Here is a 144,179-nt window from a genome sequence, read left to right as displayed (position 1 = left end):
TGGGGTTTCTAGGACATGCTGATACTAATGATTCAAGATAGAGAAGACGATTTTTGTGGAAGTAACAGATAGGTTTTGGTGTTGATTCAAGTTGTACTAAACTAACAGAGAAGATTATCCATCCGCATGAGATTTGGATTTCACCTAAGGTAATCTTTCCTTCTTAAATTGAGTTGAGTACAATCAATAAGATGTGTATTCAAAATTGAGTGTTGGTGTTAATATGTGAATTGTTCGTTATTGAGTTATGAATTGAGTTGTAAGGATTCGCAAGATCGTTAACACTATTAGACTAGTCAAGAGACGATTTAGCCGTTAATGATTTCATTAATTAAATATAAACTATCATTATTAAAAACAATTTAATAATAATTTGGAAATGGAATTATTACCACTAGATAGATCTCGAAAAGTTATGCGGAATGGACTACTAGAACGCGTAAGTCGGACATCGGACGAGAAGGTTATCACACTCGGAAAATCGAAATAGAAGTTAGTCACATTGACCGTTGACAGTTGACCACGTTGACCATGCCTATATTTTGACGGGACCTCTAATTAGTATTTGGCCACCCCTTAGTAACTAGGTCAAAGTGGTAATAGCAACGAGTGTAAAAGGAGTGTAAGATTTTATATAATCAAAAATTCAAAAGTTAAGTTTTAAGCATGTCTTCTCTTCACGTGGGTTGTTAGTTAAGGTGGTGATGTTGTTTGTTTGAGAAAACAGAGAGTAGGAGGAGAAGTTGATAGGTATACCATTCCATTAGACTTAAAAGATAGATGAGTCATAAGAGAAATAGCTTACGTGAGAAGAGAAAGAATTCAAAAGAAAATTATGAGTGAAATTTAATACGAGATGAGAGAAAAGTTAGTGATGATGATAATAATAATATATACATAGAGATTAGAATAAAAGAGGAGAATCCTTATGGAAGGAAAAGTTTAACTAGAGTTTTGGAAGCTGCAAGAAATCAAAGAATGAAAGAATTAGGAGAAGGTGAACCATGTTCTTGGTGGAATTGATCATTTTAATGGATAATCATGGTGTTGGTGATATTAGAACAATCTTAGAAAACACAAAGGTAACATCTCTAATTAATCCTAGCTTGGTTTGTGAATTGGGTATCCTTTTAGTACTGATATAGCTTAGAAGAAACCATGAAACTATAGTTTAGAACATTATAGCAATATCTATGAAATCATAATTTTATGTGGGTTATTGTGTCTCTCTGGTCTGTCTTTGGATACGTCTTTAGGTATCTTAAATTGAGAACTAGATTTGGCTCTATGAACGTAAGTTATATTTCGTTTTCTGTTATTTCAGTGGGTATAAAGTTTGTCCCAATCCGTTTAGTAACGAATGAGATATCATTGATAGAAATGTAGTCGTCGCAGCTATATTTCTGTATTAGCAGTCACGAGTAGTCATAAGTAGGAGACTTATTAGATAGGTTCTATTGTGATTCAGAAAATGTTCAGTAGGCATAATTTGTAGAGGGTCATCCCGAGATTCCATAGAGACCTTAAGTTAATCTTTTCGATTTATTTTGAATAATTTAGAGACCTTTGAATTTGTAATCTTGAGCTGTTTCTAAGGACCAACACTTGGAAAAATATCAACAGTTGGGGAGAAGATGACCCAGTTAGTAATCTGACTCAGTCCGAGTCAGTCGGGGCATGGGTTGGTAAAACGGGTTAGTGGGTCGGGTTGTTGTTTGACCCGGTGGCTCCGTATATGGGTAGAGGGCCGGTCCTGGTCAGGCCCAATGGGCTTGGGCTTAGGGCCAGAAATCTTATTTTGTATTGTTGGACCACTTATGGTCTGAATTAGCTTTCTGTTTCTTCAACAAAGTTGTAGGGTTTTTCAAGGGATTTCCGATGATACCCGATTTGACCCTATTTGGATATGCAGATATTGTTCTATCCCAAAATTACTTATTACCAGGTTATAAAACTATTAATAGAAATTGGAGCCATTAGTTATTTCACTTAGCCTATAACTAGAGACTTGTATGATATTACATTATCAACCTTGTATGAGCCTATTGGCTAAACTCGTAGACTGATTGTGTGATTAACAGTTTTTCTTTATTAACAACGATCGATTCAAATGATGAACCAGCAGATTGAGGATTTTGAGGTAGGCGTGGCTTGTCATAAAATCAGGTGGGAAATCTGTAACCTTCTTGTAATCATTGACAATTCTTTCTATTGCGAGCATGATGAGTCTTTATTACTTTTGGAATGTTGTGTGTTTTACTATCTAAGTAAATGCTTTTTTGTGTCTTGATGTGCGTGTAATATGCGTTGTATGATTTCCCCGCAAGAGTGTCTATGATTCCCCACGGCTCTTTCCTAAGTTAAGTATGGCGGCTTCTTCCCCGTTTCAATATATTAGTAGGGCGTATTCTTCCCCGTTTCGATAGTATATAACTAATTTAAATAGAATGGCTTATTCTTCCCCGTTTTAATATTACCTAGTAGGGCGGCTTCTTCCCCGTTTCGATAGTATATAATTAACATAGTAGGGTGGCTTCTTCCCCGTTATAATATTACCTAGTAGGGCGGCTTCTTCCCCGTTTCATTATTATATATACTACTATATTATGGGGAAATCACTCGTGTGCATATTATACTTGTTTGTCTAACTTCCTTATCTTGATAGTAATATGATGAATCATGGTTTGTCTGGGCAATTTGTGTGGACGATGTTAATATTATTGATTAGGGTTGCTCTCGCGTCGTCTTCTCCAATGAGTTTGGCGAGGTTAGAGTGACACTTGCTTAATGATGCATAAATAACTGAATGATTAATTTCTTCTTGTTTCTTTCGATTTATATTCTTTTAGAACTGTGAAGTATGTTAGTGATTACTTGAGAGTTGCATGTTTTAGTTGAGCCCCCTTTTTGGGATGATGTGCTCATTCGTTCCCACTTCAGTTTCAGTATTCAGAAGAAAAGGCGCACATGAAGATATTTGTTTCCGTTGCGTAAAGTTTCAGCGGATTGAAGATGTTTATTTATATTTTATATATGTATACTTTCTCCGTAAACAACACATGGTTATATTTATATCACCTGAGAGATCTTCATTTCTACTGTATCAGAGTATATGGGTTTGCTCTTTGGCTTAGCTTATGTAGTTTAGATTATTAAGATCGTTAATCTAGATTTTACGCTTCTATTAGTTTGTAATCCTATTAGCTAAGCAGGTTTAGGATTAGAGGCGTCACATGAGTTATGAAGTTACGACTTGAATTGGTATGGAATAGAACTGTGTGGGTTGGTAGTGAATTACAAGTTTTGATATGATGTTGGAACTGATAGATATATCAGTATGAGGAGTGTTGCACTCTTTGAAGTATTGGGTGATGTTTGCGGTTGTGTTATGGATTTGTTAGTGACTAGTGAATGGTTGAGTAGAATTTACATGGAGATACAAGGTCAGTATTGTGGAGATAGAATGAATGTGGTTATAATGAATATATGAATGTATTGGTGGTGGTTCTATTTTATGAACAGAATTATTATTTCAGTGGTGTATTGTTGTTGAAGTGAGTGGAATTGTGGTTAGAGATTAGGTTTGTGTTTTGGATTGGATTTAAGGATGACATGTTTGGAATGACTTGGCTGAGATGGAAATGTTATAGCTGAGGATGAGTCAAAACTGAGAGTAGGAGTAAAATGAATGGTTTAGAAGTTTTGGTTATGCAGGTGGTTGTGTTGAGAGTCAAGTTACAGGAATGACTGTGTCATGTTGGTGGTGATGATATGAACTGAGTTTGAGTAAGCCTATGAGATGTATTATTATTGAGGCTAAGAGAAATCGGTAGAAGTTTAGTTGATTGAGAAGAATCTATGGCTTAGTACTGCAATTGCAGGTAAAGCTTAAATTACAATTGTACTTGAATTCTAGAATTTTGTTGAAGTGAATATTTATGTATTGATCATATTGGATAGGATTGATTTAGTGAAACTAAACATTAGAGAGTTTCCTTGTTGAACTGGTATTAGAGTTCTTTTTATATCAAGGGATGATTCTATTAATTACCATGATTTCCTTTACAGGACAGATGTCTGACTAGTTTAATCTTGTCTGACTCAGTTAATCTGACTGAGTCGAGTTTACCCTACTAGACTGAGTTGAATCGGTGCTGACTCACCGAGTTACCTTGTCCTGACCTAAGCTGACTCAGTTGACTGATTTACATTTTAGACTTTGACTATTTGACCCTGGACTTTGACCCGATCTTGGACGTTGACTGTTAGTTGAACTTTGACCGTCATTGACTGTTAGTTGACTCAGTTGGGCCATATTTTGTGTATTGGGCTTTTTAGTGGACTTGAGTTTAGGGCTAGAGTTCATAGTTGATGAATTGGACCACTTATGGTCCGGATTGACCTTTGGTTTCTTCTACAAAGCTGTAGATAGTCATTAGACTTAGTTAATGGACTATATAACCAAATCAATTGAATTAGTAACTATTAGGTATGCTAAAGATAATAAGAGATATAGAACCATAAGTGGTCTTAGAATCATTAGATAAAATTGTATGATTCTTGTGTGAGCAATTTTGGCTAGATTCTTAGAGTTCTTGTGTGATTAACAATTAGTCTATATTAACAACGATCGATTCAAAGGATGAGCCAGTGGATCGTGGATCTCGAGGTAGGCGTGGCTTGTCATCAAAAGAGGTGGGAATTTACATTTAACTTTTTTGTGATTATTGTTGTTTTCTATTACAAAAGTTTATGTTTAACAAATTCATGCATTGTCTGATTGTGTATTCCATGCGTTTTTTTTTTTAATTCCGAAAGTATTGTTGATTATTTTTAATCTTTTCATTGCTTGGAAAGGAATTGTAATGCTTTGTTCGTCTTTATGAATTGTTTGGGGAATAAGAATTTCCATTTGTATGCCTAACAGGTGTGTAAGGAATTGGTTGACACCTATTTGGAAATAAGAGTTTCCATGCGTGGTATATAGGATACTGCTCCTTCATTTATATCTACATGAATTCGAGCTTTTATGCGTATTAGGTGTGTAAGGAATTGGTCGACACCAGCATAAACTAATAGGGCATGTAAGGAATTGGTCGACACTCAATATAGTACATTGTTTGAAGAAGGAGTTAGTTCCATATACATGATGTTGTTTATTTCTGTGAAATGGTTGTGTTTTAGTATTTTGGGAAAACATGAATTTACTTTCAAATCATTCCAATGATTACTTGAAAGTTAAATGTTATTTTCCTACTAGGCACCCCTTTTAGGGATGATGTGCTCACTCATTCCCACTTTCAGTTTCAGAGACAGATCAGAGTTGCGCAGCGAAAGCTTCAAGGATTGAATTTCGTTAATTGGTTAACTTCGGATACGTTTATTATGTTATATATTTTGTTTGTAAACTATGACTATTGTATACGTATCATTTGAGAGGAGTTTTTGTATACATATATTTCAGAGCGGATCTAGTTTTTGAGTTAAGTTTTGTAGCAGATTTATAATTGAATTCTTAAGTTATGATTTGGTTTCTTAGTACCTCTTTATATAATTAATCTCTTGGATTAGTCAGCTACTAGCTTTGGGGGCGCTACATAACCACCTGTATGTTTAAATCACATTTGTAAGCTTAATTTGTTCACGACCAAATAAACCATCCGATACAAAGGATCTTACGGTTAGTAAGTTTTGTATAAAGGTTTTACCAAAGCCTTTTGTCCACGGATCCCAACTCATGAAATAAAATCAAAAATCCTTATCCACATATTTTTATTAGTTGCTAATTATTATTATTGGATAAAAAAGTTTATTACAATAAATTAGGTGGAATCCTAGCAAGCTAAGATCGGACGGCGTACTACTTCATTAATTGAAACGGTGACCGTGCTAGCCTACCAGTGAGTGTCATGAAGAACCATCCAAAGGAGCATTGCTCCATCAGGGACTCGAACTTGAGATCCCTTGGAGCGCATGAAACTTTCGAAGAATTAGTATGACCAATTGAGCTAGCTACCTGTTTATTAATTAATAAAATAAACATATCCCTTTAGGCTAAGTGGATTTTTCCATGATTAAATAAAATTAATTAATTGCATTAGTTAATTGATTAATGAATTCATAGTTACTGTTTGTAATAATCAAAACATTGTTAAGGGCCTATGTCCATGGATGTGCGGTCCAAAATGGAAGGTTTTGGTTTCCCCTTTAGTCTTTTGGTTTTCCCTCACCATGTACATAAGAGATATTCTATCCATGTAACTGGGAGAACTCTTATCAATGAAATCCTTTTCTTTCTGTGCCTCTTTCTTTTTCTCTAATATTGTACTACAAAACTTTATCGCGCACGAAGCTACGCCGTTGAGCTAGATTGAACCGGTCGATTATTTTTTATTTATTTTTCCTATATAGATGATTTAAATCAAAGCAGTTATGCAATTATCGTCAAGCTAATGTTGGAACCGCTGGAATCAAAAGAGCTAAGTTGGATCTATTTTCTATTTTTTTTGTTACCTGTTTTGATTTTAGCAAATCCCATAATTAATTGATATTTGTATGTTTACTAGAAATAACCCGTGCCATAACCGCATGGCATGAGTCAGAATAACTTTTTGTCATAATAATTTAAATAAATACTACAAGTTATGATAAGATTTCTTTTGACCCATGAGAACTTGTGGCTATGAAAATCTAAGATATTTATCATCCAAATAATTACGGATTCGGTACACTTGCAATTGATTAAAATAATAATTTATGATAAAATGTCAGGTAAATTATTTTATTTCGCCAAAGATTGGTGGTCGTTGATACTGATTTGTGTTGTATCGGAACATTATGCTAAATCTTCATCGACATTTGAAACCATTTCTGGTTGAAAATATAACATCACTCTGCAATTTTTCCATATTCGGCATTTGCAACACCAAATCAGGAATTAGAAGATGGAGGTGACTCATGATAATATAGAAGGATTTGGTGATACTGATGGGTCAGTAACGGAAGGTTTAAATGACGATGCTCAATCGTGTTGTTATGGAGGAAAAGACATTCAGGATCAAGAAGGTAAAAAAATAAATTTAAAAGATGTAAAGAAAAAGGAAACCACCCAAAAAGTCAGGAAGGTTTATGAAAAGATTGAGCTTTCAGTGTCAGTGTATATAGGTTTGGAAAAAAAATGTGATTCCAAGCTTGATTGTTGTCCCATTTGCAAGGCTGCAAAGAATGCAAACTTGCGAGTGTACATGTCCTAGCTAGGTCAATTATAATTTTTAAAATAACATTTCTTTTTTCAATAAAATTAAAATTAGACCTATGATCGAAGTGAAAAGTTTTGGTGATTAAGTATTTCGATAGACCTCAATTGTATGTATCTATTTTTATTTTTCGATTGTTTCCCAGAAAAAGAATTGAGTTAAATGAAAATGAATTTTTCGTATTTTGAACATAATGTTCTATTTTGTTTGCAAGTTGATTAAGGACAATTAGTTTATTTCAAGGAATAAATAAGAGTTTTACATATTGTAGCCACAAATGTTTAAATGTTATTATTCTTTGTAGGTTGATGAACGCAGGCAAATAGGATTTTAAATAGATATGAGTCTAAATTATTTTTTTAATATAAAATTGAGTTTTACATAGTTGTAGCATTTAATTGGTAAGAATTTTTTTGTTGGAGCATTAATTTATTTAATTAGTTGAGCAACTAATTATCAGGGTTATCAATGAATATCACTAGTACAAAAATGGCCTTTAGTCTCGGTAATTTACCGTGTCCAAATGTTTATCGTCACGGTAATCCATTTTTTGAAAAACCGTGACTAAAGCCTGCGAGGCTAAAAGTCAACCTTTTTGGTCACGGTCGTTTTCGTGGCTATATCATCAACTCCACCGTGACCACAACTTCAATAGTCACGGACTTTCATTGTACACCGTGACAGGTCTTCCCTTTAGTCACGGGATGCTGAGATACACCGTGACCAAACTTGTTCTTTGGACACGAATCATTTATTATTATCGTGACCAATAGACAATATTCACAGCGTCCAAACTGTTGAACATATATAAGATACTGGGAAGTTTAGGCATATCTTTATGCCTTAAAAAACAGAAAATGGCAATAAATGAAATAATCTTAATTAAAATTACTAAACATGGCTTTGAATCTGATAGATAATAATATCTTACAAAACATAGTTTACATTTATATTGATATATGGATTCTACAGGAGTTAACAAGGACATATAAATAAGTATCAAAACAAGTAAACACGTTCGAATAGAGGGGCATGAAGCCTCAACAAAGTTTCGGAAGGACAACTGCATTTCTATTGCATGCTTAATCTAGGTCTTGTTTACTAAAGATTCCATGCATACTCACACCGCAAGAGCTCCTCCAAACTCTTCCGCTGGGATTTTCCTTGGCTGCAAAACATAAAAGTAAAACAAAGTGTATTCATCAAGTTACGCTACAAGATCCTACATTGCACAAGTGCCAGATCATCCTACACCATAAATATAAAATAGGCAAAGCAACAAAAGAAAATATCATGAATTTATACAGCAAATCAAGCAATTTATACAGAGCATGCAGTTTTTAGATTGCATGTCGACTATCAAGTGTAAAGGTCTACAAAACTAAACAAAAAAGAATGAGGAGATAACCAGCTAGTTAACATGGGATCACCTGTAGGAATTAGATATTCGGTTAGATATAATCATTTAATTTTAGTGAGAGTCCATACAAAAGATATTACCCTTACCCAGGAAAGTAATTTAACTTGCATATAACTTTGTATTGAGGTTTAGCGGTAGATGAGAGTATAAGCGATTACGTGTTGCTTCTAAGGTGGGAAATTATTATTCATGGAAGTTGAACTAATCAAAAAAGAAAGTATAACAAACTATTGTCTGATATAGAATCATAGTATGTCAACTTACTGCATCGGACCCTGAAATCAAATTGCAGATTGCATCTCAGATGGATCTCTCCTAAACTGCTTTTTTTTTCCTATGCCAGCAGATACCTGTGGTTGTGCAGGAAATTATCCCGAAAAAATAGTTTAATGCCTAAAGATTTACATGACAAAGAAACAGAAAAGGTTGATGATTAAATCCCTCATTCAAAAGATTTCTAAAGGTCATTTTCCATTTAGTTGAGAAACCAATCTCTTATCATTGAATTGAGGATCTTTGGTGCTGGGGTGACTGGATCGAAGAGATCATGTAACAAACAAGACTAATAAGGTCTAAATGGAGGAAACAATAGGCATACAAACAAACCTGTGACAATGAACTTAGTTTTAAGGTGATCTTCATCAAGAAATTCGTAGTTCCTTAAAATCTTTAGATTTGGTTGTAGCCCGCATCTACAGAATAAAAAAGATATTTCACATTCAGATGTAACAACGTACAATAACCACTTAATTATTACCTATAGAAAAAGCGGATACAATGAGGACAGAACTGACTGATCTTGTGAAAGAGATAATATACCAAGATAAAAAAAGGCTCCCCATCCTTATATGGACGGTCCACTTATAAGCTGAACAGTACCTAAAGGCATTAGGCTATGATAGCAGTAAGCATCGCCTTACAGTGGTCTTGTAAACCAACTACCGTGGCGCTAGAGAAAATAGAGAAAACTTTCGTGCCAAACTAACTTTCTGTTTCATTAAGAAGATGCAGAAATAGTTGACGAACCTTCGCAGTTCATCCCACTAAAACAAACTCAACATGTACGAAACCGATTTACAGTCTATCTAACTTGGCACCACTTCCCTTGATTTGGTATTATGCATCAAAGTTTTCAGGTAATTCAGATATACGAATTGTGTATAATAAGTGGATAAAAGACATGCAGGAGAAAAGTAATCACCGAACTTAAAAATCAACACAATATGAAGCTACAAAGATATTGAATATCTCAGCTGATGAGACAAAATGTTATTGTTACCTGCAATTTAACCATATATAACTGAACAACAACAAAACCAGAGCTCTAAAGTCTCATATGGAAAGGCCTCAGTAGGTATAATATTCAATTGCTGCTGCAAAATCAAATCACATTAGGTTAAGCATATCAAATATATACAATTAAATAACAATGAAGAAGGAGAGTAATCTCTGGAAGGGGAGTTGGATTTTTCATACAGCCTTATAAGTGCAAGAATCCAATGCCAACTGGATCAGTTACCCATATGATATATCTTTGGAATTCACTGTCAAAGCACCATATATAATCAATTCACATGTTAAATAAGTAGCACCACAAAATAAGATGTCGAGGAAATGCTTAAATGAGGGTAACTATTTTTAAATTCAAACACAAAAAAAATTGGATAATAATGTGCCATGAATCCAGATAAGACAACCCTAAAATTCGCTAATTAACAGTTACATCTTATTACATATATTAACCAAAGGCAAGTCTAAAGATTAACCTATATGCTTAAAGACTCTTACCAGAAAAACATCCAAGCCGATTGAATTTAATCCAACATCAGTTTCACCATCAAATAGCAACATACATTGATTACTACGTAGTCCTCTATCTTTAAACTTTTCTGAACTTCGTATAGAGATCGAGAGAGAGAAAGGAAAAAATCGACTGACTGATTAATTCGAACTTCCGATTCAATCTCAAATTAAACTTCTTATTAGTTTAGATTATTTGGGATTAAAAGGAAGATAGAAGATCTAGAGAGGAATGGCTTCCCTAATTTTGAGATTGGGAGAATAGGAGTTGGGTTAAGAGGGTGCGGGGAGTTGGAGTAGTCTAGGAGATCGTGGGTTACTGTGGAGAGGAAGTTGGGTTAAGAAACCGAAGCAGTTCTAAATTTTATCGTGTGTTTATGGTGGATTGATGTAAAATAGACACGAGGGGGACATATCCGTATACAAAGATATATCAAATGGTCCCGGAAACATATACACCCGGGACGAACAAAACTCTAGTCACGTTAATAGGAAGAACCGTGACAAGGACAACCGTGACCAAAAACCATAGTTGTACTATATCCATAGTTGAAGGAGGGTACAAATCTTGCATACGTCGGATGTCTTTTTCTATGATGAGACTGGGATGGTGTGGGATGCAATGTTTTTCTCTCAAAATGTTATCCGACCGTGCCGTAGCGGCACTGCCTTAATATGATCGGTGTACTTTTTTCTTTCGACGTTTTAATTGTTCAATTCCCAAGAGTTTTATATTTTCCTTTAATCTAAAATAATATTCATACATAGATAATAAAATTATCCTTATATATATATATATATATATATATATATATATATATGACAACCAAATTATTTAAGTAATATATAGTCTACATATGTATATCACTTTCCATCAAATTTACCTTCCAATCACTAAATCTAGTAATTTTTGCTTGAAGCAGTAAATCTAGTTAATGCGTATATGTTTTCACTGAATATCTTACACAAAATGAGTAAATGTGTGGTTAGGTATCCTAATCGCCAGTTTACGTTTAGTCCGATCCAAAATTATTTTTTTTGTCGTGTTTGTAACTTTAATATATACGACATATAAGCATTTTTTGTTTGCTTCTACATTTAATATTTTAATAAATATCTTGAGTTATGTTATCCATCAATTAAAGATCAATAAATTAAGGTTCATAATGAAAGAGGTTACAAACACCACAATCGTCGGATGTCCATTATTAGGATGAGATTGGGATGGTTGGATAATCCGTTTGTCTCTAAAAAATTTATCTGGATTATGTCATACCCTTTGGTTGTGATCTGTGTGGGTCTATATAATTCTTCCATATCTTGTAACAACATATATATGTGGGTCTGTCTAATTCATTTAGATCTTGTAACAAAATATACATGTCTGTAATGTATTGCGAGGAAGGAGATGTAGAAAACCAGAGAATCTTGCGTATTTTGATTACGAGGAAGGACATGTAGAATATCCCATGATCCTGTTCTTGTTTATGTTCATGTTTACTGTAACAGGTTCAGTCTTGTTCGGTACGGTTTTTTCGTTCCACCCGGTTCGGTCCAGTCCAGCCGGTTCGGTCCAGTTATGTCCTTTCCTGTCATGTTCCAACCGTTAGCTGTTCTGTTTTTCGGCTGTGCACGACTAAGGGCGTTCCGTATGTTTTTGTATATATAGTAGGAACCAAGGTCCGAGGTATGTAACCATAACGTGTGCTTTTACATTGAATATTTGCTAGGATAATTTATGTGTTTTTATAGTATGCCTAGTTTTGTTTGTTTTTTTCTTAAGATAAGTGCACTACGTTTAAACGGTCAATTTAAATTATGATTGTTGATCTCAATCATTGAGAATTTTGGTCATAATGTTATTTTGTTCTTTTGACTATGATATTGGATATAGTTGAATGGTGTGTTTTGTTTAGTTGGTTGTACCAAGTCAATTCCAATGTATTTATTTGAGATTTAGAAGTACTTGGGAACCATTATGTGTACTTGATATTTTCTCCCTAAATCTGAAATGTTAATTGGGATGTAATCCATTGGATCGACTATTAAAGAGTCGGTATTTTCAAAAAATACGTTGCAAATAAAATCATATATATTGCAATTTTTGTGGCAGAACTCACACAATATGACACTATACAGAAAATCTTTGTTTCCTACTTTTTCCATGGTACTAACGAACCAGTATATGTTGAAGTATGACAGTAATATATTCAACCTAAAGTAAGTAGTTAACATGTGTAGTGAGATTCTCTTGGCATGTTAAGATAAAGAAATTTCTCAAATTAAGCTAAAGAAAAATTGAAAATGGAAAGCACCCCGAAGTATTGAGGGTTAGACGTACCGACTTATATAAAGCATGTGAAAAGGGACATATATCATGAGACAAAGATGTATTTTTTCCACAATAGTAATGACACCAAAGTACAAGTATCAACTGAATATGGTATGAAACTAAGATGTGATTCTAGATCTCACCAAAGAGTTGGAAACGAATCTTCTTATCGGTATTGGTACAAGTGATACATATATAAGCTCTATATGTACTAAGGGATAATCGCATCTTGTTGATTTCCAAAGAAAACCCATGCAAGTGGATATCATACGGAAACTCACAGTGATGAGAATGTAACCGATTGCATCTTTTATATCTCTAATGCATGTGGAACGAAACATATTTTAGAGAAAATAATGATTCAATCTAGTGAAATGTAAATCACTATAATGTTTGGATTATTGAATCCATATTGACTCCGACGATGAAATGTTTGGAATTGACTCATACATGCTTTGACATAACCATAAAGGCACTTTGGTTGTGACATAATGTTTCGTTTTGAAAAAAATCATACGTACATCATTGTGTTTGAGTCGACGAGACAACGGGAAAAAGATTGACATGATGCGGAGTGACGGCATATCTCTAAATAAGTGTTTTGTGTAGTACTGGATACACAACCCCCTTAACAATTATGCTTTTAGGTAAGAAAGCATATCACTCATTTTTACAAAGTCTTCAGTAAAATAGGATCGAGATCATCCCAGATGCAACTGGTAAAAAAATTACATATTACAAAGAAAATGAGGTGAAATTTAGAAAAATATTCATCCAGAATGCGGACCGTTAAAGTGTCTAGTGGATCTAATGAATGTTTTGACATTTTGAAATTGTTAGAGTTCTCAAAAAAAAAAAAATTGTTTGAAAACGACTAGCACATATCTTACATGTAAGGGCTCACTACCCCTTGTAAATGCTAGAGAGTGTACATAAAAAGGACTTGATGGTTATTGCATGTTTAATAGGATCAATGAAGAGCATCCTATACCTCATGGTCTCGCAAAGGCTATCACCAAAGGTTACAGATGATTTCTAAGGAATAGGTTATGCGTACAAACCTACCATTTATTGCTTTGGGGATATGCAATATTACATGCATCTTTAAGTAATTCATTTTAAAACCTAATATTAGTCAACCTTTTCTTCGTACCAGTTGGTAACTGGATTTAAGCATATCATTTGTGTTCTTACGTATTTTTGGTTGCACTATATATGTGTCGTTACGAATCCACATCATACTATGATTTGTCTCCACAACTGTTAAGTAATTATGTTGGAAATGAGTTCCAAACAATTATCCGCATTTTAAAGGAATGATTAAATTTGATTGTTATCACTTTAATGAGACAGTCTTCCACTCGTTAGGTTGACATAAGAAAAATTATTTTCTAAAGGAATGACCGAAATTGTCGTGGTGTGTTCCCACTGTGTCTCAAATTTATTCTTGTACTCCACAAATGTAAATGTTAATTAAGTGACAAAGAATAATCGATTTTCAGAATGTACACTAGTTTCGCTAAAGTGATGAGATCACACACATAAACTGCTAACCTACCTGCAAGGTTACAAATCTTCAATAAAGGATATACACCATAGACTAAGGTGTTGCAACTACACTTAGCAGAAGTGTGGTTGAGGCCGTGACTCCATTAAGGAAGTTGGAGAGACCACTTGGTTCGATCAATCCTCACCTAGAAATGAAGTAGGTGACTAAGGCACAACTTATTTATATCATCAGAAATCATCTCCTAAGATTGTATCTGAATATGTCCATGAATCAAACTGGAGGATGCTATGAATTTTAATGATTCCAGAGAACAATGACATCCCAAGTGGATTATGAGAATGTGCACGAGTCAATATAAAGATCATGCGAGCATATTGATGATTAATTTCATATATACTTTCTTAAGGAACTAGATCAAAATGAGATAGAACCAATATCCTTGTTGCTTAATGTCAACAAAGAGTATATTTGGCCTATACAATCCAGGTAAAACTTTTTTCTTTGACAAATATACAGGTATTTGGTGTGGTAAAACTAACCGACCAAGTGTAAAACCTATTGGACATACATGATTAATTTATCACAAAGCATAATGTGAATAAAGCAGTCTTAAAGTGTAAGGTTTATCACAAACCCCTTTTGTTCTCTTGAAAGGAACATTATAGATTCCCGCTACTTAGTCAGCTTGGTAATTTTAGAAAGGACCTGAAATGCAGCATATGTTTGTGGTTGTTATGTATCTCTGAACGAATTAAGAGATAAAAGATATTTCCAAAAATTCAGAAAGTACTTGATAGCCTTTTGTTGCCCAAATCAAGAGACTCTAAACCACAGAGTATGTTAACAGTTAGATAGAACGCTCACTTTTAGATTCAAGCCGTCAGACGGTTGTGGTATACCCGTCTAAGTGGCTATTTGATTTTAAGAAGATAGAAAAGTAAGTTATTTTTACTTGCATATTCACAAGAAAGTTCCTATTTTTGGAATTGTAGCTATCTATGTCGATGATACAGACATGATGGGTACTCTTGATGTAATAAGAGACCTTAAAAGCTATTTGAAATCTGAATATGGGATGAAAAATCTTGGGAAATGATAGACTCATTTATGTTTCTATTTTGTTCTCAATTTTCTGTATTGTTAGACTCGATTAAGTACTTATTGTGGTATTTTGTGTTCTTGTAGGAAATTTTAGAGAAATAAGCCCTTGCGGCGAAATGGGCTTAAAAAGCAGTGTTTTACACCCCGGAGAAATGTACCGTAGGCACCCCAGAAATTCACCGGAAGCGTCCCAGAAATGTCCCGGAGGAACCCATAAAAATTAATATTTCCACCCCAATTGATATTCGCACCCCAGCACTCTGGATAAGGGGCACCTTCTTCAACAATTTGAATTTGTGTTTTGGCAGGAAATGAAGTTTTCAACTGGAAGAATTGTGATCGTCAAAATGAATGGGTTAGAGTGCGATTCAATCGCTCAAACTTGGTAGGAAGTTATGATTTAGCCTAAGGAAGATAGTTTGGGTGTCGAATTTGATCGGAATTGGCTGGAAATATCGATTTGATTCTCGAGCTCAAAACAGAGCTACACGGACTGAACACACCCTGTACACGCTGTTGTGTGTGTTTTGGCTATGCATGGAAGTGATTAAGGGACGTTCGACGACTTACTAGGCGTGGGAGAGCTGAATTGGAGTGTGCAGAACCAATTCTAACGTGTGACAGAGTTAATTTTGGAAATTTTCGTTATTATTGGCAGCCGAGAATATTTGGATTAAATGGAGAATATATGCAATCAATGGTCGGATTTTTGGCTCCAATTCACTATAAATACAAGGAAAAACAGTTTGGAAAAGGGTGTCGAGAGTTTGGGGGCTTGAGGAGAACTGAGGAGAAAGAAATCACCATGAACAGCAAGCTTCCTGTTGCTGTTTTATGCTGCTGATGAAGATGAAGAACACGAAGAACAAACTCTCAGAAACCTTCGTTCTTCAACAGTGACAACGACAGTGACTCGTGGGTCGTAGGCGTGGGTCTTAGAACCATAGCGACAACAGCAGTTAGATTTTATCGTTTATTCTGGACGCCTTTTGTGCGTCGCAGATTACAGTTTCACACCATTTTCTCTTCTTCTCTTTATTGTAAACACCAATTGAGCTTAGTAAAATATTTTGAGAGGTATTTCACCATGATGAGCTAAACCCAACATTGGGACAACGGAGGAGGCGATTTTCTTCATTCTGGTAAATTTAATTTATTCTTTTTATGACTTTTGCATTGATTTAAAATTGAAAAATGATTTTGATTAATTAGTTATCATTTTATTTGATGCGGCATGCTTGCTTAAATGTTTGATGTCCCATGCTTACGATTTATAACTAATATTCTGAGAATCTATATTGGCAAAATAAGAGTCCTTACATTTTATGTTTTGAGCGATAATTGTTAAGGATAAATAAAATGTACCATATGCATGAGAATTGGCCAAGTCCTTAGTCCCATTAACTCTCTACCAATTTTTCAATATTATTGTGTATAATTTTGATAAATCTAAAAATACTTCACCTTCACAAGTCTTAGAGTTCGAACCATCCTTACCACTACTACTACAACCCCAGAAAAACCATTAATCAGGAAAGCTCGACCGAATACTGAAGTTGTGGTATATTCTTCCACCAGTTTGCATATGTGAAAAAGAGGGGGTCTAACAACGTCACCCAATATTTCGCTTAGCAATCTGTATGGACTAACTCTAATATACTTTCAAGAGAATCTACTAGACAGTTAAACTCAACTTAAGAAAGATATATCAAAGAGATAATATCTCTATCTCTCAATTCAATATGCAATCATCAAATAGAAATCCGCGAGCCCGATTCAATATAAGAGATGAAAACTTGAACAATACCAAAGACCAATGTTCAAGGATCAATCAACTTCAATCAACAACCAAAGTTGGTATTACCAATTGATCGATACAACGCATAACCTGTGATATTTCAATTATATAACAAAATATAATGCGGAAAAGAAATAACACAGACACAAGAATTTTTTTTAATGAGGAAACCGCAAATGCAGAAAAATCCCGTGACCTAGTCCAGTTTTGAACACCACACTGTATTAATCCGCTATAGACTCTAGCCTACTACAAACTAACTTGGGTCTGGACTGTAGTTAAACCCAATCAATCTCACACTGATTCAAGGTACAGTTGCGTTCCTTACGTCTGTGATCCCAGAAGGATACTATGCACTTGATTCCCTTAGCTGATCTCACCCACAACTAAGATTTGCTACCACTCAAAGTCGAAGACTTGATAAACAAATCTGTCTTACACAGAAAAGTCTATAGAAATAGATAAATTTGTATCCCACAGAAATACCTACGAGTTTTTTTCCGTCTTTCGATAAATCAAGGTGAACAGGAACCAATCAATAACCCGGACTTATATTCCCGAAGAACAGCCTAAAATTATTAATCACCTCACAATAATCTTAATCGATTAACGAAACAAGATATTGCGGAATCACAAACGATGAGACGAAGATGTTTGTGACTTCTTTTCTATCTTTCCCATCAGAGATATAAATCTCAAGCCAATGTTACGATTGTACTTATATGATAGAAACAACAAGATCAGATCATGCAACTACAGAGAAAATAGTTGGATCTGTCTTCACAATCCCAATGAAGTCTTCTAGTCGTTACCCTACAGGGTTTCTTGAAACACCTAAGGTTAAAGGAGAATTGACTCTAGTCGCAACTAGTTCTCCTTTATATATATTTCAAATCAGGGTTTGCAATTCCTTTATATTGATTTCAAATCAGGGTTTTCAATCAATGTTAACTTAATAACAAAGCATTAAATATTCACCGTTAGATGAAAATCTGATTAAGTTCAATCTAATATTTTTCAACCGTTAGATCGAACTTAGCTTGTCATATACAAATGAAATGTAACTTTATTTAGATTTGAGCGACCGTACCTAAACGTATATACTTAGTTGGTTCAACATTAGTTAACCAATGGTTAGCCATGTAACCACTTTCGTATCAATTTTATTCAGCTTCACCACAATTAGTTCAAATGACTTCAAAAGAACTAGTTAGAGAGTTGTTAAATTGATTAGATCTTATAGAAGTATACAAGACACAATCAAAGAAAAATCGGTTTGATTCGCTTGAATCGATTCATGAACATTATAGACACGGTTTGCAAAGATTGCATTCCTTATTATATAAATGTTTGAGTTCGTGAACGGACCGATTTTAAAAAGTAACCGACTTAAGTATGCATGCGGGTATGCGTACTTAAGTAACCAAATTTGAGTTTTTTTTGGTTTCCAAACTCAGCAGAAATTCTCAGAACTGAACTTTTCGCCAATATGCGTACGGGTACGCATACTTAGGTAACTAAATTGAGTTTGTTTCAAGTTTCCAAAGTCAGCGGAAATTCACGGATGTGAACTTCCGCCAGTATACCCTGTCTCCATCAACCGTTCATACACATACAAGTATGCATACTTTAGGTTCCCGGTTTTCGGACTTATACACTAATGTGCGAATACACTATGCTTATATCCAAAGATGGTTACATGTTCTAAACTCTCATTTCAATTATTGAAACTTTCTTATAGGATGTTATATAGTTGTTATTCACAAACTATTTTTCATCAATGCGATTTTCAAGATATTGAAATATCAACATAACCTTCCTCATGAGTAAATATGAACTTGGTTAAAGCGAAATCTTACCAGCACATATTTCGAGAAATAGATAAGTGATATAAACTCGGCTCGAAATAACAAATGTGTATAATCTAAGTCTATATAGAAATTCGACTTTTGTCTCAAAATAGGTGATAAAATAGATAGACTTTTGAGTGATAGATAAGTTCAAGTCTCCACATACCCTTTGTCGATGAAGTTCCACCAGTTCCTTGAGTAGTTCTTCGTATTCATATGATGAGCGCCATCGTCACTTCCAAGTACTCCCATGATTCCATAGATATTCAATTCAACATCATAGTTGTTGAAGATCCGTAGCCATAACAATGAGAAAACAATAGCTCTCAAACATTGTTATACAGTGTCATGGTATTATTACACATCATCAAAGTTCAATTGTATCACAACTTCAACAAAAATACTATAGTGATATGTATCACCTTCCCTTAGTCAATACATTCATCTCACATGAAAACCACTCCCCCTTACATAATGATCCGAAAAACATATGTATTTGTAGTGTGAACTACACATTAATTCTCCCCTTTTTTGTCAATAAAATTGGAAAAGGTACGAAAACTAGTAGGATCCTAATGAAATTTCCATAGAGATACTTCATGACCAAAGAAAAGCGCATATCAACTTTTTAGATGCAATCATAAAGCCGAAGCTAAATGCATTCACCAAGGAGTTTATAAAGATACCAGATAACCCCTATAATATTCCACAGCCGCACTCCCCACAAAAATATGGCAATGAAGCGCAAGTTCAATTAAGAACTCTCCCCCATAAAATTTCATTCCCGAAAGAACAATAAGAGCGACCTTACTTTCACATGAAAAGAATGATTTCTTTGGACATTAAAAAATCACATAAGAATCAAGGTAGTCAATATCGGTTGTACAGGCGATGTTAAAGGTTTTTATAGGATATCGAAAAAAACCTTTACCGTACTGAAAATATCGGCGATACGAAGGAGAAACGATAAAAACGCGTGTATCGTCCTGTACGGATCGATATATCGTTTTCACTTGTACACTGGTAATATAAGTTTCACTTGTACACTGATAGTCCCTAATGTATTTTGTCGTTTTATTATGATTTCTTGAACTTTTAGTTCAAGAAAGTAACTCCACTAATTTTGCTAACTTCATATATGATTATGATGGATGTAATTACTGTAAATGTGATGTTGATGGGCTAACATACATTCAATGCTTGGTTTCATTGTTGATAGTATAAGGCTCTAATAAACCACCTCTTATTTTGTAAGGTTGAAGTACGTTTACTACAAATATTATTTTCTATTATAGTTATATCAATATATTTTTTTGTTTGATAAATAATAAATATTAAAAAAATCATAATGATGTATCGACTATAAAAACAAATATTATCATTTGTATAGGTATATAGGACCCGACCGATACGATACTGATACACGATATTAACTACCTTGATAAGAATATGAATTTGTATCCAAATCTCAATTAAATTAACCACAAGAGAATCCATGATTAATTTAATCGGAATACACAACCAAATTAATCACAAACGAATTCATGATTAATCTAATTGGAAATTCTCACATAAGAAAACTTACGGAGACGCACAATATTCACATAAAAATGGATCAGGGAAGATCAATATTGCGGAATAAACAAAGATTCGTTCTATTTTCATCATTATTTGCACAATGACATGTAATAGACCTAATATCTGTAAACAAAAATTCATCATATCTTCCATCAGTATTTGCATGATGACATGATAGGATTAATTTTTGTTTGTCAAAAGTTTATTTAATCTTTTATCAATACTTGCATATCGACATATGAAAGAGATAACTTTTGACCACGTATAGGACAATCATAGTTCACGGACGCAGACAGAAATATCCGATAACAATTTGCAATATATAAAACCATAAAGATTAATACTGCAAATATCATCTTCCAAAAAAACTTTAGAATTTAAATAAAAAAATCTAAAAACATTGCAAGATGAAAAACGTTGGAAATAGCTATGTGTACTCACAATAATGGCTATTCCAACCGCTAGTTATCCTTCTTAAACAAACATAAGAATAAAAATTCTCATAAGAAGTTTCCTAGACATTAAGACCTTTGAATAATTCTTTATCGTCCCTGAACTCCTTGTCGTCAACAACCATTGGGACATAAGGTTCATGAAGGTAGGAGTTGATATCAATAAACCTTCTTGACTGATGCCAAACCAGGGCCTTCTGAATTTCAAGAGTCTTAAATACAAAAGTCTTTATTTGTTGAATCTCCTTCCTTGTTTCATTCAACTCTTCAAGAATATCATAAAACTTCTGAGAATTTGAAGGAACAACTCATGGTTTCCTCACATTCCTTATTTTTCTCTCCGAAGTTGGAGGTAACGGAGATATTTATTTTTTCTTCATGATTGATGGCTTAACAATCATATTGACACCTTTTCCATCAGAAGACATGATGCTTGGAGTATCCATATGTATATGGGATTGTGAGAGGAATTCACAATCTAACCCCAACAAGCAGTCTTAAGATATAAAGATTATCAGAGAAGGAAAAAGGAATATAGGGTTACGAAACCTTTAAACACAATTTTGTGCACGCACAACTCACAACCCTATGAACGGTAGAATTGTTGAGAATAACCCTCTTTTATTGAAAGACCAGATAAGTCCTTTCCAATATCAATTAGATATGGAAGAATTCCAAACTTGCAAAAACACAGCAAAGCTAAGAAAGAGAAAAAAAAACAATTTACAAAAAATTTCCCTAAAGCCTGAGGTATGCACAATCTTGTCTCTTTTGTTCAGGCACATGAGACAAGATGCACCAAACAACACAATCAAGTTGTGTTGCGGTGAACAATAATATGTCCACCATAACCTCTTTGAAAGGACTTCATAGAACCATATCTCTCAGAAGGTTTAGACCATACTTTATCCTTTAGTGATCTAGTCTTATCCTTAGAAACTAACTTCTTTGAAGAAGATAAAATCTTATATACCTCAGCGGTTTCTTGAACAAGTTTAAGCTTGTTTGTTAGTCGATTCACTCTTCATTAAAGTTTGTTGACATTTCTCATCTTGTGTTTGTAGTTGAAACACTTTGAAATTTCATGACCTTTGAGTGAACAATAAGAGCATGTTAACGCATAAAATGGTTCAGATGCCCGAGATGTGCAGGATGTTAAGCACATAGTGGAACCTGAAAAATTAGACAGAGAGTTTCCAACAGAAAGATCAATTGTTTCTTCCAGATTGGTTGGGTTTTCTTCTGAAAGAATATTAAGATTGATGTATGTATTGTTACAAATATCAAAATAAATATTTTCACAAAGAAGAGCAACACTTGATTTTTCATCTTTATTAGAATCATAGTTTTCAGACATTTCAAAAGAGTTGCAGCAAGACCTTTGTTCCCAGTGTATTTTTTCCGATTTGGACACTCATTTGTAGAATGACCAAAACCTTTACAGTTAAAGCACTGAGGCATATCCTCATCATCAATATCATCATTATCCTTTTTTTTAAGAGGAACACGATTATGGAGTTTAACTAGTGACTAGGGTTTATCTCTGGAGAACCGTTTACTTCTCTTCAAAAGAAGATCTATAAACTGTCTTGTGATCAATGAGACTGACTTGTCAAGATCTTCATCTGATGAATCAGTCTCAGAAAGATCATCTTCAGAGATATAAACAATTTTACTTTCATCAAGTAATTTAGCGTTCTTTTTTTCTTTGAAGGTAGCATCCTTCCGTGATTTGGATGTATGATCATGATCAAAGATCTTTAGTTTCCCAACCAGATTATTTATCGAAAGAGTTTCGAGATTATTTCCCTCAACGATGGCATGCTTCTTAGAGTCGTATCTAGATGGCAACGATCTGAGAATTTTCATCACAATGTCCTTTTGAAAAATAGTCTTACCCAATGCAAAAGATGCATTAACAATTTCAAACACTTTGTGATTAAACTCATCAAATGAATTTTCATCTGCCAGAGGAAGGTTTTCCCAATGAGACTTTAGGTTTTGCAGCCTAACTTCTTTTTCACAGGTATTCCCTTCAAATAAGGTTTCTAAGATATCCCATGCTTTTTTAGACCTTATGCATGTAGTCACATGATGCTGAAGATCTGGGGTAATGGCATGTATGATAGCATTTAAGACGTCAGAATTTTGCTTTGCAGCAAGGATTTCTTCTGGACCATATATACCAATATCCTTAGGTATAGATACACCTCCTTCTGTATTAATCGGAGGATCATAGCCATGAAAAACACGTACCAATGTTTGGAAATCTCGATCTTGAAGAAAAACAAGCATACCGAGCTTTTATGGAGATAAAATTTCTGTCCATAGAGTCATATCGCTACAGACACAGACTTATGAGGTCTTGAACGTATTTGCCTGCTTTGATACCAATTGAAAAAGCGGGGGTCTAACAACCTCACCCAATATGTCGCTTAGCAATCTGTATGGACTAACTTGAATATACTTTCAAGAGAATTAACTAGACAGTTAGACTCAATCTTAAGAAAGATATATCAAAGAGATAATATCTCTATTTCTCAATTTAATCTGCAATCAACAAATAGAAATCTGCGACCCCGATTGAATATAAGAGATGAAAACTTGAACGGTACCAAAGACCAATGTTCAAGCATCAATCAACTTCAACCAACAACCAAAGGTTGGTCTTACCAATTGATCGATACAACGCATAACCTGTGATATTTCAATTATATAACAAAACATAATACGGAAAATAAATAACACAGACACCAGAAGTTTTGTTAACGAGGAAACCACAAATGCAGAAAAACCCCGGGACCTAGTCGAATTTAAAACACCACACTGTATTAAGCCACTACAGACTCTAGACTACTACAAACTAACTTCGGTATGGACTGTACTTGAACCCAAATCAATCTCACACTGATTCAAGGTACAGTTTTGCTCCTTACGTCTCTGATCCCAGCAAGATATTACACACTTGATTTCCTTAACTGATGTCACCCACAACTAAGAGTTTCTACGACCCAAAGTCGAAGACTTGATAAACAAATCTGTCTCACAAAGAAAAATCTATGAAAAATACCTACGAGTTTTGTTCCGTCTTTTGATAAATCAAGGCAAACAAGAACCAACCGATAACCCAGACTTATATTTCCGAAGAAAAGCCTAGAATTATAAATCACCTCACAAAAATCTTAATCGATTAACGAAAGAAGATATTGCGGAATCACAAACGATAAGAATAAGATGTTTGTGACTTCTTTTCTATCTTGCTTATTGGAGATATAAATCTAAAGTCAATCTTACGATTGTAATCATACGATAGAAACAACAAGATCAGATCACGCAACTACCAGAGAAATTAGTTGGGTCTGGCTTCACAATGCCAATGAAGTCTTCAAGTCGTTAACTTACAGGGTTTCATGAAAAACCTAAGGTTAAAGGAGAACTGACTCAAGTCGAAACTAGTAACACACGGGAGGTGTGGGGATTAGGTTTCCCAGTTGATAGAGTTCTCCTTTATATAGATTTCAAATCAGGGTTTGTAATCAATGTTAGCTTATTAACAAATCATTCAATATTCACCGTTAGAAGAAAACCCGATTATATTCAAGATAATATCTTTCAACCGTTAGATTGTACTTAGCTTTTCATACACAAAAGAAATGTAACTTCGTTTAGGTTTGAGTAACCGTACCTAAACGTGTACACTTAGTTGGTTCAACAATAGTTAACCAATGGTTAAGAATATGAGTACTTTCATATTAAACTTATTCATCTTTACCACAACTAGTTCAAATGACTTGAAAAGAACTAGTAAGAGAGTTGTTCAATTGCTTAGATCTTATAGAAGTATACAAGACACAATCAGCAAAATCGGTTTGATTCACTTGAATCGATTCATGAACATTATAGCCACGGTTTTCAAAGATTGCATTCCTTATTATATAAATGTTTGAGTTCATGAACGGACCGATTTTAGAAAGTAACCTACTTAAGTATGCGTACTTAAGTAACCGGATTTGAGTTTTTTTTGGTTTTTCAAACTCAGTAGAAATTCTCGGATGTAAACTTTCTGCCAGTATGCGTACGGGTATGCATACTTAAGTAACCAGATTGATTTTGTTTCTAGTTTCTAAACTCAGCAGAAATTTACGGATGTGAACTTCCGCCAGTATGCATACGGGTACCATACTTACCCAGTCTCCCTCAACCATTTGTGCACATACAAGTATGCATACTTTAGGTTCCCGGTTTTTGGACTTATACATTAATGTGCAGACACACTGTGCTTGTATCCAAAGACGGTTGCATGTTCTAAACTCTCATTTCAATCATTGAAACTTTATTAGAGGATGTTATATAGTTGTTATTCAAAAACTATTTTTCATCAAAGCGATTTTCAAGATATTGAATTATCAACAAGACTTCGGTAGCGAGTAAAGATGAACTTGGTTAAAGCGAAAGCTTACCAACACATATTTCGAGAAATAGATAAGCGGGATAAACTTGGCTCGAAATACCAAATGTTTATAATCGAAGTCTATATGGCAATACGACTTTTGTATCAAAATAGGAGATAAAATAGATAGAATTTTGACTGATAGATAAGTTCAAGTCTCCACATAACTTTTGTCGATGAAGTTCCACCAGTTCCTTGAGTAGTTCTTCTTCTTCATATGATGAATGTCGTGGAGTCTAAAGCTAAACTACACTTAACTATCCTCGTCCGAGACTTAGCTATAAGTAGACTAGAACTGAAGACATATAGTTTTGGCAACTAAACTTGACAAAAAAACTTGAGATAATAACGCTTGCGAGTTCGACTGAGTAGTGATCTAACAATATGTCTAAAATTGTTAGGAAATTTAACAAAGACATGCATCCTTATAGCACTCCCAAGATTAGTCGAGGTTCAAATGTAAGTAAGTGATCATTTCTTCTAAAAGAAGATGACGAAGATGTGTTGGGAGATGAAATTCCCATATCTAAGTACAATATACGCATTGTTGTACTTAGTATAATAATCTACTCGATTAAATTTTACATCCTCAGGGAACTTGTTAGTTAGATATAGCTCAGCGCCAACACAACGTCATTGGAATTGTATAACGAGTGTAATCATGTACTTAAAAGTAACCATTGACATAAATTTATTTTATCCCTGCAAATACATAAAAAGGAATGTAATGAAAGTGCAATCCAAAAGTTGTTGATTATGAAGGAACAATAATCTCTTCTTCAACGAAAGTAATCGAGGGGGGATGTGGTAGACTAGATATTCGGTTTTGAAAAGTATATGACTAAAGGAACTATCTGGAACAACGATGAATGTAATCATAAGGAGATGCCGACATCAGGGGGAGGATCCAAGGATATGATGTCGACATATTTGACTTGGAAATTGAGTTTGTGTTGTACTATTTTTTCCTTTGACCGAGAACAATTTTTCCCAAAGGGTTTTGTTAGTCGACAAGGTTTTTAGCGAGACAACATTAAAAAGAACATCAAGTATGTTGAACGTTGAAGACATGAAGATTACGTTGATATTACTGAAAATATCTGAATCAAAGAAATAAAACGCGATAGTTTGTTAAGAAACGTAAATTCCAGAATCAACAACAGGGTCTTATAAATATTCAAATCACCAAAGTAAAGTGTGATAAACTCCTTTTGATTGCATTAGACTAATGAAAATTTTCTGACATCAGGGGGAGCTTCTAATGGTGTGTTGAACTTTTTTTCTTCACCGTGGTTACTTTTTCCCAGAGGGTTTTGTTACTCGGCAAGGTTTTTAATGAGACAACAACAAGCACCGGGAATGTAATTTACCAGCTAAGGCTATTGTCTTTCCCACGAGGATTTTCTTCCTTAGGATTTGTGAAGAAACTAGTCAACTTTACTTGCACATGTCGCGTTGTACTCTTTCCCCTTCGTCCCACTGGGTTTTCCTTGTGAAGGTTTTAATGAGGCAACATATACACATCCAACCATGTTTTAAGTTTAGTTAATATTGTATTGTTTTTCTTTAGTTCTGGTTTTTTCCCTCTGGGTTTTTCCTGATGAAGTTTTAACGTGGCAATTAGCTTAGACTCGTCGGTCTTGAAGATCGTATTGAATGTGATGAAATACATGTAAAGTACGAGACAACATGTGAAGAGTTGTACCAAGGTTTTTCTCCCACCGAGTTTTTCCTTGTCAAAATTTTAATGAAGCAATTGATTTCCGCACAAGTCATCAAGTAGAGGACGACATTTGAAGAACTACATTCGAAGAATTATATATGAAGCACTTCATATGAAGTTTTATTGAACCGCACAAGGGGGAGTGTTAAAGGGCGTATGCCCATGGATGTGCGGTCCAAAACAGAAGTCTTTCGTTTTCCCCTTTAGTCTTTGGGTTTCCCTGCACCATATATAAAAAGGATATTCTATTCATGTAAAGAAGAGAACTCTTACCAATTAAATCCTTCTCTTTTTGGCGCCTCTTTCTTTTTCTCTAATATTCTACTGCAAAAAACATGAAATTTTTTTATTTTTATCATAAAAAATTGATCGATCGAAAACATTAGTTTTCTAAATTTTAGTCAAAAGAACTTAATGATTTATACATTAGGTATTTTAATCATGAGGTTTATGTTTAATAGATATTTTCATGATCCGTGTTTAGATACATTTTTCGGAAATCAAATCAGAATCGGCGGATGTCAATTGTTATGTCAACCAAGTCCAAGGAAAGTTCATCATTTCGATGAACATCGAATTGGAACGCTTGATGTAAACATTGACATCTAATGATTCATTCAGTGTTTATCCATCGGAATCGGTTGATATATATGTTCTTATAAACCGATTATGGGCTTAACAGATAAGAAATAAATGGGTATATGTGAATACTCACTTAATCCGTCTCTAGAAAAATGAAAATACAGAAAACAAGGTATTCTTCCATATTTAAATTAGGGGATACGAGAATGAACATAACCGATTCTGTTTAAAAGTTTTTCAACCAGAAAACATATATAAAATGAACAAATACTAATTATAATAGGAATCGGTCAATATGGACGTGGACGTATATCGATTATGGTTAAACACGGAAACCCAAAATTGTTTGTAATTTAATGATTTTGAATGGATAAATCAATATCAAGTATAATTAAGAGTAATGAGTTGTAACTGACGATGTTTAGTTTGATTTCTTTTTCTTTAAAGGATGGTAAAATTTTCTTTAAATCGATCGGGGTAGTTAAAATTGATCGACGGAGTTAAGTTTTAGTTTAAGATTGTGATAAAAATGATTTGAATGAGTTTTAATTTTGAAAAAAATTAAATAGATTTAAAATCTAAAAGGATAAGGCTTAGGATTAAATTTTAACAGTGAAGATAACTTAGTACTTTTACCTAGTTTAAACACCCCCTATCCCTTTGGTCTAAGTGGATAAAGAAACACATATGCCTTAAATAAACTTCATAAATCTCAAACTAGGAAGGTAAAGTAACCCGTCCGGTTATGTAAACAAATCGTATAATTGTTGCTTGAATAAAATTTATTGTGGAGCATCTTCTGTAGAAACAAGAAAAAGCAAAATTGTTGTAGCCGGGTACAAGGATTAGCAGGTGCGGTTTCTTCCTAGAAAAAAATAAATTAAAACTGATCGGATCACTAAATGGTACTATGCTAATCCTGGTACCCTCCTTTGGCAATCCTGAGAAAAAGGTCACCCCAAAATTAAAAATGAAAACACCTATCTTAGCCAAAACAGTCGTAGACTCGCAGTAGCATAACCTAGAAATTCATCAAAAGGAAAAAACAGGGAATCATTTTAGGTAAGTAATAATCCATCAAACACGAGCGAGACGCCCCGTATAATGGAAAAGACGAAGGGATGGCACTCCACGCATTTCCGGGAACATGCATATGCATGGTTGTTCCAGGCTATGAATTCTTCTGAAATGCATATCGTTTATATCGTACGTGATAACCCCAAAAACAAGGAGGGGACATTTTATCAGCAGCAATAGCTTTGGCGAACCTTCCCCTTCTGTGTCCACTTCATCGTAAAGCATTACGCTACATTGGAGACTGTCTCCAACCAGGTCAGGGTATAAGACTTTCAATCTCGATTCCAAATCCATGCGATATTTTAGATCCCACCCAGTGTACGCGGTATCCATCTCCAAGACGTCAAAACAGCTTCCTACACCTGGGTTATTTTGCACAATCATTTGCAAGTGACCCCTGCAAACATCAAAGTAACAAACCCTCTTTCTTACTCCGTCAATTACGTATGTCGTCACTGCAAGATGCTTGATTACTTCTTGATCAACTTCAAAATAAACTAAAGTGCCCTGAGAGCTCATCCAGTTTAAAGAACCATTCAAGTAGACACCTGATTCAGATGAAACATAAGCCTGTAATCGAATTTTTTCCCCGCAATTCTTGGAAGAGGATGTCTGGGAAGAGTAAATATCAATTTGATAGCCACCTCGTCTACTCCATAAACTTATTACTTTATAATAAGGTGATATTGATGGATCGAAAGCTAATCTTACTGAAGCAACCGAGCAAAAACCGCATCTGCGAGGTATGAGTTTATACTTTCCTGTGTACGGGTTATAAACGTAGTACGCACGACCCCAACAATTCGTCGGTATCTTGCTACTACACAGAAGAAGGCCGTTGCACGACTGTTCTATTTTTATTCCTTCTTTACTCTTACCAAAAACCCAAGTCTTTAAAGGGACACTACTAGTAGCATCTTTGTCAAGAAAGTTATGTTCTGTTTCTTTAAATCTATTCGTCAAACACAATGATTTGGGCATAAACGTTCCAGAATACGAAAGCCGACACTTCTTTTCAACTGATTTTTGAAAACTAGAATCTGAGATTACCGAGTCCCATTGTTTGCAGACTATTTTCAACGCAATAATGGACTTTACTGGTAGACATAATAAAATCTTTGATAGTATATCTATGAAGATTCTTAGGATATGTGCAGTAATCTGGAGTTTTATTCTCATCACTATAAGAAATATTGAACAGAGAAATAACATCCTTCACCCATTTCCAACTTCAAGAGTGTTGTTGCTGCTTCATGTATTTTCCATGTAAGTGAACCTTCTCCTTGGGCCAATATATACCCCAAGCACCATCCCCGAAGAAGTCACCTAACGAGCCTTGTTTCTCCCAATAAACTTCATGCAGCTCTGGGGACTTCTAGTGCAGAACTGCATATTGGGTTATGGAAAACTTCCTTGCCCTCCTTGTGGGAGAAGGGACCATATATATATATTATTATTAATAATCTCTATTAAAGAGAATATCCTTGGTCCGCTAAATATGGTAGAATATAATCTATTACACCCCCTTAGTCTTAGCGGGAGAGGAACAAACACTAAGACTAGTACGAAAACGAAGAAATAATTGTCTAGGAAGACCCTTCGTGAAAATATCAGCGTACTGATTTTCGGATGGAATGTGTAGCACCCGAATGTCCCCAATACGGACGCGTTCACGAACAAAATGAATGTCGATTTCCACATGTTTGGTGCGTTGATGTTGAACCGGATCACCCGACATGTAGACAACACTCACATTGTCACAATAAACGATAGTAGCCCGTCGTAGTGGTATATGTAGCTCAAGAAGTAAATTCCGGAGCCAAGTCGTCTCGGCCACGGCATTAGCCACACCCCGATATTCAGCTTCAGCACTGGAGCGGAGACAGTCGCCTGACGTTTGGAAGACCAAGAAACAAGGTTGTCACCCAAAAAAATGCAGAAACCAGAGGTAGATCGTCGTGAATCAGGACAGCCCGCCCAATCAGCATCAGAGTATGCATGGATGCCAGAAATGGTGGATACAGATAAAAATAACCCATGTTCGATAGTGCCCTGGAGGTACCGAAGTATACGCCGAAGCGCCTGCATGTGAGGTTCTCTAGGGTCGTGCATGAATAAACATACCTGTTGAACCGCGTAAGATATGTCCGGTCGAGTAAAAGTAAGATACTGTAAAGCCCCAGCCAAACTTCGGTATAGAGTAGGATCCTTAAGAGCTGGTCCAGAGGTAGCGCTAAGCTTGGAGTTTGTGTCGACCGGAGTGGCCACTGGATTGCAGGCAGTCATGGATGCACGAGAAATGATATCCTTCGTATAGAGTGACTGAGACAAAAACAACCCGGAGGATGACCGAGAAGCAGTGATTCCCAAAAAATGATGTAAGGAGCCAAGGTCAGTCATACAGAACTCTTGTTTCATCATGTCAATAAAAAGGGTGAGAAGAACATCAGTAGAGGCAGTGAGTATGATATCATAAACGTACAGTAATAAGTATGCCGTGTCCTGTCCTGACCGATAAATAAATAGAGATGGATCACATAGACTACCCTGAAAACCACATTGAGTGATGAAAGTCGCAAACCGCTGAAACCATGCCCGAGGTGCCTGTTTGAGACCATAAAGAGATCTACGAAGGCGGCAAACATAATCCGGGTGAGTAGGATCAACAAATCCCGGAGGTTGGTGCATATAAACCGTCTCAGTAAGATCCCCATGAAGAAAGGAATTCTTGACGTCCAATTGGTGAATGGGCCAAGATATGGAGGTAGCAATGGTGAGAACTGTGCGGATAGTTGCGGGCTTAACAACCGGACTAAACGTCTCAAAGCAATCAACACCAACTTGTTGTGATTTACCGTTAGCGACAAGGCGGGCTTTGTGACGTTCCAAAGTGCCATCTGCATGAAACTTGTGACGGAATAGCCACATGGAGCGAATGATATGAGCACCAAGAGGTCTCGGCATTAGATCCCAAGTGTGAGTTTTCAACATTGCAATATATTCATCTATCATGGCTTTCTTCCAGTTTGGGTCCCTAAGAGCATATAGGTGAGATTTGGGGAGGGTGGAGATGTGGTTTCGGGTTTGAACGTGGAGATTGAGCTTGTTGGAGGGACGGAAAATCCCATGAGAGGCCCGAGTGGCAGGGCGAGAGGGAGCAGCAGGAGTGTTGCTCGGGGGGGAGGGAGGGGGGGGGGGTTGCTGTGTCGGACAGGGAAGGTACTTCTGGGTTTGAGGGGGAGTTAAGGGATGGGATGAGTTGTTGGGCTTGCTGGGCCGGAGCGGGTGAAGACGGCGGAACAGCAGAGTGAGAAGAGCTGGGCTGAGACGCAGAGTTAGGTGAGTTGGGCTGGGTAAGAGAGGGAGAAGAAATGGGCCTGGCAGAAGAGGGGGAAACGCTGGGCTGAGCAGGGGAATCAGAGTTGCTGGGTAATGTGTCCGTGTGTGGGAGAGCCGGACAGGTAGAGGGAGAACAAGAGATGGGTGGAGATGGGACAGCGCAAGAAGGTCGCCGTGGACGGCGGTGAGGTGGAGTGTAGAGGTGGTGAGACGACGGTTGGGTAGAAGGAGGAGATGGGTAAGCCAGTGGGAGTGGAAAATGAGGAGAAATGGATTGGGTAGATGGTTCGAGGTTGTGAGAGCGATGGTCGGAAGAAGTGCGGAAGGGAAAAACGTTTTCATCAAACGTTACATGGCGAGACAAGATAATTTTGTTAGTGGCTAGGTCAAGGCAACGATAACCACGATGATGAGGAGAGAAACCAAGGAAAACACATCTAGAGGACCGAGGGGAAAGCTTGTGAGGAGTGGTGGCGGACAAATTAGGATAACAAAGGCAACCAAACGTACGTAGGTGATCATACGTCGGTTGGCGTTGATAGAGAATTGACACCGGTGAGGCGAAGTGAAGCACGGCGGAAGGGAGGATGTTATGGATATAGACGGCCATATGGAGTGAATCGGCCCAATATTTGTATGGGATAGAGGCATGGGGCATGAGAGTGCGGGTGATGTCGTTAACACGACGAATCATACGCTCCGCTTTCCCATTTTGAGATGAGGTGTGAGGACAGGAGAAACGAAAGACTAAACCAGAGTTCTTAGAAAAATCATGAAAAGAAGAGTTATCAAATTCACGTCCCATATCGGATTGAAAACATTTGATATCTCGCTCAAATTGAGTGATGACAAAGGACCGAAACTCCAAGAATTTGGAGTGGACCTGAGATTTGAGCTTCAAGGGATACACCCATAGATAATTAGTATAGTCATCCAACAAAATAAGATAATAGCGAAAACCAGTATCAATATGTATAGGACAAGTCCATAAATCACTATGAATAATATCAAATGGAGCAGAAGTGAAATAATTTGAGTCAGAGAAAGGAAGACGAACATGTTTACTAACTTGACAAGAATGACAAAGTTTGGTAGACTGTTGTTTATTACATTGAATTAAAGAGTGGGAACGTAAATTATTTAAAATAGCTTGTCCAGGATGACCAAGACGGCTGTGCCAGACATCATGAGAGCAGACGGTAAGAGACAGTGGTGGAGACTGAGATGATTTTGAAGTGGGCACGGCAGAAGTTGTGAGAGGATAAAGTTCCCCAGAGCTATCACAGCGAAGAAGGATCGTCCTCGAATTCAAATCCTTCACAGAAAAACCATAAGGATCAAATTCAACAGACACATGATTATCAGTTGTGAACTTTCGAACGGAAATAAGATTTTTGATAATATCAGGAACTACGAGGGTATCGTTGAGGTGAAGAGGTCGGGACGAGAGGTTTATAGAGTGGGTGCCACTAGCCATAACTGGAATAGAGTTACTGTTGCCAACCAAGATAGATTTAACATTGCTAGTGTCGAAAACAGTATGTAACGTACCTGGATCCGCGGTGATATGGGATGTCGCACCAGTGTCCATGTAGAACGTTTCATCTGGTGGCTGTAAGCTCAATGAACTGTAGGCTTCCGCAAAATCACTGGGCTGTAGTGTTTCAACTGAAGGAACAGCGTACGCATGGGCCTGTCCAAGAATTGAAGAGCGTCGCTGCTGGGCTTGACGAGGACGTCCAGCAGATGGGCCTCGAGGTGGTGCAGTGGGCTGCCAAAGTGGAGCAGTTGGGTACGGGCATGGAGGTTGAGCCCAGTATGGCATCCAGGATGCTGGGTTAGCTGGGTACACTGGGCCGCGTGGCGCACTGGGCTGGCGAGGTGCACTGGGCTGGCGAGAGTATCCTGGGGTTGGCAGAAGAGGACGGGAGTTTGCAGGGTTGACAGGTCTTTTTCCGTTGCTAGTTCGGTGATGGCGTTGAGAAGAATTGTTTCCAGTGGCTGCTAGGGCAGTGGAAGATATCATGGTGGTTTGTTGAGCACGTCGTATTTCTTCAGTGCGTAGTTGTGAACGAGCAGCATCATAGGTGGGCATAGACTGTTGTATGAAGGAAGCAACAGTGTTGTATTCCTCCGGTAGACCATTGACAAGTTGGATAACCAAACGTTTGTCATTCATGGGAAAATCGAGATCGGTCAGTCGATCCGCTAACGACTTGAGTTTGTCACAGTAATCATCGACACTAGCACAGTCAACAAACTTTAGATTGACAAATTTACTTTCAAGGGTTGCAGCACGATTACCTTTGTTATCTTGAAACAACTTTTGAAGATGATCCCAAAGTTCTTTGGCGGTTTTACCAGATTTTAGAACTGTGAGCATGAGATCCTTGGCCATGGTGGAGAACATCCATTGGCGGCATAGGGCGTCGAGTTGTTTGAGGGTATTTGCATCAATCCCTGTTGGTGGTGTGGATCCGTTGATGAGAAAAAGGAGATCGTGAGCTTGTAGATGTAGTTCGAAGAGAAAAACCCAGGATGAGTATTCATCTTGTTTGATGTCAAGAAGAATAGGAATCAGGGTTTTGATGTTGGTTATGGCAAAGGCAGGATGCAGAGTTTTCTTATCACCTGTCATGGATTTTGTGTTGGAGGTTTAATAGAGAAGAAGAAGAAGAAAAGAGAGGATCGAGATTAGGGATGATACCATATTGGGTTATGGAAAACTTCCTTGCCCTCCTTGTGGGAGAAGGGACCATATATATATTATTATTAATAATCTCTATTAAAGAGAATATCCTTGGTCCGCTAAATATGGTAGAATATAATCTATTACTGCATCCCCATTCCGAACATCCAGCCAGAACTTAGTTCTAGTCTCACTAGCGACCATATGGAAATGCTTCGCGCAAAGACTCTAGCGTATGAGTAATATCCCCTCCACAAACTTGTGCAGTAATTTACGGGCTTTGCATCCCGTCCATTGTCCTGCATACTGTACTTATCTCCTACAATCTGCCTCCAAGTAGCATTGGTATTCATAAAGAATCGCCCAATCACCATTAATTTGCATAGTACAGAGTCATTCATGTACCTAATGCTCTTAATTCCCGACCCTGCATGCTCTATACCCTTGCAAATAGTCTTCCAAGTTATGAATTCCGAGTGAAAATCCCGACTGAGAGAGAATGAGGGACCCATTTTAAGCTTTTGCAATAATAACATTAGAAGCCTGCTAAAGGCAATCGGATCTCCCTTATGGATTAATTGCGGTCAGTCTAGAATCATCGGTTAATTGAAGTACAATATGGCATATAGACAGAATTGCACACGTTCCTGGGAAAAATGGTTGTTCGTTCCAGATTTTGAATTCTTTTGAACTTCATTTCCTTTACAATGTATGAGATACTAGGAACTACGGGATTTTGTATCAACAACAACAACTTTGGCTAACCTTCCCCTTCTGTGTCTACTTCATCATAAGCATTATTTTACAATTGAGACTGTCTTCCAACCAGGTAAGGGTATAAGAATCGTACCGAATACCAAATTCAGCTATATTGAGTTCAATTTCCCGAACTTCTCTCTTCTTGGGTACTTTTCCTTCAATTTTTTTTTTTTGAAAGCTATATCGGGGGGCAGCGGGGGCTCATATATTCTAAAAATAATTCCCTTAATCAAATAAATTCCCTTTGCTGTTATTAGGAAATCCTATTTTGAGGATAAATAGAAGACCCTGTAGAGTTGTGCCTATAAATATAAGATTCTCCTTCTCGAAAACAATCACACAGAGTTACTGGAAGTCTTTTAACCCAAGCCGAGAAACCTCTTTCTCTATCTCTCCCATCTATTCTAAAGCCTAGTCAAGGTTAATATGAACTTTGGTGTTTTCTTCTGACTTCAGTCATGGGTACTTCAGTTAGCAAACAAAATCTTCATCGTTGCAGCCGAAGAATAAGTCTGATGTTGCAGAAAATAAGTTTGGGAGGTCTACTTTGAAAAGAATAGCTGCAAAGAAAGAAGCAACAAATCCTTCATCGTTGCAGCCGAAGAACGACTCAAATGTTGCAGAAGAAAAGGGTGGGACGTCTACTGTGAACAAAACAGCTGCAATGAGAGAAGGAGCAAGAAAACTGCATCAATCTCGACGTAAAAAAACAGCTGCTGCAATGGAAGCTGATTCCTTATCTGATAATCAACGTAAAATAGCAGCTTCTGCAATGGAAGCTGGTTACTTATCTGATATTCGACGTAAAAAAGCAGCTGCTGCAATGGAAACTGATTCCTTATCTGATAATTATGGGTTGGAATCAAAACATGTTAGTGGACGAAGATGGATGGAAATTAGATTTGTCAATGAAACTCTGAAGGATAAGACAGTTCTCGTTCGTGGCTATATTCAAACATCCAGGGCTGTTGATAACAATAGTGGATTCTTAGTTTTGAAAGAGAATGTCTCCAGTATTTAATGTGTTATTACTGTTGCGGATAATCTTAGTGGAGAAATGGTGAAGTTTGCAACTAGTTTGAGCAAAGAACATAATGTGGACATCGAAGGAATTGTATCAGTTCCTGATTATCCAATCAAGAGGGCAACTCAGAATGTTGAACTACAAGTCACAAATATCTATTGTTTCAGTAAAGCTTTACCCACGCTTCCATTCAATATTGTTGATGCTGCACGGAGTGAAGCTGATAATAAGAAAGCTCAGGAGGCTGGAAAACAACTTCCTGACGTTAACCAGGATGTATGTTTAGGTTTTAGGGTTTTAGATGTGTGCACACCTGCTTAGCAACAGATTTTTCGCATTCAGTATCAAGTTGAAATTGAATTTAGGCGGTACTTGTTATCTGAAGGATTTCTTGGAATCGATACACCATAATTATAGCAGGCTCAAGTGAAGATGGTGCATCAGTCTTCAAACTTGAAAATATTAATGGTGATTGAATTAAAGAAAACTATTCATTGAAAGTGTCTGAATATTTCAGGTACAATTGATTGCATCAATTGTCTTCTTGTTCTATACAGAGAGAGACTCAGATATTTATAGTGGACCAACCAGTGAATGACACACAAGCTTAACCAGTTACAAACTCACACGTAAGACCAATGACAGCTAACAAAGACAGCTAAGCAATGACAGCTAAGCTACAGGTGTATAAGACAGTTAACTGTTGCTATTAAATGGCCCCTCTGCTTGCCTAGCTCAATTACCCCAGCTTCACAAACAGATGGCGATTAGTTGGGGTTTCGTCTTTGAGATTGCCTCTGTTTTTAGGGTGGAGAAATCGGACAAACTCAAACATTTGTGCGAATTCGTTGGTCTTGATATGGAAATGGAGATCAAGGAGCATTATTTTGAGGTGATGGATGTTGTAGACGGCCTATTTGTTGCAATGTTCGATAGTTTGAATGACAAACGCAAGAAAGAACTTGAGGCCGTTGGGAAGCAGTATCCCTTTGAACCTCTAAAGTACCTAAGGAAGACTCTGAGACTTACTTTCGAAGAAGGGGTTCAAATGTTGAAGGAAGCTGATGTTGAAGTTAATCCTCTTCGTGATATAAATACAGAATTGAAGAGGAAGTTAGGAAAGCTAGTACTTGAAAAATATGGTACTGAATTCTATATTCTTCACCGGTATCCAACAGCTGTTAGACCATTTTACACCATGCCATGTTGTGACAACCCTACATACATTTCGGAGTACGATCCTACGCTCTTGTGTACTAGAGCACAGAGTTGTGGAATTGATCAGAAGTCTATTGATGCATTTCGGTTCGGTACAGCTCCACATGGTGGATTTGGAGTTGGATTGGGGAGAGTGGTGATGCTTTTCTGTGGTTTAAACAACATTCACGAAACTTAGCTTTTCCCTCGCGATACTCAAAGGATCACTCCATAGTTTGTTTTCTTCTTTTGTTTTGATAAGGACCAGTGCCTTGTCAAGTCTTTATAATTCGCTTCTTTAGTTCAAGATCTATTCTATCGATCTTTATGTTAATTATTTAGCATAGAAGTCTTCTTGAGTAGTTTACTGTTGCTTTTCTGTTCCTTTGATGTTGTAATAAAAATATGCCTTCATTTTTTTCAATACATTTGTTGCTGAATATGTACTTGATACTGTCTTTCATTTCAAGGCATAACTTGTATCCACTGTCGTAGACTCGTAGTAGGCACATGTACTAACCAATGCACATGAATGATTCCTCCTATTTTCCTTTGATTTTTCACTGGTCAAGACATTTTTCCAAGGGTGATGTAAAGCTTAGTGACTAACAATCCAATCTAGTCTGTTAGAGGATGTTAGGAAGGAAATTTAACAGAGATGAGAAAGAAAAAGACATGAAACATATGAAAAGCGAGGACTACGGGTTGTCATGTTTTCTATGCTATCTTGTAGTAAAACTATAATTAAAATCTGTTTAGGGTCCTGTTTTCACATGACTCTCTAACCATGGTGGTGAGCCCACAACCAGCGACTGAATTCCATGTCTTTGAGAAAAAAGGGATCAGTGTAAGTGATTTTAAGATAACGCTTAACTTAAATATGTCTAGACAAGATCGCAGCTAGCGCAATGATTACTTCCTATAATAAAGCGGAATGTTAATGCTGACGTGTCATTTTCACATTAAATTTTGACCATTTGTCTGACGTGTCATCACCATAATTTGCTGGAAAACATTGAAAGGAAATGTCGCTTCGAATCATTTTATGAATAGACACATTATGAGAATCCTCTGCCTCTTAGTTCGAAGAGTTGCGACCTATTTGCCAGTGACGAACTTTTATTTAACACAGGCAAACGATTCGATGACATCTCAAAGTCAAGGAAATGCTATCATAAAACAAGCAGGTAATTCGATTGCCATCTTAAGGTCAGGGTGAAGCAAATTTGTAATTCGATCTTGAAAAACCAGCAATTCTGTTTGATTTTCTAAACGAATGGAGGGAGAAAGACACTGAAGGACGAATCACTTTGAAGGAATGTAATATTCAAAAACCCATCATCTTTTTCCTTGAGACGTCAATTTCTTTATTTGAACTTGCGTACCCAACTTACTCCACAGAAGGATGTCTCTTAACAGTTGACAATACGAGAAGACTGAGAGTATTCGTTTCCCTTCGCTAGAGAATTCAGAGAAGATAAATGGATTTTGAAACGCCTTTTGAAACGCCTATACAGAAAGATGTGTCTTTTGAACCCGTTTTTTAGGTTATCATCCGTTGCTAATATCATGGTTGAGATGTCCGGTATGAACATCCTGACATCTTCGTTGATCAATGTTTGTAGATCTGATTTGTCAGAGTTTTGTCTGATCATCTCTTTAATTGTAATATTTTGGATTACATGGTTTGCTCTATCACTGACTGCATGCTACCTAATTTAATGTTTGATTTTGTTTTTTCTTTTAACATTGTTATTTGAAATCAATGGTGAAGATGAAATTTTAAGTCTAAGTTTTAGTAAAGGTAACGATCAAATAATTACGAGTGAGTTGTTGTGTTGTTTGTTATGGCTAGGCTTCGGTTCTCAAGGAAGGTCCAGAAGAAAAAGATAATAAAGGTTTATAATTTAATTCACATCTACATGATCGAATTGTGTGTACCGACCGATTCAAGCGACGATGACTTGGATGTTGACTGTCGTTAGGAAGTACATATATGAAAACGACATGTGTGCCTGCATCTTGCTTTCCTTTGGTGGTAAGTTAGAAAAAGAAACCAAAAGACTTACCAGCATATGCGTTTGTGACCATCCAAGTACACATTAATGGCATAATTTGATTAACATTTATTTTCATCTTTTGTATGTTTACAGTTTACTAATCTTTCCGTCTTTTTATTTGACAAGCAGTTTAAGTCTTACTTCATGAAGATTTTTCCATAAATGCGAATCATTTGTAGATAATGTGATTGCGATGTATTTTGTAGGCATAAGTAAGCAACCACGTATTTAATTTGTAAGCTGATGAAATTGTTCAGATTTGCTCTATCATGCAATCAACAGAGTTTGTGGGCATCAAGGATGAAAATGTAGACAAGTTTCGCTGAACTGGAAACAAAAACATGTGCGTTCTTCAACTTCTCCTTGGAATAGTATTGTAATAGTATTGCATGTTTGATGGCCTGAATCTGTGGTATAAAATGTGGTCGCCCGAAATTGGGTTGGCATAATAGTTCATGTAGGTTTATGCGTTAACGGTCAACCCTTAGGGATTACACTTATCCCTTCTTTTCTTGGTTCAGTTAATAACTAGCCCGTGCAATTGCACGGGTTTACAGAACTTGTTCAAATATATTTTAAAAACAATTTCAGTAAACCCGCGTAATTGCGCGGGCTAGTTTAGAGAGACAGAGAAGAGGGAATAACGTCAGCAACTTTACATTAGTCTTACAGTTATACTCATGCATCGGATCCATATAACACAGCATCCTGCAAGAACTACAGCAGAAACATGATGTTATCAGCTGTCTTAGCAGATGTCTCAATGAAGAACATTTTGTTCTTCTCAGCATAATCAGGGAGGACTCATTAAACCAGTCCAAACAAAAGTGTGCGTGGAATCTGATATATACACGAATTTGTGAATTAATTTTTTTAAGCAACTCATAAGCCATTTGATTGAAGTAAAGTAATGATTCTAAGAGGAGCGACATACTTGAATAGGTACTGGATACTTCTCCTCAAAATCTGCGTTGTTTCCCTCCAAAGCACATAGCCGTGCAACCTGTAAATCCAAATAGAGAGAAACCCAAAATTCAAAAATGACTTCCCTAATGTTACCACGGCAATTGAAAACTGAAACCCCAAATTCACTTTCTTTTCATACCATTTCTAAAATCATTGCTTACTCATTTAGAAAGTATAATGAATTCAACTTGGGTATGAAACTACATAATCCAACAACACACACTTGAAATTTGGAACTCATTTAGCACTACACGCATTGGTTCATCAGTTATTTGCAATTGCATCCTATATTAGACGTAATAAAATTTCTTAATTTCATCATATGTCTCTTACATACTTTCTGCGTATTCATTGTATTGCCTCTATAAGTATACCATCACAAAAGTACACAGACAAAGATCATCAACGTGAGAAGCTGTCTTTGGTAAGAACTGGGCGGAACGGTCTCTTTTACTAATCCTGTTTCCGTATATTTTGTTCTTTCCTCTTCAGTCTTCGTGGATATGTCTTCTACATATGCAAGGAATGTTCTTCTTAACCACAAACTTGTTGGTGTTATGGATTCTTGCATCTTCGTTAGTTATTGTGGCAACCATGATCTGAAAAAAATTAAACAACTATCTGGTCATGTATGCGTTCAAATTCTCAAGAGAAAGCACAATAAACAATCAAGAATACTTGAAGCAGTCCCAGGAGAATGAATATCTCATCGTCAAAAAGATCTGTGTTATTAATAAATTATAGTATCAAACATTTACATCCAAGTGTTGTGTACCTGGACGTACAACAACATGGTTACCATCAACAATGACGGTAACCTCTCCGATCCGAAGATCTGAGCCATCTAGTTCCGAAGAACCAGCCATGAAACCGATTGAACGACTATTCAGATTAACATTTCTTAAGAGTTTCATTACAGACTCCGAGCTTATAAGGCTCGACTCTACTGAATAGATCTAACGGTTACAATGCCAACACGTGGCTAAATCTAACCCATCCCTCACAATTGATAAGGACACCCATTACCCAGCTAATTACTACCAATAAGCCTAATACTAACGGTAACACTGAATGGGATAAGGACACCCTCTTCTCGACATAGCGGGTACACGATGTTCCCCACTCCTTGAAAACATCCTTGTCCTCAAGGATGAGATCTGAGTTGCTAACCCTCTGCTCGACATAGCGGCACGACATTGCAGCCGATGTCTAGAATTCTTCAGTAAACCACAGATTAGTATGCTTGCACACTTTGTTGTGCTGCACAATTACCCCTCTGACAACAAGGTGGGCTGTATCCCGTAATTGCAGCTTCTCCTTCTTTGCCATTATCTCGCCTAAGTTGACAAGGAATTAAATATTTGACTGTAGGCCCGAAGTCAAACTTATGATGCTCAGACACTGCAGTATAAACTCGATTAGACATTTCCGCCAGTACGCAACTCATGAGCATAACATCCCAGTTAGCTGTGTATTTTTCCCGCAAAGAAACCATTATCCATTTATCACACTCCAACTGGATAAAACCACTCACTGGTTGAAACCCCAGACACCATAGTTGGTAGTGAAATCTGAATTTCCGTCTTAAGTACTCTACCCTTACCAATTTGTGTAGAATCTTAATTATCACGAACAAGGCCTGAATTCCAACTATATTTCCTATATTCAACCCATGTGGAATCACAGTGAGCAAGAATGGAACTGCCGATATCCTTATAAGGGATTCTGTCGATGCATGACGCTTCCTAGGTGAATACATATAAGACTTCACTTGGCTACAACCTGAAGGAAAATTCCGAACACCACAATATGTGTGCGTACAACTCCAATCTGAGTGCCCAACTGTCAACAGAATTGTCACCAGAAGAGATGTAAATTCCTTCGAAATAATCAGCAACGAAATATCATTAGCCTGACCAACAGTCGTACTCCTGTCCAAGTATGTTGACTCTGTACAAACCCCTAACAAGCGAAGGTAGCATGCTAGAGAATATATAAAAGTGGAAAAAATAGTCCAAGGAGGATACCGAATTGCATTAGGACCTGGTTGTCTAATAAAATCTTGAATAGTGGAGTAGGACTCTTGTGAAGTAGTATGTAAACCCGATTGAGGCTGCAAGAGAATATAAGCATCAATACAAGTCGGTCTCCACCCTACACTCCCAACTAATTTATCAAGGTAGAAAATTTCAAACTGCTCAAGCCTTTCAACCCATATACAAATGAGCCTGGCTACACAATTTGCAACAATCTGATGACGAATCCCAGCTTCACATAACATATTACTCCACCAACCAGTTGAGAACAACTTGTATTTCCACGGCAAGAACTCAATCCACAAAAATACATTTAGAGTTGGAAGCCCAAGGAGTAGGACCTCCAGCAATTGCTTCCAATATGAAGTAAGTTGTAGATTCCAGTGAAATGCTTGCAAACAAATCCAAGTGGAATGTAGAATCTGGAGCACATCACTGTCTTGTCTATCTATTATAACTATGAGTAATTCCTCCTGAAAACACTTCGCAAAATTAGACAACAGTATACCGTCTTGTTCCTGTCTAATTAAACTCCAAGGTGGAATACAACAAGAATATTCAGGATCACTAGCTAATTTCCAGAATTTAATCACTTGAGAAGACGGCTTAGTTGCTGGCGTATGAGATTTCTCAAGTAGGAGAGACAACCAAGCACCACCTGAAACCATATAGTTGTAACATGGAGTAATTTCCTCAAGCAACGTACAGGTGAGTGGTAAGAAAAACATTTCTGCTCTCTTCCTACCAAGTACTGAAGCATACCATGTATGTGCCTTGGTAATGCTCTTCATTCCAAGTCTTGGAAATAGCTCACAAACCAAATCCCCATTGCAGATTTCCAGCAATACAGACCCAAGAAGAACACTCACACTAGAAGTTGGATCAAAAGGGGCTCCAAAAGCACCAACAAAAGATGATAACCCTCTAATAAGCTGAAATTATTTTCCGCGATCAAATACCTTTTTAAGTGTCTTACCACTGCTCCATTTACAAGCTACAATGTCAGGCATAGTAAAAAATAATTCTCGTGCTTCCCCATGTGTAAACATCCATCTAAAAACAAGTGTAAAAATGCTATTTCTATCTGGCATTTTAACAAACAGCTGCTTCTCATCATAAACTTCAGCATCATTAACACATAAGAGATGAATCGATTGCGTAGATGAAAAATCTGATTTATACCCAAAGCTAAGAAGTAATTGAAGAGTCAATTTACCAGCACATTTACCTCTATCGAATAACAATCGAGAATCATCAATTTTGAAACAAGCCAGACCAAGAATTTTACCGGGGACTTCAATAACATCAGTTTCCACCCTTTTCTCATACTGAGAATTCTCATTAACGGACAGATTATGCTTCTCATGAAAGAAATATTGGGGAATTAACCAGAAATTGGGAGAAGAAAGCGACTCTAAATTGGAAGAATCAACTTCAATGACAGGGGAAGGAATTGAGTTGACTACGGTAGTGGTTGAATCTTCTTGGTCTTCAACGAAAAATGGTGGAGTCAACTTACCAGAATCACCAATCAATTCTTCGGTTGTTGAAGAGTATGGACTCAATTTAGGTACTGAATCTACAATGAAAACCTCTTCCTCCTTCTTCGTTGCTCTCGTAATCCAAGCTTTATTAACGAATTGTTCTTCGAATGGTAGTACCTGAATGGATTCCCAACTGACCCTGGCTAACGAGATTTCATTCTGTAATCTCCAAAGCTGATAATTTCCACTCGAGGAATATATTTCGTTGAACAAGTCTCTATATTGTGTCTGTAGATCAGCGAAATGGTTATAAGCTTCATTTTTTGACCTAACTCTATACCAATAATCCCTAGATCTTAACGATTCTGATACCAATTGTTGTGTACCTGGACGTACAACAACATGGTTACCATCAACAATAACGGTAACCTCTTCGATCCGAAGATCTGAGCCATCTAGTTCGGAAGAACCAGCCATGAAATCGACTGAACGATTATTCAGATTAACACTTCTTAAGAGTTTCATTACAAACTCCGAGCTTACAAGGATCGACTCTTACGATGCCAACACGTGGCTAAATCTAACCCATCCCTCACAATTGATAAGGACACCCATTACCCAGCTAATTACTACCAATAAGCCTAATACTAATGGTAACATTGAATGGGATAAGTACACCCTCTTCTCGACATAGCGGTTAGACGACAGTAAGATAGAGGATTTTACACTTACGGATAAAACTAACCTAATTGCTTGGTCCAAAATCCAGCAAATAGTCAAATGTTACTCAAATCAGTCCCTAAATAACAATCATTTGAGGTTTAAATGATTGTTAAACTTTTTTATGTCATCTAATTATCTACAAAATAATAAAAATCTAAAAGAAAATAAAAGAAAAGAACAGAACATAACATAACATAACGTAAACAGTTCTCGTAAGCAAAGGTCATATGTCTACTCATATCTGTTAGATCAGTAATACGCAGAATGATGATCATTATCTTAACAGAAAGAATCAAAATAAAACCCGTGTAGTTGCAGGAAATCCTACAACCACACCCTTAAGGAATTCAATAGAACAATTCAAGTAATCATCATAAAATTCATAAGAACATCAATTAGATCTTTAATTTGAATACAAAATAATCAGAAAACTCTAACTTGGAGAACAAACAATCTTTCTCTCTCCTAAATTCCTTGTCTAAACTCTCCAAAAGATTTCCCTCAAAGCAAGGTCGCTCGGTCCCTTATATAGGGATTTACATAGTGGATGACAGCTAATGAATCCCAAATTGACTATTTTCGCACATGCTCTATAATATTGCATGATTCTTCACACTTTTCTCATGACTAAGCTGACGTTTGATACATTATTTTGGATATATTGTATGCGGTTGTCTTCGCTCAGACCTTGTGGTCGTTATTTCGCATGACTAATAGGTGTGCGGTATTTTACTCCTACATTTTGCCTCTTCTCATATCGTTCTTTTGACTAAGGGAGCGATATGAGAAATTCCAATTTATTCTGCCGCACCCGCTCAGCTTTTCGTATTTTTTCCAGTCGACATATTTCCTTAATTTAGGAATATCAACTTATGCGTGTCTTCTAATCCACTCATTATCTGACACCTATCCTTTCGTTTTCAAATCATCGCATTAATGAGGATAACACCTCGGGAACTGGGGGTAAATCTTTTATTTGCTCTCGATCTTCTTCTTTCTTCTTTCTTTTTACTCCTTCTTCCCCCTCTCTGCAACTATTTTTCTTCAGCTATTTTTATGATTTCGTTGTTATTTTTCTGATCAGCCTTCATAATCTTACCCTTTTTTCTTCATCTCTTTACCTTCGTGTTTCACTTCTCATATTCTAATCATCACCCTGATTTTGAACTTATTTGATCATCTTTGAATATCGTATTTTCATCATCCCTCTTTCCCATACTAAAAATACCTCCTGCTGGTTGGAAGAACGATAAGGAATTCAGTAGAATTCAAGAGGAATTCAAGAATAAAGGTTTTGTACTATATGTTCCTCCCAATTCAAAATACACTACTACTCTTAAGCCCAGGTGGTTATCGCTTGATCACTGGAATGACCAAAATATCATCATTTCAGTTGGGAAGATCCTCGCGGGCCTTATCATTCCTCTTTACAACCCTCAGATACCTTTATTCTATAGGATCCTTTATGATCAGAGATTCTCTCGTGTAATCCATCAATTGAGCGGTGATTGTATTAGGATCATGGTAGAATACGCTCGTCATGCTGCTGGATTAGAATCCCTCTACTCAAAAAAGGCTAGGAAAGCAGAGTATGCGGATTTAGAAATTAATCTTGAAGAGTATACGGTAGAGAATTTCTTCGCTCATTATGATATTGTTATCGTAAAGAATGAGTCATGTCGCTGGGGTGTTCGCTTGCAAAGGAAGGACGGCATTGCAAAAGAGAACAGAATCATGCGAGATATTGATTTTCATGACAAAACCAATAATTCCACACGAAATTCAAAGGATGATCGTTGGAATGTGTTCCCCATCATCCTCAAAGGATCTCACATTTCTGGTGTTGATGCTAATGGATCAGTTAATCCTCTCTCTGAGTGTTTTCCCGCTTACGATCCTTGGAAATTCAAGTGGATAAAGAGAGATATTGTGGTATGTTATTCATAACTTCGCTTGTTTGCTTCTCCTTATTCACCATACTTTTTTCTCTGCTAATCTTTGATGAATTTCAGGTTGCCAAGTTCAAGAAGGATTTAAGGTTTTATGGGAAACAGAGCACGTTGGAAGCGCTACGTTCGATCACTGATGAAGTAAGAAATACCTTCTCTCGTCTTTTAACAATATTGTTGCCTCTGTTTATTACCTTCGTGTGTGTGCGAAGGTTGACGCTAGAGAGGTTGGTCATTCTGGCGAGGCCGTAGGTGTTAAAGATAAAGGTGTAGTTCGCACAAAGAAGACTATTTCTAAAACCTCTTCCAAGAATCCTTCAAAGAAGCGGAAAGCACCTTCTCCCTTTTCTTCAAGTTCTCGCTCTAGAGATGATGATGATATCCTTCTTATTGAAGACCCTTCAATCATCTCTTCTATGGAGAAGTTATCCGACATCTTTTCTGAATCCATGTCAGCAACTGGAAATGCACCATTAACTCGCGCATGTGAAACTATTGCACAGATATGTGATGCTCCCACCTCGGAGTATGAATCCCTTCGCGGAGTTTCCTCAGCATTGAGTCCAAGCTTCCAGTATTCACTTGGTTCTATGGCAATATCTTTGCTTTCGCTAAAGTGTCTTTTCTTAGATGATACCTTGATGTCTTTAATTATGTTTAATATTCGCTTTGTGTTTTCGCAGATGGCCCGTATGTCTTATGATGTTTCATCTGACTATCAAAGAAAACTTCAAAGGCTTGAGGCTGAGAATATTAAACTCAAGGCCCAAATATCTACTCATGAGAACGATGTGTCTGGTATTCGCATGAAGAATAGTAAATTAGAGACTAACGTTTCTTCTTGTAAGGACCATATATCCGATCTTCAGAAGAGGAATGATCAACTAGTTGGTGCGTAATTTTCTATTTCTTCTTCCAATATGTTTATTCATATCTTTCGCTCCCCTTGTAATTATCTATTCTTGCAGATATTTACAGTCTTACTGATGAGGCATCTTCTTTATTTCGCTACCGTCATCATCCTGTCGATGATAACTGTCTCCTTGAGCATCTTAATGCTTCCCTGAATAATTTTGCTGATGACCAAATAAAAACCCTTTCCTTGGAAGAGCTCAAGGCAAAGTATCAACTTCTTAAGACTGATCATAGAAGTGTTTTATCTGCAAGTAATGGTTTTAGACGTCACTTCTTGGAATCCAAAGATATGACTAAGGCTTTAGAAACAAGAATGAACACTCTCATTAATGAAAAGGATCAGGTTGCTCTCAAAGGTGCTAAGGCTTTGCAGAAATTTCAAGAAACCATCCTTCAAGTTCAAATATAGCGGGATCAAGCTTTAAGCGAAAAAGACGCACTTATTGAGCGAGGGAATCTGATCCGCTCCTGACTTCTTATAGAGAATGATATTGAATTTGAATGGGCTGCTAGGGTCTTAATGGTTTAGATGTTAATGTTAGCATCGAATCAGATCATACTTCCTTGGTTAAGGATATTATTTCTAATAGAGAAGGTTGTTTATTATACTTCTTTACTTGTTGATGAGTGCCAAATATTGTATATATTTATCCCTTTTTGTTGGCATTTAACTCATCTTTTATGCATTAATTCTACATTTTATCCCATATTCTATATTTTCATTGTTTTCAAGAATAAATATTTTTATTAATTAATTTTGCATTTTTAGGTAATAAATAAAGTCTGGATGACTTGCGGAGCAAAAAGAGCAGAAAAGTAGTGAAAAGCCGGAAGAAATCACGCAAGGAAGCCGCGAAGAATGGTGCGCACAACCTCATTTTCTACACACAAAAACGCCTCCGTTCTCAGCCATCAGATCAGTTCTCAGAAGCATCCGACGGTCGCTCCTTCATAGAGCATCAAAATATGAAGTCTCTGCCAAGCACCACAGCGCTGAAATTCCAAGCCTTCAGATTAGATGGTAGTTGAATCCAACGGTTGCTCCCTTGCTGTTCATCAAAGTTTGATATCTCCGCCTTACACTACAGCACCTAACCTAATCTAACACCGTTCGTTTCGTTGTATCCCTTCATCCGACGGTCGCTCCTCGCTTGCCTCCGCATCACCGTCCGATCTACCTACCATCTCCACATCTCACGGCTTAGTCTTGTTGTGCATCAAACTCTCTACACTTGCCTCACACCCAAGTGTCGAACACCCTAGACCTCAAGCCAAACAGACCCTATCCCTAAAAATATCGATCTCTCCTCCCTCTTCTCCCCCATTCCTCTGCAGAAAACCCACGTCCGCCACCGTACACCACCACCTTCTCCACCTCTGTCACCTCCATATCCGCTACCACCAACTCTCCACCTGCTCAACCACCGAAACCCCTATCACTCTAACATGCCTCTCACTTCTTTTCACTGTTTTCCCCTAGTCTAGGGTTTTGAAAATAGAGAAAAAGCATTGATAGACATGGTAGAGAATTAGGTGAAGCTAGAAAAGAAATCAAGGTATGGGAAAGGCACCAGGAGAGTCAGAGGAAGAATGGGTCGAGTTTAATTTGATGTTGCTACATCAAATTAGGTAAAAAAATCAAACCCTAGTCTACTGTTAATTTGGGAATTTTTTTTGGTAGAACCCTAATTGTGTCTGTGGGTATAAATAGCCTTGTGGGTGTTGTTGTAAAACTTCATGCTGGACTAGCCAGTGTCCAGAACTTTGTTTTGTTAATTTTAGTTCAATTTTATTTCAATTTCAATTTCATTTCTGTTCAATTCTGTTCATGTTCATTTCTGTTCAATTTTAGTTTCTTTCCCTGTTTTACATTCCCTGTTTAGTAGTTTAAATGTTTGTTATGCTCCTGTTAATGTGCTTGTTTTAATTTCATGTTTATGTTCCTGTTAATGTGCTTGTTTTCATATCCTGTTGATGATCCTGTTAATGTGCTTGTTTTGATGCATTGTGTTGATAAGTTCCTTTGATAATGTTCCTGTTATGTTCCTGTTAATGCTAGGCTAGAAGCCTTTGAAGCACTGAATTGATTGAGTAATGGAAGAAATCAGTGCTCATAGCAAGCTGATTATCTTGCCATTCCATTTTTGTATGCCTGTATTCTTCCCTTGGCCTTGCATTGTCACCATGTTAGTTTCACCATCTTCCCTGCCTTAGGCTAATTGCCTTTGTGTCACTTTCACTTTGTTCCATTTTGTTTTGTTTTTGTTCACTGTTTTGTTGCGGTTTAGTTTTTAGTCTGTTTAATCTTTGCTGTTTTTGCCATTCTTTTGTTCTCTGGTTTGCTTCCAATTTGGCCTAGAGCCACTGTTTACACTCCTCTTTTGCTGCTAAGCCAGAAGCCCTTGTGCTGTTGCTTTTGCCCTGTTGTTGCCTGCCCTCTGTGCCTTGTGCAGTTGCTACTGCAGTACTGCTGCTTTCCTTCCTCTTTACTTGCACTGCTTGTGCAGCTACTGTGCAGTATTGCTACTGCTGCTGTTGCTTCCCCTGCTGTTGTTTCCCCTGTTGTTGCTGCAGCTGCCTTTTCCTTCCACTGCTGCTGCTGCTGCAACTGAGCCCAAGTTCAATTCAGTGAAACCAAAGGCTAAAAGCCCAGGTTTAATCCCAAGGCCCATCCAACTGAGCCCAAAGCTCAGCTCACTCCAAAAAGCTAAGGCCCAATTCACTATGAAAGCCCAGTGCCTTCAAGGCTAATTTTAGTTCACTGAGCCCAAGCCTAAGTTTAAGGCCAAAGCCTAATGCACTTCAAGACCAACTAAGCCCAAGCTCATTTTACTATCAAACAAGCCTATAATCCAAAGGTACCATATGTCCAAAGCCTGGGTTTTTAACCATTGGCCCTTTACAAACCAAAGCCCAGGTCTAATCAAAAGCCACAGTCCACTGTTAGCTCAATCCCATTGAGCCCAAAAGCCCAGTGCACAACTTGAGCTCACCAGAAGACCAAAACAAACCCCCTAAGCCCAAAACCCAAAAAGGCTTCATAAGTTAACCAACAACAATTTAGAGCCCAAATAGCTAAACACTACAAAACACTCCCAATCTCTGTGGATCGATCCGTACTTGCACGAGCTACAACCGACGACCGTGCACTTGCGGTATTACATGTAGGCCCGCGTTTATTGCGCTGAATTTTACACATCTCCGGGCCCACCACTTGTCATTTCTCGACAAATATTCTTAAGCAATGTTAACCTTTTAATCTTCTTTCGCAGAGGCTGAGAAGGAATTTATCGAACAAATCAAGGATCTGGAGGCGAAGCTTGCCGCGTATGAGGGTCTTGAGGAGAGGCTGATTGTTTTTCTAAAACAACAAAGATTATTCACCAACAGAGTATATCATTCCAAGATGATTTCTAGCGCCAAAATGTAGTTGCAGAAAATCCTACAACTACACCCTTAAGGAATTCAATAGAACAATTCAAGTAATCATCATAAAATTCAAAAGAACATCCATTAGATCTTTAATTTGAATACAGAATAATCAGAAAACTCTAACTTGGAGAAAAAACAATCTTTCTCTCTCCTAAATTCCTTGCCTAAACTCTCCAAAAGATCTCCGTCAATACAAGGTCGCTTGGTCCCTTATATAGGGATTTACATAGTGGATGACAGCTAATAAATCCCTTATTTTCGGATTTGGCGTGCGCCATTGACGCACGCTTACATTGACTCTTTTCGCACGTGCTCTATAATATCGCATGATTCTTCACACTTTTCTCATGACTAAGCTGACGTCATCTGTTATGTCATACTGGATATACTGTATGCGGTTGTCTTCGCTTTCACATGACTAATAGGTGTGCGGTATTTTACTCCTACAACCCGAACATTGATGAGTCTGTTATGCAATGCTTTCCATGAAAGGTAATTAGTAACACTAATGAAACTAATCGCCTTTCAAATTTTCGCTTTAAATACATGGCGACAGAGTGAATCCACACATCTCTTCGTGTTGTCCTGTTACTCATTCTAAATAGATACCTTCAGAGAGAAAAAAAAATGAAAAGAAGAAATAAATAACGAAGAATTAATTTGAAGGTGTGGCTTTGGTTTTCAAACTACCGACCTCAGGATCGTGGAGATGGTGTCAACTAAATCTTCTATATTTATATTGCGGGATAAGTTGTGATTGTTGGAAAACATGAACGAAACAATTTGTTTGGGTTGAAAAACATTATTGTTTGGAAAAGACACATCTTCACTTCAAAATCTGAAACAAAAATCTCTTTTGAAAAGGCATATCTTTGTAGTTGCAGGAAATCCCACAACTAACACCCCTTAATAATTCTAGATCTAAACATAAAAATGATGATAAGAAAGCTAAAATTGTAAATGTACACAAGGATTTTTTACATGGTTCGATCAATGTGATCTACATCCATGGTTCTTCACTATGATTGTTGTGATTACATGAGTATTACATTTAGAATCTCCATTAATGGGTTTTTGGTAGAGTTATAGATCTAATTTTTGGGGAAGAAGATGATAAAGAGAATCACAAAATTGGTTAAAAAGACCAAAATCAACAATTCCTGGGTGAAAAGGACACTTAGATTTTGATACTGTTTAAATGGACCAAATTAACAAAATAGTCAGGATGTAAACAGTTTCATCCTACCCATTTTCAAATACTTTTTCTTATTTTTAATTTACCTCAGGATGCATCCAGTTTCATCCTTGCTATTTTTTAAGTTAAAGTCAGGATGAATCCAGTTTCATCCTTACTATTATTTTGGTGCATCCATACTAATTTTTACTCGTCCATTTGAACCATGTTTCAAAAATATTTGGACAAATGACCCATTTTTCGGTAAAGAATATAAAGTCTCTCCTTACAAAATGTATCCCCCTTTCTCTCTCCTGCTCTCTTCTTTATATAGGTGTTTACATAGTGGAGGATAACTAATAAAGCTTCTATTTTCGGATATGCGATGTTCTCGCACGCTTATACCACATCTTCTCGCACGCGCTCTTAAACTTCGCACAGTTTCCGCACTTTACTCGTGACTTTGTGGAGTCATCTGGTTCGTCATTTGGGATAAGCCGTATGTGAAGGAACTCGCCTCCTCATGAAAAGATCACTTCCCATGATAATGATGTGCGAATATTCTGCCCCTACAATCTTCTCATGTATCGTCTGTCTTTTTTTTGGTTTGAAAAGATATCTGACGCTTGGGTTACTTGAGTTGCAACTTCTGGCCCAGTACTGTTAAGACGCGTCTGCTCAAGTATCACCAATCGTGCTTCTCAAATACAACGGGATTTACAACACTGTAGGCTAAATTTTCAGGATATACGGTGGTTTTGTAAAAGCAAAACTAAAAGACCTGTCTTTTATGTTTGGCTATATGGCATGACAGCTACGCATCATTTTATTGGCTCATCTAATTCTATGTGCCATGTGGCACTCTATTGTTGTAGCATTTGTGAAAATGAATACAGAGGCGCCACATCAGCATAAATCATTCTCATAAAGAAGTATTGATTGATTGATAGTTCCCTTAATCAACTACTCCCTTTTGCTGTTATTTTGGAAATGGAAATCCTATTATTTGGAAATCCTCTTTGGTATCCTATTTTGAGGATGACTAGAAGCCCGATAGAGTTGTGCCTATATATATAGGATTCTCCTTCTCTAAAACAATCACACGGAATCACTAGAAGACTTTTAACCTAAGCCAAGAAACAACTTTCTCTATCTCTCCCAAACATTCTATATCCCTAGCCGAGGTTAATAAGATCTATATCCCTAGTCGAGGTTAATAGGATCTTTGGTGTTTTCGTCTGACTTCAATCATGGGTACTTCAGTTAGCAAGACAAAATCTTCATCGTTGCAGCCCAAGAACAAATCTAAGGTTGCAGCAAAAAAGGGTGGGGCGTCTATTTTGAGAAAAATAGCTGCAATTAAAAAGACAAATTCTTCATCGTTGCAGCCGAAGAACAACTCTAATCTTGCAGAAGAAAAGGGTGGGACGTCTACTTTGAGTAAAACAGCTGCAATTAACAAGACAAGTTCTTCATCGTTGCAGCTGAAGAACAGCTCTAATGTTGCAGAAGAAAAGGGTTGGACGTCTACTTTGAGCAAAACAGCTATAAAGAAAGAAGCAAGAAAACTGCAGAAATTTCAACGGAAACAAGAAGCAGCTGCTGCTGCTTTTTCTGCTGCAACGGAAGCTGATCCACTATCTGAAAAAAATGTGGGGAAGTTGCGATTCAAGATTTGCAATCAAAATCTGTTAGTGGCCGAATATTGACTGAAATCAGATTTGTCAATGAAACTTTGAAGGATAAAACAATTCTCATTCGTGGCAAGATTCAAACATCCCGTTCTGTTGGTAAAAATAGTGGGTTCTTAGTTTTGAAAGAGAAGATCTGCAGTATTCAGTGCGTTCTTACTGTTGAGAGTAATCATAGTCCACAACTTGTGAAGTTTGCAACTAGTTTGAGCAAAGAATTTAATGTGGACATCGAAGGGATTGTATCAGTACCTGATTATCCAATCAAGAGGGCGACTCAGAATGTTGAACTACAAGTCACAAAAATCTATTGCTTCGGCAAAGCGTTACCCACGCTTCCATTCAATATTGTTGACGCTGCAAGGAGTGAAGATGATAACAAGAAAGCTCTGCAGACCGGAAAACAAATTCCTCATGTTAACCAGGATACATGTTTAAACTTTAGGGTTTTAGATGTGTGCACACCTGCTGACCAACAGATGTTTCGCATTCAGTGTCAAGTTGAAACTGAATTTAGGCAGTACTTGTTATCTGAAGGATTTCTTGGAATCGATACACCAAACGTTATAGAGACTTCACAAACAGATGGCCCCCCTGCTTTCCTTGCTCAATCACCCCAACTTCACAAACAGATGGCAATTTGTTGGGGTTTCGGGAGTGTCTTTGAGATTGGCTCTGTTTTCAGGGCGGAGAAATCCCACAAACTCAGATATTTGTGTGAATGTATTGGTCTTGATTTGGAAATGGAGATCAAGGAGCATTATTCTGAGGTGATGGACATTGTAGACGGCCTATTTGTTGCAATGTTCGACAGTTTAAATGAGAAATGCAAGAAAGACCTTGAGGCCATTGGAAATCAGTATCCCTTTGAACCCCTAAAGTATTTAAAGAAGACTCCGAGACTTACTTTCGAAGAAGGGGTTCAAATGTTGAAGGAAGCTGGTGTTAAAGTTAATCCTCTTCGTGATTTAAATAAACAATTGAAGAGGAAGTTAGGAAAACTCGTACTTGAAAATTATGGCACTGAGTTATATATACTTCACCGGTATCCAACTGCTTTTAGACCATTTTACACAATGCCTTGTTATGAAAACCCTACGTATAGTAATTCATTTGATGTCTTTATTCGGGGTGAGGAGATCATTTCAGGAGGTCAACGTGTGCACGATGCTGAGCTCTTGATTACTAGAGCTGAGAGTTGTGGAATTATTCTGAAGTCTATTGAAGCATATATTGATGCATTTAGGTACGGTACACCCCCACTTGGTGGATTTGAAGTTAGATTGGAGAGAGTGGTGATGCTTTTCTGTGGTTTAAACAACATTCGCAAAACATCACTTTGTTCTCCCAACCCTTAAAGGATCACTCCTTAGTTTGTGTTCTTCTTTCGGTGTTGATAATGACCAGTGCCTTGTTAATTAATTTTCAGTTCTTAAGTTTTCAAGATCTGTTCAATGTTGATTTGTCAGTATACGAGTCTTCCTGAGTAGTTTAATGTTGATTTGTTATCCTTTGATGTATAAGTCTTAAAAATGAGTAATAAAAATGTGCCTTTTTTCTACATATTTTTGTTGCTCAATACAAGTTACTTCTTTCACATATATGTCGCTTTTCTACTGACGCTGTAAAGAGCAAAAACTCACACCTAAAAACTCCTTGTTAATAAGAATTGGAGATCCATTTTCAAGTTAACACTCATACCTTGGTTATTTAATCTAACTAGTTGCTAAACCAAGTACCACACAAATTGGACTTGATACTAAACCTCACTAGGAAACAACAACAATAATAGAGAATAAACAAAAGTCTATTATCATTTATCAGTAGTCACGCTAAAACAAGTGCTCCTATCAGTAGTAATATGAAAAGTGGGGAATATGGGTGATCATGTTCTTGTCCAGTGAATGGGTCATTTGACCAAAAACGTATATTTTCAGGTTCATATGGACGAGTAGTTTATTAGTCTGGGTGAAATGAACAGTAGCCACATAATTTTGAAACGGACAATTATAACCCGTGTTTAGTTTCTTCTTTTTCATCTGAGTAACACTAGTAATATTTACAGTGTTTGAAGATGGACCTAGATTTTCTTTTATATTTGCAGGATGAAACTAGTTTCATCCGGTTTTAACTGTAATGTGCCTGGATTATCGTTAGAATATGCATAATGAAACTGGTTCAGTTTTAGACAGTGATGCATCTATATTTTTCTTAAAATTTGCAGTTTTAATGTGACGTATCTGGATTTGACCAAAATATATAGAATGAAACTGGTTTCATTCAGTTTTAGACTGATGTACCTAATAAGCACGATGAAAATTGTGATGTATCTGAATTTTCCTCAAAATAAGCACGATGAAAATTGTTTCATCCAGTTTTAGACAGTGATTTACCTGAATTTATCCAATATATATCATGAAAACAGATACATCCTGGGAAAAACATATACGGAAAGAAACCAATTTCATATGGATTTAAACTTGTTATGAAGAGTATCTTCTACTGTGTTCTTCTTCTTTATATAGCTGAATTAGGAAATGAAATTGAATACAAGAACGAAACAGAAGAAGACAAAGTTGCTGCCATTGATTTATGATGACAAGTGATGAGAATATGAATGAAATAATGGTTTGTGTGTGTTATAGTTTGCAGGGAAGGAGATCAACAACTATTCCCATATGTGCATCACCAACAAAAATGCACACAGATAAAAAGGTTTGAACCAGTTTAGTTCTGCCAGGTTTGCCATTATTTTGTGGTTGAGTCAAAGTGGCTCTGGGGATCGACTGCAGACATATGTTGGTCGAAAGGAGTCGAGCTGTTGAGTCCTGCCATTAGTTCTTGATGATGATGGAACTGAGTTAGGTTGACAGTTGCTGCCATTATCGATGAAGAAGGTCAGGGATGTGGTCTCATGGTGCTGACGAGCTCGAGAGAGAAACAAGAATAAATGGGTTGTTGTGAAAGAATGGATAGTCTGAGCTCGAGTATACAAAGCAAAACAGGGACGTTGTGATCAATGGTTGTTTACAATGATGAGATGATGGTGATGTTTGTAAGTGATGATGAATGATGGCAGAGCTTGGTAGTTGTTATGGAGATGATCTCGTTGTTGATGCATGGCAGTTGGTTGTTGTGGATGATAACTCGAGTATAGAAAATTCAGAGAGACTCAGATTGAGACTGAGTAAAGAAGATGAGTGCATATAGGCCAGTCTTGTTATAATATGAGGCAAAATTCTGGGGGAATAACCAAACAGGATATTTGAACAATATCTTTTTGATTTCTGTCCATATAAACAATATCAAAACCTACCAGTCTGTTTCACCCAAAAATTATTGGTTTTGGTCTTTTTTTAACCAATTTTGTGGTTCTTGTATGGTATGTGACTATGCAACCACCTTAAACTTTCTCACATGTCATCTTGTCCTAAAACTATAATAAAAAATACGGAGTATTCTTTTCAAAGGGTTCTGTTTCCAAGCTGCTTCCTCGTGGCTTCAAGTTACTCTAACCTTGGTAGTGAGCCTACAACCTGTCTGTACAAGCAACAAATGACTGAATTCCATGTCTTTAGAGAAACAATGGTATCATTTTAAGTTATGAACTTGCAAGTATGACAAACCAAACATATATAGGTATTCGAGTTCAAATTTATTTTTCAACTTATAAGATTGAATGATACTAGTATTAAAACTCCAAGAATCCAACAATGTAATGGAGTTGACATTCACAAAAATTGGGAGTACTTATGTTCAAAATTAAAAAAGCATAATGTAACGTCTATTTATTACCTCGGCCATGGATAATGAATCAGTAAAGAACCAATGAAATAGTAATCCACTGAAGCTTCTGCAATTATATCTTCAGGGACAAAAGAAGTCGAAGAAGAAGGTATATCTTCAACCGGAGCCTGTACATCGCTGCAAGTATCTATAGAACTAGGAACAGATGTGGGGCTATATGAAGAATCAGAGGGTGAAGTATCCAAATCACCAAATGGATCAATTTTTACTAAGTCGGATTTTTCAATAACATCAACACGAGAAGCAATAGAAAAGAAAGGAATATGTTTAAAAAACACAACATGCCGAGAAACATACATCATAACAACGATATCCCTTTTGACCATCACCACACCAAGAAACACACACAAAGCAGACTTAGATGATAATTTGTTTCTTTCCCTATGAGGTTTGAGAACAAAACAAGCACATCCAAACACTTTAAGAGAAAAGTAGTCAGGAGTTGTACCATATAACTTTTCAAAAGGAGAAACACCACCAGTAAGAGAAAGAAGTTGGTATACGATTAAGGAATAACTACATTACATCTTTTCGCAAATTTATTTCTCACTTTGAGTGGCGACTTTTGGCAAGAGACATTGTCAAGAGTCGTAATAGTTTATTTCTCTCTTAGAGTCGCGACTTTTGGAAAGAGATATTGTCAGGAGTCATCATAGTGCCTATAAAATGTGCGGAACCCCCAAACCAGTCCCGCACCCACTTACTACATCATTCCATTCAGTCATCCCAATCATTCCATAACATCACAATAATTATCAATATCATTTACAGTTTCGATATGGCTTCATCTGTTACAACAGAGGATCTAAAAGCATTTCACGCAATGGACAGAGACCTCTACAAGCGCGACTTGTTATCGACAGTGGTCGAGACATGTTAAAATGTATGCATGTCATCGCATTCTGGTTATTTCTCGAAGAGATTGGTTACCCCAATGTGGTACAGAAATTGCTCGGGACACATGATGCAGTGGTTAACTTCGTACTTAATGAGGGAATTCACTGCCTTGACTGTCTCAAATCTGTTACGCCACCTATGCCAGTGGTTAACGTTTCCGACTTACCATTAACCCAGGAGTTAATGGGGAACAAGGCGATAAGCTTATCTTTGGCATATCAGTACAGGGATAGTGCCCTAACTCGGGTAAATCAGACTGTGAATGAAGTGTTCGTCAGGGCGTTTGATGATATAGTACGAGATGTTTGGGCTCTTAAGAACTTTTGATGATGATCCCAGTAGTGATTTGGATTCATTTCAGAATCCAGTTATACAATGATTTTTAGTTCTTTCACCATTTTGTTGTGTATGTGCGAGTTTATTTCTGGAATATGATCCTCTTGGTACGATTAAGACTAGCAGATTTTGGTTTGATTCATGATGTACCTTAAATATCTATTATCATAATTTATCTCTCTGATTAAATATCTATTCATGGGATGTACCTTTGTATTATTTCAGTCTCATTATGATCAGCGCTTCTAGAATTTGGAATATGCAGTATCCATCTGTTTTCATAAATCCCCTATACGAAAAATCTGTATGTTTCTACAAAATTTGTCAGCGAAACAGCAAAAGAATAAATACTATTTGTTGGCAGAATCAAAACATAACATGACTCATGGAGTTCTCGAAGGTTTGAGAGATAGTAATTGAAAACGGAGTAGCATAGCATTAAAAAGAAAAAAAGAAAAAAATAGTCACCTTTGGATATAGACGTATCTTAAAGATCTGAGAAAAATACTGATCGAATGGTTGAAAGGTGCCCCCGCATAGCTGTTAATATACGGCCATCCGTGTGATAGCACCAGTCTTTCACTAAAAGTATTATTTGAGAAAGAAAAAATGATTTTTAACTCGGAATCCAAATGAAAATTTAAATTTTCACGAAAATATGCCTAGTAAATTCAAAATAAAGGATGCAAAAAGATTTTATCCATCCGTGTTTTCCTCATTGTAAAGAAAGTATGTGCATCCTGTGGAGTTGTACCATGATTTGCTCAAGTAACTGCAAATGGGGAGATACCGAAAAGGTGCGTAATCTCATCAGAATATAGGCGATTAGTTCTTGAGGGAAATCTTTTTGCTTTACTAATGCTCTCCCCGCATTGTTGTGCCTCTCAATTCTCTTTCTTTTACCAACAACATCAATCTTTCATTATTGCTCTTGTAAAAACAATCTCTTGCCCGGATAAATTGTTCAGAACTGACAGGAAAATTGCAAAACCGGGGGTGGGAACATTTATATAAGTAGAAACAGAAAGAATTTGGGAATGCTGGAATAGAGGTTGAAAATCGAATCTGCTTTACAACTCGATGGGATAGTATCAATACAATGTCAAAAATCTTTGAAATAAACTCTGTCGAGGTGGAATGAAGAAGCTATTCGAATTCTTAAAGGACTAGAATATGACTTTAGAAGTCTTCTCCTTGCATCTAGGAATGAGCGCCAAATTACGCCCATGCAGGTGTATCTTGGATTCCTAAAGTCTAAAAGCAAAAACTATGCTTCGCCTGTACCTTTTCCATACATTGTTGTTCTATTCCAACAGAGAAAAAGGTAGCAAAACCAATGCCGTAGTGATAAATAAATGGCCCATGCAGGTCTCGAACCTGCGACCTTCGCGTTATTAGCACGACGCCCTAACCAACTGAGCTAATGGGCCATCTGTGAACGTTGTCTTGAAAATGGTTACTTTCACGTATTTTGGTGATTTAGTCAATGTTATTGTGACTTCTCTTTCAATGAAGTCAAGTTTTTTAGTGATTTTCCTTTCTTTGTCATCTGTATTTTTATCAATGATTGTGTCGTAAACTCCAAATTTCTTTGCCAACTTTGACAGTATACAAACAATATTACTCATGGATATGAAGACGGTTCTTTGTCAACCTAGCTAATGATTTGGGATTTATGTATATTCGCAAGAAATCAAATTGTATTTGTTTAATTTAGTAAAGAAAAGTGGTTCCATTTATAATTGTAAATGGCTAACAACAACACTGATCGATCCTTGGGAAAACATGTCAGGTAATCATTCTTAATCTAAACTAACCTTATAAGCATGAAATTGCCTTCTTGGGTACAGATCCCATGTGTACATCTGAAACATATGATGTTTGATGGTCGAATGGATAAGCATTTTGTGAACGTCTGAAACAGTCAACGCACACAGCTTTATCAATTCTCAATTCCTTCAATGCCTTCCAATACCCAAAACCCTTGCTTGACATTGCTGCTATTAGCATTAGGGCTTCATAAGCAGCCTTGTTAATTTTTAAAATGGACGCTGCAAACAGTACCTGCTATTAGGACCAATGCCCTACACAGAAGAACCAACGCAGACTTCCATATTGCTGTTGTGATACTACAAACTTTGGAAGATATACACAACATGAGAACAAGACGTACAAGACCCCAGTTACTAAAACTACATAAACTGGAAACGTAATTTGCAGGCAAGATGTCTTCCTTACCAAGTCTAGATTATTCGTTTCTTTAACATCCTCCACTGCTAGGGATGTGGTGCTTTGGTTTTCATTGTTCTTGAACCGATGACATTCTTCATCTATGCTACTAAAAAATGTACTCGGATTGCAGCCTATATGGACCGTATTTCCCAGCTCTATTGTCATTTCCGAGGAACTGAAAGTCTGCAACTTAACTTGTAGACTCGGGGAAAGCATGGAGGGGTGAACCTAGTTGCTATCGCTAGCCTGTCACTTCTGGGTAACTGACAGGGTATACGTTTCCTTGATGGGCTTGTGCTAATCGGTGAAGAGAAGCCCAGACGCGTACAAAACTAAGTCAGAAAAATTTCATATATCAACCGTCGTGTCTCAACGTATACATCTTTATTCTTTAGGCATTTTTCTTTGAGTCACGTCTCTTGGTAAGAGACATTTCCAAGAGTCATAATGGTGCCTATAAAATGTATCAAACCCCAAACACCAATCCCTAACCCCTTACTCATCATCACCCATCACATTATCTATATCAGTCCCTTTTCTTTTTCCTCGGTATGGGTTCATCCGTTACAACAGAAGATCTAAAAGCGTTTCACTCGATGGATAGAGAGCTCTTCAAGCGACTTGTGGTCAATAGTCGTCGGGACTTGGTTATATATATGCAAGCTATTGCATTCTGGATCTATCTTGAGGAGATAGGGTATCCCAATATTGTTCAGAAACTGCTTAGGTTGAATGATGTGGTGGTTAATAATATACTCGACGAAGCAATTTATTGTCTTTGTTGTCTTCAATCTGTGACACCACTGGTACCGGTAGTCTACATTTCTGATTTGCCATTTACCCATGAAGTAATGGGGGAAGAGGCAAAAGGTTTGTCAGCAGTGTGTCGCGACAGGATTAGTGCTCTAACCAGGATCAATCAGACTGTCAACCAAGCATTTTCTAGGGCTTTCACTGATATCATGGAACAGGTTGTTGGAAGAAACTCTGCTCAGTAACACCAATAATGGCGGTCAGTACCCCTGCAATTATGCACAGGTAGAAGCAGAAGAAATAAGAATGTGCGGGTTGGAAGGGAATTTTGACGATGCAAGAGAAGGGGTGGCCAGATTCTTAGAGTAATTTCGATGCATTTCAGGATAATGTAATCAAAGAAATGTATTTTATATCTTATCAAAAAAAAAAAATCTGTTTTAACTTTATTTTGATTATTGCACTTGTACGAGTTTATCGATAATACTCCTTTCTTGTTAGATGACTTCTGAATCCAATAAATTCAATTTCAACTCTCTGGCCCAAACAAAAATTTGTAATACTAGTTTTGAATCTACCACTGCAATTTTGAATTCCAGATCCACCCAGAGAAGTGACTAAAAACTAGAACTCCTGAGATACATGTGATCATCAATGAACTTTCGAAGGAAAAACGCATTGAACTGTAAAAATAACAAGTATAAGAGTGAAGGTACATCCCAAGTTTCATCAAGGGTTCTCCTAAGATCAAAATCCGAATTGTTTCCTGAGATAATCTTATAGACAGTGGCATTTTGCTTTCTAGAGATCTTAAAAATGTTAAGAAAACAATCTTTAAGAGTAGAGTTAAAATGATTCCTTTTTCATTTCCACCGAGAAGGTTGAATTTCTTTCCGTAACATCTTTACACTTAACAACTCCTTTCCAACCACCCAAGTAGAAACATAAACATCATCTTGCGCATGAAGCTCATTTCTTACAGATGTAGAACGAGACTGCTTGCATGCCCTTAGAGAGGGAAATTCATCTCAGGCGACTGTGATAATCTCAGACTCAGCAGTTCTTCCTGATACAGAGCAGACTTGCTCGTTGCTTGTTGGCAGTTCCATATCCTTGTGCTTTTGGAGAGGCAATTTGATTAATACCGAGTCCCCAGATGAAATTGAGAAAATTGTCAGTGCCAACACTTGTGAGATGGGATTAAAGAAATGGGAAGAAAGAGACAAATAACTCACCACTACTACGGCTGACATCAGAAGGTGAACTGTGTCTCTTCCTCTTGTTGCTATTCAGTGTGCTGTCAGATGAATCATAGAGATTCTAGGTGTTGCCCTTGGTAAGATTCAAGCTCTTTTCTCTTCAGACTGTATCCTGCCTTACCATCTGATTTGTGCCTGTTCTCGTGACTTCGTTCGTTCCTTTGGGCATTCCCGCTATCCTTCGTTTTTTCCTTCTTAAGTTTCTTATCTCTCTTCTTCTATTTCTTTCTTTCCTTCTTGATTTTCTCACTCTCTCTCCGAAGTAATGAAAACCAGGACGGCCATCATGTACAGTTGAAGAATGGCGATCAAATAAAATTGGTGGTAACTACAATTGAGAACACAATCTATACACTTCTTTAAGAGAGACTAGACTCAGTACATTATTTCCTTTTACACAGTTCTCCCTCGACATGCATCAATCAGTGGTACATAATTTGAAGAGAAATTGTTTGGTCCAAAGGACAAGTAAAGAGATGCAAGAACTGCAGTGCCCCACATGGATACAAAATCAAGAAACTAGAGACACCATTTCGCAAATAACTCCCTACATATAAAACACATAATGCAGTTGACCTATGGCAAAAGGCTCAAACCCGAATAATGGTGCCCATCTATCTATATACAGAGGGAGAAGATCGCTACTTAATAAATCAACTGCATGGAAGTCACTAGGAAAGAACCATCCATCTTACCATGGGAAAGCTGAAATAGACCAGAGAGACACGAGGTCAAAGACAGCTAACCCTGCAAAGGTACCTAAACAAAGACATGCAGTCATGCAGATAGATAAACCAACTTCACATTTAGGCTTGTACATTTTATCCCAAGCTATCCAGCAAATCTTCTTCTTCTCAACAGTTGAACCCTATGTTGTGGTAGATAGCCAAACTAACCGCACCACTTATTAGGGAAATCCAAACTTGAATTAACCCACAAGACATTAAATTCTTTGGATCGACGTAGAATGAAAGATAGACGATGCAAACACATATTAGAAGAAATAAGTAAAGCACACAAGACTTCACGTGGTTCGGCAATATGCCTACATCCACCAAAAAACGGTTACCATTTCTTCGTTATTATGGAACCATTAAATAGAGAATTACACACTTAACAATTGATGAATCAAATAACAAACTACGATCCAACATTGTGTTGATCATAAACCCTAAAATAATTCGCTTGAACAAAACGCTCCAATATTACCGAATAATGTCTACCCAAACAAGATAATACTTATCTCATATAACCGAGATGATCTCCTTCTAAACGATGTCTCTTCAAACACCCACGATGATCTTCCACCATCAACGAACAAGGTGATCTTCTCTTCACTAAACAATGTCTTCTACATCTCCCCAAAACCATACGATGTACTCTTTCAACACCAACAATGTATCTTACAACACCATAGAATGGTACCACTCTTTCCCTAAAACTCCACCCCAATAGGTGGGATGGAATCCCTAGAAACCTTAGAGAACTACATTGTGTATTCTCTAATTCTCTACTGATTTTCCATTGAGAATTCCATTTCTAAGAATCACAACATAAGCCTCCTTATATAGTATTCATATACTTGATTCCCAAGTATTAGTCTCATTTGGAAAAGGAAACACTAACCAACTAAGAAACCTGATGTTATTTTAGGTAACCTATCTCCATATAGAAATCTTCCCAAACTAGGAAATCGTATGTTTTCCTAAATTAACAATCTCTAGTGGTTTCCGGAAAATTCTGGAGCCTTCCCTAAAACACCGGCAATATTCTTAACTATCTTCACCTTGTCGATGTTTCAACAAATCTCCACCTCGGTAAAGATTCCACTAATCTGAGCCGATCTTCAAACCACGACAATCACCTCAGCATCCAAAAGGACCTCAACGACGAGAAAACTGGATCAAGTACCAACTTAAGCCTCCAAACGACTGAAGTCAATGAATCTCGTCCAAAATTATGCCTAATTGTCTTGTTAGTAGATTAAAAATCCTTCATCTCGAAACTCCAAACTCCAAACTCAATAAAACTGAATTTTTTCTTTGCCATAAAACTGAACTTGCTCTTTTCTATGAGCATATCCTCGAAAACGAGTAAAGAGATACGAAGAGACCAAACATGTCAAGCTTCACAAAATCACTAACTCAGTGAAAAAACAAACCAGAGGCTCCAAAAGCCGACATTAAAAAATTTCTAGACTAAACCAGCAACCTTAACTAAACAGGCTATGACAAATTAATGTCCTCCACCAAATCTCCAAGAAATAATGCAGTTTCGACTTCGTTGACTAAAACCACCATAGCAAAAAACTAACAGGACTTGGATAGAAATGTGACTAATCACGGAGGGAAAACTTCATAACAATCACACTCTGTCTTGTTCATATACTTTAATCAAACTTACCCAAAAAATGTGTACCAGTACGTAGCTGTTCCGAACAAGATCTGGCAATCATCCTTCAAAAATTGTAAAGACCCAAACACACCAAACCGTCTTCTTAACCTTAGGCAACTCCACCAGCTTCCAAGCAACTATCCAAAATGTTGTTGTGCTCACCAATTGTCTTCTTACAGTTAAGAAATCGTAATAAGTTCTTAAGTAACTATCCAAGACAAGTGCTAACCTGTCACGTTAGGATGACAAGCGCTAACTATCCAAGACAATTGTCTTCTTACTCTTAAGCAACCGTAATAAGTTCTTAAGTAACTATTCAAGACAAGTTGTTGAATAGATTTCTCAAAATAAATCTTTGATCCCATCTTCTACCACCTCTGTAATTATTGAAACCACAATCTCAAGATTTTTAGTAGATGAGAAAAGGGAAGACACTGCTCCACCAAAACCAAAACCTCTCAAATCATTATCACTGCTATAACATAAATCTCTCCACCGAGAATTCAAAACTGATGGAGAATTATAAACACAATTTCTGAAATACCAAAGAAAGAACATCTTCTTTCAATTTTAACACCAAAACTATTTCGTCTTACAAGAACTAAACTTGGCAACCAAAACTTGATTACTTCCCGGAAGTACTTCGCTAAATAAGAGTTGATGATAAAAAGTTTACGAGATAGCACACTGAAACTTCATCCCCAAACTTGTCCAAGAAACTTGAAAAACATGCACTGTTTTTTCTCCAAGTAGTATGCGATAAAATTGCTTTCGACACCAAACAGTAAAATTGTACCTAAACTTATAAAGTTCCCGAACGATACCTTGATCAACAGACACCCTTCCATCTTATATGAAAATCTTAGCCGTCCAAGGTCGCCAAACAACGCATGGTAACCTTTGGTCCAAACCCTAGTTTTGGCCACGCCAAACCGCGTCAAGGGATGCCATGCCACATGTGCCAATGGCATGCCAACTACCTTGTCGCGCCATACCATGCCGGCCTTCCATATACGGCTACAAAAACGAAGGCGTGCAATGATCAACGGCCAGCCTTCCATCTTAGATGCAAATCTTAGCCGTCCAAGGTCGCCAAACAATGCATGGTAAGATTTGGCCAGACGACAAAACCCTAGTTTGGTCGCACCTAAACCATGCCAAGGCATGCCGACCATGCCACATGTGCCAATGGCATGCCGCGCCATCCACCTTGCCGCGCCTGAGCCATGCCATGCCGGCCTTCCCTTCACGTATTTCAAAACGAAGGCGTGCGAAAATCAACGGCCTTCCATCTTAGATGCAAATCTCAGTCGTCCAAGGTCGCCAAACAAAGCATGGTAACCTTTGGACCAAACCCTAGTTTTGACCACGCCAAACCACGCCAAGGCATGCCATGCCACATGTTCAAATGACATGCCAACCACCCTGTCGCGCCATGCCATGCCGGCCTTCCCTATGCGGCTACCAAAACGAAGGCGTGCGATGATCAACGACCACCCTTCCATCTTAGATGAAAATCTTAGCCGTCCAAGGTCACCAAACAAGGCATGGTAACCTTTGTCCCAATGCCAAAACCCTAATTTAGACGTTCCTTAACCACGCCAAGGCATGCCGACCATGCCACATGTGCCAATGGAATGCCGCGCCATCCACCTTGCTGCGCCTAAGCCATGCCGTGCCGGCCTTCCCTTCACGGCTGCCAAAACGAAGGCGTGCGACAATCAATGGCCACCCTTCTATCTTAGATGCAAATATCAGTCGTCCAAGGTCGCTAAACAACGCATGGTAACCTTTGGACCAAACCACGCCAAGGCATGCCAATCACCTTGTCGCGCCATACCATGTCGGCCTTCCCTATGCGGCTACCAAAACGAAGGCGTGCGATGATCAACGACCACCATACCATCTTATATGCAAATCTTAGCCGTCTAAGGTCGCCAAACAACGCATGATAACCTTTGTACCAACTCCAAAACCCTAGTTTAGTCGCGCCTAAACCACGCCATGGCATGTCGCGCCATCCACCTTGTCGCGCCTGAGTATATATAAAGCCTGAAGAGTTTAGGATCAACCCAACTAATCTGATTAGTTGAAAACATGAACCTACAGTAAGAAAGATTAGTACCCAGAGAGATAAAACTGAATTCAATCTTATTTAAAGCATTATTCGAACCTTGAATATGAAGTAAATCAGGTTCGCAGATGATTACTAAAGATTGTGTAAATAATTGAACAATTATTGTACTCCCTAAATCTGGTTCTAAGTCATCGGAAATAACTTCCACGACTGACATTTTTTTCAAATTCACTCGCTGAACAAGGCTTCAATGGAGCAATAATATCACGACTCTCAGACCCATTATCATTAAAACGGTTTCATTATGAATATTATCAAGACGAAAAAATTCAGAACTTAATGGCTTATGGGTCAAGGTAGGAGCATTCTCAACTGATGGAACTAGTCGAGAATCGGAAAATACTAGAGGTTCTTGTTTGGGCTTCCATTTATTAGTGTCTAGCAGCGGTGTGGAGTATAACAAAGCATTGACTTCATAAATAACACTATCATTATCAAAGTCATACCCAAAATGAGCTAAGCAAACCTCTAATGGATCTTCCAAGTCGCTCTTGCAAAATCTTTGAGAGTGCATACTTTCTTTTCGCCCATTACTGGATTCCATTGCAGCACTTCAATCACTAAGGTACTTAAAAAAAAATCAAACAAACTGCGTAAAAAGAAACTAAAGAAAATCTAAAAGAAAAATAAAAATAAATTATGTACAAAAACTAAAACTAAAATAATAATACAATGATATCAAATAGAGAGTATTTTGCAACCACTCCCCGGCAACGGCGCCAAAAACTTGGTAGGCTCGGAAACCTACAATAAAATACTTCAAGTGCACAACGTCTAACTAGTAGAACAATGGCAAGTACAGGTCGTCCCGCGAGGAGTGTGAAAATACTACTACTAACTAATACCCAAAACTAACAAATCAATAAGGTGATGTTTGACAATTTTTCAGATATTCGGGAAAAAAAGAAATAATAAATAATTCTAACAATAAATAAAATGGGTAACGGGTTGTTAAGGTTTTCGATTTCCACCAATTCAATCATATAAACTCGACTAATCTATATTTATTACTCAAGACAAATTTCGAAATCAATCTCATGTCTCGGAAGATAATATGTTTAAATTCTAAAATATGGTTTATCCGCTGTAATTTCCTTCGCTTCACGGGTAATGATTTTAAAGTATTACATATCAATCCTAAAGCATATTGCGTCAAAGAATTTAACCAAGCACGCTATATCAATTGAAAAGTATAAGTAATCAAGAAAATCACATAATCGATTAAACACCAGGCTATATGAAGAGAAATCACTAATCAATGAATCATTATTAGAAATATCATCATAGAGTTCATATAAATAAATTGGCTTCAATCTGAAACCTAACAAACAACTTAGCAAACCATGAGAAAAGAAAACTCAAATACACCAAACCCTTGTCGCCTCTTCTCTCTGTCAACGGCTCTGCGGCCGCCTCCCCCTTTTTCATTTTGAAACAACACGTAAATATATCCCACAGATGAATTCACGTCGTCGCCACATCACCTCCCAATGGAAGTCTGCCACATGTCATGAAATACAATATGTCTAATAATATTGTGCCGCGTGTCGTAATATGACGAAACATTGTAAAGTATCAGAAAATATCCACTTTCCATAGTATATGAAACCACCAAGGAAATGAATTAATTTCATTTAAAAAGCATGATATTTTCTTGCATGTGTTGGGCCCACCTTAATTGTATTTGCACAAATGACGTCATTTGGTCTCAAGCATTCCTTCATATTCTTTATATACATATACCAAGAGAACTTATGTAAGGACAAGATATGTTAATCTTTCCTTTTTCTTCATTTGCACGTGGTCATGGAGGCGATATTCTTCCATTCTTATGCTAACAATAATAAAGTCACTCTTGACCAATCTTAGGTGGCATTAGTGTGCTGACGTCGACTCGCTTCACCATGCATTAATTGAAGAGCAAATTAAAACCTGTCGGCACCCATTGAGACCTCGACTGTGAAATAAATCTATGTTGCTGATATATATGGAGATATCAGGGCAACATAATAAGTGCTGCTGATATATAGAAATACCAGGCCAGCATAATAAGTGTTGCTGATATATAGAAATACTAGGTCAGCATAATAAGTGCTGCTGATATATAGAAATACCAGGCCAGCATATTTGATCATTGTGGTTGTTGATACATGGAAATACCAGGCCAACCACATTTCATCATTGTGGTTGCTGATATATGGAAATACCAGGCCAACCACATTTTGCAATTTTCGTCGCAAACACCATTAAGTCCCACATTTTGCTGTTTATTCGCTGGATGATAGAATTCACTTGTACTTTCTACAAAAGCACTAAAATAGTATTAGCAACTAAAATATTGTATCTTATCTAATATAAATATGTGTATAAAATGTAGTATTTACATGCTTATCAGTTGTTAAATAGTTGATCTAAGAACCCAACAAAGGAGTTTATTGGGATAAACGGAAGAGCCTTTTGTCAAACTTATATCACGTTGTTTGAAAAGAGTTGCTACCGAACAAATTTTTTGTTCATTTACTGTTTGGAATACGAACCAAAGGAATTGTTCCAAGTGCGTGACTTATTGCAAGTTGGAGGCGCAGGGATACAGACGGAACTAGGTGAATTATAGGTTTAGTTGCTTGGTATCAACTATAAGAAGTTGGTTTATATGTTGTATAGCGGCTTAATCCTGAGAGTATTCAATTCTGGATATCCTGGGTTTTTATGCATTTACGGTTTCCTCGTTAACAAAATCTTGCTGTGTCTTTTACTTTTCTATTTATGCAATTATAATTGATTTATTATAATTAGAAGTAAAATACACAAACTTTAATTCCTATTTACTTGATAGCAATTCTATTGTGTTTGGTTAAGTCTGAACCTATTATCAAGTAATCATACTTCGTGTTGTATTATCTCGATCGTATATCTAAAGTATAATTTGTATCCATGTGTAAAAAAGTTGTCTTGCAAACAACTTGTGTAAACAGGATAAGTTTTCTATCTAAAGTATCTCTTGATACTAATCTAGAAGATAATTTCTTTTAGAAGAAAGTTGTGATATTGTAACACATAAGATGCGAAAATCCTTTCAAATCTTGTCAGAATTATTTATTTAAGGCTGACATATATGTTTGGTATGTGTTAAAGATATTTCAAGTATATGTACTCAACATGTTTGAGAACTTATGCTAAAGGAATATTCTCTAACCAGATTCAAGCTAATCTTCTAAAAACTTTGAGGGAAATGGCTTCTAATGAAACTATTGATCTTGATTCCTTCAAGAAATCTGGTTGTGAAGATAAAGAAAAGGAAAATGTAACTCATCTCCTTGTCCAAAACAGTTTGGATGCTAAGATTGATATTCTCAATCTCCAACAAGTCATCCTCAGTACTATTGAAACTCATCATAGACAGGCAACATTACTAAGAACTGTTATCCATAACCAAAGGAAACAGATTAAACTTGAAATCGGTAATAGGGAGTATGCTCGGAATATTAGTCGAAAGGTTAATGCTTCAGCTTGTGAACATAACCAAGGTACTGTATGCAGAATCCGAGATATCAGTCGAGATGTTGTTGATGAAGATCCTGAAAAATTTGAGGACAAACTGTTTAAAGATCTGTCAAAGAAATATACATTAGTTTTTGATCTCTTTCAATAATGTCTATTTTGAATAAAACTATTATTTATGAATAAAATTATTATTTTATAATTTTTTCTTGTGATAGTTTTCGATTACATAGCATGTGCTTGAATGCTTTATTTTATTATTGTGGTTTATGAGATGTTTGATTTCGGTTTACATAACCTTAATATTCGATCTCATTTTGTGTGAATCCTTATGGTTTTGGTGACTTTTTGGTTTAGCGGGATTAAGTTCTAGCCCATGTTGGTAGGCTTTACCAAAGGATCATAAGGGGTTCTGATTGAAACTAATATGTGAAAAAGTCACAATATGTTGAATTGTTTGGTTTAGCATAAAAGCATATGTGTTTCGGGGTTTCAAATTTTGCAGCACATTAGTTAAAACCGATTTTCAACCTTTATCTGGTAAAGGTTGGTTGTTGTTGTTGTTCTTCGGTTCTTGCGAGAGGAAGACAACATTAACGGGGGAGAGTTATATGTGAACTTGCGTTTAATGATATATCTTTCTGGGATGAAGACGATGCAGAATTTGAGGTAACGAATTTGTTAGTTAATCGTTTACCTGTTTAAGAAAAGCCTGATTTTATTGCATATATTTTTATTTTGCTTAACAAAATTTCGGTACAATTGATGTTTTTGTGTATATATGTGTGTGTGATTCAATTGTTTCCGGTTAAGAAAAACTATTGTTATCTTTCTTTATGGTTTTGTATCAATTGTTTAGGCTTATGAAATTTCGGTGCAATTGCGGTACTATAAAGTCTATGTTGTTTCAATTGCTTCCGGTTGAGGTAAATCATTATGCAAGTTGATTTATTTGGTTTGTATGAATTGTTTATGGCTTAACAAAAGGGTTTTCGGGATCAATTGTTTAGTCCAATTCGATTCCGGATAAGAGAAACTAAGTTAATTCTGATCTTAGTTAGACTTATCAAAGTGGAGGTATCGGTTATTCAAGTCTAATCGAATGCCTTAACAAGAAATGCTAGTTAACTAACCTAGTACTTGTCTTGTTTAAAAGTGAAAGGTGTAAGTTATTATTTGAATAATTAGAACCTGATGAGAAAAATAAAGTTAATTCTAATCTTTATTCCAGTCTTATCGAACAAGCGATTGTATTTGTAGAATCGGTTTAGCAAAAGAACTAAGGTGCTTAATCAATTTTTGATTTGCTAAACTATTAGGAAAAATTGTTTCGGGCAATTGTTTCCTTGGTAACATATCAAAACAAAATTACCTAGTAGTTTCGGTTTTGATATTGGTTATCTAAAATGGTGTGTGGAACCCTCGTGCTTAACTCTTATGGGTTTTGCAAATTTTTTTCAGATTTATAAGATCCTTTCGGTTTGTCCTTTATTTGCTCGTACCCTTGTCATTTTGTGACAATAAGGGGAAGAAATATATGGAGTAAACAAGTGATTTGGTATCACTAGGAAAGGAAAATGGTGCTTAAACATTATATCTAGCGAAAGAGTAAATCATAGACTAAGGGGGAGTAACATATCATATTGATACTTGTGGTTATCTTAACTACAAGGGGAATAAAAAAGACGTGCGGATTGAAAATCTACATATCTTACCTTTAGGGGGAGTATTAGCTTTGTTATTATAATGTCAATAGCAGCATTTATGGATTAGATGTATACAGGTTATTCTGTTGTTGAAATTTGGAATCAAGCATATGTGCAATGAATTCTTGTAATTTGTTTATCAATATGATGTACGAGTCTTGTCACTAAAATTGCCAAAGAGGGAGATTGTTAGAGCATAGCTCGGTTGAACCCATCAAGCGTTGGTATGTCAACTTTGGTTGTCATAATTTAGTGAACCAAAACTCATTTAAAGAGTCGCTTGATTATTTACTAGAGTCAACTTTGTATAGGTTAGCTAGAAAGTTACTAGGATATGAGACTTACAAGTATGACGTGAAGACTTGAATAATGTGAAGAAGTAAAGAGCTACATCGACGACATCATCCTTCCTCTTGAGGTTAGTAACATTTGACTTGAATTGTTTCATTCCTAACGTATCTTTCAAGTCGTGCATATTGAAAACATAACTGCGAAGCTGTGAATGATTATACTCTAATTAGACGTAGTATTAAGGAATTACAATACGAAGTATCTTTTGAACTTCGTATGTAAGACATCGACATAATCGTATGAATGCTATTGTGATTATGTATGGGTATGAGTGAATCTTTCGTCCTAGGAAACAATGTTTTACATTCATTTAAATGAAGTACAATTCATAAACTTGTTTTGTGAATCGAAAGGGAAATCGCTAGGCTTATTTGTATTGTTATTCATTGCAAATCTTTGGATTACCAATATGTATGTTTAGTATAACCGCTCATAACTTGTTTATGTATCTTGGTAAAACTATTCACAATGCCTGACTTTTGTATTTGTATGACTTTTATTAGTGAAACTATCTTAAGTAATCACCTGAGATGGTATGATCGATATTTTGTAATTGGTATGACCAACTCTAGACATTGGGGAACTGATCCTAATAAGAGGTGCAACCGATCACAAGTATGTGGAATCGATCCTTGTAAGAGGTAAAACAAGTCTTAGTAATTGGTAACCAGTCTTATGACTTGTGCAATCGATTAAAAGTAAATACCATAATTATGTGGTAACGAATCTTAGTACCTAGTCAAACAATTTTTGGAAAGCTAGTGTGACTGATCCTAGTACCTACATGGAGGAAGAACCGAATCTTTGTTTTTTGGTAGAACCGTGAAACCCATTAATGGTGATTTGATAGGATAATCAATCACATAGTTCTTGGAAGTCATATGAACCAATTCTAAACTCATTTGGAAGTGTGGAAAATCGGTTCCAAGATTGTAAATATGAAAAAGGATTTACAAAGTAAAGATGTCGACATACTTTGAACATGTGCAGTAATTCTTATCTTTTATTGTTCAAAGATATTCTTAATAACTAAAGGAGAATTTCGGATCGAAATAAATTGAGAATCTTTTAATTAAGGTTTTTAGTTTTATATGCTTTTAATTTCCAGCAATTAAATGCATATCTTTAGAAAATAAAATTGGTAATGTGCATTTACTAATTGGAGATTTTCTACTGAGATTTCGGACAATATTTGGATAGATTGATCTAAGAACCCGACAAAGGAGTTTATTGGAATAAACGGAAGAGCCTTTTGTCAAAGTCATATCACGTTGTTTGAAAAGAGTTGTTACCGAACAGATTTGTTGTTCCTTTACTGTTTGGAATACGAACCAAAGGAATTGTTCCAAGTGCGTGACTTATTGCAACTTGGAGGCGCAGGGATACAGACGGAACTAGGTGAACTATAGGTTTAGTTGCTTGGTATCAACTACACGACGTTGGTTTAGATGTTGTATAACGGCTTAATCCTGAGAGTATTCAATTATGTACAAGGTCCCGGGGTTTTTCTGCAGTTGCGGTTTCCTCGTTAACAAAATCTTGTTGTGTCTTTTACTTTTCTATTTCCGCAATTATAATTGATTTATTATAATTAGAAGTAAAATACACAAACGTTAATTCCTATTTACTTGATAGCCATTCTATTGTGTTTGGTTAAGTCCGAACCTATTATCAAGTAATCATACTTCGTTGTTGTATTGTCTCGATCGTGTATCCATAGTCAATAACGCAAGTTATCTTGTTGTCGTATTGTCTCGATCTCGTATCCATAGACGATCACATGAAATGTGAACCGATTAGTTGTATTGTCTCGACTCAGTCCATAGACAATCGCTTTCGGAGAAAGGACTTATAGGTGAAAATTTTTTAGATGGTATATTTGGGTTCCCTCGTCTTTTCAATTAGTATCAGAGCAGGCAAACACGAAAAGATTTAACAATCTGTGTTTGGTGCGATCCAACCTATAAATATGATTCAAAATAAGAAAAGCAATGCTAAACTTAGGAAGAACTCTGTTGACGTATGTCAAGATAATGAGAACAAGTTCTCAAAGAAGGTCAATGGAAATTGATGTCTTTTGACATATTTCTTCGTCGTTTTGAGACGACTTTTCTTCGTTGTTGTGGGGCGAGTTTTTCAAATTTTAATGGCTGGTTCGTGGCTTGCTATTCTTGATACAAAACATCAACGATTCATCACGACATCGCTTTGAATCGGCATCCGTGTTCGTGTGGATCGACAAATTTATGGGCAAAGTACTCCTTTGTATTAGGAGCATCTCTTATCGAAGAAGGTGTTTACAATCAGATTAAATGGTTGGATTTTATTTCACGGTATACCATCATCTCTCCCTTATACATAAAATTATTTTGGATATCTTTGTTGTTTATCTCTCTTTCTCTTCGCGATCTACTTGTAATTGATGTCTTTATTTGTATTAGAGTTTTGATTTTTTTGTATTTTGATATTTTTGTTATTCCCGTAAGCGAATATGTAATCACGATTTTTATTTGAATAAATTGAAATATGTTGATTGTCCAAAAAAAAAAAAAAAAAAGCCTCGCATACCTAGAATGTGCCTAAAATTCATTCCTTGTATGTACCCTGCATCTTTGTAATTTTCATTTCATTGGATCCACTAGCAAGGTTTCGTAAGCTTGTTTCTGTCATATCCGTAAGTAGCAACTGAGACTACTGAGATGTATTCAACTTAACTCATCATGAATCCAGTACTGAGATTGATTTCATTCGTTGAATGTACCTTGTATCTTTGTAATTTTCGTTTCATTGGATCAATTCACAAGATTTTATAAACTTGTTTCTCTGAAGCAGACATGTTCGGCTTTTGCAACAGATTTCGGAATAAAGACATGTTTTCCACACATAATGCATTCATCCTTGGCTACGAGCAAACACACTAGGTGCCTTCTTTCTTTACGTTTACTTGTTACTAGAAAACTTATCTGCTGGTGCAACCGTTACCGATCATGACAGGCATAACTTTAATCCCATGAAAAACGTTTGCTTTGCATAAATAAAAGTTAAAAATAGGGTCCTTAAAGAAAACATCAAGAAATGATAGTTCTTGTGCAAGAATCCATGTAAAATAGTATTCAACAGACCTCAAAACTACAACCAATCCCTAGTCATATTTTCGATGTAAGACAATAAGATAACGAGTACAAAGAAAACGCCAGAAGACTAGATAAAATTGTAATCTTTAAAGGCATTTTTCCTTTGTCACTCCTCAATACTATAGCTTCATATACTGGCCAACAATTAACTACCCCGAACCCTGATAAAAACAGCTGAATGAAAATTTCCTCCAATTTGTTGTGTCCCAAAATCAATCTCGTGACACCCACAGAAAAGGCGGTGAAGTTGATGATAGCTGCTGTTGTTAATGGTACAAACAAAGGTGACGCAACTCCAAACTCGAAAACTCCTTGTTCGTAGTGTTTAATTTGTTCATCATCTATTACTTTACTAGTTATAACGAAACCAAATGTAGAGATACCTAATGACTTCAGGAAGAAATCAATGGTTCCAAATAAATAAGATGAGATTCCTCGGATCAACCACATTCTTTGATCGTTCCACCAACGGTGAGATGTTCCTCCCATTAATTTAAAATCTAGGCAGTCTTGGATGTAAGATCCAAGGAAAACGAGTACATACAAGAAGAACCAAGGTTCAGATACCTGCAAGAAACCCAACATAATATTTTTGTCTAAGCATCCAACCTTAGTAAAAACACATGTATCGCATATATCATCCTACGTAACGGAACTACCTGAAACATCATGAAGTGTACGTACCTTAGGGAATGGCGAAACTCCATTGAGGAGAGTAAGTTGGGGTATGAAAGCATAAATGGTAACCGGAATAGACCAAATACCCCAAAAGGCGAAATGGGAATAAGCTAAGCCCATCAAAATACCTCTAGATTTTGTTCCAAATATGATGGGGCTGTATTTGGAGAAAGCCACTTCAAGTAAGCCTACACACCATCTTTTGTTTTGGCTCAACACATCATCAAGGTTGATAGGAATGTCCCCCCAAAATGCTGCCCGATCTGGATGGTAAAATACAGAGTCCCATCCTTCACAATTCAATTGATAACCTGTGAAATAGTCTTCCACTAGTGACCCGTATCTGAAACCCATCTGCACAACAACAACACAAATACTGAGTATTAAAACATTGCATGCAATCAAATTCTTCATTTGAAAATATCATACAATGAATGAACTTCACTTAATGAGAGCACAGACCCTGCCATACCTTATAACCCCATCTGGTACCATTTTCATATTCACAGCTAGCTACACTTTGAGCCATTTCCAGAACTGCTTCTGATTGAATGGACTTATCAACAACATGGTTAGGGTTTAGTTCTGGTTTTTCAGCGGACACGTATGACGAAGGCCCACCAAAGAAAGCTCGTCGGCGAAAAAAAGTCCCTGTACCTACGTAATTGGTTCCCGCTAGACCATCCATACCGATTGGATTTATTTGAAACAAACGTTTGTTTTCACCTCCATAGATGTCGTTCTTATTAATCCCATGAAAGCGTTGAGGGAATTGAACAAAACCGTATTTTGACATCTTCAAATCCAACATAAAGCATAACATTTGACGGGGAGTATTAGGATCATTTGAATACATGTCGCAATCTAACGTCAGGATTAATGGTGCATTTGTCATGGCAGCCGATACTCGAAGCTTTTAGGGATGGGGAAAATGCATTATTACAGGAATCAAACCTTTACTAGTTACAAAGTTAGTTGATTACGTTGAGTAGCTTACCAGAACATTTAGAGCACCAGCCTTGAAGTGGTGGTGTGAGGCTTTACTTTTCTGTCTCGAAACATAAACTAGGTTTGGCATCTCAACCCCTGTGATGTCCTTGTCTTTACCAGTCTCTAATAGAACCTGAGTCAATAACCGTTAAAAAAATTTGTTGAGTGATGTCTACAGACTGAAATCTTAATATGTTCAATGATATACTAGTTGTATCAAATCTTATGTTACGGCGTATGTTGATATAGCTGACAGGACACACTTCACACCTGTATACTTATATGTATCATAGTGTCAAATGCACTTCTACTCATGTGTACCATGCATAATGTTTCGCAGCCAACAACTCAATAGATCGATCAAAAAAGCGTGATTAAATTGGTACCTGGACTACAGTAGGATGATTTTGACGTGTAAATCCGTCCGCCCACCGATCGAAAGCTTCACGCTGCTTATCAGTTTTGATGTGCTCATCACCTACACACCCTCTGTCAATAATGCTTTCTACTTTCATTTTCATAGTTTCGTACATCATCTGCAACAAATAAAAAGAGAAACAGAACAACCAAAAAATCGATAAGTTGGGAGTAGTTTAAATTGTTCAAGTGATGATAACCTAATAAAATTTGTCAGTCATTAAAAAAAAAAAAGATGGTCAATTCATATTTGTTAATTATTAACTTCATTACATGACTAGAAGATGTCTAGTTTTGGTTCTATGCAAACTTAGGAATGACAATGAGGAAACCCTTATACACCCGGTCATTGGTGATTCCGAGATGGTATTCTAAGGAAGTTGGTTTTTCGAATTTCATCCACCGATGTCAGGATGGCCGAGTGGTCTAAGGCTTCAGACTCAAGTTCTGGTCTTCGAAAGAGGGCATTGGTTCAAATCCCACTTCTGACATTTTTAGTTTTCCATATTCTCTCCATCCTAAGCTTTACATCCTTTCTCTTTCAATCCATTTGCCATCATATATAATTGTAGGTGGCGAGTAATTGATTATAGTAGATGAAACAGAGAACATTCTTCAATTTGCTAAATGAATGGGTTCAAATGGCACTTCTGAATTTGATTTGTTTTCGCTCTTATTTATGCTTCGTAGAGAAGGCCAAACTAAGCCTTTAACAGTTGCAAGCTAGGTATACATCAGGCAAGGATGAACTTCTTATAGGCTTTCCTTTTTCTTTTATTCATTTTTATGGGCAAACAATGAGACTATTACATAAGGTTTAAACTTTAATCTTGGGTTATAAATGCAGCATAACTGCATCTTTTAACAAAGTCTATTAGGACTTAGCTTACTTGGTAGCTGTATCCATCTTGAAGGGGCATAACTGGATCTTTTAACCATTTGAACAAAGGGCCGGTATCAACTATCAAGTTATTGGTTTAACTGCAATTTTCTATGTATATATTGCTATATCATATGCACACCAAAAACGAATCAACGACTTCATTTGCTATATCATCTTATCAATTAATTAAGGATACCTAATCAGATAAAAAGTTTTAATACTTAAATCATTAAACTACAGAAAAGTTAAGTGTGGATGCCAATACATTTCTTCGCAGGTGAAGTTACTTTTTGACGGTATGAATGAACTACCAAGTTTATAACGAAGGCTTTGAAGATTCAAGAATAACATAAATCGTTGATTTATCCAATGAAAGCTGGAAACGTAGAACCCTTAAAAATGACACATTATTTTTTTACTAGATATGGATAGGATTGATTTGACAAACAATTTCTTGAAACTTTATAAAGAAAAGTAAGAGATTCGTTGAAAATGAAACATCAACAAGAAAGAAAAAGATTCTTAGAAATGTAGAACGCTTGAAAACGATCATTAAAAATAGATAAATAATTAAAACTAGACACCGTAGTAATAGGCACTCAGTCTCAAGCTCATTAGTGGACTAAAGTATGTGATCGATTGTGCACTACGAGGAGAGAGTTGTGTAGTTATAGCATGTGTCAAATTTTCAACTGCGTTGCAATGGCTATAAATGCATAATATTTTATAAGTTTGCGATCTGAACCTGTAACAAGACGTGATGAATCTAGATCCAGATCCCACTAGTACTTGAAGAACAAAAATGCAGTCGTTCCACACAAAAAAACGTTCTAGACCATAACTTTAAAAGATAAAAATTTGTCGGTACTTTAATAACTTCTGTGATGTTCTTTCTTTTGTCTTTCTACAGAATGAAGATAAGAAGTCATCATCTATGAACAAAACTTCAAACTTTGACCATATAATTCTTAAAGCAATTTTGGAAGTTGGTGCGCAAGAAAAACGAACACTATTTATGACCGTCGAAACAAACAGTAGGTTATCCTGAAAATCTGGATCGTTGTGCGTAATGCTAAACAGTCCTGCTACAGTGACCAAAGACTTCGTCCCTTCCTCCGGTTATTCTGCGTGACTCATATCCATGTATCTCTTCTCATTGTTTAGCAGGAGGATGTATTTATTTGCCAAATGAGTCCTAAGGGTTGTATCACGTGGGTAAATTTAGAATCTCCCAATACTAAAGTTGATTTTTCGTGCCTATGCCAGCCAGTAAGGCAGGGACGGGGAAAATGCTGAATTCCACAATTTTTAATTCGGGTATCCATGTGATCCGGCGAAACAGCTCTATCTTAGTCGTTATTATATACCGATGGGACCAAAATTCGCCTGTATCGAGGTTTTGGCTTTCCCTGTGGTATGGACCATCTCTTATTCTATCTATATGCTTGGCTAATAAAGCCAAGCTCTTGTAATTATTCAAATCAATTATACTATAATAACTAATTAAGGTCATTTAAGTGCAGTGCTTCCACAAAAACGAAAAACGAAAATTAAAACGGAGTGTGTTGATGATGATTTACCTTAAGCTCCTCAGCGTGTGTGGTTGAGCTGCAATGACTAGAACTGAAATAGGCAGCAGGACACCTATCTTCAATTTTATACTTCTTACAGAAAGGCAACCAGTGAGTAGCAAACTTAGCAGCTTCCATGAAAGCAAAAAGAGTCAACTCCGATCCTCCATCGTCTGATACATATACCGATATCTTATCGGATGGATAATTATAAGCCATTACCGATAAAGCCGTGTTAACGACACCCATAGGTGGTTCTTTATACGGATCGGCAGTACATATGAACACATCTAACTTTGGAAAATCACAATCCCTGGTTACTTGAATAAGGTTCTCGGGGTACACAGATCGACGGATGGGACGCCAACGGAAAGACTGCGTGGTTGCCCACATGAACGCGAATATCATATCGGAGAATAATAAGGTGAAGTGAAGGAAGGAAGTTGTGGTGTTTGTGGAACCTAAGACACATGAAATGATGCACCAATAAAGATAAGATTGCCGATGTGAAAATCAGAGCAAAGATTCGGTTCCAGAGTGTGCGTCTAAGGACCTTAAACGTGTGCAGAGGCGCTGATGATGATGAAGATGATAGAAGATAGGAGGTTGTGGTAGTCATCTCGACTTGGTTATCTTTTTCTTGGAACTTTGCCATATGAAATGAAATGAGCTCAGGGAGAAGACGGTTTTATCACTCAGTACATTATAAAGGTGAGGTAAGCATGCACGTACTAAGCAACTTTTTATTATTATCATTTAGCAATACAAAGTTTCCGATTTTCACACGAATCTGAAGATTAATTATTGTGTTTTTGAATGGAAAATGATATACTCACGGTGGAAAACCCACCGTGAATACACCCAGTGACACAAAAAAACGGGTCTCTATAAATCTCTGGGTGGTGGGTCCCAGGAGTTTTTCTCGTTCACGGTAAGTATAGCAAAGCCGTTTTTGAATCTACGGATTCGTGGATTTCACCTCCGATCATATCTCAATCATATCTTATCTTAATTGTCGGTGTGTCTTATCCCTCGCTGCTTGTCTGGTCCACAGCCTTTGGCCGTTCTCCTCTGGAGTCTAACCTCAATTGTTGGTCCTGGCATGTCTAGAACGTTCCCTTGCCGAAACGTCACATGCTATTTCAAAAGGCAGTAATAAGTATAGCCAACTCGCTATACATCATCACCCTAAAGTGTTTACTGTTGTGAAAATTGATATCCGAGCCCAGCCGAAATCAGGATCACAAAGGATAATTGGTGATTTGAACCAAACATGGGAGAAATAATAAGAGAGAGACAGAAGATAAACAAACACACAACCACAACACAAGATATACGTGGTTCACCTTTACAGGCTACATCCACGACCAACACCGGCAGAAAAACTTCCATTAAATCAAAGACCATTACATGCTCTTTCCACAACCCAATGCAAGAACCAAAGAGTTAACAAGACATACCCGAGAACACCATCGAAGAAATCATACAAATCAATTCTCTAACCATTCCTCGAACCAGCCTCATGTCTTCTCTTTTACACCTTCTTCACAGCTGCTAGTAACAGAGGAGAAACATGGAAACACTAGAAACTTGGTTTACGGCAAAGCCCCAAACCCTAACCACTAGAATACCAAAATCCTCTCTCTACAAGTTTTTCTCCCACGCGGATATTGACCTTCAGAGTATCACACGACTCTCCCTAACAAAGAGACCAAAAACCTAAGCACAAGGTTTTACCACTCTTCTAGGTTGAATTATCTATACACCTCTAATTCTAATCCTTTATATAGAGAAACTAACTTTTCCTTTAAGAAGCCCTAACTTTGGGAACAAGTTTTTCTAACTTGGCTCTTAAGTTCCAAAACTTTAGGAACAATTTTTAACAAGGTAGAGTTTGACTTTTGGTCAAACTCAAAACCGACCAAATCCCACAAGTCTCCACCTCGGATCATGCTTTAAATCATGAGAAGATCACTGGAAATCACCTCCATCTTCCACCAGAGTTTTTCACCATCTCCATATATCCATAGAATTACTTTTCAAGCTCAGACACGAATTTCCATCTCCATTGAACCCTCTCTTCGACCAAAATACCATGATGTTGATAAAAGTGTTCAAACCATCTTCTTCATGAAGAACACTTGTGAAATTTATCATGTTTCACAAATATCATGAAAAATTTTAATCACCATCAATGAATCCTTGCACAGACTCTACCATTGATTACCAAGAGAACCATCCAGAAGAATCAACATTATCTCCACTTAACCAGTAAGCTAACAACATATTGAACTCTAACCCAGAAAGTAAGAATTAGCTTCAATATCATACTCCAGTGCATGTCATGATTACCGTGTATCTGAAACAAACCATCAGACATCTCCACTATGATTAACAAGCTTAAACATTTGAGCGATTCCCAAAGCCATCACCAATCTGACATACTTTTTACCACCATCACACCCAGCATACTCGCTCAAAATATATACCATGTGAACACCTATATAACCGTGGTACATGCTTCTGAGATCGGGCACATTCTTGATATTACGTGCAAGCCATCAAGAATACTTTAACATAAACTTAAGAACGGAAATCTATAACATCTCGTGCATAACTTCGAAGCGTTGCTGGACATTCTTCTACATGAGACTTTACAGACCCATCCTTTCTTCAAACTTTGTAACCCATTCTTTATAGTGTATGATTACTAACACTCTTCAAGAAGTATATATGTATTCCACCTCATTCAGCCTTAATCTGCATGCCATACCGCATCATGAAACCAAAAGAAGAACATAAACTTTTACCAAGTTGAACCTCCTATTTGGAAATCACGTCACAAATCCATTCTTGAGCAAACACCGGTTTAAACATTATCTTCAAAATATATTTCTCCACCTGACAATAAACTATCGTCCAATTCCAGGTTTAATCACACCAGTCCATCCTTGGCTCTGATACCAATTTTTGGGAAAATTGGCACCCCGAGCGCAGTGGAAATCAGGATCACAAAGGGCAATTGGTGATTTGAACCAAACATGGGAGAAATAATAAGAGAGAGACAGAAGATAAACAAACACACAACCACAACACAAGATATATGTGGTTCGACTTTACAGGCTACATCCACGACCAACACCACCAGAAAAACTTCCATTAAATCAAAGACCATTACATGCTCTTTCTACAACCCAAGACAAGACCCAAAGGGTTAACAAGACACACTACAAAAATAAGTCTTATTAGTGAGGGTTTATTTTTAGGGGCGTCACAAATAGTCACTATTTGTGACGGTGTTTTGACCAACCTTAGGAAATACTAGAATTAGTCAAAGGAGTAGTTTTTTTGGTCAGTTTCGAGCTTCCGACAGTGTAAATGATTTCCCAAAAATTTACTAACAGGGGGTTAGTTGTGGGAGAGTTTGAGAGATTTTAATGTATTTAAATCTCTAGGGATTTAGAGGGAGTGTGAGAGAGTTTAGGCAATTTGGGGGGTTTAACCCAAACTCCCCGGAAATCTCTTGTTTTTTGAGAGATTTTGTCCAAGCACAAAAACATCATGAAACTCCCTCAAACTCCCCCAAATTATAAGCTTCCTATGACTCTAGTGTTTTACGACTAACATGGAGTTTAAAAGATTCTAATCAAATCTCTCACCACTAACATGGAGTTTAAGGGATTTTGAGGTAGTTTTAGAAACTCCCTATAAATCTCTCACCACTAACAGAGATTTTAAAGATTTTGACAAACTCTCTCACGATTAACAAGGGATTTGCTAACTCCGTTAAAATCTCTCAAACTCTCCCACGACTAACCCCCTGTAAAACTAAAAAAAAAAATTGTTTTTTTATTCTTTTCTCCTCGAGCCTTATCTTCTCTTCTCAAACAAATCTGGTTTCTCCCCTTTACTTTTTCCATTTTTTCTCCACCGAAGAACAGAGAGGTTTGCTCTCGCCTCTTCCCTGTTGGCATTTTGTTAACTTAATTTGAGGGTTTTAATCAGTTTGTTTCTTCGATTTGTGCAGTTAATGTTGGCAATCGATTGATTGAAATTTTTCTTCACTGAAAATTTCTAAGAAGCGATGTGACCTCATGAGATTCCTATGATGACTTCAAATCTATCTTCCTTCCGAAGAACCTTGAGAAAGTTTCATGCTAACGTGAGAAACCCTAACTTTTTACTCATTTTCTGTAGATCTATTGGTATAATAACGATGCTGAGTTTTTTATATTAACGCTAAGTATGTTCCATCTAGTTCACAGCTAGAAGAATCAGATCTCAAATTCTTTAATCCCTCTCTTTTGGTTTCGTAGAAACTTGATTTCTAGGCCTAATTGTTGTTTTTTAGGTATCTTTTCTCACATCTAGTATTTTGATTTGACACAATTAGGGATTTTAAGTTTAATTTTAAAATTATGTAACTGTGTGGAATGAATATGGCAGGGAAATCATGAGGAGGGGATATAGTGCACAGTATCAAAGACCAGTGGGTTCAAAACAATGGAATATGGATGGGTTTTTTGTTCAAATCAAGTGTTATGTTGTGTTTGAGACATTAACACAATGGAAATCATGGGCAGCATTCGAGTAGAGGATATGGAATTTGAAAGGGCCAAAAAATGTAAATGGAAGCTATCCCCCACGGAATGATATGAGAAATAAGACATCACCGCTATAATATCAAAATCCTCTCTCTACGAATTTTTTTCTGACACCGATATTGAACTTCACGATAGCGCATGATCCTCCCTAACAAAGAGACCAAAAACCGAAGCACAAAATTTTATTACTGTTCTAGGTTGGATTATCCATACACCTCTAATTCTAATACTTTATACATAGAAACTAACTTGGCTCTTAAAAAGCCCTAATTTTGGGAACAAGTTTGTTAACTCGTCTCTTAAGTTCCAAAATTTTAGGAACAATTTTTAACAAGGTAGAAAAGAATTCGATTCCTAAGGAATCCGATTCCCTCCTATCAGCTCTATTCCATTGCAGCGCTGGGTGGGTGGAAAAGAATTCGATTCCGGAGAAAACAAGGGGAATTGAGTTTAAATTATCAAACTGTCCATCTGAAAACAAAATCTCGATCTGTTTTTCAATTTTCATTTCTAACCATTTCTTCGTAATCGAGAGAGAAGAAGAATAAAATCACTGAAGAACGAGAGATTGAGATCTACGATGATTAGGTTAGGGTTTTAACTTCTGGTATGTATGTCTTTCATCTTCTATCTGTATGTAATTTCCTTTTCATTTTTAACTGCTCATTTAGTTTGTTTCTAGGGTTTTGATTTCTTTTTATTTTGTTGCAGGAGTTATTAATTAAACGACCAATTATCATCTCAATTGGATTTGCGGCTTTGTGATAATCGGTCATCAACTCAGGAACAATAATCTCTTCGACAAGAACTGTAATTTTCATTTTCAACAGTACCAATTTCTTCTTCTCCCGACTCAATCAACTACAGTATTATCAGCTTTTCCCTTTGATTCAATTATTAAGAACTTTCAAGGTATAATTTGTTCACCAATTTCATTTAAATTGATTTCGGTAATTTTTTAGTATGGATTTGAGTGTTGGTTTTATGATAAAATTAGCTTATGCATGTGCATGTGTGTTGGGTTTATGATATAATCCATGAAATCATCTTTTCACTATCTCTTGATTGTGTTGTGTTATGTTAGTAGTAGTACCCTGCATAAATTTGTAGTTGCTGTAATTGGGGTTGTTCTATGTCTTCTCATATGAGTCAGGGAAATGATGTATAACAAAATTTGGTGCAAGAGATAGAAAGTTATTTATAATAGGAAATGCTAAGCAACTGGGTATGTTCTTTGTGGGGGGAAACTCATTTTGATGTTTTCTAGATATCCGATTTCATTTTGTTCTTCGTATTCTGGTTAGCGGATAGTTGGTTTTTGTGATTCCAAATTCTTAAATTTGACTCACCATTCAAACACGGTAACAACTCCTTGGGGAATGAACTGGTTGATAGTTTTAATGTGAGTTTATACCATTTTGTTAGTACTGAATTTTTGTGAAAACTTTTGAGTTTGGTTGGAACCTTTTCAGTTAGGAAAATAACACTTTCCAATTCTTTTAACTTTTACCATTTTTATGTGAAAACTAGTATATTTTTTACCTTGTCTTTGAACTTTTCCTTAATCACTTTATTTGGAGAATAACTTTTGAAAATAGGCCTAAGCAAAGTGTGTACGAGAATGCATCTATAAGCTTTGGAGGAATTTGTTTTCATTAAGTTGTATCTTGTTTTGGTTTTGATCAGGTGTTGAGGAAGAAGAAAATGTATCTTTGGTGGTGGTTCATTTCGCAGTTGGCTTTAGCTTACACAGAGACTAACTTAGAGGTTTGTTTTTGCATTTTTCTCTCATTGTGTGGTTCTGGCATAATTTTTTTTGTCATGCTATTTGCTTCAGACTATCTTGCTTCAAAATATAAAATTTTATTTTTCCATTGAGGACAATGCTTCCCTACTTGAATGAGAATGATTTTACAATCCACTAATCACTTATAACTTATATTATGCTTGTTTTGTCCTGAAAAACTTTTGAGATTTGATTTGAGGCCTATATTGAGTCACCCTATGGATGTATGATTTTTTATTGTTTCTATTTTTGAGATCTTGTGTTTTCAAGTGGTGTGATGGGACTTCAATGAATTACTGGGTCCGCAGTAATTTGCAGAATAATAATCTTCTCTAACAGTAACAAGTAGGTTAAAAATGGCAACACGTTTAGTTTTATTATTTGTCTCTCTATAATCATGTATGGTTGACCATTTTGTTCTTATGCTTTTCAAATTCAGACCCACTTCCAGTATGGCACCTCTAGTCTTGACCAAAAACAGAAAACTTGAAATGATGACAGACGATATCCGAACAATGTTGGATGCAGTAACTTTATTTTACATTTATTTCTATTCATATGTCTCGCGTCAGCAAAGCTGTGTGTTGAGAGCCAATGATCATTTTGAATTAACTATGGTACGATTGTGGGTGATGGAAGATTTGGTATACAAAAGTGACACCAAATGTAAATCCCAACTTCGTCTCGATAGATGCACTTTTAGAGTTCTTTGTCATAAGCTGCGCACCACTAGTGGATTAGAAGATAATAGAAATTGTGATGTCGAAGAAATGGTGGCGATATTTTTATGTAATTGCGCATCACCATAAGAATAGAGTTGTGGGTTTTCAATTCAAGCGATTAGGAGATACGATTAGTAGACATGTGAACACGGTGTTGAAAGGAGTTATTAGGCTTCAAGGAGAGTTGTTAAAAGAACCGGTAGCAGTCGCTACAAGTTCAGTTGACCAAAGGTGGAATTGCTTTAAGGTATGAGATTATCTCTAATTAAATATTAAAACCTTGTTAACCTTATCTGTAATGAATATTAACGCTTGGTTTTTCGTATCTATAATGAACTATTAACACGACCTTGTTTACCTTTAGAACTGCCTAGGGGCATTAGATGGAACACATATTAGTGTCCACGTTGCTACAGCAGACAAGCCTAGGTATCGTACAAGGAAAAGTGCAATTGCTACCAATGTCTTAGGTGTATGTTCTCAATATTTGGAGGTTATATATGTATATCCTGGATGGGAAGGATCAGCTGCCGATTCTCGTGTTCTTAGGGAAGCCATTTACAAAAAAATGGCTTAAAAGTTCCACATGGTAAGTTTGTTAGAGTATTGTAACTTGAATCTGCGGATTAACGAGTGTTTTTCATGTTTTTTATTAAGATAATGATGGTTTTTTACATGCTTACTTGTTTAGGTTACTATTACCTTGTCGATGCCGGTTATCCAAATAGTGGAGGATTTCTTGCTCCCTTTAGAGGTCAACGTTATCATTTGAAGGAATGGGGGAGAGATCGTCTAGAACCCAGGACAACTGAAGAGTTATTCAATATGAAACATTGTAGGGCTAGGAATGTGATTGAAAGAGTTTTTGGATTGTTGAAAATGAGATGGGCAATACTTCGGGGTCCCTCATGGTATCCTGTGAACATACATTGTCGTTTTATCATGGCTTGTTGTTTGGTACATAACCTTATTAGGAGAGAAATGCCGATGGATGAATTTTTACCGGAAGATGAATATGAAGATGGACCAATTAATTTGATTTCTCCTCAAGAAAGTCGAATGATCGAACATGTTGATTCCTCGAATTATTGGGATGTTCAGAGAAAGGAGTTGGCAGATCAAATGTGGGAAAGATGGACTGCACATAGACGTAGGCACATAGTTAGTTAAATGATTTCATCATTTTCCTGTATTATCTTACATTTTTTATCACTTTCATTTGTACTGTACTGTTACAAGAACAAGGTTTATTACTTATCTTTGAATGGTATAATTTTGTCAAATGGTTTATTTCAGATTTATTTTTGCAAATGGTTGATTTTTTATCTCTATCTTAGTATCTTTGTGGGTTTATATGTAGCAATGATTAATGTGTTTACTGCTCTACAAAAATTTAGATGGTGGTAGAACATTGGAGCATGTGATTACTTATAGAAATGAAATGCAGTTTTCCGCCTTTATGTCTTTCTGGAATTACTATTCCTAGACAGAAGTCTGTAGTAGTTGATAATGAAATGTATCATTCTTGTCATCAACAGGTATAAATGTTTGTTAATAACAATTAATTTGTGTTCTTTTATTCCTTGTTTTATTTGATGTTAAACTATTTTTGAAATTATCTTGACGGAACTTGGTTGTAAACAGGCAAGTAATGGCACCTCATCGGAATTGGGTACAAGTTGAAGATGACATATTGGTTGATGTTTTGACGAAACTTGCGCTCGATGGCAAGTGGAAAAGTGATACAGAATTCAAATCTGGCTATTTGAAAGTGATTGAACAGAAATTAGCTGAGAAACTACCCAATTCCGGGTTAAGTACTACCATCATTGATTCTAGAATCAAGACCCTGAAGAAGCATTCAATGGCAATCAACGAAATGCTAAATGCTGGCAGTGGTTTTGAATGGGATTATGTCAACAATAAGCTTGTGTGTGAGAAGAATTTATTTGATGAATGGGCTAAGGTAATTTCAAACCATTATTAAATATATTCCTTTCTGTTTAGTCAGTTTGTTCTCTTAATCATGTAGTTTTATCCTTGGTTTGGTATTGGTATCAGTATCAGGTCATACAAGTAGTACGGGGTTGATGTCTTAGAATTGCAGAAGAAAATAAACATAGAAGTTTTATAGGAATGCCCTGGTGGTTACACTTTCGTTTTTTTCGACTGAAATTTGTGAAGTTCCAGTTCATTTTTCTTGTTTTTTGGACTGAAATTTTGTTGTTTGTGGATTTTGCAGTCTCCCAAGTATAAAGGGAATGTATGCGAAAGTTTTTCCTCATTTGGATGCGTTGGTTGGAATATTTGCTGAAGATAGAGCAAATGGTAAAGGAGCTGCGTCTTTAGCTGAAGAGTTATAATACATAGATAAAGAAGATTTACAAGAAAGGGAGAACGAAACAGAACAAGAAACATAGCATGAACAAAGTAACCAGTCTGGATCAGTGGACGAAGCCAATAATAGCAATGGTAAAGGTAGGAGAAGGAAAAGGGTTAGATCATCTTCTTTGGATATTGGATCCGGTGAATCAAGTGGTGATTCGAATGGTCTTAATTTGATGGTTAATTCTTTCAGCAATTTTGTATCAGGCACTCTTTCACATTTTGAAGCGATTTGTAGTACATTGGATCAAGAATCAGACACCAACAAGCAGTTGTTTGAGGAGCTGCAGAAAATTGATGGTATTAATGATGATGATGTGATGGATGCTGCATTGATTATACTTGATTCGAGTACAAAGACCAAAATGTTTTTCGGGATGGACGAAGGAAAGAGGGCTCACTATGTGAAGAATAGAATACTCAAGTAGATTAGTGGAAAAGGGAAGCTCTTGGTATGTTTATTGTGCTCTTGTTAGGGCGGTATTATACACAAGTTGGTTGCCAGTAACATTGTGGAGGAAGAATAGTGATCTTAAATTTGTTTTGAAATTTTGAATTCTTAAATTTTTGAATTTGAATATGAATTTTAGTTGTGTATTAAAATTTGGTTGCCAGTTAGATTATAGAGGAGTAATTTTCCAATTGTTTAAATTTGTTTTGAAATTTTGAATTCTTAAATTTTTGAATTTTAGTCATATATTAAAATTTTCAAGGATATTTAAGTAATATGATAGATTTGAATTACATTGTAATCCAATAACCCCAACCGAACATATTTTCTTATATCAAGGAATCCATTTCCTGGAATCCAATTCTATGAATTGGATTACCCTATAATCCAATTCCTGAGATTTGAAAAACTTGAAACGAACGAGCTATTAATACATAGAAATATACGATGCGATACATAGGTAGATATAAAAAATTTCACTAAATGCCTGGCAATCGTGTGCATGTTATCTTATCTTAGTTTCTTTCATCTCTGGGTAAAGTATATTAATTTCCACTTTATTATCTTAGTACATAAGAAAAAAGTCCAAAATAAAGAACTCATGTTAAGGAGGCTACACAATATTATCTTTTTCTCTTTCATCCTCCGTCACCACTTAGATCTAAAGCTTCTTCCAAAACTTATTAATGGGGTCCTTATAATCATATAGTAAAAAATAATGGATGTAGATCTATTCAAAGATCGAACCATGTAAAAATTATGTGTCTCACATCTCTTGTATTTTTATCTTAAATTGTGGTAGAAATATGTTTAGATCGAGGAATTATTTACACAAAATCACAGGGGAGTAATTATCTGTTTTCATGTAGCTACAACATAAACAAAACATAAAGGTACACTAATTAAGCATAGTTACTTACCATTTATCTCTTGAGTTAATAGGGTAGCTAGTCCTTAGTATACGATACATAAGCAAACCTTGTTGCTCAGCCACAAATGTCGTCTGTTCACAATTGACTTTTTTCCTCATTTTCTTCAACAACTTCGTCGCCGACGATAACTAATCTCATTATAAACCAAAAACTAAAAAAGAATATACTTTCATATTTCATAATACATTTAAAAGAGTAAATAAAGGCATCACTTACCACTACCATCATTGCCTCGGATACACTATGGAATTTTTTATCAGACGCTTTCTTCGCCGCAACTTCCTTTGATTGTGCCGCCACAATTTAACTTTCAACAAGAGCTTGACTTTCTCTGCTAATAATGAAGGGATCAGAAATTTGATTAAACCAATCCATGTACTCTTATATAACTTCACTAGGATCTTGACGCAAACTCTTTAACGCCACCCAACTCAACATGTTGTTATTTATTACATTTCATTGACGAAGCGAAGGATCGGGGTCATATTTGGCTTTCCAAGAACCGGCGATGATCTTTGTGCCTTACTTCCCTTCGGCAACGATTTGAAATTTTGGTCATCGTCCCACGGTACTGTTTCGATAAATCCAAATTGGCGGAGCACTCCAAAATGATTGAAACTTACACACCCTTGGATAGAACAACGGTCTGTACTACATCCCCAAAGGCATATCTTCGTCTTGAAAAACTTCATCATCTTATTCTTCCGTAATATATGGTTCAAATTCAACATTGTGCACATCCAAACAGTCTAACTTTTCGCTTAAAAAGGTTATCTTTCCGGACATATCCTCTTCTTATTGTCTATATTTGGCTGAAGTTACAAATAAATCATCCACGAATTCAATCGATGTGCTTGATTCTAATTTAGGGAAGTGATCATATACCCACACATATGTTAAGCACATAAAAAATTAGAAACTATGGCATAAACATTCGAAATACAGAAAAAAGTTTGGCATGAAATTATAGCACACACTATAGCATTATGGGACGAACCTAACAAGAATGAAGTAATTGTTCTGAAAATGTCAGTTCGGCTCAAAACTAAATTACCAAGATGGGCCGAACCTGATATTTTCAAAACAACTACTCATTCTTGTCAGGTTCGGCTCAAAATAAATTATAATTATTATGCGAATTTCTCATTGCGGTCGACTAAGGCTAGAGAACACATGCAAAGTACGTGATAAAAAAACCAAATGAAATTAATGAGACTAAAGTTTCCTCAAATGTTCCTAGAGTCTAGGGTAGTGGCCGTAGCAGTTGACTCGAGAAGGAATGAAATACAAGTGGTTCCCCAAGGATACTCATGAACCATCGGAATATCTTTAAAGAATTGGAGATATTGAGCACTAACTTTATTGCCAGTACGATGGGAACAAATAATTCGTCCGAGAGTGTACAACAAATAAGCAGCAGTGTTCCGGTTTATGTTGGTCGCGTCCATCGCCAACCCAACCATAACTTTCTGCACAGTTTTATCAAACTTAGCTTTCAAATGTGTCATCCTTAACGACTCAACATCTTTGGTTTTTTATTGGAGCCCTGATGCACACTTTCCGGTCCTTTAGCGGCGTAACAAAACTCCAACTCGGTAGTATCGTGATCCCAACCAAAAACCTTTTCGGAAAACTTTTCCCACGTGCTCTAAGACCTATAAGCCTTTGAGCTTCGTTAGGTGTGATCGTCATATCGCCAAACGGAAAATGAAATGCATAAGTTTTGATACAAAATCTCTCAATAAAGGCAGGGACTTCCACTGAACCACAATCCTTCTGTTCATGCTAAATTTCTTTCCATAAACCAAAATTCTTAACTATAGCTTGAACCTAATCAACCTCTTTGGTCGAATCCCAAGCTGCATCCCTTTGGTGTCTCAAATTTCCAACCGCACTCCTATGATCTAGAGTTTTATATATTCTTTTTGCCCACGACTCCACGGAACCGATCAAAAACATTCCTTCGTATTTGGGCGTTCCTTAATTTTCTATTCTTTAATTTTCAGCCTTTGAGTGCCAAATTTCTAACAATTGTGTTGCTTGTTAGTGACGTGAACTCGATTGCCAAATGGTAGAATATTCATTTTGGTGTAAATAATTTCAGTGCAAAATGCAATTGAAGTGAAAATGTAACTAGTGATGAACACCAAATTTTAGTGTGATGACTATAACATGTGCATAACATATATTTCACATTTTATCTAACTAATGCTTGCTATCTAAAATGTGGTGTGATTATTAGTCCAACGTTATCTGGACAATTTAAGGTCCCGCAGTTTATAATCTTTAGAGCCACTCCACTCATACCCAATTGATTTTGAGTTGGATGCTCGTAGATTTTAATATGGTACCAGAGCAGGGTATTTGTATCGAGTCATTTGACCGCACTTTTATCCCACGTCACCCGATTTATTGTTCAGTGTTAAATCCAACAAGACCACGTGAAGGGACGTGTTGAGATTATTAGTCCCACATTGTCTGGGCAATCCTATAATTTATAATCTTTAGGGCGATGTACTATAAATTTTGGGGGTTTAATTCTTGGAAGGAGCTGTTGGCCAGTTTTGATAACAGGATATCTCGTCTTTGTTTCATTTTGTGTATATGGTACATGACTAGAATGCTAACTGATTAGAGTAATCACAATGTGAGATGTTGTCATTGATTCACGTCGCATCTTTGTTAATCAGAGATTGTTTTGTTTCCTACTTGTAATCTGAAGATGTCTGATTCCTAATTTGGGGTACGGGAAACGTACGAGACAGCAAATGTACGTGTATTATTCATTTGGTTATACTTGTGACTTGGGAAATAGGTAGGGACGGAATAAGTACACGTATAATTCACTTTATTAATATGAGTTCGGTACTCAAAATTCAGTACATATTAAAGGGTCTAGAAATGAGTTTTTGTTTTAAAATGGCTATATTCAAAATACATTGAATAAAGTCAGCACCAAATGACTAGCGTAGTGGTTTAGTGCTCGCCTGTTAAAACGTCTGTTCCGTGTTCGACCCTCTCAGGTGCTCAGGTGACAAATTGGAGAAACAGACCATCAGGTGACTAATTGGAGAAACCGACGGCTACAACATCAGGTGACAAATTGGAGAAACAATAAACAGACGGCTACGACCTACGAGGGAAACGAGTATTGGGCTTAAGGGAATTGGGTATATTAGCTAATGGGCCGAGTAGAAATCTGGCCGATTTAAACATCCGTATTACAATACGGAACGTAACGGACGCGGTTATTCGCGAACTCAGACTGAACTTTCATTACGTCGGCCGTATAGTGCGTTCCCGACTGGTACGCAAAAAAGTCGAGAATTATTCGCGAATAGGTCCACAACTTACTAACTACCGGTTTATATGCTTTTTCTTTTCTTAGACTTGGGCTTTTTCTTTTTAGTTTGTTGTAGCCTCTTCCTCTCTAATTTTACTAGTTGGTCGCCCGTGCTACGCACGGGTCTTATGATTATAAAATATGGAAGTAAATAATATTAATTTCATTAAAAGTAAATAGTGTTACTAATTTTTTTAACTAATTTATCTTTCTGAAAACCTAATGGAAGACCCCGTGATACTCTTAAAATTAAATCACCTTGATCAATGATCATTATTACTCGATTACACTCCTTCTCATCGACAATTGGTCTCCTCTGGCTGAGCCTTCTCTCTTGATGGTGTTCATCCCAAAACTATAAGTATTCTAATTTCATTTGGTTTCCTGCATATAAAGTAAGCCAATTTTCCAAACACGTTTCATATAAGTCTAACTTGTGCTGTTGCGATCAGGTAAGTGAATCGACCTCCCGAAAAGTATACTAACACGAGAAACTGGATACAAAATTGTTTAGTTCACCATAAGAATGACAATTTTGAAAATAATAGGCACTTTTGTCTATGACTGTACTTAGCATGTCTTCCATGCCATTATTCCAATGGTGGTTTTGTGAATGAATAAAGTTAGTTTGTGCAAAACGACCATTGGAATAATGGCTGATATTTTCTCCATTCCTGATGTTTGGTTGCAGTTCACTATTCATGGTATATAAATTTTTGGATTCCGGTTGCTGAATGATTAAAATGAGGTTTATGGTATTTCCTCCTTATACCCTCCAAAGTGCATCAAACAGTGAAATTAATTTTTGGATTCTAGTTATTGAATGATTAAAATGAGGTTTATTGTATTTCCTTCTTAGACCCTCCAAAATGCATCAAACAGTGAAATTATTGGTTAATTCGTTAGACATACTTATCTTAGCCCCGTTAACCATCTTGCCAGGTTAGGAAAAATCAATCATTCACTTGGTTGGTTGAATATTAGGAGTTCTAGACCTAACATATGTTACCTGTTTGCAGTAGCGGTGTACTAGTTCTAAGACTCATATCGATGGCTCATTAAAGTTTTATCCATAATCTTCTAGGAAGCATAGAAAATTCATTTGTGATTCTATAAAAAGTCCTTCACGTCACTTATTAGCATTAGTATGACACACTATTACAAATCGGAGATGTTAACATAACCTTTGTGAATTTGTGATGCACGTACAATACCATATTCTTATGTTATCATCCACATATTGTTACATCCATCACTAATTAGCTAACAGATATTGTACTTAGTAGTTAATACAATTAGCAATTTCCGTACCGCAGAAAAATCATTGTATAAAGAAACTCTTAATAGTTGAAAAAACACTGACGTAGTCATAGGGCACCGATAGTCTTATATAGTTATACCATACCGGTTTTCCCTTCAAATTTATCGCCTCTGGTTATTTCTAGCATACGCTTTACATTTCAAAATCTCTTGTAATGGAATTTTATAAGTTGGTTGTGCAGTCCCCATGATGAAACCGTTAGGACGTTGTCACCTCACACTTTCTCAGTCTGCAGCTGCCTTGCATTGTACATGATTTTTTTTCTTTCCGGCACTTCCGTTTAGAGAATAAGTCCTTCTCTATTGTTAATTACCCCGAATACATGGGTATTTCTATGGGAGAAGATAAACTTAGAGACCTAACATGGGGATATGTACACTTGTAATGGCTTAATTACAGTCATGCTATACTTTCACTTTATACGTGGAACTAAAAATATGCTTGTGTAAGAAAGAATGCTAACTAAACACATAAAAGTTTTCTGCAATTCATATATTATTGACAGTCATCATCACTAAAGTCACTAAAAAAAATTATCACGGGTAATAATCACATTTTTCCCCTGACAAATCATATCCCAGTATTTGATATGTGGTCGTTTGATTCTTAAGAAAAAATTAGCATAAAACATACAAAAAAAAAACTGGTTACTATATACAAATTTACCCAATGCAATCAAAATATTATCTTGAAACACATACAAATTTACCCGATGAAATCAAACTATTACCTTGAAGCAGCATCCAAGAACTGTTGTAGATGCAAAAACTCCTATTTTCGACGCTGCCGCCGCCATGAGGAGTTGTATAACGGAGTGTCTAATCACATAGGCATGTGGGGGAAGCACTTCATGTCGTATTTGGTTACTCTCAATTTCCGATCTTCGAGCTTAGGTCGAACATTTAGCTCGTTTATCTTGAAATTCCCTCAAACTCTACGATTTTGCTGCTTGATTTTCATCAAGAATTGTCATTCCATTTACGTTAGTTCCACACTACTTTTCCCTAATTTACCCTTTGGTTGTGCCACGGGAAATTCACCAGAATTAGATAAAAAACTGTTAGCAATTTGTGATTCATATACAGCACAAACAAAATAACTAAACTATTAAGGTCGGCGACTAAACGCAATCAGAGGATAAAATGGATAAGAAAACTACAACTCAAATTCAGAGCTAGGAAATAAATGGATAATCAAACTACAACTCAAGTCCAGGGATAGGAAAAGATTAAGGTTTGTTGATTTCATTCTAATACTTTATTCTAAACTCAATATTCAAATAATAAAAACTCTAACTCTAAACTTCTGCGCAAATCGCTATATTAATTAATTAACTACAAAAAAAAATGAGAAATACAATTGTATTTTTGTGGAGGTTGTGGGATTCTGGTGCTTGTAAAGAGTGTATGAGAGTTCAATAATATACTTCTACTTCTTATTAGAGAGATCGGTGCATGAAAAGAGATCGTTCATTATTTTGATCTTGGTGCATCAGAAGAGATCCAGACAGCAAATTGATGCCCAGAGAAGCAAAAATTGGTGCAGAGAAGATGATTTTATTACAAGCATAAGATGGTTGTTGTTGCTGCCACTACCTACGGGCTACAACGCTTATTACACTACAAAGATTTTATTACAGGTTTAATGATCGAGAAGATGATAATAAGATAGGTTTCAACAATTAAAAAATAGAGGAGACACTAATAAGACAGTTTTCAACTAAAAAAAAGAGAGAAGGTTTTGTGAACTGGAAGATGAAGATTACCTGTGAACTTTGAGTCCGCGACTAAGATTTGGCTTTTAGTCGTCCTATTTTTCTCGATAATGTGACCACTTTCGTCACATAACCTAATGAAGTCATTTTATAACACATTTAAACAAACACAAATCACAAAACAAACCCCGGTGCTTCTCAGAAAATAATAAAACCTAAAAATGTCATTTCACCTTTCACAAGCGCCAATAACATTAGCCCCACCATCTGGCTCACATTTACGCTTTCTAACAAATTATTTTTCTAGGTTTATAAGGAATATAGAGATGTTCTCACAATTTACATTTTTGAGATGAATTCTCTTCTACTTCTACTAATCAGAAAAATTCAGCGACCCAAAAGTAAATAATCCTAATATTTAATTGAAACTTTACAAATAACAAAAAAAAAATAAACGAGATCACTAAATAACCATTGATATAAAAGAAAAACAAATACCTCATATTCAATCAACCCTGCAGAAACAAAAGAAAAATCAACCATGCAAAAAGAAAAGATTACGGATCATTGAAACAATTGGCAGTCATTTATCACAAACAATTGGCAGTTTTTATCACAAAATAATCTCCTTACAATTTTCAACTTGAATCAACTTGAATAAAGAATTAGAAGCAAGAAAAAAAAAATTCACCTGTCCAGATTTCAAATGGGAGAAGCAGCGTCCTTCGACTGGGTACACTTCCATTATATCCTGCATAAAAAATGAGAACAACATATCAGATTAATAAATGGAAAAAAATAAATTACAAAATCCACATCAAAAAATTAAGCTTTGATTTTGCTCAAGCGTTTTTTATACATGAAGAAAATATTATTTTTAGAATTTATGTCTTATATTTACTAAGAAAATTTGTAGACATTTTTCCTTCCTTAATCTCTGCGTATTAAAACGTTTGGAAGTAAATTTTATATTTTACCAAAAAAAACCTCTAAATATATAATTTTTTTAATCTATCGATTTATTTCGGGCAAGATATCTAAAATAATATTATTTTTGGTTCCTTAAATTAAAAGTATAGTATTCACCGAAAGCTTTTTGTTTACCAATATTTTATTAATTTTATTTAATTTTGGTGACATTTTTATACAAAGAATATTGAGAATCTAGTGTAAGAATAGAAATTATTTTGTGTTTGTTATTTTTCTTTTGAAATGTACAATACTCTGTGTTATCAATAAAATTACATTGAAACAAAATCGATTCTTTTTACTGTTCTCACCCCGATTTTCCGTTTTCCCCCCTTCTTCTTAAGGTTAATGTTTAGAGTTTCGCTTCCTATTTTCTTTTTCTTTCAATAATTTTGTGTTTTAACTATTTGACAGGATTTGTCAATTTTTCTATGGGGGAAGAAGTAAACTTCGATCATCAACAGGTATTGACCATTTAATTTTGATGTATAATTTTCGTCTCAATTGTAATCGTAAAATCTTAATTAGAATTAGTTTAATTATTAGCATCCTGGGATTGTAATTAGAATTAGTTTAATTTTTTAAGAAGTGTAATTGGACATTGGATATTATTTTCTTAATTTTATTGTTGATTTATTTTTGTGGTGATGATCATGATGCATAATTTATCGATATTAGTTTGATCGTGATAAATGTCATAAACGTGATTTTATTTTAATTATTTATTTGTGTTTTTAATGATAGCATCTAATTTTGGTTTTTAATTATTTTTGAAAAATTATTTGGTAATTTATAAGATTTAGTTGTTTTAGAAAATATTTTTTCTTATATTGTGGGCCAAAAGGTATTTTTTTGGATTTTATTATCCAAAATTTTAAAAAATGAACAAAGAAAAAAAATGGTGAGCCATAATCAACCAGAAGTTCCGATTAACCACAACGCTCGAAAAAATTCTGTTTTTATATAGAGAATTTGTGTACTTGATATTTACTTCGTGTAAATTTTTGGTGGAATAAAGATAAACCTAAAAGTAGAGGAGGATTTTTTAAGGCTTGGGTCAGCATTTGTAAAACAATTTCACAAGGAGGTCTTAGAATCTAAAATCCCCATCAATTTAATATTTCTCTCATTACTAAACCAGCTAACATGCTTATTTTGGAGCACGATCAACTTTGGGCTCAACTGCTAAAAGCTAAATAATTTCCTAATAATCACCAACTAGATTCTTCTAGGACTTCAAAATTATCTTGGATTTGGACTAGTATCCAAAAAGGTCTAAACCTTATTAAAAGTAATTTTGTGTGGCAAGTCAAAAGCGGAGCTTCTACAAAAATTTGGGAAAATAAATGGGTACCTAATGCAGACATAATCCCAAAACCAATTAATTCTCAAGAGCCTCTTATATGGCAGGTAAATGAAATGATTACCCCAGAAGATAAATGGGATCAAGACAAATTTGATAATATATTCACTCCAGATATTAAAGAAACAATCCTTGTCATATCTCCAAATACCAAAGAACAAGATAAAAAGAGATGGCAACACCACTCCTCAGGAATTTTTCAGGAAAAATGTTTATAATTTCCAGGTTAATCAAGATAAAGAAAACAACATCTCAAGAAATTTTCCTTGGCAAAAGATTTGGAAGATTGCTGTAACGAGATTACCCTCATGACAACGTATATAAGGGTGCACTTTCAAGCCCTTGGATATTTTATCCGAGATATATTCGCATCTCGAGATATTTAAATAATTAAAAGATTTTTATTATTTTTCTCTACTTTATTTACTTTTTAGTGCTGGTGTATTTAATTTTATTTCCATCTTGCCCCATTCAACATATTCATTCCAATAATCTCCATTTTTATTCTTTCGGTTTCTTAAACCTAGAAACCTTTGTTCTTAATTTTTTTCTCCATCACCCAATGAGAATCAAGATGATTAGATTTTGTGATGAGTGGTTGGAATGACAAGATTGGAAGGACTGTAAATGAACTCCACCATGAATGGAAAACTATTTCTCCATTTTCTTGAATGATGTTGTTTTAAAAAAAATATATGATCGGATCTAACACTATAAGAAAATATAGCTATTGCTACATCATATATTGCCACACTTTTAATGTAGGTGTTGCAAAAGTAAATTTCTAGGCAGAGTATTTTTCAGCTGCAGCCAAAAGCTATAATTTACTGCTGCAAAATAAAGCTTTTGCCGCACAACTGTAACAATAATATGATAATAGTGTGGCAAAAAAGTGTAATCTCTTGCTTCAGCAATAAATATTGGGTAGCAATAGACTTCTTGTTACATAGATTATTGCGACACTAGTAGGAGTTTATACCATAACCATGGATGTTGCAATATATTAATTTTCTTGTACTGTAACAGTTACACACGGAAATATTGTTCTAGTCTTACAGACGTGAGAGTGCATTGATCGCAATTTAAGAGAAAAAACATAAGAACTCCATCGGCATAGTTATTTAAACGTATCTAATAAGAGAAAAAAGACGAACTATCTTTGTACAGTCTCCTAAGCACGATTAGAAAGCTCATCATTAGTTCTTCGAAAGCTATTATCATCAAACAGAGTCAATTCGGTTTCACTGCTAAGAGAAAAAAATACATAACCTATGTTTTTAGGTTTAGGAAACTAGAAAGGACGAATTTGAGTTGAAGAAATGAAACAAAATTAAATTAAGGGATATATAAACAAAATATAAATGAGGAAAAATAATAAAAATATTTTAATTACTTAAAAAATTTCTCGAGATTCAAATATATCTAGGATATAATATCCAATGGTTAAATGGTGTACCTTTACGGATATTGTCACGAGGGTGACTTCGTTACAGCATGACTGGTAAGGTGATTTCCGAGGATCAAATTATTTGCTTGGAAATTAGATCAAAAATCTCTCCCAACTAATGCAAGACTAGGGACGCATAATAAAGAAATAAATACAGAGTGCCGAATGTGTAACTCCCAAGTTCAAGAAACAGAACAACATCTAATTCAATCTAGCCCCTTTGCTAGAGCTATTTGGTTTGGTTTTTCTTTGGAAGTAGTGAACACAAGAATTGGGGCAGACTCTATAGCAAATTGGATTAAAGAATGGATTATGGAACCAGACTTCATACAGTTTTCGGACAAGATTCCAACCATTTCCTGGTTCATTTGGAAGTATATATGCTCGGTGGTTTTTGAAAAAATCGGTCCAAATCCAAATAACCTAATAGAGAAAATCAAGAAATTCTTACAACAATACCCTCATGAGAAGATCCAAAAGAGTAAATTCAAAGAAGTAATGATTTCAAGGTCAAACAGTCAAACTTATCATCAGTCTGGATAATATTTGTTGATGTTGCTTACAAGAAAGAAGATTCGGCCATGGGATATGCTTTCATTCTTTATTCAGTGGATGAAAGTGTTGTTTTCTGTAATCCCGTCTTGGTTTTCCCGTGGATGAAGTTTTTGTCGAGGATTGGTGCAAGCCGACTTCAAAAATATATAGTTGATATATTGGTACTTATAATGTCTCACCTGACATACGTACATTTATTCCTAAATGGTTTTTTTATATCACTAGTATGCCGAGCACCGACTTTCATGTCAACAGATTAAGAGTTGAAGGGTAATGGTTGGAGACGTCATCCATGGTATATTTGAAAATCCCATAACTAAGAAAAAACCTTGCTCCAGAGGATACGGTACTTGTAACATTGACTCCTCAAAGTCACAGAATCTCTAGAGTCAGTAGAGAGTTATAAAAGACGTAAGAAGAAACTTTATCTTTGGAGGGAAGTCTTTCTTCCGCAACACCTTTGGGAATGTGCGATCTGATTCTAATTCCTTCATAAACATTTGCTGACTGGAATGATCATTGACAACCGAGCGCGCCTGTTATAAATTAAAGATCTTTGGCTGTTTGGCTTAGTTGTTTGCCTAATTAGTGGTGCAATCAGATTAAATTGCGAGTTTTAAGATGACTTGTTCTGGGTGAATTAAGGTGGGAACAGTAGGTAAGACCTTAGTGTTGTTTAAAGCCGCTGATTATCAATAAAAGAATTAGAAATAATTTAACAAGAAAAAATGAGAGATAAATTACAAACATAAATTATTGATAATATATAATATATATTGAAGGTACATCCAAAGAATCAAACTACAACCTCGAGAGTTGGCTAGTCTTGATCCTTCTTCCCCAGTCGAGAAATATTCTCGCACACACAACAAAATGGTTAAAGAATGAAAAAATATCACTGTCTAATCGGATTCTGAAATGGATATAAATCACTACAAAGCATCATGTTTATTCATCACTTTTAATCATCATAACTTCCTGCCAGCCCAAACGGCCTCTTGTATAATATCTTCAAACGCTCTAACAAACACATCCTTCACAGTCTGATTTACCCTAGTTAAGGCACCATCCCTGTACTGATATACCATCGATAAACTTATCGGCTTATTCCCCATTAACTCTTGTGTTAATGGTAAGTCGGAAATGTTAAACGCCGGTATAGGTGGGGTAACAGATTTAAGGCAATCAAGACAACGAATTGCTTCATTCAAGATAAAGTTGACTACCGCATCATTCATCCTGAGTAGTTTCTCGACTATATTCGGATACCCTATCTCTTCAAGAAAGATCCACAGGGCAATCACATGCATACAGGTAAATAAATTTCGACCACTGTCAATAACAAGTCGCTTGTAAAGATCTCGATCCATTGCATGGAATGCCTTCAGATCCTCTGTCGTAACAGATGAAGCCATATCGTAACCGAAAATGGATTGACTGAATGAGATGATAGGAAAGCGGTGGAATGTTTGTCTGGGGTATGGCGCCTTTTATAGGTTAAATTATGACTCTTGAAAATGTCTCTTGCCAAGGGTCGTGACTCAAAGTGAAAGATGCAGTGAGTGTGTGCCTATTTGTTTGAGACACGACGGTTAAAATTTCGGGAATTTTTTTTATCTAGCACACCTTGAATTATTATATATTTCGTATTTAGCCCACATATTTATATGAAAATTATTTTAGCCCTCTTAGTCTAAGGTATATTTCCAGGCACCGGTAGTTAGAAGAAACTGTCTGCGAATTAGCGAACAAACCCAATGTGACTCTTTGAACTGACCGGAAAGTTTAAGATTCTCTTTTTATTTGGTTTTCCCAATATTCCAACTCCATTTCTCGTGTATCATATCCACATCATATCCCATCCCCATTTCTCCTGTATCCTATACAATTTACGGATTATTTCTCCATCTCCACCACCGACCATTACATCTTCTTCTCCACCTCCACAATGGATAATTTTTTGAACTCGCACTGCGAGTTCAAAACTGAATTCGCACCTTGATAACCATCAAATGATAGAGATATGACATCATTAAACCGTGGACTTAACCACAGTTATAATCCAGATTTTGAAATATATACCGGAATAGCTTTTCTTAGAGGCGATCACAGCACCTTGGATGATTGTTACCTAATTATCTTGGGTCACTGGAAACGAGTGCAAACTTGACTCTGGGATGATTATGGTTACCTGAATGGCTTTTCTCTCTTGTTCATGTCTTTTGGTATTCAGGGACGGAGCCAGGACTTAAAGGTTGTGGGGTCGAAAATTTTTTTCTAATATTCACAAAAAAATTTTTTAAACTGAATCAAAAACGTCGTTCGAAATTTTTGCCTTTGTGCACAAGTTCCACTGCAATTTAGTTCCAAAAGCATTTTCAGCACAGCTTTCTCCTCAACAAAGTAAATTCCATGACTAGACTATGATTTGCATATGCGAGTTTTGTCCTTTGAATCCAAGTTTGAGATACCTGCAACAAAGACGAAAGGAGTTCAAAAGCATGACTGTTTAACGAGCTAGCAAACCCATTACAACTAATATACTTATATACAAAAATGTAAAGCTTACCATTTTCGCCAAAATAGATGAACTCATCTCTACATCAACTGCAAAAATCAAAAGACCCATAACCATAAGTCTGCCCAAAAGATGGAGAAAATAAATCATTCATGTAAACCCTACCTGATGCTAATTAATCTATGTTATATCATCTCCCCCATTTCACATTGTATACTCAAGTACCAACTTACAGCCTCCCTTTGCGTGGCTTCATGATCTGAAAACGGTTCATAATAATGTCATTAACGATGCTATCCATTATTACTTTTTCAACATATGCAAGTAAGCAGTCGTTCAACCACTCATCACCCATTCTATTACGCAATCGAGTCTTCAGTATTTTCATAGCAGAAAAGAGTCTTTCTACACTGGCAGTAGCAACCGGTAAGATCAACGCCAATGTCAACAGTAAATAAACCTTTGAATAGACCTTGTCTTTCTTTGTTTCCACCATTTTTCGGGCAAGATCAGTAATTCCATTCAAACTTGAAAACTCAGTGCTTGTTCTCACATCCATAATGTAGTTTTGAAGTTGACCATCGAGTAATACAACGTCAATTTCAGAAAAATCCTTTGGATAAAATTCTGCAAGGCGCTTCAACTTGTCCTTATCAAAAGCAGCAAACGAATCACTCGGACATAAGCAGGCTACACAAAGAAGAAGCTCCGTAGTTGTTTCAGTAAAGCGATCATTCAATTCTCTTAGTTGCAAATCTATAACAGCATTAAATATCCCAATACGATATTTATGCTCGTTGCTGTTTTCTTGGACATTGCGTTTTGCTCTTCCTTTACCTAAACTAGAATCATTCATTCATACAAACAACCTTAATCTTATGCTGCTCACAAAATGAAGATACTTCACTAAGTAAATCATTCCAACCATTATCCCTCATCTCTTGTAGTCTTGTCTTACAAATCCGAACTAACTTCATGGCATTCACAATATCCTAGTCTTTTCTTTGTAAAGCTTCTGACAAATCATTTGTAACTCCCATAATATTTTTCATCAAATGAAGACGAAAAGCAAAATTATATAACTTCATATGAACCAAAATACTCTAGCTTCAAATCTCTTATCAGAAGTTTTATCTTTTGAAACTGATCTAAGTACACCCATCACAGCTGAATACAAATTAATCAAGCTAATTAAAGTATTTTGGTGCGAACCCCACCTTGTATCCGCAGCACGCTTGAGGTTCGACTCTTGGTTTAAACCTCGCCCAGTTTCAAGTTCATTGTTGCTAAGAGCTTCAGAAATTTCAGCACCTTTTATTTTTCGAAGTATTTCAAGGCGTTTAGGTGATCCTCCAACAACATTAGTCACACAAGTAACTAATGAAAACAAATCCTTGATTTCTGGATCTTTTTTCGCTACATTTACAACAGCTAACTGTAATTGATGAGCAAAGCAATGAATAAAATATGCAGACTCATTTTCATCCAAAATAAGCTTCTTAAGACCATTATACTCACCTTTCATGTTGTTAGCCCCATCATAACCTTGTCCTCGCAACTGGGAAAAACTTAAATTATGCCTCGAAAAGAAATTAGCGATTGTTTTCTTGAGTGAGAGGGCAGTGGTAGTAGCTACATGTTCAATCCCAACAAAGCGCTCAATAACACGTCCTTCTTTCACATACCGTAAAACGATAGCCATTTGTTCCTTTGACGAAATATCTTTAGACTCATCAACCAGAATTGAAAAGAATGAATCACCAATGTCTCGAATAATTGCAGCAATTATTTCAAATGAAAAAGCACTTGTAATATCTTTTTGAACATCAGGAGAGGTCAATTTCAGATTTTTCGGTGCATTTTCCATAATATAAGGCTGCAAATCTTCTACATTGATGTTACCAAGCCATGCTAAAATCTCAAGAAAATTACCCCGATTTGCAGAATCATCACCTTCGTCATTCCCACGAAATGCAAGACCCTGTCTTAGAAGTATTCGGACAATTTGTATTGAAGCCCTCAAACGAATTCCATATTGCCTTCTAGTTTCATCTGTTTGCTTAACAAGTGCTGTGTCAATATGTACTTTTTCATCTAACAAGTCTTCACAGGCTTTCCGAGCTTCGTTGTGAGCACTATTTATATCTCCTACATGAACCTGCAGTCTTGATTTCTTACTCCAAGTACAAAATCCTTCATCAGCAAAGTTATTAGCACCACTTGATTTAAACAAGTAACAACATAAACAATATACTTTATCTTTTGATATGCTGTATTCTAGCCAATATTCATGAGCTTTGAACCAAGAATGATTGAACTTTGTACCTTTCCGTGAATTAGGAAATTTATGATTTTTAGGCTGGCACGACCCATTCTGCAAATATGCCCTTCGAACTTGGTTTCTAACATTTGGATGATAATCCATAATCGGTTTTCGAAGCCCTGGATCCGAAGGGAGGTTTGCCAATTCAACATCAGTTAACAAGTTCACCGCATCACTTTCTTTTAATCTTTTCACTTCAGTAGGTAAAGAAGAAGCAAGTTCACCAAGTTCATTTGTACAGCCACTACCTGATCCACCTCGTTTTGAAGGCGATGATAAATCAACTGTCGCCTTCCATTTGTAAAACCTCTCCATCGACAATTGAGTTTTCTTCATCATAAATCACGGAATTGGATGCGTAAACCTACATTGACGATTTGATGCTTCAATTAGAACATTGTAAACAAACAAAATATACAAAAATCAAACAAAACAGAACATTGATACTTCATACTTCTATTAAGAACAATATGAATAAAATAAATAAATTTGAGAAAACCCTAAAAATTCAAATAAAAAACAAGGGTGACTCTGATTACTTATGGATTAGCTAGTATTTTAACGAATCTCAGTATATTTATGTAAACTATGATTATAGAGGGGAGGAATTTTGCTTTGATTAAGAAAAGAATAAAAACCCTAACTTCAAAATAACCAAATCCAAACAAACGATGGCATATATTTCAGAATTGAAAATAGAATAAAAAGGAAATCATGGTTAAGCTTCACCTTCACCTGATTTGTGATCGGTATCATTAGCTAACTAATAATATCTTGCGAAAGAGTCGAAGAGATGCAGAGAAGAGGTTCTCTTTTTTCTTTCGTGGTCTCCAAAGAGATACTGTCGGTGACTCAGTGAAGATAAAAAACCAATCTAAGCTACTCGGTGGAGTAATAAAAAAAATGGTTATTAGTTTTAACTTTGACCCTTTGAAAATATATAACTTCAAGTGTGCCATTTATATTTGCACCCACAAGAGTCTATTATTACGGAAAAACCAACTCTATTCTTACTAAATTTGAAATTTCAGTGGGTGCAAGCGCCCCCATTTGCGCTCACATGCCTCCGTCCCTGTTGGTATTGAATTCTACGGCTGTTCTAATTTCTGGTAAATTTTTCTTTGATAAAGATCATCTACCTGAATTTACAAGATTCATGTCTTATTTATTTACTACATGTTTGTCTTGTTGCTAATTCGTTATTTCTTCGATTGGAAAAAAAAACAGAAGCTAAATACTAGAATGTTTACTAATTCAATCGCTTACTTGAAAATACTTGTATGATTATCAACTTCCCAAACTTGTCCTAGTCGTAAAAATAAGAAACAATGACACATCACATGAGGCCGAGTTCAAATCGGAGCAACATTTTTCAGCCGTGGTCCAGTTGAAAAGAATTTGTGGTTGCGTTTGCATAAGCTACATTTTTCAGTCATGGTTTAGTGCTTCCATGGAGTTTTACACTGGTAATGGTGGATTTTGCAGGTGTCCTCTTCGGCAACTAGGAAAGTTGTGGATCACTATGATGGGAGATTTTCTATACGTCGGTCCCTATCTTTGACGATGACCCTACTTCAACCTATCTTATCCATCCCTTCCATTACTTCCTGTACGAGATACATGAAACGCACAAGAAAGATTCAGCGTATATTTCAAAATCTGGATTACAACTGTGGTTAAGTCCACGGTTTAATGATGTCATATCTCTATTATCTGATGGTTATCAAGGTGCAAATTCAGTTTTGAACTCGGAGTGCAAGTTCAAAATTTTTTGTATCAACAGATGCTTCCACAATCCACCAAACATAGTAGGGAATAGCAAAATCAAAATTATACAATGAATTTATTGGATATAATCATGTTACTGGATGCTCATGTTTTTAAAAATCTTAATGGGTTAAATACGTGCCATCCAAATTAGGGATGGTCATGGGGCGGGTATGGGGCGGGTAGCGTCAATCCCAGTCACTGCCCCGTTCGTAAAAAAAATACCCATCCCCGTCCCGTTACCCATATGAATTGGGGCGGGGCAGGTATGGAGAATACTCATATGGGGCGGGTTTTCCATGGGTTACCCGTAACACTAACTTAATACATAAATTTGATTATAATCAAAACTTAAATATGATTCAAAAAAAAATAATAACGTAAGAATGACGCATTCTGGAATCTTAAATTCAGTAATTTATCTTAAAGTGAACAAAAGAATCTGTTAATAACTTATTAGTTTTTCTGTTTTTTTCTGTCCCAATCTATCTTCGTCCACGTTAACCGTTTCATTATCTGCTTCATTTTCTCTATTTTAACTTTTAGAGAATGTGTTTGATCACAAAAAAAAGAACGAAAGTGATGAATGTACAAGAACGATCGAGAATATGATAAATGAAAGAAAGCTCGACTAAGTGGTGGAAGTATAAAAATTATACACATTGTCGCATAAAAGTCTAAACCCCTAACTTGTGAAAGATACGGGGCGGGTATGGGGCGGGGACCTTGAATCCCATCCCCGCCCATCTCCGTAACTTAGTTTTCGGGTATTACCCATACCCGATCCCATCTTTATTTGTGCGGGTAAAACCCTACTCGAACGGGGCGGGTACCCACGGGGATGGGTTTGGGTGGGGCAAATGGCCATCCATAATCCAAATTGACGTTGGTGCATGGCATTTAAAATGACATCCTCTTTCTCTTGATTGCAAATAGTTTCGGTCGATTCGATTTGTTGATGGTCCAGGTATAAATGTACAGGGAAAAAAAATACCCGGCCAGTTCTTAAGAAATAAAACAATTATAAAAAAATAAATACTTATTGAACAGTGGTTGTTGATCGTGCGGCGAAATAACTTTTTATTGGGTTTTCAATAAAATTACCATTATCTGCTTGGATATTTGATTCATCTAGGGTTCAGATTTTTTCCCTAGAATTTCATTAATGGAATCTTCCATAATAATGATTTACCAGTTAATCACATATTAACTCGTACAGTTTATAATGATTGAATAAAAATATGACCTTGAGCTTCTAACTTGGTCACTTTTTTGTTTAACTGTAAATCATTGAAGAAGGGGAAAAATATCGTTTGGTCCTTTTTTAGGTGGGCCCATGTCTGTTTGGCCCTTTGGTCAAACGCCTTTACTGTTTGGTCCATAATTATTTAAAAATATTAAACTGACAAAAATACCCTTCCATATTAATTTTTATTTATTTTCTTGTAGCCGTTCATTCCAGAAATGAAGTCCATACAAAAACCTAAAAATAACAGACTTCATTCCAAAAATGAAGTCCATATAACAACCTAAATAAACAGAATTCATTCCAGAAATGAACTCCATATAAAAACCTAAATAAACAGACTTCATTCCAGAAATGAACTCCATATAAAAACCTAAAAAACAGAGTTCATTTCAGAAATGAAGTCCATATAAAAACAGAGTTCATTTCTGGAATGAAATCCATATAAAAGCAGAGTTCATTTCTGAAATGAACTGCAACATCATCATCTTCATCATCTTCGTCGTGTTCGAACAACAGCAACAACATCTTCGTCTTCAACAACACCACCGTCTTCATCATCAATGGCAGTAGCAGTAGCAGATCTTTATCTTCTTCATCTTCATCATCATCATCATCAAAATCAAGTTTAACACCATCGTCTTCATCGTCAACAGCAGCAGCAACAACATATCTTCATCTTCTTCATCGTCAACAGCAGCAGAAAAAAGAAAATCAAAATTAACACCATCTTCTTCATCATCATCATCAAAATCAAGATTAACACCATCGTCTTCATCGTCGACAGCAGCAACAACATATCTTTATCTTCTTCATCATCTTCATCGTCAACAACAGCAGAAAAAAGAAAAAAAAACCCTAAAAAAATCGTATTCAACAGTACCAACGTCATCGTATTCATCGTCTACAACTACCGATCTAAATATCTAAATCCATTTTCACCTTCACCACCATCGTTTATAGCAGCAGGAAGAAAAATAGAAGAAAAAAAATGGAAACGCCATTAACGGGAGGAAAAAGAAGAAGAAAGAAAAAAAAGAGAGATTAGATCTGGAAAGATGAGAGAGAAAGTAAATCTGAGAATGATTTATTTTCTCTTACGTTTTGACTATATATATGGTCCTTATCCAAAAGGGTATTTATGCCACTACAAGGTGACATTTACATCATCCATGACATCACTGTAGGACCAAACATTAGGACCAAATTATAATTTATATTACCAAATAGGACCAAACAGATAATTGACTAGGTCCACTAAACTAGACTGTCTCTAATATATTATTTGTAGGACCAATTGGTATTTCCTTGTTGAAGAAGTTGACATTGAGAGTGAATAATTATGCAGAATTTATTCTTCCCAAATCAATGAGCTTACCACAACTTAAGTTTATGTGTCTCGATGGATTTTTAGTGTCAAATGAAGAATCAGCTAAAAACCTCTTTTCTTGCTGTCCGCTTCTTTAATCGTTGGATATAGTTGATTGTTATATACAAACGGATAATCAGAGGAATTTTACTATCGAGTCTCTCATCCTTAAGCAGTTTGCATACAGTCATCGGCAAAATAATTTTAGGCGACATCATCTTAGGCCTATAATTATAAAGTTATCTGCTCCTAATCTCACTAGAATCACCTGCCAATCTTACTTGACACAAGAAAATGATCTTCAAAACTGTTCTGATCAGTTATCCGATGTAAATCTGATGAGATTATTAGTCCCACATTGTTGGGTTATCTAAGATCCTGCAGTTTATAATCTCTTAGGGTCTCTCCACTCATTGCCAATTAGTTTTGAGTTGGATGCCCGCATTCTAATTTGGTATCAGAGCAGACTATTTGTTGCGACGAGTCATTGACCTCGCCTTTACTCCGCGTCACCCGATTTATTGTCCACGTGTTAGACCCAACGAGACTACACGTGAGGGGGCGTGTTGAGATTATTAGTCCCACATTATTGAGTTATCTAAAATCATGCGGTTTATAATCTCTTAGGACCTCTCCACTCATTGCCAATTGGTTTTGAGTTGGATGCCCGCATTCTAACAAAATCTTAACATACTGTATAACAAAGAATTTGAAAAGAAACAACTGCCTAAAGAAGAAAAAGAAGAGTATGCTAAACGTATACTGAAACTTCTCGTATCGGATACGACTCGATTTATCATCTGGATTCCTAGAGGTATGTTTTGATTGCTATCTTAATCCGTTCAAGTACTTTTGCTAATCATGTATGATTCAGCTTCAACGTTATTGAAGATAATATTCTACTATTTGTCAAGGTTCTATGGAGAGTTACCGACTTGTATAGCTGTTAACTCCCCGTATTGTGTAATCTTCAATCATTGAGGCTGGAAACATGGTTTACAAGAGGTAGCATCCGCGCGATAGCATACTTACTCGGGATCTCTCCAAATATAAAACTTTTACCCTTAAGGTAATGTTTACCTAATCTCTTTGTATTTAATTTGGTCACTTGTATCTTTAGAACGTCTAATCATACAACTTATTCAGTGGTGTTTCATCTGTATATACGCATTTTGCAGCATTGTTTTTGTGTGGTATCTTCAATATTGTAGACTAATACATCATTTTTATTTGTTTATTTAAATATAGTCGAATTCAGCAGATGTTGGGATGATTGGGAAGCAGGATCCTTATTCTCAGGCATGGTGTCTCACCTAAACGTGGTTCGGATTGAAAATGCGATCATGACATGACTCGAGGAAGAAGCCCCGGCTAACTCCGTGCCAGCAGCCGCGGTAATACGGGTTCATGGATGTGATGCGGAGCTCAAAATTCTGAGTTATTTGTTGAAAAATGCAAAGGGCTTGAAGAAAGTTGTTCTGTATTTTCGTCCCAGTGGTGGCTCGTCGGATAGAGTGAGACAGGTTAAGTTATTTAAGAAGAAGTTAATAGAAGTTCCTACAGCTTCTTCAAGTATCGGAATGGTATTTTACTAAAACTTAGTAGGTGACGTTATGAGCTTTACTAGAATCTGCAGCAAAATGCAGTCAAATTCTCTACCTAGTAAACTAACAACACATTATGAGCTTTAAGAAGCAAGATTCTGCTGCGGAAACATTGAGTAAATTGATGTTTGTTCTTTCTAATTTTCTTTTGCTTTTGCTTTTGTCTTATTGCGTGAATAGCATAAGCAAATTATTCCATTTCCTCAAATAATGATTCTGGATAAAGAAGCTTAAAATCGTTAGAACTTGCACATCATTTTGCAGGATATTATGGGTAAGCTCCAGCCTCCAGATCAACAACTTATTTCATATCAGTCTAGATCGCTGTCAGTTGTCCATCTTTTTGCACATTTCATAATCCAGCCAGTATGAATATAAAAGTTTTAACAGAGATGGAAAACAATCAATATTGTAGTCCCACTGATTTAAACGTGCACATACTCATAAGTTACCAAAGAACAAGTATTGATACTGCACTACATAAGTTCGACACAAATTCATAGTAATAGAATGACCCCAGGCAGTGTTTGAAGGCAGTGAGCTATTGCAGGCATCAAGAAGAGATTGATGCCTGCAATAGTATCTTTGGCATAGCTTGTATTACAACTTGGGTTACATATTGTGTGAGACATAACTTTGTCTAGGAGGGGTTCTTATGCGCCCCCTCTCCAGTATATCTACTCCCTGAGTACAAGTTCACTCTTCCCATGCAGTTTTTTCCCTCACCTAACCTTTGTGAGGAATCAGTCAAGCATCTGTTCCTTCATTTCCCTATCATTTGGCAGATTTGGAAACATTTTTTTCTAGCAGTTGAGTCGTTTGAGTGAAAAATGGTTGCGAATGTAGTGTTGTGCAGTTTTAACCGTGGAATTTATCGGTTGGTGACAGAACACTATAAAGTTTTGCCATCCTAATGGCTCACGGTTTTTTCTGCAACTGCCAACGTTGGTTCTTCCACAGCGCGCCCTAAGCCAAGCCGTGTACTTCTTGTCTGGTCGCCAATCGAGTTTTACCATAGTAGTCCACTTTGCCCATCTATGTGGCTTAAAGAAACGAAATTTTAGTTCTCTACTATATTTTTTTGTGTCCTAATTTACTTGTCGCCCTAATTTAGAGAAGTGCATACGTTCTAAATCCTAGACACCACTCATAAATATTCACTTAACATGATTTTTTTTTCCGATACGACTGGTTGAATCTAAGAGTGCACGCGGTACGGTTCGGCTCGGTTCATGCCGAGGCCGAGTACCTGTACTTTCCTAATCTCGTTTCTCAGTTTTTGTACCGGTACCTGTACCTCTGTCCTCGGTTCCGGTACCATTCGGGACAAGTACGGTACCGGGGACGGTACCGGTACCAGTCGGTGCTTAAAGTCCAATATGTTTTTGATAGCTGCAGCGGCACATAATCAGCCAAGATGAATCTCCTTTACCGCCTGTTATCACCGATGAAGATTCTGGCTCAAAAACTAAGCTCCAGTGCACTCCCGACGAATGTTCAACTTGTTTTTCAGCCACAGAAATTTGGGCGTACATCCAGTCTTCATTTACTGATAATCCCAGGGACCAAGAATGAGAAGATAAAAGACCTTTCACTTAAGTCTAATCTCCGAGATCACTTCCTCTGTTCTATTTTCAAAGCTTATAGCTAAAAGACCACCACAAACAGCTCCAATGATATGAAATAAATTCAAATCCCATGAGTTTTGAGGAACGCCCGAGACAGTAATCCAAGCATCGGAGACTTTACGGTTACCCATTACAGCTTTCTCCAACGACCAAGAAGAAATCATGATCTCCACAGCTTCCACCGTTAGAGAACCAACAGCAGTGATTATTTTTTTCTCTTCCAACGAGTAAGCGAAAATCACAAGCTCATTATAAGATAATGGCCATATCTTAAAAGCACCTTAAATCCCTAAACCTCCTAAATCTAATCGTCATTATTACTCGGTACAAACGGGACGGGACGGGGCATGAATAGGACCGTGTACTTGTACCCCTAGAAACCGGTTCTCAGTTTTTTGACCGATACCTGTACCCCTTCGTTGGTTCGGTACAAAAAAAGATATGATTTCACCGGTTTCGGGATGGTCCGGTTTTTCGACTCGGTTCCTATGCACCCTTAATTGAATCTCGTGACTTTATACCGACTGAAACAGATAGGGTGGGCCCAACCCGCTCCAACGATCTATCCTTGTTAATTCCTATAGGACGGGTTGGGTCCCAACCTATCTATTTCAGGCATATATATATCGTGCAAAATTATATTTTTTGTTTTGTTCAAGTCATTTGAAGGGAACTAATAACTAGACTTCTAAAAATTAGGAACATAAATACTAGTCGAGGATGTTTGTGAGAAAATATTACTCTCTAACATTTCTCAATATTTGTGCAAACTAGGCAGAATAGGGATTCTCAATATTTGTGCAAACTAGGCCGGAGAATAGGGACAAGTCTATGAAGGGACTAACCTGGGTTATAGCCCGTCCCTGAATTTCACCCAGAAAATATTTAGTACGGGAGTTTGACTGATGTTTGTTCTTAGCCCAGTGCAAAGCTTATTAGCTCATTTAATTTCATAGAGCAAGCCTACTGCCATTACTAGCACACTTGAGAAATGTTGAAATCTGAAGTTTATTAGTAAGCCCACTACCATTGCAATGTTAATATGTTATTGGTTTTGACACAATCGGCAGAGAGTGTGAAGATTTTACTTACTCAAACTGTCAAACATCTCAATCTCATACTCCCTCCGTCTCACTATTAGGTGATCTATTTAGTTTAAATTTTTTTCTCATTATTAATTGACCTATCTTATTAAACAAGCGAATATTTCTAAAACTATCCATTTGATAGATCATCGTTTATTATAAGAAATGTGTATAATTTGATATCCATGTTTATATTCATTACATAGGTGTTTTAAAATATTTTCCAATGATACAAAGTTTACGAAAATCGGTGGTATACTTTGAGAGATAAATCATTTTCAAATTTTATAAATTATTATCTATAAGGGTATAATTATAAAAAATACTTAAAAATATTTTTTTTCGGTCCCTTGTTTTAAGAATCGTGCAAACTTCAACTATCATCTAATAGTGGGATGGAGAGAGTATTTTTTATAGCCTGAAAATTTTCAACTCGGCCGCCTAGATCATATTTAGTCATACTGTTGTGTAATCAGTTTACAATATCGTCACACAAAAGAAGGTCTCTACAATCTTAACACGAGTTTAAATGTCGTCACGTTGTTGAAGACTAACTGTCCTCATCACTGGGGCAATTAGCAATTTAAAGCGAGCACAACGTTAAGCTACAACGCCAAGTTGACAAGCCATTAATGGAAACCATGTATTTTCCACTGGACCATCTTTTTAAGCTTGACAACAAAATTCTCGTGACCCTTCACTCTCATTCTCAACAGCATCTTTCAATCTCAATACAAAACACAAACAAAAACCCACGAGAATTTATACTTTACGTATTGAAAGAATGAAAGAAAATGTTATTACAATGATGAAATGCATAGAGATGGTGAAATTGTTGCATGTTAACAATTCAATTATTTGCTGTTTTAGAAACTTGTGTTTTGGGTCGGCAAGGCATCATCTGATAACCCGGAGCGTGAAGAGTCAGTTGAGCGATTATTAGCATCGCCTCTATGGACGAAAGTTGTAGAAGTTCTCCCCTTTGTCTTAACATCTTCAATCATCTTGTGCACAACACTCGCATTGGGCCGATCATTAGGAACTTGAGCTACACATAGCAAAGCAATTTGAAAAAGACACACCATTTCACCCACAGTAACATTATCTCTTGGAAGTTCAAAATCAAACACTTCTGTCTCCCATTCTTCTTTTCCAACACACTGCACCCACTTAGCCAAACTTGTTTCACCTTCATATACGGCCATCTTGCCGGTCAGAATCTCCAGTAGAATCACTCCTAAGCTATAAACATCACATTTCTGCGAAAGTTTCCTGTAATTATGTGCATTATACATCAACTCAGGTGCCTTATATCCATTGTTCGTCACATTTGCCGGTGCGACAAAAATGTGACATAAAGCCGCATCTGCAATACATGCATTGTTTTCCTTATCGATAACCACGTTTGCTGAAGTCAAATTCCCGTGGGAAAGCTTACGGTCATTGGCTACATGGAGAAAGGCCAACCCTTCTGCAACACCAGACGCGAACTTCAACCTTGTTCCCCAATCTAATGGAGTTCTACCAGGTCCTCGATTACCATGTAACAAAGAATACAAGCTTCCATTAGAGAAGTAATCATAAACTAACAACAATTCTCCTTTGGAGGAGTAATACCCTCGTAAACTCGATACATTCTTATGTCTTAATCCACCAATTTCTTTCAAAAATCCATCAATTTCTTTCTTCTTTCTTTCTCTAATTCTCTTCACAACTACTGAATATCCATTATTCATCATAACTTTGTATGTAGTACCAAAACTACCTTTCCCTAACAATTCAGCTGAAGATTTCAGTAAATCATCAACACTTAAATCCAAACACCCGTGAAACAAAACCATCATTCCTTCTTCTTCTTCTTTCCCTTCAAACCCAGAACTCCTTTTCTTCTTCTCAATATTACTCTGTTTGCCATTGCTCTGTTTCTTACTAAATTTCTTCATGCAGAGAAGAAATCCCAGAAAACCCATCAAAATTATTAAACCAACATATGAAATTGTGATCAAAATAAGTGCTTTCTTACTCAATTTCTTAGCTTTTTTGGGTTTTGGTGGAACCAAAACTGGAATTGGATCAATCTGACCTCCACTCTGACTTTCTCCACCACAATCATTCAACAATGGTTCTCCACAAAGATTCTTGTTTCCTTCAAATGAAGAATCTTTAAAAGACCTGAGAACCTCCGGAATTTCACCTTCCAGATCGTTTCTTGAAACATTGAATTCAATAAGACTAGAAATACTCCCAATCCCTTTTAAGGAACCAGTGAATGAATTCATTTCTAACCGAATAGTGAGTAAATTCGGTAGTTGAATGAGTTCTCCCAAAGGGATTTTACCAGTGAATTGATTATAAGAAAGATCAATTCGATGTAACCGATGGAGTTCTGAAATTCCGGAAGGAAACTTCCCGTAAAATTGATTATGAGAAAGGTAAAGAAGTTTCATATTTTTCCATGGAGATAATGAAAAATCTGTTGGAATTGAAAGATTATTGTACTTAAGACTCAGTTGTCTCAGTTCTGTCAACTGAGTCAGAACTTCAATTGAACCAGTAAGGTTTTGATTTTCAAGAACCAATTGAGTAATTCTGGTTCTTTCATGGTTACAAGTAACTCCAATCCAAGAACAAAGGGATGAAGATGATGAAGAAGAAGAATTAGACCACGAAATCAAGGTTTTGTTGAATGGGTCTGAAGATTTCTTGAATTGTAATAATGTTTCAAAATCTGGGTTTGATAAAGAAAGTGAGAAAAACAAGAAGAAGATGAGGATAGAGGCAGTGGAGTTGCAGAAGAGCTTCATTGTTTGTTTGGGTTCCTCTCACCAGGAGGAAAAGAGAATATTTATTGCAGAAATATTATAAGATCTTTTATTAACTTTCTGACCGTTGTTTTAGTGCATATGGGACCCATGCGGTTATTTTCTTCCGGTCCTTTTCCACCTATCGAAAATCATTTACCAGTACGTGTGGTGTTAATTTGGCTGTAATAATCTTGCGAGCCAGTTTTTTAAGTCAACAACAGAAAAGCCTCTGTATTTTCTGAATGTGTTAATCGTTTTTTTTGTTCCTGTTATGATAGTATTGACAGTTAAAATGGTTATTATATCCGGTAAGTAAGGTTGGTTTAAAAGATGATATTGTTTTGGGAAGTATGTTCGAATAATGGTAACTTTGTTGCGGTTTTACCGTAGATTGGAACTTCGTTGCCACTTCTCTAAACAGATTTCATTAGAGAAATTTGATTTATTTATTTTTCCTTTCTTGGTAGGTATAGAGATGATTCTATATTACTTCATAATGAACAATTGAGATGATTTTCGTATACGGTGAATTCGGTTTTAACTTTTAAGGGGGTTATGATGGTTTTGGTAGGTTTGTTGGAGTGTACTGAGATGTATCGGATGTGTACATTTGCAGTTTAGCAAATTGGGTATGAGTCAAGAGAAAGGAAAGGACTAGTGATATTTAAGAGAGAAAGAAAGAGATGGATGTGTTGAATGAGTACATACAAGACAACTATGCAAAGTAACGTTTTTGTGGAGTACAATGGCCGGGCAGCTTTCAAGCCAGGAGATGGGGTGATGAACTGTTAATGTAAGGGAATCGAATACGAGAGGTAGATGATTAATATCCCTTCGATTAAAATCTAACGGTTGATGTCTATAGCCATCTGTTAAAATGTGATCCCCCCATGAGGATAGGGTATTTCTGATGCAAATAGGTTCACTCCTTGGAAGATTGCCACGCTGTGATTCTTTGTCAGAACTAATCTTAACCTCCAACAGCAGTACTAGTGCTGTAGCCTAGTACTGGCCACTTCAATTTTGTACCAACGCCATAATTTAGGTTGGTGTGTTTCGGTTGGTAAGAGAGGCCTATGCATGCTTACCAAGGATATCTTCATAATTAATGTGCTATATATTTTGCATTAGTTTGGAGCGTGTGGAGAAATGAAACCAGGGAATATTTGGAAATACAAGTAAGTAAACAAGAAAAGGTCTTATGAGGCATGCATCTTTAATGTCATATGCTTCAATGTTCTTTGGTAAGTATATATATGTAGTTGTAAATGGACACCATCTTAAACTTGGATCATGTAATATTGATCCAACAATTATGAACGACCCATTGCGTCATTTTTTTACTCTTTTTGATGCTATGAATAAATTCTGGGTTTTCAATTTACTCTAACGAAATTCTTTTTTAAGTGTGGTTTTAAATTGGTTGTGAAAATTAGTGTAGAGATTTTCATTTCATCGGGTGGGCTAGAGTTAATTAGTTGTTGTCTGTTTTAATCAACAAATACAACTTTTTTTTTGTTTCAATATAAGCAATAGAAAAAGATGTGATACTATATGGTGTCCATTTATGATACAGATATTCATACATATAAATTATTAAATTGTTGAAGACAAAAAGAATAAATATGAAGAATACAAGCAAAATCGAACTTGATGCAAATTTGGAATGCGCTACTCAAATAGACGGCAATAATTTTCGAAATGGTTCTTTGTGCTCAAACAATGATACACAAGTGGTTGTAAATGACGTCATTATAAATTGGGATTTTGTGACTTTAAGTTGAGGATTCTGTTTCGTTTACATTAACCGAGAGAATCAGAGAACAGTTTTAATTTTCGATTATTGATGTGGTAAACTGGGATTCTTTCAACTTATAAGTTAAGGAATCTACTCTCTTATTCTCAAACTATTCACCAAAATGAAATTTGGAATTTCTAGTTTTTTCTCGTGGAATTCTTTTCATTTCTTTTATTTTATGCAGGTGTCACCGTAGTACAATGTTAAAGTTACTGGATGGTAATACCAGTGACCTGAACTCGAAACTCGGTGGAACTAAAATACATTACCGATTAAAAATAAAATAAAATTACTACATGCAGCTTCAAGTTGACTGTCATTCGTAAACACTATACACCAATGGAGCACACTTGGGCATCCAAGGACTCGATTTACCTATGAGAAACATTTTCCTCCGCAAGGTGGGCTGGGGCTCACCGTTGTTGTTTCAATAATTATGAAAGTTTTCTTTGTTTTATATAAATACTGGTTCTATATGAACAGCCGGAAATGATCGTCCCTCTCACATAACCATGAGATTCAGTGGATTGATAGGGGTGGGTTTGATCCCTTTTGTGTGTGAGAAGGTGGTTTTCTTGGTTTTTTTTTTCCAGAGTTCGTTTATTAAATTGCTTAGAGAGTTGCAGATTTCTTATTCTCAATTCCTGATGAAGCATGTAACGATGCCCAAGCTTAACACCAAACATTAGGGCAACGGTGGCGGAGGCAAATGCAGTTAAGTGAGGACAGTGCCCCCCCACTCACTAGCTGGCTGCTTCCAGGAAACTACATCTCGTATGTCGTCTATTTTGGGGTCTGTAGCCCTTCGGACCCTTTATCAACGAAAAACCAAATACAGTATTGTAGTGTGCACTGTTGACGCCAGTTTGTTCATATTCTAATCCACATCGTTTTATTCATTTGTGACGACGAGAATCAAGGCATACACTGTATTTATTCATTTGGGGAATGGATACATCAATATATTGAAGCCCAAAACCTATTAAAGACGAAGATTAACTAAAAAGTAAGCTTATTGAAGATGAAGATTGACAAATAATTAATCAAAGATTAATTAGTTTTTGATGCACGTCTCATCGCAGGAGCTCATACAACGATCAACTTCGTCCGCACCTGAAGAATAAAAAGATAATCACTTAGTAAGTTACAGAAACTCTCAAGGAGGATTAAATTAGAAAGTCATGTACGCAAAATCATAAAGTAAGAAAGATGAAGAAACGTACGTGGGTCTGTTGGGGTGCTTTTGTCAATGCACTTGGAATAAGCGCATCCAAGTACACAATACTTATGCTTACTATCATCTCCGTTTGAGACGACAGCCTTAGTGATACCAGCAGTAGAGATTTAGTTACCATTGATTGCAAATTTTAATTTGCATACTCCTTGACATTGTTTAACTCTTTGAGGTATTGTACACTTAGTCATGCATTTTGAATAACATGTTGTTGCCGAAGCTGGTTCTGCTGAAATTTGCACTACGAACATTCCCCAAATTAACACTACTCCGAACAACATAACTCCTGAGACAATATTCCCCTTAACTTCCATCTTCCTCGAGCTTTCTTGGCAAACAGAAATCACAATTGCAATGCTGTTGGTAGTTTGGAGGTAAAAGATAGAAATTTTTGCAAATGAAGACTAGATTTATGGAATAATAATCAGCATGAATGGCGTGACTTGGTCATAACTACGCAATTAAGTAAGAACGTGCTCGTGTACTTTTTGCAGTCTCAACCCTGGGTTGTTCCGCCAGAAGATCCCGCAGTAATTACTAAGATTTTTCTTTTATTTCGGATTCTTAGTAATCAAGACTTAAAGAAAAAGTATTGGATTTGTCAGTTCTGCTTGAGTACTTGATGTCGATTGTAAGCCTCCCAAATTCTATTTACCATGGTAACTGTTTCTAACATTCTTTGGATAGATCAATTATTTTTTACCTTGCTTAATCAATAAATATCAAAATCTTATTTGTTTTCGGAAGGTAAATATTTGAGAAAAAGAGTGATAGATCCTCTTCATTTAACTAGTTGGAGACCAAAAAGAAAATAAATAAATAAATAAATAAATGAAAATAGTACATCCAAAATAGGAAGGCAATGAACACAGTGATCAAAACAGATCGGGGTTGTTTGCAATGTTCTGAAAAACCGGCCCGGACGTTGAATCGGTTAGGTGACTGGGTCAGGGTCTTATTGGTCCAGTAATTTTGCCGGGTTAATTGGGTCGATCATCATGAAAACAAATAAAAACTAAAAATTGTTTGAGGAGAATTAGAGGTGAAACATGGAGAGATAAGAGGAAGAAGAAAAAGAATCTTACTAGGGGATTAGAATAGAACCATTACATAGTTTCCTTTATATACAACCCTAGGAATCTAGATGGACCGCATATCCATGGGCTGTAGGCCCTGTAACACTCCCCCTTGTGCGGTTGAATAACAAAAATTTATACATAGAGCTTCAAATGTAGTTCTTCAAATGTCGTTCTTCTTGATGACTTGTTTCGAAGTCCATTGCCTCATCAAAACTTTGACAAGGGAAAAACCCAGTGGGATAAAACCTTGGTACAACTCTTCACATGTAGTACTTCACATGTTGTCTCGTACTTTAAATGTAGTTCATCACATGTAGTACCATCTTCAAAGATCGAAGAGTTTAAGTTAATTGCCTCGTTAAAACTTCGTAAGGAAAAACCCAGAGGGAAAAATCCTGAATTAAAGAAAAAGAGTGCAATATTAGTTAAACTTAGTACATAGTTGGATGTGTATACGTTGCCTCATTCAAAACTTTACAAGGAAACCCCAATGGGATAAAACCTTGAAGAATGGAAAAGAGTACAACGTGACAGATGCAAGTATAGGTAATCTGTTGCAGATGATCACTTTGCTCCGTTGAAGTTGACTAGTTTCTTCACAAATCCTAAGGTAGAAAATCCTCGTGGGAAAGATAATAGCCTTAGCTAGGAAACTACATTCCCGGTGTTTGTTGTTGTCTCATTAAAAACCTTACCGAGTAATAAAACCCTGTGGGACAAAGTAACCTCGGTGGAGGAAAATAGTTCAACACACCATTAGATGCTCCCCCTGATGTCAGACAATTTTCATTAGTCTAATGCAGTCAAAAGGAGTTTATCACACTTTACTTTGGTGACTTGAATGTTTATAAGACCTTGTTGTTGATTCTGGAAGTTATGTTGCTTAACAGACTATCGCGTTTCTTTTCTTTGATTCAGATATTTTTCAGTAATATCAACGTGATCTTTATGTCTTCAACGTTCAACATACTTGATGCTTTAAGTGTTTTCTCGCTAAAAACCTTGTCGAGTAACAAAACCCTTTGGGAAAAATTATTCCCGATCAAAGGGAAAAAGAGTACAATGCGGCTTCAATTTCGAAGTAAAATATGTCGACATCATATCCTTGGATCCTCCTCCTGATGTCGGCATATCCCCATGATTACGTTTGTAGTTGTTCCAGACAGTTCCTTTAGTCATGTACTTTTCGAAACTTAATATTGGTAATGACTTAAAAATAATCTACCATATCCCCCCCTGATTACTTTCGTTGGAGAAGAGATTATTGTTCCTTTATAATCAACAACTTTTGGATTGCACTTTGATTAGCATTCCTTTTAATGTCTTTGCAGGGATAAAACAAATTTATGTCAATGGTTACTATTGAGTACATGATTACATTGTACCATTCCAATGACATTGCATTGGCGCTGAGCTATATCTAGCTAACAAGTTCCTTGAGGATGTGAAATTTGATCGAGTACACTATTATACTAAGTAAAATAATGTGTATATTGTTCTTAGATATGGGAATTTCATCTCCCAACACATCTTCCTTTAGACGAAATGGTCACTTACTTACATTTGAACCTCGACTAATCATGGGAGTGCTATCAGGATGCATGTCTTTGTTAAATTGCCTGAAAACTTTAGACATATGCAAACTGCTGGAATCATATACCACAAGATCAGTATTCGGTCGAGATTTCCCCATATTTTTCATCTCAAATTCGGATTTCAAATAGGTTTTAAGGTCTCTTATTTCTTCAAGAGTTCCCATCATGTCTGTATCATCGACATAGATAGCTACAATTCCAAATCATGAACTTTCTTTTGAATACGAAATGAAAATAACTTACTTGTATATCCCCTCCAAATCAAATAGTCACTTAGACGGGTATACCATATCCTCCTGATTGCTTCAATCTATAAGTGAGCGTTATATCTAACTGTAAACGTACTCTGTGGTTTAAAGTCACTTGATTTGGGAAACAAAAGGCTATCAAGTACTTTTGTAAATATCTGTTATCTCTTGATTCTTTCAGAGATACGTAACAATCAGATGCATATGCTGCATTTCAAGTCCTTTTGAAATTTCCAAGCTAACTAAGTAGCGGAACGCTATGACGTTCATTATAAGAGAACAATTCCAGGACTTTGTGAGAAACCTCATGCCACAAGGAGAGTATTTATATACTTTAAGACTGATTTCTTATCATTATACTTTGTGACAAATTAATCATATATGTCTGTTACACTTGGATGGTTAGCACTACCACACCAAATACCTGTATATTTGTCAAAGAACCAAGTTCTACCTTGATTGTATGGGCCGATTATGCTATTTATTTGAAATTAATCAAATTAAAGCATGGTTCGATCTCATTGCGCTCTACTTATGGAGCAACTATTTATGGATTATATCATCATTGTGCATGCATGATCCTTACATTGACTCGTATGCATTCTCATAATCCGTCAGGATTTCATTGTTCTCTAGAATCATTTAAAATTTCGGAGCGGCCTCCAGTTTGATTCATGGACATATTCAGAGACAATCTTATGAGATGATTTCTGATGATATAAATAAGTTGTGCCTTACTCACCTACTTCCTTTCTAGGTGAGGATTGATCGAACCAAGTGGTCTCTCCAACTTCCTTTATGGAGCCACAGCCTCAACAACACTTCCACTGAGTGTAGTTGCAATACCTTAGTCTATGGTGTATATCCCGTATTGAGGATTTGTAACTTTGCAGGTAGGTTTGCAGATGGTATGCGTCATCTCATCACTTTAACAACATCAATGTACATTCTGAAAATCGAATATTCTTTATCACTTCACATTTACATTTGTGGAGTACAAGAATCAATATGAGACACAGTGGGAACACACCACGACAATTCATGTTGTTCCCTTAGTAAATATTTATTCTTATCTCCCCTTAACGACGAGAAGACTGTCTCATTAAAGTGATAACCCGCAAATCTAGCGGTAAGAGATCTCCTTCCAAAAGTTTTAAAATGCGGGGTTGGGAACTCATTTCCAACATAACTACTTAACAGTTTTGAAGACCCATCATAGTACGATGTGGAGTCATAATGGCACATATATAGTGCAACCAAAAATATGTAAGAATACGAATGTCAAGCTTAAATCCAGTTACCAACTGGTACACATAAAAAGGTTGACTAATATTGGATTCTAAAAACGAACTAAGTAAGATGCGTGTAATATTGCATATCCCCAAAGCAATAATAATAGGTTGGTACGCATAACCTATTCCTTAGGCACCATCTGTGACCTTTGATGGTAGCCTCTGCGAGACCATTGGGTATAACATGCTCTATATTGATCCTATTAAACACGCAATATTCATCAAGTCCTTTTGATGTAAATTCTCTATAATTAATAAGGATGGTGAGTCTTTGCACTTTGTATTATGGAATATGTGCTAGGAGTTTTTAAACGCAAATTTCTTGGGAATTATAACTAGTCCAAAATGTCAACACATTCACCAGAGCCATAAGTCACTTTGATGGTCCGTATTCTGTATGAATATTTTTCTAAATTTCACCTTGTTATCTTTGTAATATGGATTGTTTACCATTTGCATCTTAGGATGGTCTCGATCCTGTTTTACTGAAGACTTTGTAAAATGAGTGATATGCTCTCTTACTTAAAAGCATAATGGGAGGGAGGAGGGGGTTGTGCATCTGGTACTTTAGAAAACACTTATTGAGAGATATTTCGTTACTTCGCATTCTTTCAATATTTTTCCCGTTGTCTCGTCCACTCAAACACAACGATATACGTATGAGTCCTTTCAAAACGAAACGTCATGTCACAACCAAAGTGCCTTTATGGTTATGTCAAAGTCTGTATGAGTCAATTTCCAACATTTCATCGTCGAAGTCAATATGGATTCAATAATCCAAATTAATACTGTAGTGATTTACATTTCAGTAAATTGACTCATTAGTCTCTCTTAAGTATGTTTCCTTTCAAATACATTAGTGACTATAAAAGATGCAATCAATTACATTATCATCACATTCAGGTTCCACATGATATCCATTTCTCGGTACATAGAGAGATTTTATGATGTCTTTGTTCTATCTTGAAAACAATTTTTTTTTTGAGTAGTGTTGCGCTCGATGATCCAATCCTCGTAGTCACATTATAAGGAAATAGTTCAACAACTAGTTTAAATTCCTTAAGCTAGTGGAAGAAAAAAAATTATGAGTTAGAAATTTGGGTCTTGGGAGTTTTAATAAGTGGTGTGGCCTTATTACGTAATAAAAGTGGTATTCAACTCAATTACTTTAGACTGAATATATATTACGTTTCACCCAATATATCTCAAGTGCTTTATAGAATTTATGTCTCGTGTTTTCATTCCATAGGTGCAGATATTGGATCTAGTTCAACTGAATAAGATAGTCAATTGGCCCGGCAAAGTTATTGTTGACATTAAAGTTGATGTGAATATTGGTTGCTACTATGATACACTCATTTCATTGTATATGTCAACACCTATGATCAGGTGCATTTCCAACTCTTTCATTTATGATGAGAGTTAGAATTACATCTTAGCTTCATCCCATAATCAGTTGATATCTGTACTTTGGTGTCATTACTACTGGGAAAAAATACATCTTTGTCTCATGATATATATGTCACTTTTCACATTCTTTATATAAGTCATTACGTCTAACCCTTATTACTTCGGGGTTTTTTCCATTTTTAATTTTGTTACATTTATCTTAATTTGAGAAATTTCTTTATCTTAACAAGCCAAGAGAATCTCATTATACATGTCAACCAACTACTTTAGGTTGAATAAATACTAAAAATAGGTCTCTTGTTGTCATACTTCAACATATGCTGGTTCGTTAGTATCATGGATGAAGTAGAGAAATGGAAATTTTATGACTCATATCATCTTTTGTGAGTTCTTCCAAAAAAATTGGAATACATGTGATTTTATTTGCAACTCTTTTGAAACTACTAACTCTTTAATAGTCGAGCACGTGGATTACATTCCACGAAACATTCAAATTTGGGGAGACAATATCAAGTACGCAATAACGGTCCAAGTACTTTTAAACCACAAATAAATACATTAATGGATTGAGTTGGTACAACCAATTGAACAAAAAAAAAATCATTCAACTATAACCAATATCATATTCACGATTGGATTTGACTCTTTATAATATGGATTTATTTAAGACATTAGAATGTTCCAAAAATAAATAAATAAGCCCAATAGATGTTCCATTAATTACATACCTCAAGTTTTGCTTCCCTCCATACACAGACAGAACCAGAACAGCTTTAGCCGCGCACGTCTCAAAACCGAGCTGGAACATTGAGTCGGAACAGTGAGCCGGACTGGTACAGAACTGGCTGGGTTGGGTTGGAACAGAACTGGATGGGTCGGGTTGGAACCGAATTTGCTGGGTCGGGTTGGAAACTCTTTCCACCAGATTTACTTTCTCCACGGGAAAGTGAACAGACGCTTTTCATTAAGCTTTCAGATCAGAGATTCCCCTGATTTTGGTTCACAACATAAGCATAAGCATCTTATAAATTTACATAAAATGGACAAAGTTACCCTTGGAAAACACAAATCCTTCCCACGATTTACGTAAAATGAATCAACGTAACCCTACTATCACCTGCAACACCCACCTGTTCCCTAATCTAAAATCTCCAAAACTAAAAAATGATTCGTAGCATTTTGAAAAAATCAACTAAAATTACTAAATGTCGTTTGAGTACGAATACAATTATTGGATCAGTGACCAGATTGGCTAAGATATTAAGACAAAAATAAAGGAGAGCATAAGTATCCGCTCACAAAAATTGTGGGAGTAAGAGAATTCTTCCGCTTGAGTTTTTAGCAAATCAATCGTAATTTCCATTCACTGTTCTTGAAAGGAATCAGAAGAATTCTTAACGGGAAAATTAAATATTTCCTATTATTTGGGAGGATTAGGTTAATCTAAATATCTAATTTGACCTCTTTGTTCTTTTAACTTTAAATATGATCAAGTCGATATTATTATGGATCCAATCATACAAACCTAGCTTATTTTTTTAGTATAATGAAAATACAGCAGCTATAAATATTCACTGGGTTTCCCTTGTTTGTTTGATGAACCTTGATTTAGATATTACACATAGAAACAAGTTCGGTTATGTCTTTTAGATTGGTGGAGGTGGCTTAATCCTATCTTTTAGACATAATTTTTTCTTTTAGCCAATGTACAATCACCGTAAAATTTTGAGTTTTTATGACCAGCCCAATACAATATGTAATTCCGTCCCTAACTACACCTCAAATATTGGGAGCATTATCCTTAAAATAGAAAAAATATCATATAAGGATTTTCGCCATGACTTGAAAAGATTAGCAAAAAATTGTATTAAGCATAACATATAAACCATGCCAGACGTTATGCTTCCTATGGATCCACCAAAATCGTCTCAGACTAGGTGTCACTAAAATAGATTCCCAATTACTTAGAAGTGTGACCTTGCTCCTCTGGGACGGGATTTGACAGAATCTAAAACGTAGACGAAGCATCTATTTGAGAGACAATTTGGGAATGATATTGGGGAAGTGTTGTTCTCTCAAATGCCATAAAAAAATACAATACATAAGAATCCACATTCATACAAAATCAAGGATTAATCAAAGTAATCCCACAAATTACAAACCATTAGTAAGATTAATTATTTAAATTAATTCCTGATTATGATTAGTATCCTGATTATGATTAAATCATGAACAGTACTAAAAAGATAATTAAATCAAAATAATTTCTGATTACAAACGATCAATCAAAATAATCCCTAATTCCTAAATAAATCAATTTTCCCGCAGATTTAATATACCCAATGTATATGCCAAAATCAAAAACAAGTGAAAAGAAAAAAAATAATCCAACTTAGCTTATTTGATTCTAGCGTTGATGGAAATCATCCATGTGGAAAAAGAGAAAAAAAAAATCAATTGATCTCATATAACTCTGCGGTACATCTTCGTGCATGATAACGTGTTTGAGGAGAATTAGAGGTGAAACATGGAGAGATAAGAGGAAGAAGAAGAATCTTATTAGGGTATTAGAATAGAACCATTACATAGTTTCCTTTATGTACAACCCTAAAAATCTAAATGGACCGCGTATCTATGGACCATAGGTCGTGTAACAAAAGTTGATCTCGTGTAGGCTTATAAAAACAACAGCTGGTGTTTTGATTAGGCTTACACGCATTATTAAGGTTTAACGGACATTTGGCCCTTACACTATTGTATCTAACAAACCCTAGGAATTAAACAGAGACCAAATTCTCTCTGCCTCCATAGGCTTTTTCTTTTTTTTTTTTTTTCCAGAAAAGTGAAACCGCCTCAATAGTTCTCTAGCCGTAACATCTACCATTATCCGCTCGGCCTCTACAGTTCTCTTTCTTATTCGTTTTATATAGTCTTTCTCTACTCTTTTCTCTCCGATTAATTTCTTACCGGAGGTTTGGATCATTATTTTTCTATGATTCTATTAGTATATTATTCTCCTATTCCGTCAACACTAATCAAAATTGACGACGGGAACTCCAAAGCTCCAGGTTCTCAAGTCTCAACTGTGTTTTCCTCAATTTGATGTTATTAATGAAATGTAAATGTATATTCTTATATTTTGTTTATTTATTTACATCTTATATTTGCGTTGTTTTTTTGTTCTTGTTTTTGTTTTTGTGTGTGTGTTTTAATATTAGATCAAGAGAAATTTATGGTTGAATATATTTCTTTTTGATGGGATGGTTGAACATGAAAAATTGAGAAGAAATAAAAAAATGATTTTTTTATAAATTATCGATCCATCTGAATCGGAAAAAACCCGCTGGATCACGGGTCACCCGGTTTTCACAAAGAAAGTCGTTTTTCAGCTGATTTACTCGGTCACTGATTGATCAGCCAAGAAAAGTGACTGGGTCACCGATTCACTAAGCTGACCGGCCGGGCCGGCTCGGGTTTCAGAACATTGGTTGTTTGGTAACTATTATCTTAATGGGTTTCAGAACATTGGTTGTTTGGTAATTATCATCTTAATGGATTAGCATCCGATAATCCTTTATGCAGTAATGGATTCTACATGCATTTGGTAATCACTATAATAATTGATTATTGTAATCATAATTGAAAAAATCCATTATTTTCATAAGCAAAAAAAAGTTGTTTTGAAATTTTATTATAATCAATTATTTTTCCAACAAACTCAAATTAAATTGTTTTTCTTTATTTTCTCTATACTATGAAGAGAGACAAAAAAACAACATAGGACTAAAAATACATCCTACGTCATTGTTATTTCTTCTCCTTTTTGAGATGATCATATTAGGTAATCAATTATTTAAAAATAGTGTTTAGAAAAATTTATTTTAAAAATGATTATATCAAAATCATTTGTCAATTTACGATTATAATCATAAATAAATAATCATAAATTTTACCAAACAAGGTCATTCCCTCTGTATTCAATTATAACCCGGACCAGACAAAAAGAATAAAAGTCTAAAACCGAAAAAAGCAAATTCATTCTATTCCCAAAAGTTTTACCTAAATATCACCATAATTAAAAAAGCACTTTTCCTAAATACCACTCAAAATTAAAAGTAAAATAGTTTTCTATCTAAATTAACGTGAGTAATATAAAAATAAAATAGTTTTCTACCTAAATTAACGTGAGTAATATAACGCCTCGTTCTTCTCTATCTACCACCTTAGTCTAATACGTCTGTAACGACCATCTAGCCGAGGCTTCCACTACCATCATCAATTTACTTTATGCAACATAACCATGTATAACCATGTATGACATGAAGATTTAATATTCTATTGCGACTGAAGTTTAGTTTTATTTAATCTTAATCACAACTTTAGTTTTTGAAGTAAAGTTAGGCCCTGATCTTATATTAGGTTTTAAGTTTTTGAAAGAGAAAAATTAAGTTTCGATTTTAGTCGTAGTGACGATCACAAGCTCGATACCGGGAATCTCTTATCTCTTATGTCCACAAAATTTGTTCGATTCCAATATGCGAAGGGATTTCCCAATCATATACTGTATGACTTGAAAATTTTGTAATAAAATCCATGGGAACAATTTTTCCGCCGGCAAAAGGAAAGAAAAAATACGAAAATCCTTGGATATGACATATGTACTATGAAGAGGACGGCGATAGTGGCTGTTGTGTGTTAGAAGAAGGTGAGTTTTCGTGGAATACTAAGAAGAGGACAGTGATGGTGGTGAAGAAGGTGAGTTTTCATTACCTACTATAAATTGGGTTTACATCCGTTGTACTTTGAGACTGTAGGTGGTGTTTAGGAAAAGTATGGGTGGTGTTTAGATAAAACCTTCCCAAATGTGTAAGTGCGAGCGAAAGCTATTGTAGCTTTAAACGGGGTTATAAGAGAGAGTTCAGCACGCTTTAAAGTTGCAGTAAGAGACTTCCATTCTCCCAAATCCTATAAGAAAAATGAATCAGCTTACAACATGTTTCACAAGCGCGAACTGGTTTGTCCCCCGTATACTAAATAACAGTTCTATTCAACTAACTGGGATTAGCCCAGATTGTTAGGGGTTGAACTCCCAAGTGATAGGTTAGGAGTTCAATTTCCGCTGCTGTCTGGTCAAAAATAAAAAAAAAAAATACTGTTTCCTTCATTACGCCTCTCTAGTTTGCGAACTTACATTTGATACATAATCAGTGCGTAGATATAACTTCATGTAAAAAAAAACTCGTCTAAATTTATTTGTGCATGAATAAAATACTCTCTCCCAATCTAAAAACAAAAAAAGTGGATATATGTTACGGATGAAAGTGCTGTTTTCAGTGATCCAGTCCTGGTTTTCTTGTGGATGAAGATTCTGTCAAGGATTGGTGCAAGCGGACTTCGGAAATATAGTTGATATATTGGTACTTATAATGTCTCACCTGAAATACGTACATTTATTCCTAAATGGTTTTTTTACCTGACTAGTATGCCGAGCACCCACTTTCATGTCAACAGATTAAGAGTTGAAGGCTAATGGTTGGAGCCGTCATCCATGGTATATTTGAAAAGCCATTACTAAGAAAAACCTTACTCCAGGTAGGATACGGTACTTGTAACATGGACTCCTCAAAGTCGCTGAATCTCTTTAGTCAGTAGAGAGTTATAAAAGACGTAAGAAGAAACTTTATCTTCGGAGGGATGTTTTTCTTCCGCGACACCTTTGAGAATGTGCGGTCTGATCCTAATTCCTTCATAATACATTCATAAACATTTGCTGACTGGAATGACCATTGAAAATCCAGCGCGTCTGTTATAAATTAAAGATGTTTGGCAGTTTGGCTTAGTTGTTTTATTAGATGTATATTCTCGTATATTTTGTAATTACTTTCTTACCTAGTTTAAGAGATATTTACCTCTGTTAGGATATCACATAATATATTTTGTAATCAAACTCACCTATACCAGTCAAGTTCTCAGGTACTCCCTATCCTATAACACATTATGTGAACTGTGATGCTTTCTCTGTTGCACATCGTACTTTTGTTGCAGCTATTTCGAATGATGTTGAGCCCAAGTCATTCAGGGAAGCTATGGTTGATCCTAAATGGCGTAAAGCAATGCAGGAAGAAATTTATGCACTAGTTTCGAATGGCACATGGACAATTGAAAATCTACCTTCTAACAAATCTGCAATTGGTTGTATGTGGGTTTACCGGATTAAGCGGAAATCGGATGGCACTGTTGAGCGCTATAAAGCTAGAATAGTTGTCTATGGTAATCATAGAAAAGAAGGAATTGATTTCACGGAAACTTTCGCTCCTACAGTAAAAATGGTTACTGTACGAACTCTTCTTGCGGTTGCTGCCATCAATAACTGGGAGTTAGTTCAAATGGATGTCCACAATGCGTTTCTTCATGGTGATTTAAATGAAGAGGTATTTATGCGACTTCCCCCTGGTTTCATTAATGGTTTATCTGGCAAAGTTTGTAGACTTCGTAAGTCTCTGTATGGTTTACGACAGGCTCCCCGGTGTTGGTATGCAAAGCTAGCAACTGCTTTGCATACATATGGTTTCTCTACCAGTGCCTCAGACCACTCGTTATTTATCTGTCGCAAGGGAAATATTATTATGTATATTCTCGTATATGTGGATAATCTTGTTATTGCTGGCAATAACAAAGCTGCCATTTGTGAATTTCAAGCATATCTCATCAGATGTTTTCATATGAATGATTTGGGAAAATTAAAATATTTCCTTGGTATTGAGGTAGCTAGAAGTTCCAAAGGAATTTTTATTTGCCAACGTAAATATGCTCTAGACATTTTGACAGAAACTGGTCTTCTTGGATCTAAACCAGCTAGTATTCCAATGGAGGAGAACCATCAGCTAGCTCTTGCATCAGACACACCCATGACTGATCCTGCTCGTTATAGACGGTTGGTGGGGCGACTGATTTATCTAAATCTTAGACGGCCGGATCTGTGTTACTCTGTTCATATTTTGTCTCAGTTTATGCAACATCCAAATCAATCTCAGTGGGATGCTGCACTTCGAGTTGTGCGTTATTTGAAATCTAGTCCTGGACAAGGTATTTTACTTCGGTTTGATTCCTACTTAGTTCTTGACGCTTATTGTGATGCAGATTGGGCTAGTTCTCCACTTAGTCGTCGTTCGCTTACGGCACACTTTATCTTTCTCGGGGGTTCTCCTATATCTTGGAAAACGAAGAAACAAACAACAGTTTCTCGCTCCTCAGCTGAAGAAGAATATCGTGCTTTCGCTTCAACAACTTGTGAGATTATATGGTTAAAAGGATAGAGTACTAAAGGCACCCTCGAAATGCACCGGAAGCGTCCCAAAAATGTGCCGGAGGAATCCAGAAAAATTACTATTTCCACCCCAATTGCTATTCGCACCCCCAGTTTGGATAGGGGGACACCATCTTCTTCATTTCAGAAACTGAATTTTGGCGGGAAAACGTGCATGAGAACTGGCAGAAGTTTGATCGAATTTTTTAACGTGTTATAGGGAGATTAAATGGTTGAGACTTGGCAGGAAGATGTGATTAAGCCTAAGGAAGATATTTTGGGTGTCGGATCCGATCGAATTTGGCTAGAATCGTCTAGGAAATTCACGAGTTGGGAACAGGGCAGTTCATGTCTGTCACGGGTTTGAGAGAATTTTTGGAGGAATTCGAACGTGTTCTGATGATGCATGGAGGACTCTAACACACTTTTGGACCATGTAGAAGACAATTAAGGTGAGTTTCCATGAAATTAATTGCTGCAGATACGTAATCGAAATAAAAAAGGAAAAAAAAATATATTATGAACTGTCCGAGTAATGGAAGATTTTTAGGAGTTATTGCAAAGGATTTCGTCTACCTGTTGAGTATAAAAAGACTTCTGGGGTAGAGTAGAAGGCTGTCGAGAGTTTGGGGTCGAGAGGAGAGCTCAGGAGGCGTGAATCAAGAGTTTTCAGAACTCTGTTGCTGCTGCTCCTGCTGCTCGTGAAGAACAGGAAACGGCGACGGTTTATTCATCCGTCGTAACAGTTTCTTCAACTGGTTGTAACAGTTTCTTTAACTGGATCCAACATTTATCTTCATTGTAACAGTTTCTTCATCCTCGTTTGCAACATTTATCTTTAGATTTGTAACGATTATCTTCAGCATAACAGTTGAGACTTGATACAGTCGGTCTGTAACGCAAATGCGCTGTTGCAGATTTCCTGTTTCATTGTTTTCTCTTCTTGTAAATACCAATTGAGCTTAATAAAATATTTTGAGAGGTATTTCACCATGATGAGCTAAACCCAACATTGGGACAATGGAGGAGGCGATTTTCGTCATTCTGGTAAATTTAATTTATTCTTTTTATGACTTTTGCATTGATTTAAAATTGAAAAATGATTTTGATTAATTAGTTATCATTTTATTTGATGCGGCATGCTTGCTTAAATGTTTGATGTCCCATGCTTACGATTTATAACTAATATTCTGAGAATCTATATTGGCAAAATAAGAGGCCGTACATTTTATGTTTTGAGCGATAATTGTTAAGGATAAATAAAATGTACCATATGCATGAGAATTGGCCAAGACCTTAGTCCCAGTAACTCTCTACCATATTGTCAATTTTTGTATATATATTTATTTTCAAAAAAAATTATCCTTCACAAGTCCGAGAGTTTGAACCTCATTACTACAGCCACAAAAAATATTTAATCATCAAGCTGCATTGCATATTGCTAATAATCCGGTCTTTCATGAGCGTACGAAACATATCGAGATTGATTGTCACTTTGTGCGTGATGAAATACTTCGAGGTACTATCGTTCCATCTTATATTCATACTACTTCTCAGCTAGCTGATATTTTGACTAAAGCTTTGGGATGCCGGCAGTTTCAAACTCTTCTTCTCAAGTTGGGCATTTCGACTCTTCATGTTCCAACTTGAGGGGTGTATTAGATGTATATTCTCGTATATTTTGTAATTACTTTCTTACCTAGTTTGAGAAATATTTACCTCCGTTAGGATATCACATAACATATTTTGTAATCAAACTCCCCTATATCGGAGTCCTTTGGTAATGAAACAAGGCAGAAAAATGAAACAGATTTATCATCTTCTTGTCTCGTCTCGTGTCTAAAACCTTCTCATCTGTTTCATCTTTATGCCTTGTTTCATTACCAAAGGACTCCTATATAGGGGAGTTTGATTACAAAATATATTATGTGATATCCTAACAGAGGTAAATATCTCTCAAATAAGGTAAGAAAGTAATTACAAAATATACGAGAATATACATCTAATATGTTTTCCTAACTAGTGGTGCAATCAGATTAAATTGCGAGTTTTAAGATGACGTGAATTAAGGTGGGAACGGTTGGAAAAAATTGGTACCCTGAACGCAGCAGAACACAGGATCACAAAGGACAATTGGTGATTTGAACCAAAATCTATCATTTTCTTTTCTTTCGCTGCGCAACACATTTTCAAACAAGTTGATTGGCAGGTTAACTTGAATGAATGTAAATGTGTTACACTGGCAGCTTAATGTGAATGTAAAATACTTTCGGCAATTTGGTTTTCAGCTATAATTTCTTTTTTCAAAATAGTTTTGTGCACACAACTTCTATTTCTAATAAGAGTTGTGTTCCATATTTTCAACTACACAAAGCAAAGGTTATGAAAGAATGTCTTTACGACATAACTAGGTGTTGTCCAACATAGTTCTACAACTCTAACAAGTGTCGTGCAAATCTTATTCATAATAGTAATAAGAGTTGTTACATATTTATACGATACACATCCTAGGTTGTCTAAGATATACCTTCGATATATACAAGTGTTGTTTTACATATTTTTACGATACGATCCTTTTTTGTGTAAAATAATCTTACAACACAAGCAAGAGTTGTGTTATGCTTTCAAAAAAAATCGAAAGAGAATCAAAACTTTGCCAAAATATTGTCGAACCATGATTCACATCACCCTTTACAACTCTTAGTCAAGTATTGTAGGAAATCTTGGACTTTCTACAATACCCCACTACACAATGCATAAAATGGAGTTTTCGTAGGTGTTTTCGTCAATGATGATTTTTCCGTAGTGATAGAAGAAACATGGAAACACTAGAAACTAGGTTTCGGGATAAACACTAGAACACCAAAATCCTTTCTCTACAAGTTTTTCTCTCACACCGATATTGACCTTCACGGTAGCACACGATCCTCCCTACCAAAAAGACCAAAATCCTAAGCACGAGGGTTTACCACTCTTCTAGGTTGGATTTTTTTTTTCTACACCGCTAATTCGAATCATTTATATAGAGAAACAAACTTGGCCCTTAAGAGAATTACTTTGGAAACGAGTTTCCCTAACTTGGCCCCTAAATTCCTAAACTCGTGATATTCTTCGTAAGCCAAGTAATACCAGTAAGCTAACATATTGAACTCTAACCCAGAAAGGAAGAATTAACTTCAATATCATACTCCAACACATGTCATGATTACGTGTATCTGAAACAAACCATCAGAAATCTCTACCGTGATTAACAGGCTTAATCCTTTGAGCGATTCCCAAAGCCATCACCAATATGACATACTTTTTACCACTATCACACCCAATATACTCGCTCAGAATATATACCTTGTGAATGCCCATATTACCGTGGTACATGCTTTCGAGATCGGGCACATTCTTGATATTACGTGCAAGCCATCAAGAATACTTTAACATAAACTTACAGAACATAAATCTATAACATCTCGTACATAACTTCGAAACGCTGCTGGATTTGCTTCTACATGAGACTTCACAGCTCCATCATTTCTTCAAATTTTGTAACTCATTCTTTATAGTGTATGATTTCTAACACTCTTCAAGAAGTATATATGTATTCCACCTCATTCAGCCTTATTTTGCATCCCATACTACATCATAAAACAAGCGAAGCACATACACTTCTATAAAGTTGAACCTCCGATTTGTAAACCACATCACAAACCCATCTTTGTGTAAACACCGGTTGAAACATTATTATCTTCAAAGATATTTCTCTACCCGAACAATAAACCATTGTTTAATTCCCAGTTCAATCACACCCGCACGTCCATGGATCTGATACCAATAGGGACCAAGTTAGGGAAACTTGTTTCCAAAGTAATTCTCTTATTGGCCAAGTTTTAACAAGGTAGAGTTTGACCAAAAGTCAAACTATCACAACCCGACTAAAGCCAACATGAACAGTAGGTAAGACCTTAGTGTTGTTAAAAGCCGCTGATTATCAATAAAAGAATTAGAAATAATTTAACAAGAAAAAAATGAGAGATAATAGAAATATAAACTATTGATAATAGATAATAGATATTGAAGGTACATCCAAAGAACCAAACTACAAACTCGAGAGTTGGCTAGTCTTGATCCTTCTTCCCTAGTCGAGAAATATTCTCGCACACATAACAAAATGGTGAAAGAATGAAAAAAATCATTGTATAATCGAATGGATTCTGAAATGCATCCAAATCACTACAAAGCATCTTGTTTATCCATCACTTGTATTATCATGACTTCCTTCCAGCCCAAACGGCCTCTTGTACTATATCATCAAACGCTCTAACAAACACATCCTTCACAGTCTGATTTACCCTAGTTAAGGCATCATCCCTGTACTGATATACCAATGATAAACTGATCGCCTTATTACCCATTAACTCTTGTGTTAATGGTAAGTCGTGAATGTTAACCACCGGTATAGGTGGTGTAACAGATTTCAGGCAATCAAGACAACGAATTGCTTCATTCAGTATAAAATTGACTACCGCATCATTCATTCTGAGTAGTTTCTCGACTATATTGGGATACCCTATTTCTTCAAGAAAGATCCACAGGGCAATCACATGCATACATGTAAATAAGTCTCGACCACTGTCAATAACAAGTCGCTTGTAAAGATCTCGATCCATTGCATGGAACGCCTTCAGATCCTCTGTCGTAACAGATGAAGCCATATCGTAACCAAATAGGGATTGATACTGATAATGCAATGTATCTATTGAGTGAGGTGATAGGTAAGCAGTGGGAGATTTGTCTGGAGTTTGACACCTTTTATAGGTTATATTACGACTCTTGAAGACCTCTATGGTAACTTGAGGCTGTTCCTGGACTTGTTTCTTCAAGATGAACAATTAAGTTTTAAATAAATTTTAAGAAAACAATAAATATATTAAATGCCTATACAACTAAGTTTTAAATTGATTACTAAATTTGTAAGGGATTTTATCCGGCCAATTCAAATTTTCAAATATAGGTCATCAGATAGCTACATGTTCAATGAATCTTTATTGATTTGGACTCCATTACAAGAAAAAAAATAAAACCTTGGAAAAAAAAGTAAAACCTTAAATGGCGGAACAACGGATAAGAGTAGGTAATTAAGTAAAGATTCTCCCGTGAATTTGAATTTTCAGATCTGACTAGCGGATATAGTCCAATGTCGGCATGCACCAATTAACCTTTTGACAATGATAATTATAACAGTTTACTCTTCCAAATATCAACAACAATAGTCAATATAATTAATTTTTATTTCATTCAATAAGATACCAAAGACGGAATCAGTATCGGCCTCTTCCAGTATGTTGAGAATAACAACCAGTTTTGTTTCTTTCTTTTGAAGTAGAAAGGTTAAAATTTTATTGATAAAAATAAAAGGGAAACAGATAAGGAGCGCCTAAGCGATACACCGAAGGTAAATCTTCATCAATAAAAGAAAAAAACAACAATTCCCAGTACCAAGTCTGAGAAACCAACAACAAAATTCCTACAAACCCAAAGAAGCTACTTTTTTTTTTTGACATGGGATCTACAACCTCTACCTAAGTTTTCATTGGCATTAGAGGAGCTAGGATTACCACCCCAATGTAACTTTTGAAGCTCCCTATCCTTCCTTTTAGAATTTTCTTCTACACCCACATTGTTACCTTCAAAATCTTCTAAATGGAATCTATTTTTTGAGGTAGAAATGTCTCCAGACACCTCTTTTCTGCTATCTATAGGAAATCTACTTTCCGATTTATAGGGAAAGTCACTAAGTATCAAGAAAGGGTTCTTCTTGGGAGAGGGATTCTTTTTGGATGCCAAATTCTTTCCTTTTGCTTCAGTCCACTCTCCCTGAGAATCTTTTTAAAAGTTCAGCTTCCCTACTGTAGCTTAAACAGAGCTCCCACCATTATCTACCAAATTTTGTTTTGTTGTATCATCAGCCTTCTTAAGATCTCCACTTGCATTCCTTTCCAAATTCTTGCCCAGGTTCTTGGCATCCAAAGGTTGCTGCTTCCCATTAGAAATCTTAGGAGATTGAGCTTCATTAGTCATTCTCAGAACCTTAGTTGGGCTCTTTACAATTGGTTTTGCTATACCAACTTCCTTCTCATGTCCTCCATTTACATCCTTGACCCGGTTCTCTGCTGCCAAATCACCCCTAGCCAACTTAGATGCATTTGCAATAGCACCCATGTCACCTGCTGAAACCATTTAAACTCCGTACTCATTTAAATCACCCCTCCCAAACAACTAATCACCCACCAAAGTATCTCAATCCTGAAGCCAAAAGGAAGGAGAGTCTAAAGCAAGAAGAATCATGGATTTTGGTTTAGAGATTGTGAAGAAATCAGGATTTTAAGTTCTAGGGTTGGGTTTTTTCAAAATCGCCTTTTTTCTCATTACAGATAGAGAATAAAGAGAGGTAGACATGACAATAGCAACCACTCACCACATATGTGTGTGTATATATATATATGTATATTGTATTACAAGTTCTTACCCCGTATTATCGTTGATAACCATTTGTGAACTTGCATTTGATAGATAATCAGTGCGTGGATATAACTTCATGTAAAAAAAAAAGTGCTCCCATGAAAATAAAAGAAGTGAATTTTTTTTTATTCTAATTCTAACACCCCTCTGGTAAATTGAAATAATTATGGAACCGAAAAAGGAGTTATGGGCTGACAGTCATAGGCTGTACTATCAAAGTATGATGATTAAAATCTAAATACAGTACCATTTTACATTCAAGTAAATTAAAGCATTAGATGCAACAACGTAATACTACAAAACGATCAAACATAAAAACTTTAAACCTCATTTGCCTTCATTTTTTTTACCCGTTCCTCATTTTCTTACGTAAGTGCATTTCTCGGCTCCTAAAATATATTCGACCCCATCAACCCTCGGTGTGTTTTCTTTTTGATGATTTGGATCATAATACACAAAAATGTCATTAGTATTAAAAATAATACACTGTTCTCAAAATATCACACTAACTAGTCTCAAACCAAGACTTTCGGTAATTGAAGTTTGTGTATGTTGAAGAATAAACCAAGATACTATCAATAAGATAGGAAGGGATCAACAAGTGTTGTTGATCCAGTAGTATGGATCAACTATGAGAGTTGACAGAATGTAGTTGGATCAATTGGAACAGTTAACACGTTGAGAATGGATCAACAAGTATTGTTGATACGATGGTACGGTTTTTAGAAGTTTACTTGGGTTGCAAGTATTACTTGTTTTGAGAGTTTGTTTACGTGAGAATTGTCTAGAAGTTTCTTTGGTAGAGTTTGATTATGTTAGGAAAGTCTTTTTGCTTGAGAGTCAAGTTTGTTAGTCATATAAATAGGATGTTGAGCCATGAGTCGAAATAAATTAATTAAGAGAAGTTTGTTTGAGTTTAATTTTGTGTTTTCATTAAGTCTTTGATATCATATTTTATATATCTGGTATCAGATTCTAGGGCTGTGGGTACGAGAAGTTAAGTTGAAGATGATGACGAGTTTAAGCTCAATCAAAGTACCAGTGTTTAAAGGTAAAAAATTTGAACATTGGAGGTTGCAGATGGAGAATATTTTTACATATCAAGAAGTATGGGATAATGTGAGAGATGGTTATGTAGAACCAGCAGAAGGAGCTATAGTTGAAGGAGCTGCGCAAACTCTTTTAACTGAAAACAAAAAGAAGAATTCTAAAGCTACATATATTCTTCATCAAGGAGTTAGCTACTACACAGGGTATGACAAGGTCAAGAAGGTTAGATTGCAAATCCTTAAGAGAAAGTATGAACTTTTGCAGATGGAAAGTACTGAAACAATATTAGATTTTTTCTCAAAGACTTTGAATCTTGTCAATGAGATGAAGGCTAATGGTGATACTGTAGAAGATTCAACAGTTACTGAAAAGATATTAAGAAGTTTGCCAGAGAAATTTGAATCAAAGGTGACTGCTAAAGAGGAATGCAACACAGTTGCAACTATGACTCTTAATGAGTTATTGGTCTCATTACAAGCCTATGAACAAAGATTGCTAGAGAAGACAGTTGCTGCAAAAAAAGTTGAAGAAGCACTTCAAAGTCAAGTTAGATGGAGAAGCAACCAAGGAAAACCCTAATGCTGGAAGGTTTCAAGGAAGATATAACAATGGAGGAAGATCTAATACTGGAGGTTATCAAGGAAGAAAACCAGTTGATAGATCAAAAGTTCAGTGTTTCAACTGTGGAGATTTTGGGTATTTTGCTACAGAGTGTCCAACACCTAGAAAGACTTCTGAAAATAATTATAAATCAAATTTAAAAGCTAATATTGCTGAAAGTCAAGAAGAAAAAGAAGCATAAGAGCAGAAGGTTGAAAACATGTTACTAGCATGTCATACAACAGAAGAACAACCTCAACTGAAGTGGTATTTGGATACAGGTTGTAGCAATCATATGTGTGGCAGAAAAGATTTATTTGACAGACTAGATGAGTCTGTAAGATCCACAGTGAATTTTGGTAACAATTCAACAATTCCAGTTATGAAAAAAGGAAGAATTGGAATTGTTCTTAAGAATGGTTCAAAAGCATATATCGTGGATGTGTTTTATGTACCAGGATTACATCAAAACTTGCTGAGTATGGGCCAACTATCTGAAAGAGGATACTCTATGAATATTTACCATGGTTTGTGTTTCACCAGAGATAGAAGAAGAAGATTGATTGTTGAAGTACAGATGACCAAAAACAGGTTATTTCCTTTGAATATTCAGCATCAAAAGGAAAGTTGTTACAGTACTAGTGTGCATAATGATACTTGGTTATGGCATAAGAGGATGGGACATGTGAACTTTAACATTTTACA

General features: G+C 36.2%; 9 protein-coding genes, 1 non-coding gene and 3 pseudogenes across 10 annotated transcripts; 5 read left to right on the top strand and 8 right to left on the bottom strand.

The window, feature by feature from the left end:
• Nucleotides 1–28,929: 28,929 nt before the first annotated feature.
• On the bottom strand, nt 28,930–30,108 carry LOC113294083 (F-box protein At5g07610-like). Its single transcript, XM_026542506.1, has one exon. It carries the CDS (start codon nt 30,106–30,108, stop codon nt 28,930–28,932), a length of 1,179 nt encoding a protein of 392 aa, XP_026398291.1.
• A 6,650-nt stretch (nt 30,109–36,758) lies between these two features.
• LOC113293446 lies at nt 36,759–38,172 on the top strand (annotated as a pseudogene).
• A 15,754-nt stretch (nt 38,173–53,926) lies between these two features.
• Nucleotides 53,927–55,740, top strand: LOC113294082 (annotated as a pseudogene).
• Nucleotides 55,741–59,047: 3,307 nt separating this feature from the next.
• Nucleotides 59,048–59,398, top strand: LOC113294081. Its single transcript, XM_026542504.1, has one exon. The coding sequence runs from the start codon at nt 59,048–59,050 to the stop codon at nt 59,396–59,398; it is 351 nt and encodes a 116-aa protein (XP_026398289.1).
• Nucleotides 59,399–60,763: 1,365 nt separating this feature from the next.
• On the bottom strand, nt 60,764–60,837 carry TRNAI-AAU. The gene has a single exon. It is a non-coding gene; the product is annotated as a tRNA-Ile (tRNA).
• A 1,353-nt stretch (nt 60,838–62,190) lies between these two features.
• Nucleotides 62,191–62,637, top strand: LOC113294079. Its single transcript, XM_026542503.1, has one exon. It carries the CDS (start codon nt 62,191–62,193, stop codon nt 62,635–62,637), a length of 447 nt encoding a protein of 148 aa, XP_026398288.1.
• Nucleotides 62,638–76,746: 14,109 nt separating this feature from the next.
• LOC113295450 lies at nt 76,747–82,240 on the bottom strand (annotated as a pseudogene).
• A 6,948-nt stretch (nt 82,241–89,188) lies between these two features.
• On the top strand, nt 89,189–89,695 carry LOC113294078 (protein ALP1-like). The gene has a single exon (XM_026542502.1). The coding sequence runs from the start codon at nt 89,189–89,191 to the stop codon at nt 89,693–89,695; it is 507 nt and encodes a 168-aa protein (XP_026398287.1).
• A 14,278-nt stretch (nt 89,696–103,973) lies between these two features.
• LOC113294077 lies at nt 103,974–104,420 on the bottom strand. Its single transcript, XM_026542501.1, has one exon. It carries the CDS (start codon nt 104,418–104,420, stop codon nt 103,974–103,976), a length of 447 nt encoding a protein of 148 aa, XP_026398286.1.
• A 1,332-nt stretch (nt 104,421–105,752) lies between these two features.
• On the bottom strand, nt 105,753–106,379 carry LOC113294076. Its single transcript, XM_026542500.1, has one exon. It carries the CDS (start codon nt 106,377–106,379, stop codon nt 105,753–105,755), a length of 627 nt encoding a protein of 208 aa, XP_026398285.1.
• Nucleotides 106,380–106,607: 228 nt separating this feature from the next.
• Nucleotides 106,608–108,161, bottom strand: LOC113294075 (zinc finger MYM-type protein 1-like). Its single transcript, XM_026542499.1, has one exon. It carries the CDS (start codon nt 108,159–108,161, stop codon nt 106,608–106,610), a length of 1,554 nt encoding a protein of 517 aa, XP_026398284.1.
• Nucleotides 108,162–117,100: 8,939 nt separating this feature from the next.
• Nucleotides 117,101–119,360, bottom strand: LOC113295440 (probable leucine-rich repeat receptor-like protein kinase At1g68400). Its single transcript, XM_026543780.1, has one exon. The coding sequence runs from the start codon at nt 119,347–119,349 to the stop codon at nt 117,412–117,414; it is 1,938 nt and encodes a 645-aa protein (XP_026399565.1). The 5' UTR covers nt 119,350–119,360; the 3' UTR covers nt 117,101–117,411.
• A 20,210-nt stretch (nt 119,361–139,570) lies between these two features.
• On the bottom strand, nt 139,571–140,017 carry LOC113294074. The gene has a single exon (XM_026542498.1). It carries the CDS (start codon nt 140,015–140,017, stop codon nt 139,571–139,573), a length of 447 nt encoding a protein of 148 aa, XP_026398283.1.
• Between the last annotated feature and the right edge of the window lie 4,162 nt (nt 140,018–144,179).

Source organism: Papaver somniferum, chromosome 7, assembly GCF_003573695.1.
Source record: "Papaver somniferum cultivar HN1 chromosome 7, ASM357369v1, whole genome shotgun sequence".
Lineage (NCBI taxonomy): Eukaryota > Viridiplantae > Streptophyta > Magnoliopsida > Ranunculales > Papaveraceae > Papaver > Papaver somniferum.
The sequence above is the reverse complement of the archived record's forward strand: the minus strand, read 5'-3'. Positions and strand labels throughout refer to the sequence as shown.

Bases quoted from the DNA above. Each gene is read 5' to 3' on its own strand.
- LOC113294083 (XM_026542506.1), bottom strand. From the start codon at position 30,108: ATGAGAATAAAACTCCAGATTACTGCACATATCCTAAGAATCTTCATA.
- LOC113294075 (XM_026542499.1), bottom strand. From the start codon at position 108,161: ATGGAGAGGTTTTACAAATGGAAGGCGACAGTTGATTTATCATCGCCT.
- LOC113295440 (XM_026543780.1), bottom strand. From the start codon at position 119,349: ATGAAGCTCTTCTGCAACTCCACTGCCTCTATCCTCATCTTCTTCTTG.
- LOC113294077 (XM_026542501.1), bottom strand. From the start codon at position 104,420: ATGGCTTCATCTGTTACGACAGAGGATCTGAAGGCATTCCATGCAATG.
- LOC113294079 (XM_026542503.1), top strand. From the start codon at position 62,191: ATGGGTTCATCCGTTACAACAGAAGATCTAAAAGCGTTTCACTCGATG.
- LOC113294074 (XM_026542498.1), bottom strand. From the start codon at position 140,017: ATGGCTTCATCTGTTACGACAGAGGATCTGAAGGCGTTCCATGCAATG.
- LOC113294081 (XM_026542504.1), top strand. From the start codon at position 59,048: ATGTTAAAATGTATGCATGTCATCGCATTCTGGTTATTTCTCGAAGAG.
- LOC113294078 (XM_026542502.1), top strand. From the start codon at position 89,189: ATGGTTTTTTACATGCTTACTTGTTTAGGTTACTATTACCTTGTCGAT.
- LOC113294076 (XM_026542500.1), bottom strand. From the start codon at position 106,379: ATGAATGATTCTAGTTTAGGTAAAGGAAGAGCAAAACGCAATGTCCAA.